This window comes from Daucus carota, chromosome 9, assembly GCF_001625215.2.
Source record: "Daucus carota subsp. sativus chromosome 9, DH1 v3.0, whole genome shotgun sequence".
Taxonomy (NCBI): domain Eukaryota; kingdom Viridiplantae; phylum Streptophyta; class Magnoliopsida; order Apiales; family Apiaceae; genus Daucus; species Daucus carota.
This window is the reverse complement of record NC_030389.2, coordinates 1593813-1719448: the sequence shown is the minus strand read 5'-3', so window position 1 is coordinate 1719448 and position 125636 is coordinate 1593813. Positions and strand designations below refer to the sequence as shown.

The following is a 125636-nucleotide window of genomic DNA, read 5'->3' as shown; positions in this document are numbered from 1 at the left end:
GAACGGTTTGACAAATATTAGAACCGCTTATGATCGGGTTTGAGAAGGGTAAAAAAAGCGCACCAAAATCTAGTTTTTGTTAGATGTAGCTTCGAAAAACCTAATTTATAATTAATGGTATCCAAGCACTTTTGATAATCTATAAGTTCAAAACAAAATTTTCACCTAAGTAGCTCTTTTTAAACCCAGTCAAACGGTCTCATAATTTTTTATCTTATTAATTATCGGAAATTAAACAAACGTCACCTAACTTTTCCGGAACAATTTTTAAAATTCTAGACACTAAAACGATAAGCAGGATAAAAAGGAGGAGTGTTTAACACTAAAAGCAGATTAGTGCATCATTAATTATATTCTTCATGTATGTCAATTGATTCCTTTCCTAGTACAAAGTAGAGAAAAGAATGAAGTGTTTTGAGATCAAAGTAATAACGACAAATTTGATTGCTTAAACTAAATTAAAATCGGAGACAAAATGATTAAGGGCTTCAAATATTCTCCTCATTCTGCCACTTTTTTGACTTTTTTCTCCACCTAAAAAAAGTATTAAAGAGAAATAACTTGGCATCCCATTGCTTCTTAAAGTGTACTGCTAAAGTATTGTTCACTATGATTCTTTTTCCAAGTGGAATAGACCATACAAATTACAAAGTGCTCAGCCTCGAATAACAGGTCATATTATCTTATTAATCGGAGATCGAGAATTCGAAATAAAAATATATGTATTTAATTTAATTATGAGAAAGGAAAAATATCTTTAAAATTATTAGTTTTCTATTTCTCATGTATTTTTATTTGGGAACTCGACCTTTTGATTCATAGAACGAGATTTAGTTACGAAATACGAGATAAATCGTCAAGAACTCGAATTGATAATCATCGAATTGAAGCTGTTGCCGCTTCAACTTTTTTAGAAAAAAGATCTGAAATATTATTAATTGAAAAAATGGTCTCAAATATTATTATCGAAAAAAATAGTTTGAAATATCACTTTGTAATGTAAAATGCTAAATCAGTAGTTTTCATCTTTTTATCACTTATTAACGTTAGACCGTATAGTATTTTGAAAATATGAATTCTATTCCAAGTAACGTTTTACTCTAAGACGTCAAATTGTATTATGTTTTGTAGTGATTTTTAAATCTAAAGGCAACACAATCTAACGTTTATTATAAAAAATTAAAATATTAAACTATCACACATTAATAAATAATATTTTAGATCATTTATCACGGCTCCGCTATTTTGAATTTTACTCGAAGATATTAAATATTCAGTTCATAAAAATTTACCTAGCCCATCATGTCCAAGTGAATACTAAATACTGTTACATTCACTCAAAAGAAGAAAGTGAGGAAAGTAAAATGTTCTTTACTCGTTTTAGTTACCGTTGTTTGTCTCTGACCATCTTTTGATTTTTAATCATGCAATGGAATTTGTTTTGTAACGCAATACAGAAGGTTCAGACATAAGCGGAATAACACGTATGCGTGAGTATTTAAATTTTCGGATTAATATGTATGCGTGAGTATTTAAATTTTCGGGAAAGAATTCCGACTTTGGTATTTACCACATGAGGTTGATTGTCGGTGGGTTGGAGAGGGTGAAATGTGATCTCACTTGACAAGTGGTTTATGTCTCTGAGGTTGAGGGGGGTCAGTACACCTACTAGTGTAATTGTAATCTTTCCCATTATACACATTCATACGCTACATTCACAGCTTTCTTTGTATTTATCTGTGTCTGTTCTGCCATAAATTGCTTCATTTAGCTCTTCATCTTCTTGGCTAGTGGCTACAATGGTGTCTAAGCTAGACATAGTTACCAACCCTTCTTCACTTCTCCACTAAGCTAGGTGATCATCTCTGTTTAGCCCCTTCAGACACAAAATAACTTGTACTTTTTATCTGTTCCAATATAAACTTCGGAGTGAGCGTGAATCGAACTCAGAATCTACTACGATAAGCCTTTATCACTAGGTTATCTCATCACGCTGATGACTTCACTTAATTTTTAGAAGTTGTTTACTTGTTGTCATGCATCATTTTACTTTAGTGTTTATGTAACATCCCACGCTGGTTAGATAAAGAGTATTTAGACCCTTTATTAACACAAGCAAATTATTAATGTATATTAATTTGTTAGTACTTTTGGGCCGACCTGTGGTGGATTGTTGAGTCTGGTATACATATAGTTGTGGACGCAATTTTATTCGTGTTCTAGCATTTTGTGTTTGTTGTTCCTTGATTGTGAGAGTCTGCAGATATGGCATTATGTTCTTGTGTATCTTTTATCTGTGAAATTGTGTGTGTGAATTTGGTCACTTCTGGTTGGGGAAAGCCTGATTAGGTGTTATTGTTATCGATTACGGAGATTGTGCATATCTGTAAATTTGGTGCAGACATTGTGTAAATTTCTTAGATTTTTTTTTGAATAATTGTTTGCTTGTCACTATTTAGCTGTGAAAGTGTTTTCTCTTTTGATATCCTGATATTATTAGTAGTTCATGCAGCCTAGTAACTTGTCCTTAAGTAAATAGTGTTAGAGTTCTTGATCCAAGATTGCGTATGCAGTTCTTGTTAACTTCCTTCAAGTTGGTTTCAATTTTTGTTTTGTAACATTTCTGTAACCTAACCTTACTCTTGAATATGTATGGATGGTTGTTATTCAGAAAGAAATTGAGGTGCACCTAGTTTTCGGACCAGATACTTGATAACATGGATCATAAGACATGGCTTTGGAGGAAAAAGCCTTCGGAGAAAACAATTCTTGCAACAGATAAAACCGACCAAAATGAAGAAGAGGTAACAGATTTTCTATTTTCTGTTACTAGTGAAAGAAAAGTATTATTAAAATTTCGACTGCTATTTATTTCTTCTTACATGACGATTATGTGCTCACTTTCTTCTCAGAAAGAAGTTCATCTGGAGAGTCTAGTGAAAAACCTAAACGAGACGTTAACATCTGTTCTTCGCGATTCTAACACCAAAGATGATTTGGTGGCAAAACATGAGAAGAGAGCTCAAGATGCTATTGCAGGTGATTATAGTTTTTTTTTTGTCTCGGTAAGTGATTAATCAACATATTTTATAGCAGTGTAATATATTAATTGAGCTTGTGCCTCTCGATGAGAATATTTAGGCCAGAAGAAGGCGGAGATGGAGGCAGTTTTTCTAAAGCAAGAACTTGATGAGGCTTTGTTGCAGAATGTATCAGCAAATGAAACGATCACTTATCTAACTTCTGCATTGAAGGAATCTATACAAAAAATTGCTTCTGCACGAGAGGATCATGAGAAAAGTTTGCATGATGCTGTTATGAGTACATCAAGAGAATTCGAGAAGGTACAAAAGAAATTAGAGGATAGGTTTACGGAAACAACTAAAAGATTAGAAAATCTGATGGTTGAGAATTCCCATTTAAGTGAAGCACTGTTGTTGAAAGAGAATATGATTCAATCTCTGAATAGACTCAAAGCTCAGACAGAGACAGAGTTCGAGACACTTATGGCTAGGCTAGATAAGATGGAAAAAGAAAATGGTTTCTTGAAGTATGAGTTTCGGATTCTTGAGAAGGAGCTTGAGATTCGAAATGAGGAGTTGGAATTCAATCGTCGGTCTGCTGATGCATCACATAAGCAACATTTGGAGAGCATGAAGAAGGTTTCAAAGTTGGAGGCAGAATGTCAGAGATTAAGAGTCTTGATGCGGAAAAGACTTCCAGGTCCAGCTGCTTTTGCAGAGATGAGGAATGAAGTAGAAATTCATGGAAGAAAACACACAGAGACTACGAGAAGAAATATGAATAATGCGACAGGATTAACTATTGAAAGATCTTCCGAGACTTATGGTAAAAATTCAAGCTTTCTAATAGGAAGGCTGTCCATAGTCGAGGAAGAAAACAAAATTCTGAAAGAACTTCTAATCAAGAAAGATGATGAAATCCATTCTTCAAGAACCTCATTTTCTCAAACAGCTTCCAAATTATCACATGTCGAGGCTCAGCTAAGAGATCTCTTAAAAGATCCAAAACATGTAAAGAAGTCCATGTACGGTCATTCATCCAATAGGTCTCTGTCATCTAGTTTTGATCTTGCATATGATGATGAACTAGTTCATTCTAGATCATTGGCTTTGATCTCACAGGAGGAAGCAAAAAGTACACCTGACTGCAAAATGACTGGAGTTTCAGACATGAGCCTTATGGATGATTTTGTTGAGATGGAGAAATTAGCAATTGTTGCAGTTCATTCCCCGTCAGGAAGTTCTCAAGTTTCTTCAGATGTGAGTAAAACCTTCTCTAATCGCTTGATGAGCGATTCAAGAGAACATGATTTAGAAATTAGTGGCAAGGAACTAGTTCCAGTAGAGCCTCTTGTTGAAATTAGTGATGCTTGTTGGCCTCAGGATGTGTTGAAGGTAATTTTGGATCAGAAGCGGATTTCAAATAAAAGCCTTGATGAACTTCTGGAGGAGATAAAAGTAGCTTTATCTAACAAGATACGTACGAGTTCCAAGGATTTTGATCAGGCTGCTCTACTTCCTGTTAGTGGTTACATCACTTGGAAAACTCCTACTAGTTCTCCACTGAAGGATTGTCTTAAAAAAATGTCCGATATAGGCATTTTAGTAGACGAACGTGAATCCTCAAGAAATGAACCAAAGATTGTAAAAGCCCAGGACGAGGACTTGGAGGCATTGCTGAAAGTGGCAAATGAGAAGAATGATAAACTGATGTTACAACTTGCAGAAACAGAAGAAAGAATCGGAAGCCTACAAACTGAGCTCGGGACACTAAAAGAATCAAAAAGTATTATTGCGGAGCAACTAGAACATCAGAAGTTGTTAAATGAGGATCTACATATGCAACTTACAGTTTCCAAACTAGAACTCGATAAACTTTATGAAAAGTTATCATATCTTGAAGTGGAACTCGAGGAAAGAAGTAGATGCTGTGAAGAATTCGAAGCAACTTGTCTGGAGCTTGGACTGCAACTAGAGAGGTACCATCTTTTCCTGTTAACTATAGAGTCCTTGTAATTTTTCATGAAGGAAAAGAAAGGATCTAAATTCAGAGCCCTTGATTTGCAGTGTTACGAACAAGGACCGTACAAAGAAAGACCTGGATCCAGATAAAAAGCTACTCCAAACTGTAAGTTCAATATCTACAAGAGGAGCATTGGTTTTTTCACTTATTTGTTGCGAAAATGTTATTATTTTACAACTGACCATTTCCAGGACTCCGAGATCAATGCTGCTTCTGCAAAATTAGCAGAGTGCCAAGAAACCATCTTTAACCTCGGAAAACAGTTAAAAGCACTGTCTTCTCGGAAGGAATCATCTGAATTTGAAAAGGTTGTCTCTACTCCAAACACCACCGAGTCCAAAAGTAAGCTAAACCAGCGTTCATCTCTGCGCGACATGCTAGATGAGCACAGTGGCGAGCCTACAACTCTCGAGTCTCCAAAAACAAAAGAGATCATAAGCACTTCAGAAAAAAAGATATCATCCACTATTCACTACAAGAATCAGGATGTTTTAATATCACCTAAAGTTCATTTCCTTGGCGGAAAGCATGAGGCCTTAACTCCGGTTAGGACTATGGCCATTATCCCGAGTAAAAAACAGGAAGGAAGTAGTTTGTTGAAGAAACTATTCCTTAGGAGGAAGAGGGGAACGAAGGTGAAGAGATCTCTGTCATTTCGCACATAGACCATATGCAGGTTGAAGTTTTCATTTTCGGAGTTTTGAAGATTGGCTAGTTAGAATTTGAGTTTATGCGGTTTGGTTTGTGGTATGTGATCTAAGACGTTATGTTTGTTAACTTAATTTCCTAAATGTTTTGCACTTTTGTGACCTTTTGCGCCTGTAGATATAGTTGACACTTGAATAATAACTTGGTTTTACTATAGTTTAGCAGTTTCAGATCTTCCATTGATCTCTGACGCACTCATTCAGTTGTTAGTTCTTGTCGCCGTTTTTCGCCAGGTATCTGAACCTTGCATAAGCAGTGTTTTAGAAATCGGTTAACTCGGCCGAGCACTCATCTCGTCCGATCCGAGTTCCGAGTACTCGCATCCAGAAACGATGTTGTAAGAAATCAGTCACTCCTTACATAAGTATGTCCATTCTCTGGCACTCCAAATCCGAAGCACCTAAAGTGGCACCGGGTCTGGTAGGGTGGTACGCATCCAAAGTTTACTCGGATAAGATTCTCCTTAGGTAAAAGAAAAAAGAAGCACATTCATGATGTCTCGGATTCAGGTCCTTACTCCACAATACTTAAAAAACACAGAAGCGCCAGAACATAGGATCCTATCATAATCTGACATGAGCAATTACAATAGGGTACCGGCTGCCACGGACATGTTAAATAACACACGATTTGTGGCCGTTGATGAATATCCAGCAGTTAGAATTATAACAAAATTTTGATATGTCCAGCGCTTGTGCTTAAAATGCGTTGGACGAGTCCCTGTCTAACTACTAGCGTTAAAACCACTTGACGTTTTTAAAAAAATGTTATAATCCTGACAGTTGGATATTCATCCAAACGGCCTCAAATCAATATGTTGTTATTTAACATGTCCCTGGCAGTCGGATCGATACCCATTACAATAATACATAGGATTCTGGGTACTGATATTACAAAGTGTACCTACTAATACACAGGAGCTTTTGAAAATACTCAAACTCCTGCTATAATATTGTGTCCTGAATACGACTTTTATCTTTCAAGTTATTATCACGATAAAAACACACAAATCTGCAAAAGCGGAAAAAACGCCCGCCTCATATCAACATTAAATTATGAATATATTCATCATCAATAATGCACATTGCAAATTCAACAAGAAAACACAGGAAGATACAACCAAAGCATCATAACTGCTCCATTACTTAAAACAAATGGTGAAACAATATTCCGAATTTCAGTTAGATGATTAGCTGATACGACGGCACAAGGTAACGCCATCACCAACAGGAAGCATACAGATCTCAATCCTGGGATCAGCAGCCAAAGCTTTGTTGAACTCAATCACAAAGTCTCTGTAGTACCTGACATACTTTCTCATCGGAGCATCAGCTGGCTCGGCCACAGAACCGTTCCACAGGGTGTTATCGTATCCGATTAATCCTCCGATTTTTACCAAATCAATTAATCTCTTGTGGTAGTTGATGTAGTTGTCCTTGTCAGCATCGACGAATACAAAATCCAATGCTCCATGACACTTAGCCTGCAATTTCATTGCACAAAAGTATATTAGTACATACATTAAACGTCATCGATATGAAATTTTCTAAATTTTTTTATAATTCGCTGTCACGTCATCATTCGGTAAATTATGAACAGAGTTGGTGAATGAAACTCACATCTTCAAGCATATGGTCCAGAACAGGCAAAGCAGGACCCTCTCTGAAGTCAATTTTGTGACCAACTCCAGCTTTTTCAATTATGGGTAATCCAATTTCATAGTTTTCCCTGTTGATGTCCAATGCTAAAATCTGCAAATATAATAAATTAGCACAAATGTCATAATCATGCTCTAAATAAATTAAAATTAACCAAGACGGGCTAACCAAGGCACTAACTCGACTGAATTAAAAAAATACTCCCTCTGTCTCATTCTATTCTCTACGTTTTTTCTCACTACTCGGCACACATATTAATGCTTCTATAAAATATAGTTTTATTTAAATTTTTATTCAGAAAAAGAAAATTTTAAAAATTAACTCTAGAACTATATTCTAGAATAGCATTAAAGTTCGACAGTATATAACTTGGGGTACGGAGGGAGTAATAGATTTCTTTTCGGAGGAAAAAATTAGTGACATATATCTAAGATTAATCACTGATGGAGCATAACTAAAATTAATAAACAAATACTTAAAAACTATTTACACACACCTTTCCATCATCTGGAAGAGCCAGAGCAGTGGCAAGGAGAGAATATCCAGTGTAAACTCCAATCTCCATGGTGTTCTTGGCATTGATGAGCTTCAAAAGCATGTTCAAGAACTGCCCTTCATCAGCTGATGTTGTCATCAGATTCCTGTAATTCAAGGTTCTGACAATTTAGTCTAGTCCGTAAAATCTGCGTACATTTTACCGTCTCAGACGTACCACGAATGTTTATGAAAATTTACAAAAACTAACCATGGATGCTTGGCAGTCACATCTCTAAGTTCTTTCATTGCCTCTGGCTCTCTCGGGTACACACTTGTTTCGAGTATATACTAAAAATCGAAAATAATAAATTTATTAGTTGATCGGTGTTACGAAATTTAGTTGTCACGAAATATTAGTATCACGACAAATAATTATCACGAAAAATCAGTGTTACAGAAATTCGGTGTTACGGAAAAATGTGTACCTGATAAAGAGCATCGCTTTGCAAAAGACTCTTGTGCCCAACTTCCGAATGTTTAGATTCACCGTTAGAAGCCATTTGAATTTTTGTTGAGATTTTAGCTTTGCTCTTGTTTGACTTGATTGTAGTTGAAGTTCCTGAAATGAAACGAAACAATGAAAGGGTATATAAAGGAAAGAAAAAGGGTTGGACCGGGGGGTTTTGTGGCAAGGTGGCTGGACCGGTTTCACCAACCCCGGACCGGGTTGGTAAGACAGAGATATAAGTGGTGGGTCCCACATTGGTTCGAACTTGATGAATGATGGGATAGGTGATGGACGGTGGAGATTGAGTCTTGGATGTGAAGAGTGTTGAATTGGTGCTTGGAATAATAGTTGGTGAAGTGGAGGGCTGAATTTGCTAATGTGAAATGGGGTTGGTATTTTAGTTGGTGACTTGGTGAAAAGCTCCTTTTACACGGATTACTGCGATTTTTGGATTAAATCTGGCTTATGGTGAGACGAGGACTATTAGATTACATGAGGGGTAATCGAAAATCGGAATTAATTATTTGATTTTTTGATTCGAAATTTATTAAACTATTTTTCTTAATAAATTAGAAACTGTAGTTAAAGTGAAGCAATCGATAAGATATCTCCAAAAGACTTATCTACAATCTGTGCAAAATTCAAACAGTGTTTGTGTGTGCAAAACGTAGGAGACAGAATTCAAACGAAGGATATATGTAAGAGAATCCGAGTCCAGTGCGCAACTGTCTTCTTAAAGCGTATTTCGCCCTCACCGTATGTGATGAACGATCGCCTCCCAGGATAAAACGGATTGCCGATGCGAGAAGCACCTTCGACGAACTAGAACAAGGGCTGAAAACTATCACCGACGCGGCTAGGGTTTTTGGACGTGAGAGGCTGTGTGTATTTCGTGAATGCAAACCCTAAACTATAATGAATATATATAGGCAATGCAAGACTTGTGCGCTACGCTTTGTAATTAATTAAAACGCGTTAATTAATTCACACGGTTATAAATTAAATCCGAAATCAAATCGAATTAATTTAAAACCAAACAATTAATCCGAAATCAAATCGGAATTAATTTCTGTCAATTTAATTGAGCCCAAGCCCAGTGGAAAATTAAATTCAGCAAAACTAGTCCGTAATTCTTCGGGCCCAAATTTGCTGCATTCGTGTCCGCAGGTCGCACACGCGGAAATCGCACACGCGGAAAAGCCCGAGGCTTGCGAAGCCACGAAATTTCCCTCGAAATCCCACAATTTGCACCCCCCTGCGCGCACGTAGGTGGTGGAGCATAACACACTAACACAAGTTAAACACTACAAGAGTGTTCTACTATATAAAGCCTTTAAAGGCTCTTTATTGAATCAATGTGGGAATCAAGTTTTCTCTCCAATTTTCCACTACCAAGGAAGCAACTTTGGATCATCATAACTCATCCATTCCTTAGTCGTTTTGAGTGAATAAACATGCATTTGAAAGCTCTCTCGGAGGAGAACATAATCCAAGCATAACCCGCCACGAGCACGTAGCCGAGCCTCACTCAAATTGGTGCTCAAAATGACAAATTTCCAACAATCCCCCACATGGGTGAGATTGATGATTTTCAGTAGCACACTCCAGACAGACAGACACGGGGTTTGACTTTTGGTGATAGTTTCTGCGATCAGATATAGCATACGATAGGTAGAGAATGCTCCTTGAACCTTCGCTCGAATAAGCACATCGACTTTACTGGTAGACAGTGGACGTGCTTGTCCTTGAACTGTTCGACCGTTTGTGTAAACGATGATATACTTATCACTATATCCTTTCTGACTTGTTCACTGGGCTTGGGCTCAATTAAATTGACAGAAATTAATTCCGATTTGATTTTGGATTAATTGCTTGGTTTAAATTAATTCCAATTTGATTTCGGATTTAATTTATAACCGTGTTAATTAATTAACGTGTTTTAATTAATTACAAAGCGTAGCGCACAAGCCTTGCATCGCCTATATATATTCATTATAGCTTAGGGTTTTAGACATACGAATACACACAGCCTCTCGCATCCAAAACCCTAGCATCGTCGGTGATAGTTCTCAGTCTTGTTCTTGTTCGTCGAAGGTGCTTACTGCATCGTTCAATCCGTTTTATCCTGGGAGGTGATCGTTCATCACACACGGTGAGGGCGAAATACGTTTTAAGGAGACAGTTACGCACTGGACTCGGATTTCCGTTCATATATCCTTCGTTCTGTTTTGTCGGATTTTTGAATAAATTAAAAAATTTGGAACATGGAAACATACGGTCGAAAATTGATACTCCCTTCGTCTCATATTACTTTTCTTATTTTCCTTTATTACGTTTGTCAAGGCACATTTTTAATTTTTAATAACTTCAATTTCGTATTAGTATCAAGTATAAAAGTTTTATTGTATTAAAGTACCCGTGAATACGAATCCAACAAGATCACTCACGACTATATTTAGTCTTATAAATTCGACGTAAATTAGTAATTTATCTTATGTTTATGAACAATCTTGACGTATCAAACGAGAGAAAAGTAAAAGGAAACGGAGGGAGCATTAGCTAGTGAGAATTAGTATGTTACTCCCTCTGTCCCTCTCATTTGTTTACATACGGGACTCGGCATGCATTCTAATGCTCCTATAAAACGTAATTTTATAAATTATTTTGAACGTTTTTTTCGTTTGAATAAAAGTTTGATGTTTATATTTTTATACAAAAAAAGAAATTTTTTAAAAATAAATAATACAACTATGTTTTATATGTGCCTTAAAATGCGTGTCGAGCAGTGTAAAAAATTGTAAGGAGATTAGAGGAACAGAGTACAGAGAGAGGACTAAAACATTAAAATATATATATTAATATTAAATATCTATAATAATGAATATTATTTATAAAACTAAGTTATCTTGGATTAGTGTTTCAACTAATCATCTAATTAAATTTCCAATCTTTCTGATTCAGTTATATTTTCACAAATAAATATTAAAGATGAGATAAAAATGTGCATGTCACATGCAGCATGCTGAGAATGCATGGGCATATACCAACTTGCTATTTTTCGCGTTTTGTAAACTGAACGTATAATTGACTCATACGTTAAATTTCAAACAGATAGCATCAGTTGTGTGTTGTGTCAATAAATCGAACCTATACACGCCTCGAACGTTAAATTTTAAAACAGATTGTATTATTTATATGAACTGATAAACCGTTCAAATATGGCATACGAAGGTCTTTTACAAAATTGGATGATTGATTTTAAATATATTAATATATTTATTATAGAAAAATAAGTGATAACTATAATATATAGTTTGAGGTAAGAAAAAGGTTATATATTAATTATTCAATAAGAATATTTAGCAAATCGATTAAAAAAACTCAAAAATCAATTTAATAAACAATAATAATTTTAAAATAAAACACAAATATAAGATTATATAATAGCAGGTATCTACAGTGCAAATACTAATGGCAATCTTCCACTATAAAGAAAGAAAATATAATTTAGGAATTATAACAAATATATAATAAAATGAAATTGTTTAATACGTAAAAGTGTTACAAGATTGAAAATTTGGGATCTTCAAATTTTGAGATCATGCGAGGGTTTTTGCTGTCCTCATTTAATATTAATAAAAGTATTATTTGTTTATTTTTCTATAATACTCCCTCCGTTTCAAATTAGATGTCCACTTTAAAAAAATCACACAGTTTAAGAAAAGTGAATGTTCACAAATCAATTGCATTAAATGATGAAAATATGTGGAATGAGGTTGATCTAGGAAATATAAATAAGGAGTATGTGGAGTAGAATTGACTTTGGAAATATGAATTTGTATTGAAAGTTGAAGTGGACAACTAATTTGAAACAAAATTTTTCTTTCAAAGTGGACATATAATTTGAAACAGAGGGAGTATTTAATTAGTTTTTCGTGATCTTTATACCTAACAAATATAAACAAATAATTGAACAGAGGATAGCATAAAGCATATTTTACCACTTTTGAACATGTGAGACGGTGGAGAAAGTTGGTGAGGCAGGGCAGTATAGTCATTACACATTTAGTCAAAGAAACACAATAATTAATTAATAATCACAATGTTACAACTAAACAACAATAAATGCAGGCACCACGAAAGTGGTGGCAGTGATAAACTCCCTCCGTGGTTCGGTCCCACCCAATAGTTTACCTGGATTTGGACACGGAAGTTAAAAAATATGTATAAAATAGTTGGTAAGAGGAATAAAAGTGGGTGAAGTGGTGAAACCCATTGATTTTTAATATAATAAAGTAAAATTAGTGTGAAAAGGGAGGAAAATGAGAAAAGGATGGGACTTATTAATTATTTTAGAAAAATTTTGTAATATAGGACGTCAAAAAAAAAATTTGTAAGGAATCCGGCGGAACGGAAGGAGTATTGGTCAGTGATTGTCAACTTTGTTCCACAAAAGCTGAGAAAAGAACCGTTGGAGTGATCAGCCTGTATATTTGGCAAATATTTAAAATGAGACTGCTTGTATGTAGACTAATTAGGATTTTGTTAATAAAAAAGCTGGCAAATGATTGTTTTTAAATTTTGTACGAATGGCGTCTTTTTGTAACTATCAATAGACCCGGCAAATTCTAACACGACACGAAAACGACACGAAAATTTAGTATTTGTGTTTACATTTTGAGTACACGACACGAAAAGATACACGACACGAAGTATACGACTAAGATGTCGTGTCGGTTTTGTATTTACCCTTCGGTACACGACACGAGGTACACGAAATAAATATAATTTAATAGTTAAATATTAATATTTAATTATAAATATGTATATTTATAATAAATATATGTATATTTTCTTTTAAAATAATACATAGTTTATAATATTGTAAGTGTAAATGATTTAAATATATATATTTCATACTATTTTGTAAATTTTTTGCCTAGAAATCCAATATTTACATTAATTTATATATTTATTTATATTTAAATTTAAATTCGATTATACACGAAACACGACACGATAACGACACAAAAACGGAGGTACACGACACGAAAATACACGAACGCTAAATGGGTCGGTTTTGTGTTGGGCTTTTGAGTACACGACACGAAATGGTACACGACACGAAAGTACACGATCTGCACGAATTGCCAGGTCTAACTATCAATAGTCGACATGAACAAATTTAGTTATAAATTATTCTCTCCCTGTCTCAAAAGGAATGATATATTTTTTTTGAAGGAACGAAGGAATGATTTTCATAGAGGGAACTCATTAACCATGAGTGAGACAGAGACACCCTTTTGATTTTCTATTTCCATCAAAACAGAGTTTTTGATTTAAGAGAATTCGACTCATACAAACATCTTACATTCATAACATGAGTTTTAGTTTGTCAGTGGCTGATTCTGCTGCACTAAACAACTGGGGTGGACTTTTTTTCTTTTTTTTTTTGAAAAACAGAAGGGAACCATTTCATTAATCTCAGAAACTCTTACAACAAAAGAGAGTCCCTACCAACAACCTACATGCATCATAGTTAGGCTGAGCCCTATTTAACGAGAGAGATTAGTACTTGACACAAGCAGACTCTGGCCCAAATATTCCTCTTTCACCTCTTTTCTGAACATGCCCTTCTTTGCCAATTCATCCGCTTGTTCATTTAATTCTCTAGGCCGTAATCGCCTTTGATCTTATGATAGAGCAATATTGGATATCCCAAATTCTGTTCAAATTATATTTTTATCATATTTGAGTTCAACTATTATTTATCCTGAAATTTTTTTATTTTTTATTTGACAAAAATGCACTTGCTCGTATCGAGAAAACGCCGCTACTCCGAGGAGTTTCTTTCATCCAAAAAGCTTATTATCTAACCGAAAGACATGAAAATGTCTCCGGAAGTTTAGACAATAACACTTAATGTCCGAAATAAAACGTCCCAAGCTCTAGATCCACTCTATTTCCTTCTCATCCCTGAAACAAAGAAACAAAATCTCACTATTAATAATTAAAGACATTAGTAATTAGTAATTAAATCTCACTATTAATAATTAAAGACATTAGTAATTAGTAATTATTAAAATCTCAGCATCAATGTAATTTTACAAGATATAAGGGAAGAAATAATACATATCAAAAGAAAATAGAAAGAAAAATAAAAGAAAAAAAGAAAAATCTAACCAAAGGGAGGACCTTTGGTTAGATACTTAAAGATACTTCACGGATATTTTCCTATATTTAACAATTATGATGTACTTTTCACTTGGCCAAGACTCAGTACTATTTAACAATGAATCATACAATTAAAGTTTGACAAATATGCCTCAGTATATTATCAAGCACTTAATCAAACTTAATTATACAGGTCCTGTGCGATTTTTCAAAAAGAAATGAGATATGTTGTCAGAAAGAAGTTGTATGGGTTCTGATTGATCACCATCTGGACCCATAGCAAGTTTTTTAGTTATAGATCAGACACCAACGGTGGATGAGAATGAGTGTAATAGGCTCATGGTGATCATTTATATAGTTTTCAGTTCCACAGCATGATCATGTTATTTAACACTATGCAGTCTTCACTGCAAGATTTAAGGGATTCAATTATAATTATCATAACTAATTCCTAATGGAATAAGTTAAACCTTATGATCTGGTATTATTGGATACTTCTATTATGCTACTATATATTAATACTATGCTATTAATGTGTTAAATATATAAACATTCTATTCAAATTGCCTACTATAAATCTGTCAAAAAAGTGCCTACTCTAATTAAGGATTTGACCAATCTCACCAATCCGTGGAATCCTCCAGGCTAAAAGGAATTAGTTTTTATGCTATTACTGTGTTAAATATATAAACAGTTTATTCAAATTGCCTACTATAAATCTGTCACAAAAATTGCCTGCTATAATTAAGGATTTGACCAATCTTGCCACTCCGTGGAATCCTCCAGCCTAAAAGGAATTAATTTATATATGAACAATCATGTTACTTATTATTGGGAATTATTCGCTGCAGAATTTAAGGGATTGAATTATGTCTATCATATCTAATTACTAACGGAGTAAGTTACCTTTTGGTTAGAGTATAATTAGCATCTTCTATTTGAAGATACCATAACTTTACCAAATAGTTACGCGGCACTATTAATGTGAGTGATTTATATATATTGTCTATTCAGAGTTTATACTATAATTTGGGATTTACCCCATCTTGAAAATCCGTAGAATCCTCTGGGCGTAAAATGGGAATTAATTTATATTCCTTCATGCTTTTATATTAAAATCGTGTTTGTGGTTTCCATAAATCCTCCAGTAGCAAGGGAGAAAAAAACACCCCAGATACATCACTTATTCCTAGCACTTCGGTAAAATATCAGTTAGGAATGAAATAATACGTGGAATTTCATTGCCTTAACCATTCGTTTACCTAATATTTCCATCACCCTTCTTTTTCTCAAACTGGTTACTTTAACATGTTTTATATGTCAGAGATCTCATCCATCATATATGATGATACATTGCCTCTTAAAGGCACAAATTTGCCATCCATCATGGCCCCCATGAGTCATATAACATCATGGCACATTTTCCTCTAAATAAATTAGTCTATACTTATTCTAAAGAATAAATATCATCTACATTAGAGGCATGTAAAAAGAGATCCTGACTATCTAACCTTGCTAGATAAACAGTAAAGATTAGAAAGCACTCTAACCGGGTAAACTAAATTGAAAGGAAATAGAATGAGTGGAATCTCAAAGAAAAGGTACTCTGGAAATTTATTACTATTAAAAGAGAACATCAGACATATCAATTCGCTTTCTCGTCAAAAAGAAGTGAAAGTGAATGATTGCAAATTTATTACTTTAATTTGATTGCATTTAATTTGCATGTAGGCCAAGTGGTCAGCTCAAGATGGAGTAGTTCATTGCTGACTTGACGTCCCATTTAATTCTATACGTTTCTTTTTAACTGCTTGACACACATTTCAATGCTCTTATAAAATATAGTTCCGTAACTTATTTTTGAGATTTTCTTTTTCTGTATAAAAATATAACATTCAAACTTTAATTCAAAAAAGAAAAAATTTAAAAATAGATTGCACAACTACACTTTGCAAGAGCATTAAAGTCCGTGTCGCGTCCCCGTCCCCCAATATATACTACTCAGGGGGACGGAGGGAGTATATCCTGGTAATAATCAATGATGCAACTATTTGAAAAAGTTATATAGGAGTATATAAAATATAAATTTACTCCACAAGCAAGTATTCAAAACCAGTGTTGTAAAAAGCGCATTAAGCGGCCGTCTAAGCGGGCGCTTAAGCGGAATCGGAGAGTAAAACGCTTCGATTTTACATTAAGCGGGAGATTAAGCGTTTTTTAACATTAAGCGGCCTGTTAAGCGGATTAAGCGGACATTAAGCGGATTAAGCGGTCAGAATGATTTTGACTTGCTAATTTTTTATATATAAATACAAATATTTTTTTATAAATATTATGAAAATTATAATAAAAAATTAAAAATATCTTTTTTATCAAAAACATTTTATGTTTAAATTCTTATTACTTAATTATTTTATAATTTTAATTATATATATAATATTATTATATATAAAATTTTAAATATATATTATTAATCCGCTTAATCACCCGCTTAAAATTCCGCTTAAGCGTCCGCTTATCCGCTTAAGCGCTACAAGGTCACCTCACCGCTTAGGACCGATTTGCGCTTTTTACAACACTGTTCAAAACACAAGCAACATACTTTTATTCTAGTAGAAATAGTTTTCCATTTTTGATGATATAAAAATTCAGTCAAAGAAAGATACTCTGGCAATTTCAGGTAACAGGTCGTGTTCGTGTCAGCAATCGGGTCGATTTCGGATCATTTCCGATCATTTTAGGTCTATTTCGGGTCAATCGGATGATTTTCGAGTAACTTTTGAGTTTTGTCTTAGTAAATCGGGTTGCGGGTTCGGATCGTGCCACCCCGTTGTACCACTAATGAACACTAAAGAAGGTAGGTACTGATATTAGATGGTTGGTGAAGGTCAACTTTGTTCAACAAAACTTAGAAAGAAACCTTTACATTGTATTCCATGCAGCATTTAATTGATAAAAGAAGAAAAAAGAGAATGAAATAATTTTTTACAGGATTTTAAGAATGAATGAAAATTTATTGAGCATACTCCTTCCCGTATCTTTGTCTTTGATAAGATTCGAACCTTCGTAAAGAGAGGCAGACGGATGCCAGTCTTATTTCATATGACTGCAAGAATTCTGGCAGATATCGGTGGTGTTTGGCAAACACTTAAAAGCCCGGCTTCCGGGCTTTTAAGTTATAAGCACTTATTCGTACTCTTTGTTTAAAAAGTCAAGAAGCACTTAAAAGAAGTTAAGAATACTAGCTTTTGTTTCATGACTTCTACTTCTTTCCCAAACACTTTAATCACTTATAAGTCTTAACTTGCTTCTGACTTCTACTTCACTTTTTTATTTTAAGCAAAAAGCACTTATTTTAAACTCACCCAAACGGCCCCATCAACCTGTTCCTTCTGAGTTCAAAAAACTTCACACTAAAACCAGGACTACTTGGGAGTATGACCATGCAATACAAAGCCTGATGTAAGCATCAAATACATCACAACTCTAAACAACTGATATTCAAATCACTAATCATACTCTATCCATGTACAAAAGAACTTATGCAATGACTTTAAGCATCTAGTGCTATTTCATCTCTCTGCATAAGTGACATCTGCTATGACTTTTTAAAAGTCAAAAGTCAATTTTGTTAATGAATTGTTAATAGCCCTAAGTAGTTATAAGGCTCCTTCTCCACTCCCTCCCTTGTAACAAAGGTCATGGATTCCAATCCTCATTCCACTTTCCTTGTATACTTAAAAATTGTCAAGCCTTGAAAATTACGATAGTAACCTGCCAATCTTAAACGCAAACCAGTTCGCTTGAACAAAAAGTACAGGAAAAATTTGGTTCTCAAGTTCTCATTTTATGAATAGTTATTTATTTGACGCAGACTCCGCCTGATAAATTGATAATATACTATTCAGAAACTGACAGTGCTATTAGAACATGGTTACACAAAGCTTGCTTCTACAATCAGATAAATATTTTGCATTTCAGACAGGAGAATACTGTAAGCTCTTATGTAGTACCTTACGTTAGAGTCATCGTGTGCAAACAAAACTTGTTTGTTTTAATGCTGAATATTTCAAAATCATGTCTGAATTTCAGTTACTGAATTCTCCAGAGAAACATCAATGACAAAGACACCATGATCGTAGCCTAAATGTTCTTACATGACTTGGTATACGAAGGTACTAAAGGTTAAGCCTTTCTGAAGCACAAACATACTTGTAATGCTTTGTCTATAGATTTAAAAACAAGGCAAAATCGATCTGAAACACTCATATTAAATCACTACCCAGTGAGGTGCTCTCGAAATTGAAGAAGAAGAGAATATGCCTCACAGATTTTTTACGAGGCTTATTTTTTGTTTTCATAAAGCCAGAATGCCCAAATTAATATTAATAAAGCCTATTCACTCTAAAGCTGTCCACATACACTCTCATCATAACAGATGTCATTCAAAGCCTGTGTAACAAAGTAGGCAACAAAATTTCTTAAAGGTCAGATTTTGCATAAATGCCCTTCCCTCCCATTAAAATCACCGGAACTCTGGAACAACAAGCTATTTGATAATTGTTCTCTATCAAATATCAGTCACTTCCTCATTAATTCACCCCCAAGACTTTTTTTTCATGTAAGCCAATAAATCGTGCTTTAACATTGCAATCGTTCTATTGCTACGTAATCCATCTCCAATTTGTTTTCCACAGTAAAGCAAGTAGATACTAGCATTATTATTCACATCGAGAATGAAGTTCCATCTATATATGACAAATAGGAATTTGACTTCTGATCAAAAGCAAACCATATCAACATTAGCAATAGCAGGCAAACAATCAATCATCAAAGAACATCTAAATTACTTTGCAAACCAACATTTAAAACTATCGGAATGACTTGTATATGTAAAAGCCTAAAAAGAAAAAATCTATATCAATGTGGAAATATGAGAAACTGTGTTGTAAAATAGAATCAAAACCTCAATTATTTGCCTCTCTCAAAAATGCTGACCAATTTTTTTCCCCTCAGCTAATATAAGCAATCTCTTAACTTGCTCATGTTCTACCGACCTTTAAGAACATAATGTATGATCTGATGTGACACGCTCCGACAATCTTGTAGCTAATGCACTTCTTATTTCAAATCCCTTGTTATCAATCACATTGCTCTCCAACATAACATCACTAGAGGGTTCAGCCCTCTGATCATGCACTGAATTATCAGTCAAATCATCGCACAAAGCTGAATTATCTTCCCTCATTAGCAAAACATTATGTAATATTGAACAAGCCCCAATATAAGCCACCACAGTCTTAATTTCCTCCTCGACTGGTCTAGACAAAACACCCCAGCTCCTTAAACTCGCAATGGTCTTAAGCGACGACACACGCATCAAGTCATAAGCTTTATTAAAACTCTCCTCACAGGAACCAGGCATTGGATCAATAAAGGGAACAACTAACCAAGAAAGCAAAGGATAACTACCATCCCCAACAAAATACTGAGGCACACTTACAGAGTTCACATCGATAGGCAATGCATTTAACAATTTCTTATCTTGAATATCTTTATATAAAGTTGATGACTTTAAAATCGGAAAGTTACCCTTTTGGCCATTCAAACCAGCAACAATGCTGAGAATTCTTGACGATGAATCGACAACAATTTGAGCAGCAATACCCTCATTTCTCAAGTTCTTGAACCTTGTTGTACTGAGGACCCCACAACAATTGGGGATTCCTGTCAAGGTTTCAAATGAGTTGGTTACTTCTTCGAGCTCGTTCGGGTTCGGAAACCCGACCCAGAACCTAAAATTAGTACACAACACTCGACACAACTGTTTCACACAAAATCTTGAAACGGCCTCCGAGACCCCAAACCGGGTCGAAATTTCCGGGTAATCGGATCCTGTAGACAACCTAAAAAGCCCAATACCGAGTCGTAACTCAGTAGACAAATCAATTGGCGAGTCAACCGGGTCACGACACTCAAGCAAAGGCTCGAGAAGCGTCGCCAGCCACTCAAAAGTCGAGGCCTTCATTTTAAACACCTGTTTAAACGAGTCAGGACTCCTCGGAATCGGCGACTCGGGCGAGTCGGCCGAGTCAACTCGGTCAACTCGATTGGTGGGTGGGGGCTCATCTTGAAGCTCTCGCGATTCTAGCAACTGGGCCCTCTTCCGTTTCCTCGAAAACACCGCCGTTGCGGCGGCGATGTCGCCGGACGATAGAAAATGGCTGAGAATCGGGTACAAATTACTGGGGATGGAATTAGGGTTTTGAAGGGGTAAAATGTGGAGTAAAATGAAGAGAATTTGGGGGATCAATGAGGAGAGAAGAGCTGCAAGAGGTTTAGAATCCATTTTTGTACAGATTTTTTGAGTCTCCTTGATATTGGGGAAGATGATGCTAGAGCGGAGGTTGAATATATGTGAAGACGATACATAAATCGACACCTGGCTTGTGTGTGTTTTCGGAAGTTTCTTTTTAGCACGTGATGGGAATAAATTTGTAAAAATTACTCCATAATTGTCAAAATTAGTAATATAATTTTTCGATTATTATGATTCATTTGATCATTTCACGTCAATTGTTTGTTTTTTTACATGTATTTTATGGTGATAGACTTATTTATTTGTATGTTTTTGAAGTTATGTCGATCATATATACAGATTAATTCATAATTCATAATGAGAATGTTTTTAATGATGAGTTTATCAATTAACACACACAAATTTGGATAGTTAAAATTACAGTCGAGGGGAACGTAATTTTCAGTGAAGACCGTTTTTTTTAGATCATGAAGGCTATTTATGTTCTATAAGTAAAAATATTGCATAAAAACATTGTAAAACTTATAATTTTGCAAATCATGTTATACAAATCATTATTTCATTTAAAATTTTGAATTCATATAAGTTTTACATGTATAACATTACAAAATGTTTTATTCTATGAAATATGTTTAGTTTGCAGAATATTTGTTCAACTTGTTAAACATACATCTATCTAATTATTAAACATATATGATCCTCAACAATTAAATGAATACATGATATTTGCAAAACATTCGTCATAAAATAATGTATTTTATAGTGATTTGATTGCAGAACATATGTGATCCCCGATGAAATAGTGGTCTCCATAAAACTTTCGTATATATACATGATTTTACCGAGAACACAAAAAATGGGAGATCAATACTGAGAACACAAATGAACGGTCCATATTCTTTTATCTAGATCGTAAAATCTGATATATACGGGCAGTTACACCACGTTCTGAGTAAATCATATTGAGATTATAGAATTCACTTGTAGAGTGCACATCAACCACATTCCTATTTCATCTTCATGTAATATATTACGGATGTATTATAATATCATTAAGTTACTCTTTGAATGATTATATTGTTGTTCCATGTATTATGTTACATTATTATTCTACTCAAATATAATTAATTTTTAAGGTATTAATATATTAGTAATAATCATGTAAAAGATAGTTGTTCATATGTAGAATTATAGTATAAAATTGATTGTTTATATGAAGAAAAATACTTTCGAATATCTTTGTGTGGTGTTACATTGAGGTAATAGATTCAAAAATTGATTATATATATGTATAAAAATTGAGTATAAGAATGTAATATTCAAATATAATATCATTGATGCATTGGAGAATTTTGTGTGATTTTGCATTGAGTAACAAGTATGGGAACTGGTAGTTTATATGTAGAACAATTAGGTATAAGAATATAACATTTGAATAATTTTGGATGGTACGTCAGTTACCACTGTTCTCATTTTCTCTTATAATTTGTTCTCCACTGAACATGACCCCACACACACACGCGCGCGCGCACACACACACAAACATATATAAGTGAAATATAAATCAAAATAATGAAGTGTGGTTCTTAAATAAGTGAGTCTCATGTATTTATAATATTGGATGTCATAAAATCAAGTGCAAATTTGTGATTTTGATCATTGCGAGATTGCTTATCATTTATTTGTTTTTACTCGAGAATGTAAGCAAATATAAATTTTTAGACAATTCTCGAGAGGGTTTTGTTGATGGATGAATTTGATAATCAACAAAGATGAGGTTTGTCGCTTGAGCAAAGATATATCCGGTGGCTGTTTGACGGGAAATCTGCCAAAGTATGGTGGTTGTGTGTTTATAGGTTGTAAAGATCAGAGAATGTAGATTACTTTCTTACTCTCAATTTTTTATCCCTTTAATTTGCATGAATATGTTGTATTTTTAGGAATAAGGCATACGTAGTTCTTGGAGGTCAAAAAACCTAAATTGAATAGAAGTAGGTTTCTTACAAATGACCCCATAACCAAGGCGGTGGCCCATGACTTTGACGAATCTTTTAGAATCTTCAACAGTCTTTTGTTAAGGCGGTTCTGATATATTCAGAGGGAGAGCCCATCCCATCCTAGCCCTCAAGGCCGGTACCTTGCTCCAAATCTAAATACGTCATAGATTCGACATTCTCTAAACATTGGATATAACATTAAGCGCTACTTTTTGTATCTTGGTAAAGACGCATGGCATAACCGTGGCCATCTCATAAGGTGTATAAACGAGTCCTTACCCCCCCTGAGGATAACCAAACCGAATGCAGGCAAGGTCTCCCTAAACTACATATGATCATCTCAATCTCCTAGTGGGCATCACCCACTAGAATGCAGTATCAAGATATTCGATTATTTTTCAAACTACCCTAGAGGGCTTTCAATAAGTATCGTGAATACCTCAAACCCCCAGACGAGTGTTATGGATCAAAAATCGAGGGGTGAGCTTCGTGCTTTTTGACTGATCTCGTGAGTCGGAACTCAAACGGGTCCTTACGAGATGCTTACGTATCTTCAGCTGGGTGAAGAATCAAGTCAAAAACGTAATTCTAGTTTGGAGGGGTAGATCCCTTAATATAGATGTCTCAGGGTTAGAGACTGATTAGAAGTAGGATCCCTGGTATTAGAGATCTAATAGAAGTAGGTGTTTGAGTTAGAGATTGGATATGACGGATCCTTGATCCATTTCAGACCCATATCAACGAGGAACACAACAAAATAAATGATTGAAGGTTATTGATCATGTTGGATGAGCTCCGGATGCCATAGTCTTCATATCCTTCGGAGGGGTAGGTCTTCAATATTATCCTCCAAATGGCTGAATCTTCAATTTTATACCCCGGAAGGGTCTTCATACTATCTCCAGGTGGGGTGAGTCTTCAACATTATTCCTTAGAGGGGTCTTCATGTTAATCATAAGCCTTCATGTATTTGCACTTGATCGGCTTCTCCATACTGAATTGCCCTAAACATCTCCAGCCAACACAACTTTTTATAAGACACGCCCATCAAAAGCATACTTGTGACAGGGCACGACTTCTTTATATAGGATATCATATCTCCCACTACCACCCCTAAGGCATGCTCATCCCCTATATCTTAGCTGCAACCTCACAAACTGAGGGCTCCTTCTTTTTCTTCCTGAAGGGTGCGCCTATATGATCACAACTACAAAGATGACCCTTTTGATTATGTAATGCTAGCCCACTCACACATGTATCCAGCCCAGTATGACTTGCTTAGATTTCGTAACATGTACTTCTCAAATTCTTTTCATATTGAAGATGTCAAGGGAACTTTTTTTTTTTTAACCAAATTTCATGCATTTTCACAAAAAAAAAAATACATTGGCATATTATTGCTACCTTTCCTCTCAAGGACGCATCCCCCCCAATGGGTACGCCTTGATGTCGCACTTCAACTTCAACTCCAACTCATTCAACTGGCATCTCTTCCAATACAATCATTTGAATATAATCAAATATTTTTAATTCAGAAACTTATTCAGAAATTTTAAAATAGTAAACCCGGTCATTATAATGAAATCACTACAAGTCGTTGATCTGGCGCACTTCCACGATTCTCTAATCACTTGAACGTATGTAACTAAATGACAGATGCACTTGATTCCTTTAAATGACCATTGGGTCCTCATCAAGGAAACCCTTAATGTTAACTTTACCTTTAAGCCATCTAAACTCAATTTTTGTTCTTTTAAGGATGCATCATAAAATTATGTTTTTGACAGAGGATACAAAAGAGACGAGTGGAAAGTCTCCAAGTCTCCAACCTCATCTCCAGGGTAAACTAACGGGGAGAGTATCGCTTGCTCACCAATCTTAACAAATTATTATTTGAATCACAAAAACCATAATAAATATCAAATGCGTACTTTTAAATACATGCCAAGAGAGTAAAATAATATAGATCGAGTTTTACGTTTTTTTTCCTTTGAATGTTAACACAATCAAGTGAAAATTGTGAAGTCTAGTATTTGATGTTAAGATATTAGATTTTAAGAAAGATATTTATTATTTATATTTAATTTTAATAAAGAAATTAATTATAAAATCAAAATGAATTATTTTGAGATCTTTTAAAAGTGAAATAATTAGTTACTAATTTTAAAATGAAATAATGTTAAAATTATTGAAATTAAAAAATTCAATAATTTTCTAGAAAAATTGTTATCGGGTTTAATCTATATCTCTCTTTCTTAAATCTCCTAAAATCATCTCTGCCCTTGAAATGACCGTTCCTATTATTTGACAGACTTCAATCACCTTTCACAGATGAAAAGTCCAAATCTTGTTTTCTTTTCATTACTCTTAGTTTTCCCTTGATTTCTTCCATAAGTTTACAATTTGTTTGGACTTTGTTTGGTCTCTCCGTGTGAGAGTTTCATTTTTGTTTAGGTTTTTTGTTGTTCACTATGTCCACTATCTGCGGGATTTTCATGTGTTGATTCAGTAAAAGGTTTTGTATAGTGATTTTTTTATGATTGATTGCTAAAAACAACAGCGAGAGTATTACATCATGTAGATATATCTTCAAAAAATAGCTTGATCTCTAACTAAAGAAAGAAGGATTAAACAACGATATAATTATGCCTTTGTTCAATTTTGATTATATTTATATATACCGTATGCCTTTTTGTTATTGAATTATTTTTTTCTTTTTCTTAAAAAGAGGTTTAATCTATATAATATTATAGTAACCTTTTGTGTACCTTATCTCACAAATCAAAATACATTACTTTTCTTATTTTGAGACCTAAAATATTGCTCTCATGTTATATTATGGGACCCTTTGGATAAACGTAAAAAAAAAAAAGAATACTTCTTACTTAAAGTAGAGAGATTGACCAGAAGTAAAAGGTAAATTAACAATTATAAGTGATTAAATTATTTTAGAAAAAAAAATTAAAAATCTTGAAATAGAAACTAGTATTTTCAGCTTCTTATAAATACTTCTAGTTTTTATACAAATGGGTCAAAAATATTAGAAGTCGGCTCCTTGATAAAAAAAAAAAAAAAAACCTTGTTGGCCAAACATGCACCATGTATATTGTAGAGTATAAGACTTTCGATTCCGATTCTCCCAAATTGGCCGAGGAAATGAACAGATGCAGAGAGGTAAGTAGAACCGTAGAAGTGAGCAAGCAGTAGATTGTGTGCCATTATAGAATATTAGAATTCATTCAATACATATTTACTGCCAAAAAAGTGATAATGAATTAATGATGATGTCCCAACTCTCCCAATCCGACGGCACACATTCAACTAATCTCCCCTTCAATTGCAACACAAGATTCTGTAGAAATCTTTCATCTAAATTCATTTTTGACCACAAGTCACTTCTAGTTCTACACACCTTTCATTTTGTCATCATTATAAATCATTAGCTTACCCTAACTCACCCTCCACATCTTAATCAATTTTTGTGATCGTGTATTACTATCTGTGCTTTCATTTCTTTACAATTATTATTTTGAGATGTCCTTCTCATTTTTTTACGATACTATCCTACTATCTCATATTTAACAATAAAAACTATTATTACATCTATTACTTTCCTCCACTATCTCAAATCTATTATTAAATATTGATAGGTCCCACAACTTTACCCACTTTTCATCTAACTTTACTCATTTTTTATATATTGTTTTGGTCTCTGTGTCCCCTCCAATGTAAAGAATTGAGGGACGGAGGGAATAACTATTAAGGATAACTCAAAAAAATGTAACTTCCATTTAAATTGTTTGAATGCCTTTCATGATTTTTTACCGGCTATGATAGATTTTACATTATTAAAATTTAAAAATCGAATATTGATTGTCTAGTATATGCATATACAACAATCATACCAATCAAAATGATCCAAATATATAAAATTTTGTATTTAGCATGTGCTCATGTGCACACACTAAACAAACCCTTCTATTTATTAACATATTAATATTCTAGTTTACTAAATTTTAAGTTTGAACTTCACTAATCGTATATTATTATATTTTAATATTTTATGACTAACTCATTTGTTAAATACTTTTTAAATTTATATTTTTATAGTAAAATTTTACTAAACTTGAAAATATATTAATGAAATCTTAAATTACTATCACCAGCGGTGAACGTATATTCACTCTCCGTTTTTAAATATAGGTGATTTGACTTTTTTACACTTTAAATTTTTTAACCTCATAAATAAAATTTTTGTTTTTATGATTTTCCTTCGTAAATTATAATATTAATAATTAATAATATGTTTTTATTCAGAATAAGAATAAAAATAATAATTTTAATTATGTAATTAGCCAGTTTAGCGGTACATATTAGGAAATCAAATAACTTATACTCCCTCCCTCCGTCCCTCCCATTTCTTATCGTTTGGGTTGGGCACGGAGGTTAAGAAATGTGTATAAAGTAGTGGAAAAGAGAAGAAAAAGTGGGTGAAGTGGTGGGACCTATTGATTTTTAATGCATAAAAAGAAGATAGTGGAGTAAAAGTAGTGTGAAAAGGAAAGAAAAGTGAAGAAGTGGTGGGACCCATTGACTATTTTGGGTAAGTTTTGAAATGTAAAGAATTGGATGGGACACCCCAAAAAGAAAAGTGTAAAGAAATGGAGGAGACGGAGGGAGTATTAAGAAGGAGTATGTCAACGTCATACACAGAGGATATTAAATGCCAATTCCGGTGTTACCCAATTCGGTACTTTCAGTTTTTTTTTAAAAGATCGGGTTCTATTTTTCTGACCCGTTCGTGTAAAAGTGAGAAGTAAATATATTTATCTCTGGTCTATATTTCCTCTATATAGAACTCTCTCTATCCATATATATGTGCATCTATCTGGCCTAAGAGAAGAAATTTGGGAGAGTAAAGTGTAAACGCTTATCATAACTCTTGGGTGTTGTGGGTGTCCCTTGTAATTGTGTGGTGTAATAATGAAGGTTGGCTTCGGCTTTAAATTGGTGTACATTCGTATTGTGGCATTGTGCACTTAGTGTTACAGAGAACTAACTGAGTTAGGCTGATTGCTATTAGTCTCAGGACGCAGTAAGAGCGCAAAGTGGACACAAACGAGCGTTGGGTTAAAGGGCAGGCCGCACAGGGGCGAAGTTTGAAATTGGAAAAATTACCCTTGAGAATGCAAATTTTATTTACGGACTTTTACCTCTTTTCTAAATAATATAATCACTTATAAATTTTAATTTAATTGTCATTTCATTTTTGATCCACTTTTTTATCTTAAACAAGAAACACTTTTTATAAATTTACCCAAACAACCCATATGTGTCGAGATTGATCAGCTTATTATATGTTCACCTTCAGTTCTATTTATTTTTAATTGTTACATAATTTTTTCTCTTTCATTAATGTCTTTAGCTAATAAAATATATAAAATATAATTTATTTTAAATCTACAAAATTTAATATAATTTCAATTTAATTTATTTGATATAATTGAATAGAATATGAAATTATGAATTCAAATTAAACATAATATAAATCCTTGTTTTCTCCTTTAAAAAATAATATAATATTGAAAGTTTTTCTTGAAATTCATAATAATTTTTGAATTAATATGATAATGAATAAGTTTTTGTTGAAATCCATAATAATTGATTACGAGTAAATAACATTATGATATTACAATTAAAAAAGAAGAAGACTATATTGGTGTTCATTTTCATAATTTATCAAAAAACATATTCACTTATATTTATAAAATCATTTTTAAAAGACAAATACAAAGAACCTCGGAATTACCTTCCTAGCAAACAACTTCTAACTCCCGCACAATCACATTATGCTTGAAAATTTATCTAAATTATTCGGAATTTCATGTTTATAAATGATCGACCGAAAAATTTGAATCCACATAAAATATGAATACGGATATGAGCATTTTATATACCATCCAGATTATATCTCATATTATTTTTAATAAAATGATCCAATCCAAATATTCGAATAGAATTCATGGTTCGTATTTAATTCAAACTCATATATATATGATATTTTCAAGCCATTATATATAAGTAAACAGTCATTATTTTATAAATTTTTAATACCTTATCTAAGTTTAATTTCTTTTTAAATCGTATTTATTCACTTCTATCAATTGTATATTAGTTATTATTGAATATATCATATATAAAAATTTCTAACTCATAATGATTATATTTTGATAACATTATAATTATGTAAATTAAATAATGCTATTTGAATAGTTTAAATAAAAACTTTCAATGTTATCTTATTCAATAAATTATCAATTACTAGTCAATTACTAGATTAAATAATAGAATATACAGCACACACTAATATACAATTTAGATCCGGATTTTAAATATTTATATCCGAACAAAATAAAATAAAACAATTCGATAAGTCGAATCGGCCTACTCAGATGCCATGTTTAACTATGGTATGGTCACCTGCTTAAAAAAATATATAATCACTAATCACACATTGCGTTTAATATATTAAATATGATAAATATTAAATATTATATAAGAAATGGGGATAGAATAAAAAAGATTAGTGCTTAATCTTCTTCTCACAGGTCCCCCTCCACTGCCCTCTTTTTTCTCTCTCTTCATCTTCACCAATTTTTCATCCATATTTTCTCTCAAAAATTTGCCCTTTTTTCTTCTTTTGTAACCGTATAAAAATACTCCAAGAAACTGCTCAGATTTTCAAGAAAGCCCTTTTTATTATTGACCCACAAAAGATCTGCAGATTTTTTGAGGTACTGTGTGTTTTTCAAGAATACCCATGTTTTAATTTGTTGATTAATTTGTTTTAAGTGGTGGTTATGCTTGTGTTCTTGGGATTTCTTGGTTTTATTGGTTAAAAGATTGGTTTTTTATTGGGTTTGCATGTTGATTTATCTTGAGTGTGAAATTGGGATCTGTGAATTTGAGAAGCTGGTGAAAATTGGTTTAAAGTTTGTGTTTTTGGGTATTTTTTAGTGTGATTATGGATGTTTATGATATGATTTTGTTATCTTGGTTTGTGTGTTTAGATATGTATGTTTGAATTGCAGTGTTGATGTTTAAAGATTCAATCTTTATGTGTTTGGTGCATATTCTGTAAGTCAAATGAGGGGCTTTGGTGATTGACATTTCATAAAGTTACAATCTTTTTGAGCTTTTGCTATTTCTTCTTCAATGTTTTTACAATTGTCTCTATTACTATTTAACTGAGTCTTAAATCAATTTGATTTTACTTTGTGTGATAAAATGCAGCTGATTTCTGAAGTTACATATCTGAGTAATACTTTGTTTTTTTTCGAATCCTATATATTGATGTGCTAAAACTTGTATGGTACTATTGTTATGGCTTCCTTCTGTTCTTAACATGTTACTGCTCACACTTTGTTTGTGACTCTATTCTTGTTTCGTTTATTGTTTCAGGGAGGTCAAAATATGCTGTATGCATATTCACTCCGGATGTATTGAAGGATTATAGTTGTTTGGAGTAAGCTGCTAACTTAAAGATTTATTCTTGATTTTGAATGAAGTACCTATCATTTGAGGTAAGGGTATACTATGTTTTTCTTGCTTTATTTCTGATTTTTGTGATTAGCTGAGTTTTCGTTTGTGAAACTTTGTTGATATAGTCCTAGAAAAAAACATATAAGATGTGACACAATGGTTGAAATGTTGTGAGAAGCAGTATCGTATTATTTGCCCCACATTAGTTGATGAACAAATAGGCTAAGAAGCTAGTAATTATCCTATTTCATTTCGTATTTTTTATTAGTGATAGTAAAATCTTTGATATCATAGACATAATAATATAATAATCATTATTATGTGAGGGTAAATCAGTATTGGACTTCTAGTCCACAATATTCTACTTTTAATTGTTGCAACTTATTGTGAATATTGCTCACTGAGTCATACAGCTGGCGAACAAGACTCTTTTACACCTTTATCCCCTTTTCATTTTAGAAGTTCAGTGTGTTGATTACACTTGATGATTCTTAATTATCTCAGGCAAATATGTAACTTAATATTTTCATTGTTTCTGTTTTGATTCCTTTTAGGCATACTAATTAAGTCCATAAGATGCAAAATGACTTGGTTTTAACATAAAATTTCTGTTAATCTGTTATTAATTAAATAAAAGTTTGTTGCATTACATTAGTTTTTTACTGGTACTATTAAACTACAGTAGTAATGTTTCTTTGCTATGATGTATCAGAGTCTATTATAAAGATTAATCAGGTAAGTAGGATTGTAATATAGTCCTATCAGTTTTGATACAGTTACCGAATTGGTCCTGATGCAAGGTCAAAGGAGAGCATTAAATTCCTTCACTGAGACGATGGATCTAAATCAGGATCTTTACAATGATACCAATATGGATCAATCAGCTGCTTGGAATAATGTTTCGAATTCAGCAGAGAGACGATTGCCACATAATGCTAGGAGTTTTAGTGGCTGGGACTTGGGTGAATCAAGCTCTAGTGCAAATCCGCGAGATCAGGTCTCTTGTGATGGTTTAAAAGTAGAACCCTGTTGGCCATCTTCACAAAATAGTTTTGCTTCAAGCGAGGCAAGATTAGAAGAACGTCGGTTTGAACCACCCAGTATCCTTCGACATGACAGAGTTAGCAATGGTCCTGCGGGGAACCAAATCACTTGGGAAAATTTGAATGTCCAGAGTTCTGATTCTAACCATTATCCTGCGACCATAAATTTGAATGATAGTTATCCCGAAAGCGATGATGAAGACGAGGAAGGTATATTTCCTAGCTTTTACAAGTCGGGCAGATTTGCCACTGAGCCTTACCCATCAGCAAGTATGTCTACTGGTAATGGCGGGACTTATGAAAATTCTCGATATAATAATGATGGATCGGGGTCTTCTATGGGAAATTGGGGTCCATCTTGCAAGCGCAAGGCTTTTGAAGGGGGTACTTCTACACAGCCTTATCCAGGTGGGAATACAAGCTTCTTTCCACAGCCTGAGAACATTGTTCCCCACAATAGTCCTGCCCGTCATATTGCTTCTAACAGCTTGGGTATATCCTCATCCTCAGCAAATTATCCAGGCGTTATTCGTTCGGAACAGCTGAATCCAAGGTTCAATGTTGGTATGAGAGGATTCGTATCTGATGTCTTTCCTCCTGTAAACGTTTCCAGTACTAGGGAAAGCTCCACAAGAAACACTGGAGCCAGAATAAATTTGGGACATCAGGAACCAGATTCATTTAGTTTTCCCCTAGCAGGGAACACCTTAAGGCAATCTAATGTTCGCTCTTTAAACCAATCTTCTAGACCTACATCACTTGGCGACTCATCAGAATTTGGAGCATCAGTGCAGTTACCAAGAGATTCAAGCAATCCTTCAAACCAGTCTCATGTGATGCAAGGTCCTGGTTCTTTTTCAACTAGAAATTTGCCTTCACTTTGGAATGATGCTCCTACATCAAGGACAGGCAGTTCAGCAAGTTCTTTTACTGTTCCTCGAGGAAGAGGTACCGGATTACATGAGGATATAGGCTATAGAAGCAACATAAGAAACAATGATGAGCACCCCATGTTTGCGCCAGCAACTCAGACACGAAATATGATTCAAGATCCAACTAGTTGGAGTTTAGCTACTGGGAGTTCAAGTAATCCAGGAGGTGTTGCGTCTAGTTCTCGAGCTGGACCTAGTTCGAGTTCACATCTTTTTCCTAATGGATGGCTACCCCATCACAATTTCTCAACACCAAATCAGTTCAGGATATCAGATTATGCTCCCTGGAGTCTCTTTCCATCTGGCGAGTCTGAATCTGCTATTCAGAGAGGACAGTTTTCGCCATTTGCCTCAAGGCAGCCTTCTTCTCCAGAAGAAACGGCAATATCATCTAGATCTAGAAGTCAGGGTCATAATCACCCATATGGTAGGTCTGCTTATATGATGGATGTACCAGGCGACGAGGCTAATGGTTGGCGATCTTTAGCTGCTGATATTGATGGAAGGCAGAGACTAGTATCTGAGGTTTGTATTCTAATATATATCTTCTTTAAGTCAATTAAGTATTTCCGAGTTTGAATTTAGTTATAAATGAAAAATATAGAAGAATCAGACATCCCCTCAACAATGACAACATTGCTTATGAATATTATATCTTAGTGTCAGCACATAATATTATACTGCACAAACATCCAGGAAATCTAGATATGGTACTTTCGATAACATGTTTAGCGACTGAAAAATTATGTATAATAAACATTAAACAGAGCTACTGCAGCATCTGACTCCAGTACTTTTATCTGATCCAGATATAAACCGACAGCCAACATTTCTCTACAGTTAAAAAATTTCATTCTTCTAAATATTTTGCACGAAGGAAGTTTAAGATAATACTTAATGATACAAGGCGCATAACTCTTTGTGCTTTTGATAAAATAGCTTCTATGCTATTAAACTGACTTGTGTATGTGCATTTGGTTGTTTGGATTTCTGTATGTGGGTCAGTGGGTGTGGTCAAGGGGAGGTTAACATGCTGTGCGCACATAACACGTGTAGGCATTAAAGAGATGCAATAAAATTCTTTGATATATGAATAATTGAAGGGGAATCAGAAGTGATGAAAAAAATCAAAGAATGTATTTGGGAGCAGTATTATAGGCTTTGGAATCCCATTAATTATCATAGCCTTTGCTTCAAGAAGGCAGGATAGAGATCAAAAGATTATATCACTAAACCAAGCTTTTTATCACCATCCATATTTTAATGCAATTAATTGGATTGCAAAGTTCTCTGAAGTTTTGAACCATCTTCCAGTGTATATCCACGTCCAGGATAATATTGTTGAAAGATCTCTATTGACATAGCAAAGATTAATTACTTATGCTATGAAGCTATTCAGGGATAAGCTCAACTATTTATATATGATACTTTTTAATATTGTTTAAACTAAAATTTGTTTATACTGTCAGACTGGGCATCCGTTATACAATAAGTTGAGCATTCTCTTGAACAATAAAGTAGTAATTAATGTGACAGGTATGATCTGTAATTTTTTTGAAAGATGCTAGGGAAACCTTTGTATTTTACATCTAGTCATTCACAAAATAACACTGGTTGGGTGGGACTTTAATCTGCTAAAAGCTGTATCTAGTAACCACTTCTGACTTGTCAAATGACAAATTATTGTTTAAGTTTTCTTTTGTTCAAATAATGAACCCCCATGTTTTGGGGTCTGCAGGTGTAAATGCATGGGAGAGTTTGTCATGATGTTAGATTGTTAGTGGATGTTTTTCTTTATAATCTCTCTTATGAAGTGCACTCTTATTTTTTCTTCGGTCAAATACACGATTCTTAATAGTTTTTGTATATTGGTAAACCTTTACCATGTGGAATAGTTTCCTTTGTGGATTCCTTTTTATGTTAGAATTACATTTAGTTTCTGACTTTTATCCGTTTTCTAAATAGCAGATTCGTCAAGTCCTGAATGTGATGCGGAGGGGTGAAAATATCCGTGCTGAGGTTTGTATTTGACTGTTGTAACAAATATATTCAGTTATCTGCTGTACTGTCTGAAATATGACAAAGTATCTCATTGGGACGACTGGTTTAGATTTTCTTATAACTATGATTTTAAAATTATAGTTGTAAGTTCTTGTCATATCCTAAGTTGTCTAAAAGGAAGAATTTGAATCAGATATGTGAGTAATCTGAACATCTGTGCTGACTGTCCCTATACGTCGAAGTATTATGTAGACAATTCTTTTTATTCTAATATGTTTAGAATAATGAATACTCTTGCAGTTATTTTGCCTTTAGTAGCTTTGGCACATACTAAATTAGTAGATTGTATTTTTTTTTTTTTTCTAATTATAAATTTTGAAAGTAGGCAGTCTATAAGGGCTTGCATGATCCAATAGTTATATGCAATGCAGATATTTTAGGAAATATCTTAAATACTGAAATCATTAGTTCGAGATATCATATAAATGCCTGATATCCAATTATGTGTAAACACATATTTACATATAACTCTCACAGTATAGAATGTATGAAGACAGCTCTCTCTCTCTGATGACAGTACCGGCTCCAGGGGGAGCTGGCCTAGGCTGGTGCCTAGGTCCTCATTATTTTAGGGGCCACAAATTTTATATGTAGTAATGTTTTAATATGAGTGTATTTAATTGTAATTAAAAATTAAAAATTGTAGTATGTCAATTATCAATAAACAAGTATTTTATTCTTAATAATAATCAATCAAGTATTACTTTTGGAACTCAGGTATCTATTCACCCAAATAGCTACTTGAAATATATAGAATATACTGACAATACCCGTTACTGTAGCTACCGTTGAGATATTTTTCTCCTTCGATCAACTATGTCACAAGAGAGGTTGAACGGTTTGGCTATGTTATCTATAGAGAAGAAAATGGTAGCTAAAACTTGATTACAAAATTTTGACTGAATTTTTTGTGCAGCAAAATACAAGAAGAATTATTTTGGGGGCCTCAATATTTTTTTTTGCCTGAGGCCTCCAGTATGCTGGAGCCGCCTCTGTTTGATGATGCTCGTATTCATTACATTCTTTTTCAAAATTAATTGACAATTACTCTTTATATCTTTTTTGGTGTGATAGGATATGATGATCTTTGATCCATTTATAAACGGGGTTGCAGAGTTGCATGACAGACACAGAGATATGAGGCTTGATGTTGATAACATGTCTTATGAGGTAATGTAGTGACGTATTATATTAGTCTTTTTGACCATTGTAATGTCAAAACAGCCTCCATAACAGCGATAATGTGTATCAGGAGTTGTTGGCACTGGAAGAACGAATCGGTGATGTGAATACGGGAGTGAGTGACGAAGTCATTTTGCAGTCTCTGAAAGAGCGAAAGTTTTCAGCATTCATGAGAGGACTTCCATCACTTGAGCCTTGCTGCATATGTCAGGTGAGCGTTATTTCTCGGACGTGGGTAAATTTTACATTTTTTGGAAATTGTTTTGACAAATATCATTTACAATAATAATAGTAATAGTCGCACATGCCTCACAAATATATTATTATAATAATAATAATAATAATAATTATTATTATTATATATGATATTTGGGTGGTGAGATTTCTCAGTGTTCGGGTCGGAAAAACTCAATATTTTGTTACGAATTGAGCTCCTGAATTTTCTGCAGGAAGAATATGTGGTAGGGGAGAGTATCGGGACATTGGATTGTGGGCACGACTTTCACTCTCACTGTATTAAGCAGTGGTTGCGACAAAAAAATACTTGCCCCATCTGTAAAATGACGGGTATAGGTTCATGAAAGGCCCTTCATATCCTCGGAGATGCTATTTTTTTCGGGGAAAAGGATCATTGCAGTTTGTTGCTTTGATTCATAACTTTTTACATACTATTGTAACTTAATTTCTCCTCCAAGAACACATTCTCCAGTACTCATGAACTACATCATTTGGCGAGGAATTGCAAGTTCTAAAGCATTTCATGAAACTTTAGATAATTGCAAAAGTTATATTTGATACTTCCTAGACTATAATTTGGTGGTATTCTTTGCATTATGAATCATGCATTTGTTTTGTTACCTGATTTACATTTCCCTTTGGTTAATTGAGTTGGACTTTACATGGCTAGAGGCTAGTGTATACTGCAGCTGGCATGTTTTTTTCATGTTTACATTAAACCCAAGAAATTACCATTTTTTCTTTTCTTTGCAATATCGTCTGTTATTAGATGGCCTTTAGTAACGCAGATATTGATTCTACGCATCAACTCGTATTTAAAAAATTGAAAATCCACAACAATATGCATTTTCTATGGGTCTAGGTCCTTCAACGTAACATACAGGTTCGTGGCCATTGGATATTTTATTCATCCAATGGTCACGATTATAACATACGTTTAACGTTTAAAAGGCGTTATACGAGGCTGTACAACGATTTTTAGCGTTGAACGGGGTTATTTAACCCTGTACACACGTACAACGATTTTCATATATTTAAAAATTTGTTATAATCTTGGCTGTTGGATATTCATCGAGGATCATACTTGGTAAGAGAATGTAGTGGTCAGTGGTCACAGAAAAAACAGTATTAGTATATCCTGAATTGTTGGTTTCCATGGTCCCTATATATTTTGGATTCGAAAAAAGAAGCAAGGAAATTCACGAAGCTTATTCTCTAGAGTCTAGACCTCAACTAAGTAAATCGAAACTGGACAAGTACATGTCCTGCAATTGCAGCAACCGTACTAACATGTTGCTGAGATGCACAACCCTGGAATTGGTGGTTCGGGTTCTGTATTCAGATCAGACACGCACAATTGTTTTAAAGCCTCATGACTTTAATAAGCCTACCTCGGCCAGACACTCTGCTAAGGTTTTAATCAATTGAGATATTCCAACAGCCATTTTCAAGTTCCAACAAAATCAATTAGGCACCAAGCCAGTTCCTCATGTGTCGGGCTCAGAAGAGAAGTCTCCATGGTCATCGCTGCATTACTCAAAGTCACAAAACGTGAATCAAGCTCAGCTGTTACAGCAATGGTGACAACTGCTAAATTTGCAACAGCAGCAGTGGTCCTATAGCAGGCATCATCTAGTATAGTCTCGCGGTTACCTCTCGTGAGTATGGTTTATGACATGAAACCCCCTGATAAATCAATAGTCTAGAAATCGACCATCAAATATTTATACTAATATAATATAACTATGTTATATTGTCCCTAAAAAAAAAAGATGATACAAGTGGCATAACCCATTTAGTAAAAAGACACTAAAATTCTTGTCAAATAGAAAACTATGCAGTATATTATAATGTAAACCCACAAAAAGGCTGGATTACATTGGTACACATTTGATCCACTAGTTATCAACGATATACCCGCAGCTCATATATGGATACAATCAACCAACAGGCTACGAAGCTATCCGATGCAAAATAAAAACAGAGCTTCTAGCCTTACCTATATGTTTCACCAGATTCCTTCCCCAACGTAAATGGAGTTCTACAACTAAACAAAAGCGCAAAGTTGGACAAGTATACCTCCAGCCGATAGAGTTCAAATGAAAAGCTTCAGACTGATTGGAACAGTCAAATCCTTTAGCTATTTAGTGCAACCAGAAATTTTTTCTTGCTTGCTGGTTCCTCATGCACCACCACTATATCACTCAGTTTGTCAAACAACTCCTCGAGTTCATTTACACCAAATCTTCGATAGTCGAGCGGTTTCTTGTACCTTTGCTTATATATTGCCTCAAAGCAACCAAGGAAAATCCGACAAGAGTAGCTCACTAGAATCTCTTGAAGCTCGTACTTGAGCTGCTCAAGGTTTTGATCAGCAATTCTACATTGATTTGTCATACCCAAACCAACCGTATCTTTGCCCCTCTGTTCATCATGTTCTTTGACTATCCTATCATCATCTGAGAACTCATCAGAAGATCCCATGCCAACAATAACATCATTGTTCTCTTCCCGAATCCCCTTCCCTTTTTTATCATTCGTTGCCACGTCTGACTGCATATCATTTGTTACAGCTCTTAAACCAAATTCACGCAGGCAAACCATTCTCTTCTGCCCTTTTCCTTCTACTGATATCTTGTCAGCCATCTTGCCAAAAAGATTTACAAGTTTCAATGACCCATATTCTGAAACATAAAGAGGTCTCCCAAACATTCTGTGGTACTCAGCAGGAACACGAGTAAGGGGCATATAGCCGCCAGACATTTCAAGCATCTTCACTAACTGACCCTTCAATCCAGTCAGATCTCCGGGCTGTACCCACATCAGATCATTATGCTCATTAGAAGCAACAGGTCCTGCTGAAACTTCATTCAGACCGGATGGAAGACTGTGTGATCTCGAAGTTGTAGAAAAATAAGGCCCCGATACTGCGGCCGAATTGTATTCGGATAAAGATTGTGCCATCACTGAGAAATCCCTCGAGTTATAATAGCTCTGTGAAATCCCTCTGTACACAATAGCTTCTTCCTCAGTTTGACAATCGGGGTTTTCATTGATCTGGTATCCCATTAGATACCCTGAAACATCTGTTGCACCTCCACGCAAAGGACCAAAAGTTTTAGGAGGAACAAAGCCTTCCCCACGAACCACACTTGGCCAGTCCCATACAAACCTACCTGCATTACTCAGTGCAGATGATACACCCACACCGGAAGGAATGACAAGAATCACAGTATATCCACGTTGGCCAAGAATGTGAAGTGCTGGAGCAAAGTCAACATCTCCTGATATGAGCATAATTGAAGATGGCGGGCGATTGTCTAGGGCAAACAGGAACATGTCAATTAAGATGGCCTTATCAGCAGCATCCTTTCTCCCATTAGGTACATCTACTAGTTTAACACCAGTCCGCTGGCAGCCCTCTCTTAATCGTCTAGGAAAAGCATTAAAATCCCCATATGCAGAAAATGTTGTAACAGCTCCCTTGATAATCGGATGGACACGCAATGCCATTCTGATGTTACCGGCAACATCTTCAGGGCGTACATCACTTGGAACAGGGCAGTTCTCAATGTCCCAAAGAATTGCAACTGGACCATCCAAAGAACTATGAAGTTGCGAAGGAGGTTGAGACGAGTTTGTGTTTACAACTGCTCTATTTGCATGTGTTGAAGCTTCTGAAGACAATACTAAAGCTGATGCATTTGAATTAGCCATAACTTTATCTCATCAAATCTCAAAAACCCTGGCAGAAAGTCAAAAGAAGAACTATGAAAAAACAATAAAGTTCCAAAAGTTGCAAGCTATGGCTTACGGCAGGCAAACCTGCAAGCATAATCTAGACAAACTTCAAAATGAAGCAGAACAAATGACACACATGATCCTATATATTCGAGCAGAACAAACAACACACATGATCCTCTATATTCGAGCAGAACAAACAACACACACATAAACCCATAAATCTGAGTAAAATCCTTCATCTGTTGGTTGGACACAATACTTCAAGATTGTACAGTGTACACATTTACTTTCATCACTATAAATTCCTAAGTAACTGTTTACCAAAATAAGTCCCATAGTAAAAACCTTTTTTCTTTTATACGATTAAGCTTTATACATAAAAAGGAAACGAAGTCCTTTTGGCGCCAAGACAGACTTAAAGGAGCAAGTTTCTGTAAGCGAAAGATAAAGCAATTCCGAATTTTAACACTTACCGAAGAATCAAACATCAAGTTACCATCAAATTAGATATACAAGTTTGTCTACTACAGGACACATAATATTTTCATTAACAAAAGTACTCATGAACACATATCTAAATTAGGACCCATTAATGCTACACCCCCGCATGCAACTGGAATAGTGGTTAACGAAAACTAAATACAGAATGAACATAAGAAAAAATGCACACATGAAAATCTTAAGAAAAATCCACACATTATATCCCATAAATTTCATTAAACTACAAAGTGGGCCCAACAACCGCATTCTCATGTATTTTTGACACAGATGTACTTGTGTAGTTCAAACCATGCCGTTATCTCAGAATATCAACGATGAACTTATTACTGTCAGGAAAGTGTTGCAGTATCCAATTGCATTGCCTCTATGCCAATCAATACGCATATGAAGGCAATGCAAGCTGAAACTGCATCACTGCCCAACATCGTTATCCAGTAATATATTCAGTTCACTAATGAGACAATAAGATACCAGCATGCTTGAAGTTGTGCAAGTACTTGCCAGCATCAAATTTGCCACGAATTCTGGCGAAATATGTATTGTTATATCCTAATGTGAAACAGTTAAGTTCTGGGCTCCCTTTACGGGGATATATGGAAGTCATGGGGCATCCACAAGAGATATAGCATGACTGCATAAGAAGTTGTGAATTCGACAGATATCTTATATATGATACTCAAACGATGATGTTGTCTTGTTGTATTTAAAACATGTGTTCAACATTTGTTCTCATTTAGTTAGAAAATTGTGCTTTATGTGGGTTTGTGATTCTGGGGAAGGGAATTTATGGCTTTTTTTTAATGTGGGTTGTATCAGATTCTCATTTGAATAATATAATTACAATCAATACGATCATTTTAAGGTGGTGTCGGATTAGATTCTCGTTTAAAAGTATGATTAGAATACTACATATCATCACTTAATACAATTTGCGTACAGAATGAGACTTCTAAGGGTTACAATGCACTACCTCAATCACAGAATAAAGATTCATTCCCAGAACATTAGACCCTTCACGAGAACTTAACTAAAACTTCATAATAATCATAACAAAAACTTACTTAAATAGGATAGAGCTTCGTATCAAATCTGGAAATCTGGATTGTTGAAAGCACACTCCTGCTTTGTAATGCCCTGGTAGGAAACAAAGGAAACAACAATTATCGATCAGCGATATTACAGACAATTAAAAAACTTCCAAAGGTTACAAAAATCATAGGGTACACACTAAAGTCATGCACATCTTCCTCACACCAAATCACAAAGCCACCGTAAAATCCCAAAATCAACGAAAAACAACAATGACCACCAAATATCAAACCGAAACGCACTTACCAAACACCTCCATATCACACCATCTACCTCTTAATCTCGAAACACAGACTACTAAACTCTAACTACAATCCCAACACACACAACTCCGCAATCAAAATCACAATCAAAATTAATCAAACAGCTATCAATTTCATCAATCAAACTCGATATCGAAATTCGAAACAATAACACAATCCTTTATCTCTACACTATCAAACAAATCACAGAGATTCAAACAACATATCTTTACACAGCTTAAGCTCTACAAGTACAGATTCAAATCTAATAACTATTACACACAATCAAAATTGAATAGAAATTAAAAGCAATAGAATTAAGCTGCGAGAAACCCTAGCTTATCAGTAACAAACAACAAATCACTAGCAAAAATCTGAAATTAGGTGTATAGATACATGAATATGAATATATATAGAGAGAGAGAACCTGAGATTTTGTGAGGAAATTTTATGAGAGAAAGAAAGAGGATAATGACTACTCTCCTGTTCTTGAAATTAATAGTCGGCGAATTGTAGGAAAACGAATTCAATTTATCGAATTTAATTTTGAGTAAAGTATATTATGAATACCACTTTTTTATCGGAGACCGTGGATCCATCAAAACACTATAAAATATATTATTTTGTGAATTATGTTCTACAAATATCATGTATTCATTAAAATTGTTGAAAATCATTTATGTTTAATAAGTAGATAATGTATGTTCTGCAAGTTGACAAAATGTCCTGCAAAGTAAACATATTTCGTTAAATAAGACATTTTGTAATGTTCAACATGCAAAACTTATATGATATTCAAGATTTTAAATGAAATAATGATTTTGTGCAACATGATTTGTAAAACTATATGTTTTGCAATGTTTTTGTGCAATATTTTATTTGCAGAACATAAGTGGTCTCCAATAAAAATGGTCTCCATAGAACTTAACTCTATTTTGGTATATGTTATAAGAAAATATTATTTTCAAAAAATTCAGCTATTTTTACACGGAGATAAACTATTTCAAGACGTGTGTGTTTAGTTATTAAAATAACTTTTTAAATCACGGTGGACAGTAAAAATTTATTTGTAGCTGGTGCGGCATATTTGTATATATTTTTGAGAAATTTACAAAATTATATATATATTTAATTTTTATTTATAATTTTACTATCTCCTGTTCACATTTTTAATTATATACTTTCGTTTTATTAATTTTACCATTGCTTTACTCTTTCACCTTTACTCTTTTCAAACATACCGTACTCCAACTCTGTTTTCATCTCTCGCACTTCTCTTCACTGAAGTTTTGCACGACACTCCATCTTGTGCAATTCACTCTGCTGAAATTTCATATTCAATGACCTCTTTTGACATGTTGCTCCATTCAATCGCGTTCTCTCTCTCGCTCACTTTTTTTTGTCTATATTTCTTTCCTGCTCTCTCTCTCCCCTCTCCCTCCCTCTCTCTCTCTCTCTCTCTCTCTCTCTCTCTCTCTCTCTCTCTCTCTCTCTCTCTCTCTCTCTCTCTCTTCTCTCTCTCTCTCTCTCTCTCTCTCTCTCTCTCTCTCTCTCTCTCTCTCTCTCTCTCTCTCTCTCTCTCTCTCTCTCTCTCTCTCTCTCTCTCTCTCTCTCTCTCTCTCTCTCTCTCTCTCTCTCTCTCTCTCTCTCTCTCTCTCTCTCTCTCTCTCTCTCTCTCTCTCTCTCCAACACACACAATATAGATTAGAGTATTGAAATGATTTTTTGTGATTATGAAATGATTTTGTGATTATTCAAGTAGTTGTTAATTTCTTTTATTTTGTGTTTAATTGGAATGTTGTTACGTCGTTGTTGGCAACCTCAGTTTATAGATTAACAATTAAGTTGTTGATATTATGTAATATTGTTTTATTAAAATTATGTAGGCTTGTTGATGAGTCGAGAATTCCATCCCATTTAATGAATTTCATCAGTTTCATACTACATAGTTGAGGCACCGCAGGGACAGGCATCAGTTTTAAACCTATTATGTTTGCTAGATTCTATGAATTGACTACGTGCATCGATGTTAATTATTGCACAGAATAAAAATCTCAGTTTATAAATTAGCAATTAAGCTGTTGATATTATGTAAGCTTGTTTATTGAGATTATGTAGGCTTGTTGATAAAACTTGAATTCTGCCTCATTTAGTGATCTTCGTCAGTTTTATTTTTGTGATTATGAAATGATTTTGTGATTATTCAAGTAGTTGTTAATTTCTTTTATTTTGTGTTTAATTGGAATGTTGTTACGTCGTTGTTGGCAACCTATTGTTTTATTAAAATTATGTAGGCTTGTTGATGAGTCGAGAATTCCATCCCATTTAATGAATTTCATCAGTTTCATACTACATAGTTGAGGCACCGCAGGGACAGGCATCAGTTTTAAACCTATTATGTTTGCTAGATTCTATGAATTGACTACGTGCATCGATGTTAATTATTGCACAGAATAAAAATCTCAGTTTATAAATTAGCAATTAAGCTGTTGATATTATGTAAGCTTGTTTATTGAGATTATGTAGGCTTGTTGATAAAACTTGAATTCTGCCTCATTTAGTGATCTTCGTCAGTTTTATACTACGTAGTTGAGGCCTCGCAGAAGGTAGACTTCATTTTATATGTAATATGTTTGCTAGATTTTATGAACTTACTACAAGAATCAAAATTGTTTAGTTGTTATATAAAAATATAATTGTTGCATATGTTTTATGCCAGTTCCAGACATGGTTCACACAAAGTTCTCGACATCCCCAAGTTCGAAATCCAAATCAGGTTCATCGCCAAAACAAAAGATGAATAAAAAATCCAAGACAACCTTAAAACTAAGAAGACTAGGCCAGTTATCCATAGTGATTCGATTTCCACTAATGAGGCATCCATGGGCTCAACATCCAATATAGCTACACCTTAAAAACAAAAGACAACTTAGAAATCTAAGGCTGTAGTAAAAAATAAAAGGTCCAAGTTAGCTGTTCATAATGATCTAATTCCTGTTAATGAGGTACTTACCTATTCTTATTTACTCATTTTTGTGTTACAGGCCCTACAGGGACACTCATAAAAACTATTAATTTCTATCATTTGCAACCTTTTCAATCATGGTTGAAACTATCATAGACATGCTTGCAAAGATTGCAAACATGACTGAATATTGTAATTAAATATTTGTAAAGGCTTACATATGGCTACTCAAATGTCATGTATTCTATTATAGGTGATGGGTTATATTATTCCAATTAAAAATCACAAGACGACCAAGTTCAGTGCAAACAATAAGTATGAACTTATTACGTCAATATGAGACACATTATCACCACACCAATTATGTCTTTTTGATTCCGATTACTTTGAAAATTTTACTCGGCTAACATCATTCAAGATATAATACCAATTCATCAACAAGAAAACTGAGAGACAGTGTACGAATCAAGTGATAAGTAAAAAAGACCAAGGAGTATTTACTAAAAATAAAATTTTTGTGTGGTTATATTTTAACAATATATCATATGTTCATGTCTTTTTTTAGTTTTACCGATAAATTAAACAATATAGCCATTCACCGCTCCTCTTGTTGGCGTTTTTTGCAATTTATCAAATAAACAAAAAAAAATTAATATAACATTTGTGAGATGTGTAATTTATAGCTGACATTTTAAACTATCAATATAACAATCAACAACTGTAGTTCAAAATCGTATATTTTTACCTCTGAAATACTGAATACGTATCTTTTTACTCTATCAAATGATTAAAAACGTGTTTTTTCCCGATTTAAGGGTAAAAAGATACATTTTCAGAGACAAAAAAGAACCGTTTTGAACCACGTGGATTGATGGGTATATTGGTGCAAAATTTAAGATATAAGAGGCATTAAGCCATATTCTATTTTATTTTTATAATTTTATTCGAAAAATACATAAATAGTTTATAAATTTTATTTTAACTTTAATATTTATAATAACTCTCTGTTACGGTTCTTCTCTTTTTTTTTTGGGAGTTAGGTTTGCCTGTAGTATCCATAACTTGAACGGTAAAAAATGAGATGTATTAGAATTGTTTTTGATTAATAATTTTTAATTTCTCGAATTTAATTAAGAAAATAACTGATAGCAAATGTAAATGAATAAAATAAAAATACTTTATTTTAAATTATGTCTTTTACAAGTATTAAAATATTATACACATGAAATATAAAAATAATATATGTGTATATATATATATATACATATATATAATAAATTGAATCGTATCCAAGAAATAAATAATATGAGACTGTAGGAGATAATTAGTTATAAGGAAAACAAAAAAAAAGATATAGTCATAAAAAACAAAAAAATAAATACTACACGAGCCAATTACGTGTCTAAGAAATCTTGAGCTAAGCATATTTAATTAGGAGATAATAGTTATAAACAAAATGAGGTGCTATTACATAGGAATAATTAATAATGTGTTAAGACATTTCTCACCTCTCAATTTCAATTTCGTCCAAAATCTTTAACTAGGTCATTGCAAACATATGTATATAAACCAAAGACAAACTACTAACAAACACAAGAATAAAAACCTAGCAAAAAACTCCATAAACATATATGCAAGTCATGATCCAAGACAAATAAGAGCAAAATCGGCGTGCAAGAAAAATGCTTAAAAGGAGAATAAGTTCAAAAATAAGAGAGAGAACGACAGGGAAAAGGAGTAGAAGCTTATCTGAAAAAATGAAAGAAGACGAAGGAGTATTTATTCAAGGAAAAATAAATTTATACGACTATATTTTACCCAACATATATGTTCGTATCTCTTTTTATGTTTTTATCGGTAAATAAAACAATCAAACCATTCATAGCCCCTCTTGTTGTCATTGTAATTTATCAAATAAGATAAAATAATATAAAATTTGTGAGATGTATAATTTATAATTTAATAAGTTTTCAAACCATCGATATACCCATCAACTCTGTACTTTCGAACCGTATATTTCTGCCTGAAGTATTTAAAACCTATTTTTTATTTTATCAGTCCATTTAGATTGTGTTTTTCCCCGGTCCAAAGAGAAAAAAAAAAAATGTTTTCAGTAAGTCAAAGACAAAAAGAACCCCTCCAACATTCACATTAAAAAAGTCTTCATATTCACCTAACTTAGCTGTGTATGTAGTTATAAGTGATGTACAACAATCAAGCAAATGACCTAATCAATCAAAGCCGCGAAAGGTTCATTAGGAATAATATAAATAAAAATTTGGATACATTAAATTAATACAAGTGTACTTTTTTTTTTTTTTTTACAATAATCGTACTTGCATTAAATTGAATCATATGAAAGTATATCCAATAAAAAGCTAGGAGCGACATTTTTCCACTCCTGCAGGCCTGACATAGAATAAGACACTCGAGTTAATACGTGAGCGATTTCATTCGCAGATCTATGCACAAATTGCACTAGCACATTTTCAAAGTGCTTAACTAAATCAACACATTACCTAACAATGTTTTCCACTCCTGCAGACCTGACATAGAATAAGACACTCGAGTTAATATGTGAGCGATTTTATTCGCAGATCTATGCACAAATTGCATTAGCACATTTTCAAAGTGCTTAATTAAATCAACACATTCCCTAACAATGATATAGAAATAAGAACAGCCTGCACTCCCAGAAACATTATCGCCAGACATAACCAGAAATATGGTACGGGGCTGGGTAAAGTTTTGCTGCTTATCATTGGCTCTTTAGTGCAACAGACAACAGAGTATTTTTTTACTCTTCACTCCATATGAAATAGCAAAACTATGGTATTGGTAGATTATTGAGACATTGTTAATTTCTGAAAACTTAAGAGAAGATGAGTAGCTAGACTTGTAGTTGCAGGATCCAGAAAGACTTGTAAAAACTATAAAGTGTGCTAATTTAATGAAGAGAAACACAACATCTTTCTTCGCTTCTTTTCTAATATCTTGAAAGCTTATATGGAAAATACGCCCTCTCCTTCCACCATGGTTTCACCTCATAAAGATAAACCGCATATTCTAGACCTTAACAAAGACGATGGTGATGAGTACAGTAAATTCATCAAAAGCATTATCGATGAATTTGAGTCACTAAAAGAAAGTGGGAAACTTTGTGGCACACAAAAATCTGGAACACTTCAAATATCAATTCCCAAATCGAAGATAGATGATAATGCTGAATGCAAAGATGATAAGGGGGGAGATAGATGACAATGCTGAATGCAAAGATGATAGGTAGATGACAAGGCGGAGATAGATGACAATGCTGAATGCAAAGATGATAAGGTGAAGATAGATGACAATGTTGAATACTGGATTATTCTACGTTGGGGTGCTATGATGCAGCTGTTGAGTATGTTAAGAAATTCCAAACTGCCCGTAAGTCATATACATCTTGGTTCAGGTCTTATTTTGTATCCTAATATTATCGGTTTAATTTGGAGTCTGCGTTTTTGTATTGCAGACAAGCCAAAAAAAGTTAAATTGGGTTCATCACATTATTCATTTGTTTAGCGCATTGGATTTGGAGTTTGAAAGGAAGAAGCAACAGGTACTGGTCACAGACCTGTACAAAGCATTGACAGATAGAATGGAAGTTTTAATAAATAGAGTGGAGAAAACAGAGTACGCTCTTCAAATACTAGAGAAACTGAAACTATAGACGGACGAAGATAAGAAAAAGGAAATGGAAGCAGATGCTTTTGACGAAGTGGAACGACTTGATCAGCAGTTGGAAAGAGCAAACCTGTTAAATTGGCTGGCCAAAAATAGGTATTTCTTGGAGGCGAGTGAACCTGTGGGTGACAAAGCGGCGAACAGTTTAAATAAATTTGGAGAGAGATTAGAAAAGCTGAATAAGATATCAGACAGTATTGCCATGAAAAACCTTATTAAAATGCTGAAAGTAAAACATAAGTTTTTTTCAGCCAAAGGCAGAACGGAACAGATGTGGAAACACAATAAAGGCAAGTTCACATATTTCATATAGATAGAGATGTTTTATATTTCATTTTGAAAGAACTAACTATTACTCCATTTACTCTACATGCTGAAAGCAATGCTTTCCATACGGTTGCATCATATTCGACATCCATCTCATTCGGTAACTTCTCAGCCTCAAGTATTTTCCCAGAACGCTCTGAAATATCAATCATACAAGCATAATGATCTGGACCTGGCTTAATATGTGCTGAAAATCATATCTACCACAAAGTTATCTGAACATATGTGCTTAATAGGGCTTCTTTTATTATTTTCAAATGCTGATTCCCTTTTCTGTATATGAGAAGCATCAAAATGCTAATTTTCATTTCCGATTGATAACTTCAGCATTGACTAACCTTAATACATATAGAAGAGATAGTCTTACTGTCTCAAACCTATTATCTATTAGCTCTTAACAAATTAATGGAACCCCTTACTTTGCTAATTAAAATAATTATTTGCTCAGCAAAACATATCAGTATAGCAGAAAACTTAAAAAAGTTTAAAGATGACAATGCATAACAATACACTATAAATTTCAGTACCTATTGCAAATACCAGTTGCGAAAAGAAAGAATGGATGGGTCCTGTTCTTCTTTGGATAATAGGTCTAGTACCATGGACGAGGTAGATGCATCTGCTGAGAATTTGTGAGCTCGCATACTTTTGATCAATACAACTGCTTCTTCATATCTTTTATTCAAAAGACTTCCACGGATGATGGTATTATAAGTCACACCATCAGGCAAACAAACACTCGTTTCCATTTTAGAAAGTAGTTCCTTTGCTTCCTCAAATAACCCTTCTTGACAAAGTCCTCTGATCATTATGTTGTGTGTTATGACATCGGGTTGCAAACCTCTCAAAGCAAGCTTATCAAAAATATTTCTGGCCTCATCAAGTTTTCTGTTCTTGCAGAGACCATCAATGAGGATATTATGTATTTTAATATCATAAACTATACCTGTACATTCCATCATTTGAAAGAAGGAAATTGCTTCATCCATGTATTGGTTCTTGCAAAGGCCATCCAACAAAATTCGACATGTTACTATATTTGGTTTGTTACCTTTTTCTAGCATTTCATGGAAAAGGTTTCGCACCTCACCATGTCTACCCATCTGAAACAGACCATGTATGATGGTGCTGTAGGTTTGAACATCGGGTTTTATAGCTTCAACATGCATTTGTCTAAGGAGATTGATGGCTTTGTCTAGTTCCTGCCTCTTACAATAGCCATTTATCAGAGTGGTATAGCTATAACAATCTGGCGCTATACCATTACTCCTTATGGTATTCAGCACCTCTAATGCCCTGTCAGTGTTGCCTCTTAAACAAAATCCATGCATAAGCGTACTGTAGGTGATTACATTAGGAGGCACACCTTTCTCGATCATAATTTCAATAACATCTTGAGCATCTTTTGTCCTCCCTTCTTTGCAGTATGCATCAACTAATATACTATAGGTGTGCGAATCAGGAGGGATCTTCTGAACACCCATCTCACTTAACAACCGCTCAATGTCCTCCCAGCGGCTGGAGCTGCAAAGACTTTGAAGTAATCTGTTATAGGTTAAAACATTAGGTGATATGCCTTTGTGGGTCATTTCAGACACAAGATCCAATGCATGATCGACTCGTCTCTCTTTGCACAAAGAATCAATAATCGGGGTAAAAGTTACAATATTGGGTCTGCAACCTATATCCTCCATCTCTCTTAACAACTTGAGAGCCGAGGAGGTGTTTGAAGTTTTGCAGAGACCATCAATGACTGTGTTATACATAACTACATTGGGCTGAATATCTTGTAATCCGATAAGCTTCTTAAACAAATTTTCAGCCTCCAAAGGCCTGCCTTGAGATAGAAGGCCCTTGATGAGAGTGTTGTATGTAACAACACTAGGGACATGACCACTCTTGATGATTCCAGCAAGCAATGAAAAGGCATAATCAAGCGTATTCAAGTGACAACAGGAATGAATAGTAGTATTAAAAGTAACAATATCAACAGGAATGCTTAAGACACACAATTCTCTAAACATGGAGACAGCTACAGAGTATTCTTTCATCCGAACAAGGGCAGTTAACAGTTGGTTAAATTGCAGAACAAGAGGCCCAGATTTCAGAAGGAGCATTTTATCGAACACTAGCAGCGCATCTTCTAGTTTATCGAAACCAACCTTAGATTTATGATAGAGTAATTGTTTTAGTCGAGTATGAGTGGTGGATGGAGAAGGAATAAAGGGGGGTTTGGGTTGTGAATTAGGGTTAGGCTTAGTAGAGAAAGGAAGAAAATGAGAATGAAAAAGAGAGGATAAAAGAGAACAAGGGCTTATAATTAGAGGGGTTAAGCTCAAACAAGTCATTGTGAGAACAGCTACTCTCTTGACAGCCATTGCTGAAACTTCTCTGAGCAATATTTTCTCGGGGCGTCCTAATTAAAAGATCAATTATGCAAGCAACTATCATAGATTTACCTAGACCATGCTAAGAGATCAATCAAGCAACTATCATAGAATTTCATAATAGTGCTGCTTCTTTTAAATCATGCCTAACGCACCAAACTATTATAGAGTTTCATGAAATCGCATCATCAGTCCCTCAATTCCTACACTTTTGATCTACTGAATCCCTGCATTTGGCATACATGTCAACTAAAAACTCGCAACAAACACATTTGTCCCAAAATCACCACGAACAACACAACCATGCACTTGTACCACGAACAAATAATGCTGCACGAACCATAAATATCATAGGAAATGTATACTAATTACATTCAACATCTTCGGCTTTAATAGCTCAAAAACACTCAATCATTCGAAACTCCTCACTATTTTGAGAGTAACCACTAATCATAGCAATCAAAGAAACATAATTCCGCCCATTCCTCCTCCAAAATCCTCCAGCACTTGGAGTGCATATCAACGAGCCCGTGTAAAATTTAGCAGCATACCCATAAACTTGTCCCCCCTTAAACACATATCCTGAGGACACTATGTTATGCAAAAATGACTGGCCTTGTATTTTTCGAATCCCATTTGCCAAAACCCTGAGATCAAAGAAGATCAAATATTCGCAAACCTGTACAAAAATTGACAGGTAGAATGGAACATTTAATAAATAGAGAGGAGAAAACAGACTATGTTCTTCAAATACTACTGGAAATGAAATTGAACCTGAAAATAGATATGCAAGCGAAAAACCGGAACGAATCCTTTTGACGAAGTGAAACTACTGGATCAGGAGTTGAAAATAGCTATGTTCTCAGCCAAGGACAGAATGGAACAAATGTGGAAAAACAGGAAAGGATATCCGAGAGATACTTATGTTGTGTTTGGTTGGGGTGAATGAAAATGGAGGGAATGAAATGAGATTTGAACTATAATTTAGTTGAATGTATAATAATTTCATTCCTTCTACCATTCCATTCTTATCACCCTTAACTAGAACTCAAAAACTTCATTTTGTGAAGGAATGCTCCATTCCTTATCATGCCTATTTTCTACCCAAATCCTATCATACAAAATTTGCACTCACTCATTTTTTTCAAAATTCTCCCTCCTACACTCTATTATTTTGTTTTATTTATACTCATTCCATTCCATTCTATTCATTCACCCCAACCAAACACAACCTTAATGCTTTACACATTTCATATAGATAGAAATGCTTTATATTTTATTTTGAAAGAACTAAATATTACTATAAAACCACACATGAGGTCATAATTTATTTTTACACAAATAATCTTTATAGTGACTTCTATCAATCGCTCATTACCTGGAGGCTGGAAAAAGGAGATCCGAGAGGGACTCGAAACCTTAGATTCCTTGGGTTACAAAATAGAAACGAAACAGGGAGAGAACATAGATATGATAAAAAGGAAGGAGGAAGAAAGAGAAGAGCTAAAAGGGGGAAATAAAACAGAAGAAGAGCTAAGAAAGGATCTCCCCAAAAAGATTGAGCTAATAAAATTACTTGAAAAAGGCAGTTACACTGAGTGCATCATACAGAAGCAGGCAATTATCTCACCGTGTCCTCATTTGATGAGGACGATGAATAAAGTTGGCCGTGATGATATGTGAAGCCGTGAGATTTCAACGTATTGCAGAGCATGTTGCAAGCAATTACCACACTGACTACTTCTTTGTCTGCAGAATGTATTACTTCTGTATATAATTGGAGTCCTAGATCCGACAGTCATCAAGGAAATGGATGCAGAAAAGACAATTAAAGAGTAACTGGAGCAACTACCAAATAGTAAGTTCTACCTCTGTATAATTGGATCCGCAATAAGGTGATACTCTTCAATGTGTTTATTTATTCGTTTCATCGTCCCTTGTTTTGCCGTGCTACTTGCTGTTTTTGCTGCAGGAGGAGTGAAAGTCCGCGTCAATCCAAAAAATATTCCTCTCTGCAGATCCTGGTCAGCTAGCGACTCTAAGGACTATGTGCCTGGAAAGCAAAGCTGGCATTTGGAAGAATTTAGTACTACAAAGTGTTTTGCATTTTATGTTGTTGCTGTTTCTGAAGACTGTGTGAATTGTGTATAGTTGTACTACTTGTCCTTGTCAGCAATTAAAAACTCCATTAAATTTGAAATATTTTCTTATATAAGTGAACTTGAAATGCTTTATATATGCTGATGTGTGCATGTTTTTTCTACTAAACTTTAATTTTTTATTCTAAAAAACGTGAAATATGCTTTTAAGTCTGTGATATTTCTTCAAGCAATAGCACATTCGCTATTAGCTGGGTAAATTAGTTCGGAATTGTGGTGCACAGATTATGAAATGATCTGTCAGTTCAGCGATTATGGCATTTAAATGTCAAGATATATCAGTCATTGCTTCAATACGGTAATAATATTGCACTGGAAATTGATAGGATGAGATAAACACTCCAAGAGCCGATATGTAAGAAATATTTACGGATCAAATGATTTGCTTTTGTCGCATATTACTATGGTATATGATGATAAGAACCAAAATGTAGTATAAGAAAACTGAATTTGCCTTCCATTCTGTTTACTTATCAATCGCATTTTCATTAATTTTGCACTACACACTATTTCTACTGGGCTATGTAATTGTCAAAAGAAAAAGTTTTGACATACCTTCAATGTAACTCAGTGCCATTGTACATTACGCTCCTGTTCAACTGTCATGGGAGGCATCCAGTGCCTTCAGATTTAACCTGAATACAAATTTAGCTGCAGGGGCCATAACAAAGCAGGAAGACTGTGATCTTACATCTTCACATTAAAGCGGGAAGGGTGCAAGCGGAGTTTGATTTTGCAATGTCTAAATCGTACACCAATGAGTTAAGAAATGGAGCCCTCCATTCTCTTGACCAAGATATAAATTGGAGAGGAAACGCATATAAGAACTTCATACTAGTAATCACCACAAAAACATTTTCGTTCATTGAAATGATGGGAACAGTCTGAGTCCCTTACATGATATGCCTCCAAAAAACATATTCTTAACTGATGGAACCCTTTACATTGCTAATTAGAATAATTCTTTGCTCAGTAAAACATATTACTACAGCAGAAAACTCGAGGAAGTTAAAAGATGACAATACATAACAATGAACCATAAACTTCAGTACCTATTGCAAAAACCATTTGCAGAAAGCAAGAACGGAGGGGTCTTGTTCTTCTTTAGATAATAGGTCTAGTACCATGGATGTGGTAGATGCATCTTCTGAGAATTTACGAGCTCGCATGTTCTCTGTCAGTACAACTGCTTCTCCATATCTTTTATTTAAAAGACTTCCACGGATGATCGTATTATAAATCACAGCATCAGGCAAACAAATGCCCGTTTCCATTTTAGAAAGTAATTCCTTTGCTTCCTCAAATAACCCTTCTTGACAAAATCCTCTGATCATTATGTTGTGTGTTATGACGTCAGGTTGCAAACCTCTCGAAGCAAGCTTATCAAAAGTATTTCTGGCCTCGTCAAGCTTTCCGTTCTTGTAGAGACCATCAATTAGGATATTATGTATTTGAATATCATGAACTATACCTTTACATTCCATCACTCGAAAGAAGGAAATTGCTTCATCCATGTATCGGTTCTTGCAAAGGCCATCCAACAAAATTCGACATGTTACGATATTTGGTTTAGTACCTTCTTTTAGCATTTCAAGGAAAAGGTTGTCCACCTCATTATGTCTGCCCATCTGAAAGAGACCATGTATGATGGTGCTGTAGGTTTGAACATCGGCTTTTATACCTTCAACACGCATTTGTCTGAGGAGACTGATGGCTTTGTCTAGTTCCTGCCTCTTACAATAGCCATTTATCAGAATGTTATAGCTATAATAGTTTGGCCATATCTCATTACTCCTCATGGTATTCAGCACCTCTAGTGCCCTGTCCATTTTGCCTGTTAAACAATAACCATCCATCAGTGCATTGTATGTGATTGAATCAGGAGGCACACCTTTCTGGATCATAATTTCAATCACATCTTCTGCATGTGTTGTCCTCCCTTCTTTGCAGTATGCATCAACTAATATATTATAGGTGTGCAAATCTGGATAGATCCTCCTAACACCCATCTCAGTTAACAAACGCTCAGTGTCCTCCCATCGGCCGGAGCTGCAAAGACCTTGAAGTAGCGTGCTATAGGTTATAACATCAGGTGATATGCCTTTGTCGGTCATTTCAGACACAAGAACCAATGCTTGATCGACTCGTCTCTCTTTGCACAAAGAATCAATAATTGAGGTATAAGTTACCGCATCGGGGTTACAACCTATCTCCTCCATCTTTCTTAACAACTTGAGAGCCATGGAGGTATTTGAAGTTTTGCAGAGACCATCAATGATGGTGTTATACGTAACTGCATCGGGCTGAATTTCTTGAAATCTGATAAGCTTGTTAAACAAATCCCCAGCCTCCAAAGGCCTGTCTTGAGATAGAAGGCCCTTGATGAGAGTGTTGTAGGTAAAGACATCGGGCACCCAACCACTCTTGATGATTCCAGCAAGCAACGGAAAGGCATAATCAAGTGTATTCAAGTGACAACAGGAATGAATGGCAGTATTAAAGGTAACAATGTCAACAGGAATGCTTAACACACGCATTTCTCTAAACATGGAGACAGCTACAGAGTATTCTTTCATTCGTACGAGGGCGGTTAAGAGTTGGTTGAAATCCACAACAGAAAGCCCAGATTTCAGACGGAGCATTTGATCGAACACAAGAAGAGCATCGTCGAGTTTATCAAAACCAACTTTAGATTTATGATAGAGTAATTGTTTAAGTTCGGGATGAGTGGTGGATGGAGAAGGAATAAAGGGGGGTTTGGGTTGTGAATTAGGGTTAGGTTTAGTAGAGAAAAGAAGAAAATGAGAATGAAAAAGAGAAGGGGTGCTTACAATTGAAGCCATCGACGTGAATGAAGTGAGAACATGAAAATGAGCACTGGCTAGTGTTTGACCTCCTCTCTTTAGCAACAACATCGTTCAAGCCTCTTTGAGCTGCGATTTGCAGAAATGGGATTTAAACTCTCTCTGTCAGTGTGAAATTGACTTAAACTCGGGAATGAGATAGACTCGAGGAATTGTTTTCATTTTTTGATACACATGTTAATCGGTATTGATCGGTGAGGGGAGAGTGCTTTTGAAAATTAGTGTGTTCCCGGAAAAAAAAGTGTTGGGTAATTATTTTTTATATTTGTTTATTTTGAGTTATAATATAAAAAAATAAAACTTTTGATAAGATTTGATAATGAAATTGTTAGCTTAAATTGACAGAAAGAAGAAGAAGATATACGGCTGAAACCAACTTCTTATTAACTGAGAACTCAAAGAGTACAAGTGCTGACCATTTAATAAGTAGAATAAAAATAACAAACTGTTATGCACTATCCTGTGCACTATCCTGAAAACAAGCAACTAAATCTGAAAAATAGAAGACTCTAAAACAACCACGACTAACAGCTAATTGACAATTCCTAAATATTAGAACTTATTTTGACTCAGTAAATAGATAAATAATATTAATCTAACATTCCCTCCCATAAACTGAACATCTCCAGAGTTCAGTTTAGACACCATTGTAGCCTTCCTTTAGCCTGAATTCTTCAATGCACAAACTCCTAGTAACTTCCGTAACTTCACAAAAGCAGCTGATTTGAGAGGCTTTGTCAATATATCAGCAACCTGATCTTCACTTCTACAGTAGTTCAAATTAATGACTTCATCGGTTGACAAATCACGTAAGAAGTGAAACCGTACATCTATGTGTTTGCATCTTCCATGGAATACAGGATTTTTGGACAACTTAATTGTGGAAGTATTGTCACAAAAAATTTGACAAGCATCCTGTTGCTTGCACTGGAGCTCCTCAAGAATGTTCCGCAACCACAAAGCCTGACAAGAACATACTGCTGCTGCAACAAACTCGGCTTCAGTAGTGGAAAGAGTAACTATTGGCTGTTTCTTTGAGCACCATGAAACTGCTGCAGAACCAAAAAGAAAGGCATAACCAGAAGTGCTCTTTCGATCATCCAAGTCTCCAGCATAATCACTGTCAGTGAAGCCAAACAATTCTGGCATTTCACCGCTATTATAGAACAATCCAAAACCACAAGTTCCCTTTAAGTAACGGAGAATTCTCTTTGCTGCTAAAAGATGAATCTCCTTTGGAGCTTCCATGTACCTGCTAATCATACTCACAGCTTGCATTATGTCGGGTCTGGTTGCTGTTAAATACATCAAGCTTCCGACAATTTGCTTGTAACGAGTACTATCAACTCCTCTCCCAGCAAATTCCTTAGTAAGCTTCACACCCTTTTCAGCCGGAGTGCTAACTAGATTGCAATCAAGCATACCAAATCTGCCTAATACTTCTTGTACATACTTCCTTTGACACAAAAAAATTCCACTATCCGATTGCACTGCTTCTATGCCAAGAAAATAATGCATCATTCCAAGATCAGACATATCAAACTCATGCATCATAGATTGTTTAAATCTTTCAAGCATGGCAGCATCATTTCCGGTATATATAAGATCATCAACATACAAGCACACAATAATCAACTTGCCATCATCTCCAATTTTTGCTCATATGGACACCTTTTGAATCCTTCTTTTAAAAAATAACTATTTATACGACTATACCAGGCTCTAGGAGCCTGCTTTAGTCCGTATAAAGCTTTCTTTAATTTATAGACTTTATGCTCATTACCAGAATTCACATAGCCAGGCGGTTGATCGACGAACACCTCTTCCTCCAAGTCTCCTTGTAAAAATGCCGACTTGACATCTAACTGAGATATTTGCCATGAGTTACAAGCTGCTAATGCCGTCACCAAACGAATCGTATCATGCCTTGCAACCGGTGCAAAGACTTCTAAATAATCGATGCCATGTTCCTGCTTGTATCCTTTCGCTACGAGACGCGCTTTATATTTATCCACTTCTCCTTTTTCATTGATTTTTGTTTTTGTAAACCCACTTTACGCCAATGCTCTTTTTTCCGGGTGGAAGATCAACTAACTCCCACGTATCATTTCTCTCGATTGCTGCTATTTCATCATCCATAGCACTCTTCCATTTCTCTTCTTTCACAGCCTCCTTGTAAGTTGTTGGATCACAGTCAGAAAATAAGGCAAATTGCACAAGGGGATCCTCTGGAATTTCATTATCTGGAACTTGATAATCTGACATCCATGCTGGCCTTCTTCTAGACAAGCAGAATCTTGCAGCTGCTCATGAGTTTCTGGACCTGTTCCCATGCTATCAAGAGTGCCAGAATCAACATTTGATTAGTTACCAGGTGCTGCAACATCAGGAATTTTCTGTTGTTGCATTTGCATATCAGCATCATATTCGACATCAAAATCTGCTGGAATCTGTTGAGAATCATCACCACTAGTGCTACTCCAAGACCAGAATTTTTTTTCATCGAACACTACATCTCGGCTCACCACTATCTTCTTGGTAATAGGATTATACAGCTTGTAAGCCTTTGTTGGCTCGCTAATACCAAGAAAAATGCATTTTTCTCCCTTTTTATCGAGTTTTTTTCTTCTTTGATCAGGAATATGGGCATATGCAATGCTCCCAAAAATTCTGAAATGATTTACATCAGGTTTTTCACCTTTCCAAGCTTCCTGCGGAGTCATATTTTTAACAGAAGAAGTAGGACTTCTATTTAAAACATGAATACTCCAATTTACTGCTTCTGGCCAAAAATTCTTTGGCACTCCGCTCATGGACAAAAGACTTCGAACCATATTAAGGATCGTCCGGTTTTTTCTTTCACTGACACCGTTTTGCTGAGGTGTATAGGCTGCTGTAAGCTGTTTTTTAATGCCATGATTTTCACAGAACTTCACAAAATCGTGCGAGGTATATTCTCCTCCACGATCCATGCGGAGTACTTGAATAGATTTGCCTGTTTCCTTTTCCACAAGTGCTTTGTAATTTTTGAATGCCAGAAATGCTTCATCCTTTGTTTGCAAAAAATCAACCCACACTTTCCGACTAAAATCATCAACAAAGGTTATAAAATACCTTTTCCCTCCATTAGACATATGATTCATAGGCCCACAAATATCGAAATGGATCAGTTCCAACACCTCCTTGGCTCTCACAGACTTTCCTTTAGGGAATGGATCCCTATGTTGTTTGCTAACAACACAATCTTCACAAACTTCAGATGGAGCACTTATTTGGGAAAGACCAAACACCATATTTTTTCGTGAAAGTGTTTGCAAACCAGCAAAATTTAAATGACCATATCGAAAATGCCACAACCATGATGCATCATTTAACATTGCTGAGAAACATGAATAATTGAGAGTGTGCAGATAAAGCGGAAACATTCTGTTGTGTGTCATTTTTACCTCAGCTATCAGCCCCAATTTCTTCTCTTTAATCGTACACACACCATTCTTAATACATATTTCATACCCCATATCTTGCAGTTGTCCAACACTAAGCAAGTTTGTTTTCAAATCAGGAACAAAAAGAACATCTGAAATAGTGTGACCTACATTTCCTTTGCCTTGAACAGTGACTTTCCCTTTTCCCATAACAGAAATGGTTGAATTATCCCCAAATTTCACATTATGATTAAAGGATTTGTCTAACTCAGAAAATGCACTCTCATTCCCACACATGTGATTGCTACAACCGGTATCTAAATACCACATGTTTAATTTCGTTTTCTCTGTCTCATGGCACACCATTAGTAAAGTCACCTCTTCAGATGTATCCTCAACTTTAACAAAATTACTTCTTTCAACATTCCGTTTATTCAGATTTGTATAACATTCAGACTTATAGTGACCAAACTTATGACAACGATGACATTCAATTGCAGACTTGTCTACTGACCTGGATTTGTTACCAAATGATTGATGTCCTCCTTTGCCAAATTTCCTCCCTTGGTGCTCCTGATTTGCACGACTTTTATAACCATTGCTGCCTCCTTTGTGATAGTTGTTGACTGGTTTAGAATGATTGCCGCTGGATACATGTAGAGCTTGCTCCTCCTCATCTTGCTTGATAAGCTTTCGCTCGTGAACTTTCAGAGAATTTTCAAGTTCCTCAATAGATAGATGGTCAATGTTTTTGGACTCTTCTATTGAGCAAACTATATAATTATACTTTGATGTTAAAGAGCGAAGAATCTTTTCCACCACGGTAACATCCTCCTTTTTGTCTCCATTAATTCGTAACTTGTTAACAATTGCCATTGTCCTTGAGAAAAAATCAGCAATAGACTCTCCTGGCTTCATTTTTAAACTATCAAACTCCTCACGGAGTGATTGCAGCAACACCCTTTTAGCTCTTTCATTCCCTTGGTATTTCTTTTTCATTGCATCCCATATATCTTTAGAGGTATCTTTGTAAAGAATAGTCTCTAAAGTGGACCTATCAATGGCTTGGAATAGATAATTCTTCGCTTTAAAATCCTTCAATGTTTGTGCCTCAATTTCAGGTTTCTGCGCGTCTGGTGTGTCTTTCGTAACCTCTTTAACACCATCCGTAACAATCTGCCAATACTCCTTGGACCTCAAGAAGTTCTCCATTAGCATACTCCAATGATCATAGTGACCATCAAAACGAGGGATTGAAGCTTGGACAAAGTTATTTTCAGATGTCATCACTATGCTGCAGCGTTTAGCTGATGACAAATAATTCTGAAACAAGGAAAAGTGTTTCGCTCTGATACCACTGTTAGCTTAAATTGACAGAAAGAAGAAGAAGATATACTGCTGAAACCAACTTCTTATTAACCGAGAACTCAAAGAGTACAAGTGCTGACCATTTAATAAATAGAATAAAAATAACAAACTGTTATGCACTATCATGTGCACTATCCTGAAAACAAGCAACTAAATCTGAAAAATAGAAGACTCTAAAACAATCACGACTAACAGCTACTTGACAATTCCTAAATATTAGAACTTATTTTGACTAAGTAAATAAATAAATAAAATTAATCTAACAGAAATTTGCAACAGTGGACCTGTTTTTTCTGAAAACAGCCTTTTAGATAAAAGCTGATGTTCGGAAATTTTACTTTTAGATTTATCAAACATTTTTTCAGCTATTTTTCAGCAAAAAATTGTAGTTGCTGTCTACAACAGCAACGTCAAATGGTATTTAAATTCGTTGAAATAATTTTTTGATGAATTATGTACACTCTAAAATAGGTAAGTTTATAAAATAAATTAAAATATATTATCGAATGATAGCCATATTTTTCATTATATTTCATTAAAATGGCCAAATTTTAATTTCAAAAATTAATGTTCAAATTTTACATTCGTCTTTTAAAAGAATAATCCATTTGTGAAGTCAGAGTTGGTCATTATTTTATAAAATGAATAAAATACAGTTATCATTTTAGAAAAAGTTTAACTAATATCATTATTTTAAATTAAATTTGGATATTAATTTGTAATTTTGAAAATCTGATCACATTTTTTTAAGTATAGTTAAAATACGACCACTACTATATAATTTACTTAATAAATAAACATATTCAAATATATATATTTATTTTTAAATTTTAATAATATTAAATTATATCATGTCGTATACACAAGTTATTTTTAATAATGGTTCAAGATTGTAATATTAAACATAAATTAGTTTGAATAATATATTAATATTATAGTAAATTTTATAATAATATGATTAGTAGATTAGCTCAGATATTGACTAAATGATGAACCAAAAAATTTAGATTCTTTTATTTTATAATGATGAAAGATCAATCATACAAGCATAATGATCTAAACCAGGGGCAATAATTAAAATATTATATTTTAAATCAAATCTAAAATTGAATTTATTTTAGTATTATTAAACCAAACCGTATATAATTACCAGAACAAAATCATCTAGCTCCCTTGTATCATTTCACATAAACTTTATTTTGTGTATACATCTATCTACATAATAATATAAAATTGTATATGCTGCATATAATGGCTTGCAATTTAGTATCATGATCAGTTCAGTATCATCATTACACTTCAGTATCGATGAGAAGCATCATCTTTGGTTTCAATCATTTTCGACCTTTAGTATCATCAAAAAGCATCATGTCATCCGTTCTTGTAATGAAAAACCCTACTTTTCATTGAGTTCATCAGCTCTTCTTCGGGCACTCTATGGTTCGTATATTGAAAAATAAATAGAAACTGGATACCGTCTCACCATGGTGAAGAATGCATTTATGATGTAACAAGTATTTAATCCAGATATGACGAGGAAGAGAAATGAGCTTGATCGTAAAAGTCAGAATATGTGCTGAAGATTATATATCTAGAACAAAGTTATTTGAACATGGGCTTCTTTTATTATTTTTAAATGCTTATTTCTTCCGTATATGAGACGCATCAAAATGCTACTTTTTCTGAATATGGTTCTTATTCATCGATGCTGTTGCAGGGGAACTAATTCTAAATGGCGCTGGCTTGAAATCGAAAAAATACTTGACTCCAGATTGCCAAACATTGTGTTTCAGATGAGCATGGAATCGGATTGATGGCAACAACCTGGTGAAAACCCCTTAAGTTGTTGCTCATACAGAATATGGGACCAAAAATTCAAGTTTGCTCTTGTTAATCTGGGGAGCCAATATCTGTCAGGATCCATCATCGCTATGCTGATGTAATCTCAATTGTCTGTAAAAATTAACCAGTACAGCGACGTTAAACCTGTGAAGTTTGATGACATTTTGAAGTTCGACGGTGAATTAGTTGGCACGTAAGAGATAATACTCGAAGAAACGAACGATAAAATTTGTGCAGAAGTCATTTGAAATGCTTATTACTCCATTCAAGGGGCCACTTGATGAGATCTGTGAGTACATAGAGTTAGGTCTATGACCTATATCTTTTAAAGACTTACTGGCAAAGGAGTAAAGACGATGAATTCATACTTTTCTGATCATTTTTCTGCATTTCTAATCAGCAGTCCTCTATCAAACAGGAAGCACAAATAAATGAGGGCCTAAGGGATGCACTTTAGTTATCCAGCACTTGATGTAGAGACCTTCAGATCTATTTGACTGATCTTCTCAAATCAAGAATGCCTCGAGCTGTCAGCGTGATCATTTTTCTGCACAATATCAAACAGGAAGCATAAACATATAAGGGACTATACATATTAGAAAGAAAATATTGCGCAACCATTAAAAATTTCACCTAACAAACCGAAACTTAATTTTCCACATTAAATTATTGAACCATAGAAATACAAGTTTATTCGAAAATTCAGCTATCTTTCCAAGCCGAATAGCCTAATATCACTGTTTTGTCTCTGCCAAAGCCACATGGATGAAACAAGGAGAACATGAGAAAAGCATAAACCAAAGAAACTATATTCTTGCGGACACTCTATAATACAAATCTCTGGAGAATAGACGCAGAATCTCGCTTCCTAGTGTTCTATAAAATATACACCACAATTTAGTTTTACGCATTTTTAGTAGCGAGCAGAATCAAAAGTATCACTATATAGAAATCCCAATAATAATGCATTATATACAACTAAAACCTGCCATATGATAGCTGTTCAATTAACCTTATTCCATTTCATAGTAGTTTACTGCTTTGACGCACGAAAATTTCAGCGACATGTCATAACTCATTAGCTGTAAGCTCCTTGTGATTCAGCAAGCAACATTCATACTTCATTTTCTGTTTCAACTTGTAATTTTGTGTAATCCCATAGACCACAAAAGTTGCGAAACAGTCATTTCATCAGTCACTCTAATAGTGCCGGAATATCCTTGAGAATTGAGATAGAATTATCTTTTCCCCAACTTCCCTTGCCAATAATAGCAAATTTAACTACAACCCACTAGCTAACTATGATGTGCCAATTCAAATTTAGAAAACTGCAGATAATGTTCCAACTCCAACCATGTTGACCTCTCAGGTAAATTTTTACAAATCTCTGTTTTGTTATCTATATTAGTGCATCTCCAGGAGCCAACTTAGCATAATGGAGTTAAATAGCAGGGTTAGGCTAGCAAGCGGAAGGGGGGAGACATAAAGGAATTGTAAGGAAAAAGTAGGGATTATCCATTCATTTAAGAGTTTTTGTTCTTATTTTAATTAGCGGAGCCTGACCCTCTCGAACGCTCAAATCTCTATATAAATTCTCTTTTGATCTCCAAATAAAATACACTTCGTTTAGCTTGTCGTTATTCTACGGAGGCTGAACCACTCCTCGATCGGAGGGCATTTTTATTTCAAGGTAGATCGGAACCATCAATGTTGGTCTGAGTTATATTTTCATTCCTGTTCAATAGTGCTTAATCCTCCTATTATCAGTGGTTTGTAGCAGTAATATTACTTGATTCAACCGTATCCATAGATAATACTACTTGGCATTGCTTTTACTTAGTCACAATCCTTTTAATAGTAGAAGAAATAGAAGTCAGAATGGTATAACAGATAATATCCGGAGAAAGAGATATGAGCTAGTTTGTGAAAGCCTGAATATGCGTGCTGAACGTTATATCAGGAATGAAGTTATCTGATTTATGCATTATAGAGATAGTACAGAGGCTTCTTTTATTGTTTTTAAATGCTGATTTCTTTTTCTGTATTATGGGAAGCGTCGAAATGCTAGCTTTCAATTCAGAATGACAACTTGTACATAGACTGTCCTTAATACATATAGAAGAGGTAGTATTACAGTCACTAATCCATTGTCTATTTCCTCTAAAATAACTGATGGTACCCCTTAAGTTGCCAACAATATAAATTTTTACTCAGCAAAACATATTACTATAGCAGATAACTTAAAGAAGTTAGGAGATGATAAAAAATAACAATGAACCGTAAATTTCAGTACCTGTTGCAAAAACCATATGCAGAAAGCAAGAACGGTGGGGTCCAGGTCTACTAACATGGATGTGGTAGATGCATCCGCTGAGAATTTGTGAGCTCGCATGTTCTCAATCAGTACAACTGCCTCTTCGTATCTTTTATCCGAAAGACTTCCACGGATGATCGTGTTGCAAGTCACATCATCAGGCAAACAACCGCTAGTTTCCATTTCAGAAAGTAATACCTTTGCTTCATCAAACAAGCCTTCTTGACAAAATCCTTGAATCATTGTAGTGTATGTCTCCACATTGGGTTGCAAACCACTCGAAGCAAGCTTATCAAAAATATTTCTGGCCTCATCAAGTTTTCTGTTCTTGCAAAGGCCATCAATGAGAATATTATGTATTTGAATATCATGAACTATACCTTTACATTCCATCATTTCAAAGAAGGAAATTGCTTCATCCATGTATTGGTTCTTGCAAAGGCCATCCAATAGAATTCGACATGTTACGATATTTGGTTTATTACCTGTTTTTAGCATTTCAGGGAAAAGGTTCCGCACCTCATTATGTCTACCCATCTGAAACAAACCATGTATGATGGTGGTGTACGTTTGAACATCAGGCTTTATACCTTCAACAGGCATTTGTCTGAGGAGATAAATGGCTTTGTCTACTTTCTGTGTCTTACAATAGCCATTTATCAAAATGTTATAGCTATAACAGTCTGGCCATATCTCATTACTCTTCATGGTATTCAGCACCTCTTGTGCCCTGTCCATTTTGCCTGTTAAACAATAACCATCCATCAGTGCATTGTATGTGATTACGTTAGGAGGCACACCTTTCTGGATCATAATTTCAATCACATCTTCTGCATCTGTTGTCCTCCCTTCTTTGCAGTATGCATCAACTAATATATTATAGGTGTGCAAGTTTGGAGAGATCTTCCTAACACCCATCTCAGTTAACAAACTCTCAGTGTCCTCCCATCGGCCGGAGCTGCAAAGACCTTGAAGTAGCGTGTTATAGGTTATAACATCAGGTGATATGCCTTTGGCGGTCATTTCAGACACAAGATCCAATGCATGATCGACTCGTCTCTCTTTGCACAAAGAATCAATAATTGAGTTAAAAGTTACCGCATCGGGGTTACAACCTATCTCCTCCATCTTTCTTAACAACTTGAGAGCCATGGAGGTATTTGAAGTTTTGCAGAGACCGTCAATGATGGTGTTATACGTAACTACACTGGGCTGAATTTCTTGAAATTTGATAAGCTTCTTAAACAAATCCCCAGCCTCCAAAGGCCTGTCTTGAGATAGAAGGCCCTTGATGAGAGTGGTGTAGGTAAATACATCAGGCACCCAACCACTCTTGATGATTCCAGCAAGCAATGAAAAGGCATAATTAAGCGTATTCAAGTGACAACAGGAATGGATGGCAGTATTAAAGGTAACAATATTAACAGGAATGCTTAAAACACGGAATTCTCTAAACATGGAGACGGCAACAGAGTACTCTTCCATTCGAACGAGGGCGGTTAACAGTTGTGTGAAATGCACAACAGAAAGCCCAGATTTCAGACGGAGCATTTTATCGAACACAAGAAGAGCATCGTCGAGTTTATCAAAACCAACCTTGGATTTCTGATAGAGTAGTAGTTTTAGTCGAGTATGAGTGGTGGATGGAGAAGGAATAAAGGGGGCTTTGGGTTGTGAATTAGGGTTAGGTTTAGTAGAGAAAGGAAGAAAATGAGAACGAAAAAGAGAGGATGAAAGAGAACAAGGGCTTCTTACACTGAGAGGCCTTAAGCTGAAACAAGTCATTGTGAGAAGAGCTCCTCTCTTGGCCGCCATTGCTGAAGCTTCTCTGAGCTGCAGTGTATTTTAAAAATCCGGATTTATTAAAAAATCTTGATTAATCCTTATAAAATATTTTAAAATATCCCATCAATTTACCGGTTACACTCAAATTTGATTCCCACTTTTTACGAGCATGACTTGAACACATATATGTACTAGGGGACTTTCATTGCTTTCATCTCATGTTCTGTTGTGCGAGTCCCTCTACATTTTTCGATAACATTAAATATAATTATGCATCAAGTCAACACAACGATAAATGTGGAATAAGTTCGTGAATGAAAGGAAATGATCTGTGCATACACTCTGATTGTCGCGTCTTTTTAGCTTAGGGTATAGGTAGAAACTTGATATTTAAAATACTGAATTAACCCTGTTAATTACAATTTAATCTCACCATGACAGACTGACAGTAGTACAGTTACTACATAAAATAGAGAAGTACGATATATCGGGTGTAGGATATTAAAGTACAATATTGAAAGTGTGGTAACAGATAAAGTCCACATACACAAAGTGCACTTTTCTCTATTAAAAAATATTTTTTATTTTCACGCCACAAGGAGAAACGTTGCACAAGTTATAAATAGCATATAATTCCACTAATCATAGCAATCAAAAAAACATAATTCCTCTTTCAAATTCTTCCTGCACTGAGTGCATATCAACTACTCCCATCACAACAAAATCATTCTTACCCAAAAAAATTTAGCAGCATATCACTAATATTTTCTTCAATAGACAACATACATATCACTAAATCTAATATAAACCGACTTATTTTGTACCTTTCAAATCTCATTTGCCAAAACAATTTAAAGGCCTTAAATTTATGGCCAGTTCCACAAAATCCCAAAAAAAAAAAAGTTCATGTCGACACAATTTTCTTTAATGTTTTATTAAAAAAGCTCATAATTTTAGTTAAATTTCCATGAATCAGTATATTATATTTTAAGAATGTAGTTTTTGACTCATGTCATAATATTATTAATCGGTCGTTTTTTCATAAAGAATTTAGATTTTGTTTAATGTTACAACTGAAAATTCTATTCTATGAAATAAATCATGCATTCACATGACTCAATATTTAAAATCTTACTTTTATAATTTAGTTATTAAATTCTAATTATGTAATATATTTCAAATTGAACTTACTATAATTTAATATTTTATTAAAACAAGTCTAAATAAAAAAAATATAAATTTTAATTTAGAATTCAATTCGAAATAATTTTCTCCTAGACAAATTAATTGCGAATCAACTCAAGTTTAGCTGCAGAAATATGCTAGATAAATCTCTTGAGCTTCCTTAGATCAAGTCCGATAGATTACCTATCTCATTACTTATTGATTTAGGTAATCTAATTTTAGTGTCAACTCCGATAGCAATTGCTATATTTGTTCTCTTAAAATTATTTTAATACAGTAATAGCTTTGAGAGAGAAGGGGAAAAGAAAAAAAAAAAGAGATGATTATTTTATTCTTAAATATTAAATAGATAATGGCTAGAGGTTACTTAGGTAATAGTTAAGAGATTTGAGATTGTACAAGTGATTTAAGTATCACTAAGATAGTGTTGGAGTCATGGAGTGCATATTTTTGAGATATTACTTAAAAACGAATTTAGGATCTCATTTAAATAACCTATTGAACTTGCACGTAACTTACATGATAAGTAAAAAGATTTGTGAAAAAACTTAAACTCCACTCGATTCGGTTATCCTTAATTTATACTCCCTCCGTCTCACCAGGAAGCTTACGTGCACTGTTTGCACGCATTTTGAGACTCTTATAAAGTATAGCTCTATAACGTATTTTTAATTATTTTTTTTTGGATAAAAGTTTAAACACCAAACTTTTTTTGAGAATTTTTTTTTAAAAATAAATATAATGTAAGTATACTTTATAAAGGTCTTAAAATGCGTGTCGAAAAGTAACGTAAAAAACCTGGCGGGAGGGAGGGAGTATATCCCAGATGCTCTACACATCATCCACAATCCACTTGTCATCACCTTCTTTTTCTCACATTTGGCTCCCATATGATATGAGCACCAACATTCAAATGGCTCGGAAGAACCAAAAGAAAGCACTCCTCATTGCTCCACGCACTCCCGAACTCTCCTCCTTTACTTCATCTCCACTAAAACACAACACACCAAACAAAATTTAATGAAAATTAAACAACCCCTCTTGAGAAAAACAATAAAGATTCAACCTTTAAACAATCAAAACAATAAAGATTCAACCTTTACACATATAAAAGAAGAAAGATTCAAACTTTATACATTTAACAATAAGCTCAACCAGAAAACACCCACAAAAAATAAGGAGAAAATGCTCAGATTTAATGCCTATATGTGTTCTTCTTGTTGTGATTGCAGAGATTATGTTTCTGGGTCGAGTCATCGTTGCTCACAAAAAAATCTTTGGTTAATTTATGGGCTAGCTCGTTTTATCAGTTTACTACATTGCCTTGGTCTTTAAAGAGCTAGGATATGGTATATCCTAGTTTTATCTGTTTAATTTGGAGTTTGTATTTTTGTATTGCAGATGAGCCAAGAAAAGTTAAATTGGGTTCATCATATTTCAAATTGTTTAGCCTATTTGATTCGGAGTTTGAAAGGAAGAAGCAACGGGCACTCGCCACAAACCTTTACAAAAAATTGACTGCAGGTAGAATGGAACAGTTGATAAATAGAGAGGAGAAAACAGGCTACGTCGTTCAAATACTACAGAAAATGAAAAAGCAGCTGGTAGAAGATATGAATTTGAAAAGAGCGGACCACTTGTTAGATTGGCTGGAAGAAAATAGGTATTCCTTGGAGGCGAGTGAACCTGCGGGTGCCAAAGCTAGGGGTGATGAAGGGGCAGAACGGTTTAAAAAAAATATTGGCGAGAGAGATTTGAAAAGCTGAATAAGATGTCAGACATGGATGCCATGAAAAAGCTTATAAAAATGCTGAAAGTAAAACATAAAGTTTTTCTCAACCAAGGGCAGAACGGAACAGATGCGGAAAAATGACAAAGGCAAGTTCACATATTTCATACAGATAGAATTCCTGCCATCAGGGGTGAGCAAAAAACCGAATTAAAACAGAAACCGAACCTAAAATCGGTAAAACCGATCAAAAATCGAACCGTATAAAAATATCCGAACTGAAACCGAAAATTTTAAATACGAACCGATTCTAATGGATACGGTTCCGGTTTTAAGTGAAAACCGAACCGCAAAAAACCGAACCGAACCGATTATTAAAATAATAATAAATAAGAAAATCTTAATCTTTAATTTAATAATATAAGATTCGTTACACAAGGACTAAAATTATTCTCGCGAAAATTTTAATCTTTAATTTAATCAAATTAGACCAAAAAATTTTGAGTAGAATTCGGATTAATCTAAGTTGATAATTAAAATAAGAAAATAATATATAATTATTAATTATTCACCTAAAATTGATAAACAGCTATTGTAATTAGTTAATAACTATTATTAAACTAATAATTAAAAATAAAAAGAAAACAAAATATAAAAACAAAAAACAAAAAATCAACAAGCCGCATATCAGTACGTGAAATCAAAAACAGAGTGCACACGAAATAAGAAAATAGTTGCTCGCCGTCGTCGCGCGCAAACCCCAACCAAAACTAAACAAACAAAAGCTAATCACCGGAATTTATGGAGGTCACCGGAATAACTTAAATCTCACTGGAAAATTAATTTTTACGGAAAATCTAGTCATTCCAAATATAACAAATAAAAACTCACTAAACTCTAAACCAAATTCAACAACAAATTCTACACTAAAAAATCCCTAAACTGTCCATTTTTGACCAAAACAAGACTCAAATCAAACCAACTAAACACCAAACTACACCGAATTTCAAATCTAGCTTAAACATAATATTAAACAAAATTATTAATAATATACTTCTAGCTAATATTCCCTCTACTGTCCCATTCATTTCTTAACATTTTTTTCCACTGTCTGACATGCACTTTAATGAACGTATAAAACATAGTTCTATAATTTTTTATTCAGAAAAAAAAATTTTAAGAAGAGTTATAGAACTATATTTTTTAAGCGCATCAAAGTGCGTGCCACGCCCACATCCCCCAATGTGCCACGCCCACATCTCCAAATGTTAAGAATTGAGAGGGACGACGGCAGACGGCAGTACCTGTTTAAATATAAAATTATTAACTAGCATAAAAGCCCGTGCAATGCACGGGCTTTCAATTTATTTCATCGTTATTTTATTTCAAAATTTTTATAATAATTATATATATATTTTAATCTGCTATGAAAGCGAGGCTAAAAGATAAAAAAAAAAAAAAATTACACTTTGGAGACGAAATTTTGAAGAGGCAAGTTTAGCTTCTGAGACTATCCTTTCTGTACATTGCAATAAAAGGCACCTAAAGCAAGAATATGTAACAGCAATGTTATTATTTAAACATGAAGTCCAACACCTACATCCAATTTATGGATATGAATAAAATCCAAAATCTCATCACGTCTTCCTTGACTATTAACAGCTCACTGATTTCAATTCTTCCAAACAAATGTATCATGTTTCTAGCTCATTGCGAACCCAAGTAGTTGGCAGACATGTCAAGTACAGAAATATATCCAACTCACTCTTTACCTGCTACCTTTCTAGAAAATCTGTGTTACGAATCAAGTCATCCTTCTCAGTCATCTACGTTTCTGCGAGAATAGTTGGATCAAATCCACCGCAAATCCTTCTTTCCTTTCTTATGCCAGAGTCATCATGATATGCACGAGGCTTGAATAAATCGTCCACATTTCCAAATAAATCATGAGCTTCCTGTAATGCAGATAAAGAGACTACTTGTGCCTGCCTAGGCTTTTTTCTTAGTTACACCCCTCCTGAATGATGGCTAATCGTGTAAGTAATAACTTACAAAAACATCTGCAAAGAGAAAGTTCCAATGAACTAAATGCTCACCTCATAGGAGCACCATGCTTGTCCAAATCTTCCTCAGCAATGAAATTACCCAAATCGTCCTCATCCCCAAGTTCATTGTCTTCTTCTAGTTGCTCCTCTCCTGCAATGTGTTCGAGTTCTGTTGCCACAACTTTTTAAACATATACATTACGAAAATGGTGAGTAACATACAATCAGCATTTTGAAATTGTGCTCACAAAGTTTTACCCTCGTCATCCCCAAATAAGCTGTGTTGGAACAAATCCCTCCCAGATCTATCGAACTCATTGCCACCAGAAAGTCCAGAATGATGATCCCTGTGAGCTTTTTAAAACGCTTGAACTTTTTACACTCTGCTAAATCAAAACATGAATTTCAAGGACTACAACTATGGGCACATGATTAGAATCACGAGAAAAACACCCATGTTATTGATTGCTTGAACCCACTTCTGGACGCCGGAGACCCGCGACATTATTATTCTCAAGCAGCTCATAGTCATCTTCATCAATAATGTAGTTCTAGGATTCCCTGCAATTTTTTGGAAACAGTGTTTAGCCAACAGAAATGCAATATTACTCCGGGGCTCAAAAAAAAATTCACTAACCTTTTATTCCGCCTCCTTTTCTTTTGCATTTCCTCATCACTGTCACCACCAACTCCTTGTTTTCATCATCCACTATAAAACCCTCATTCTCGTATTCATTCTGTCCTGTCCTTGATCAAGGTATGAATTCATCCAAATACGCCATAAGAAAATTTTAAAATTAGACTTGCCCAAGTGACGCTTTTTGAGTGCAAAACTGCAAGGAACATAACATATCAACACCCCAGAATACTTGCTCTCATGGACCTCTCTCTAGAAAAAATATTAAAGCCGAAACAAAAGACACGAAGTATATTCTGAACACTCAAGCAAGCAGTTAATCAACAATATTAATAAAACAGCTCCACGACTCCTAAAATCTTAATAACAAACAAGTAAGATGCAAACATGCAGTAACCATATAATAGAAAACATGCCTCTAAAAGAGGAAAATCTTAAAGTAACCTACCCCGTCCTAGCAGCTAGTTATTAATTAATACAGTGTCACAATATAAAGAAAAAAGAACTGTTTCTGAAAGTGACATGCAACATGAATCGCCAAAACATCTCATAAACCGCATGCAGGAGAAATGAAAAAACGTCATATAAACCTAACATCACCTCATACACAAAAAACAATCCAGATGCAAGAACACAACTATGGAAAAACACTAAATTAAAACCTACATTACAATCACCAAAATTTCACACAAACTAACAAAAACTCACACATAACTGGAAAAAACAAATGAAAACCTATAACGAATAAATTATAAATAAGCTTTTACCGTCTTCATCATCTTCTTCTTCTTTGTTATCATACACCTCCAATCCTCCATCTCATCTGTACACGCAAATGCACAAAAATAAAATCAGACAAAAAATAAACAGCACTTTAGGAACATATTACAGTGATAATTCACAATTAATTAATTACCTTCGTCATCTGAAAGCACGGCTGATTTTCCAGCATTACGAGACTTTACAATCAAATTAAACCCTAGAAATTAACTACTGAATTTTGACAAACCCTAGCTTATAAACCCCGTTCAATTTTCTCTCTAATTTCTCTCTCTAGTAACAAAAAAAATGCTCAACACAACATTTGAGTGAGTGATCCCTTGATACTCCTTTGTCTACCTTTTGATCCTGCTCCGTTTCAAGCTTTACTGTGCGATGAAAAACTAAAAAAGGCTCACAGATGAAACATTTATGAACTGATGGTATAACTATAATTTAATGTCTCACAAGGACTTACACGTAATTTTCCTATCAATTTCTTGATATATTTTGCCCTTGATTTTGTTTTAATATATATATATATATAAGTAGGTTTATCTCAATAATACCCAAACAATAACATAGCTTATATCAACTGAACAGCTTACCAAGGATCCACCATACAAGGAAGATGGGTATAGGTTGATTCTGAAGTAAGGGTATGACTGATGCATGGGTATTTATCAGTTCAAAGACACAATTGTCACCTACAGAAAATGAATTGTCTTGTGCAAATCTATCCCACACGGAGCTTAGCCTAAACAGGTTCCAATTCATATTGCAGTTAAGCGGCCTACTCTTTCCTGCAACTTTAAGAAGAACTTGGTCATTGTCCTTCTACTTTTTATAAGTCTCTTCAAACTTAACCTGCCAAAATAAGAGAAAATGACCAACCCTTTATGTATGAAAGCACTTAGGAGTTCAAAAACGCTGAAATAAGTTTACTATTTACTCCATTTTAATCTATTTGATTTTATGAAATCAAGGAGTCGAATACTATCAACATAAGGGATGCTGAACAGCTTTGTCCAAGACTTCCGCACCATATTTTTCCATCACCCAGAAATCAGAATGAGTACTTTAAATTTACATAAGAAAATGCTTTTGCAAAAAGTGCCCAACATCCACCTGCATACCCTTCTCCGTCTCTGGTTTTATGTACAGAGAAACGATAACCCTAGCTTTCTCGCTAGGTCTAAAAACCCAGTACATAGCTTCATCTGCTAACAGCCCCCTGTAATTCACATCCCATGGCGACAATGAGCCCGCCGCATAAGGAAAATCTCCCATCATTCTCCAACCATGGGTTTTTTGAGCTATAAATGGATATTTTATTTCCTACAGCAAGACCATGAAAGATAGAGATACTTAAAAATCACCATTCGACTTATCATAGCAAAACCCATATAAAAGAAATTTATATGACCCATCAGGCATCACATCCGGCAGTCTTCTTGATTTTTTAATAGATGCTTTCTGAGAACATGTACGGCTTTGGAACCTATTATACATGCATCATGCAACTAATATCTTTCTATTCTGTTTAGTGCTTTCAGAATTAAATTTATTTAATTGAAAATCCAACCATACAGATTCAATCATTACATATAAGTAGATATATAAATATTTTTTATACGATTTGATATTTAAATTAATCATTTTTGAAAAAAAACTTAATTCAATATATCATTAATATTATATATTATGGGTTAGTTATCATTATGAAATTGACACTCAAGAACTTACCTTTTGTTTTGTAGACAAGCTTCTGAATTTTCTGAATACAGCCATCACAAAGCAGAGGTACCTTTAGGACTGCTGTTACAGACTTACAGGAGGCTGCAAGAAAACATGCTATCATTTAAGCTTACATTTCACATAACTTGAACCAAAAATTACATATAGCAATACAGTAGTGCATATAAACACCTACATCTTTTGATTTCTTCTCGGCTTTGGCTGTCTTGTCGCCGGAATTTTTCCAGTCATTGCCATCACCATCGTTTTTGTTGGCCTTATGCTTTTTGGGAGAAATGATCTCGACTTTGTTTTTAGTTCTCTTCTCAATTAAGTCTCAGAATTTCGAGGGATCCCTGCTTGTGCTCACGGTTAGCTTGTTCATGTCCGTGTCGACTCGTTCCACCGGCTCAATACCTTCAATCACAATCACTTTATCGCTTCATTTTACATACGAACAAAAAAAAACAGAGTAGATGCTAATAAAACCAACTACAGAAACTGATAAATTTAACAATCAAAATTTTGTGCTTATATGAACTAATAGACTAAATATATGACAATATGATGAACAAATGCAAAATCTAGGTTAGCAATATGAGCAAACATGTTTTTGTAACTGATGAAGTTTTATTGTACAAACAGTTGATAAATCAAAAAAGAATTAAATGGTAGATGCTAAACAATCATTTTACAACACATATTCACAAAATCAGAATGAGAGGGGAGGGGGAGAGAGAAACCTTAAAGAGAGCGGACATGTTTGGCTTGTACTGTTAGAATTAGCAGGAGCAGAAGAACCTGTATCGCCCTAAATCTTTGACACAGCAGCAGCGGAAGAGTCATATTCTGGGCTGAGATTCAATTGGTTGTGACAAAATTGTAATTCTAAATAATTCAGGGATATGCTCGTCATTTCACAGGCATTTTCTTGGCATATTTTGCCCCTGGTCGGCTTATTATATATAGAAAGAAAGTAGATTTAACTCATATTTTACTGATATTGATGATATTATTTATCTTAAATATGATTGAACTCATTTAACAAAACATATAGTTTAAGTAATTGATATTTTTAAAAACTCTTTAACTGATAATGTCAATAATATCCCAATATATAATCTAAATATTTAAAAAATAATTCTATGCCTGTAAAACTTGCCACCATTACTCTGACCTTACTGATCATAAATTAAAAACTTTGTGGTTTAATTTGATATGAAAAATTTGCTATATTCCCAAGCATGCTTTCAATGCTTGGCTTATTGTCCAAGAACATCTGCACACCAAAGATAGGATGATTGCGTTTAATATGATTGTTAATCCCAGATATTAGCACTTATATTAGTATATAACCGCTCAATTTAGGTCACGTATTATCTTCTATAAAATGATCATACCCTAAAACTGGAATATGATTCATGATTCGTATTCATTTTGCAGAGACCATCTGAATTTCTTGAAATCTCATAAGCTACTTAAACAAAAACTCAGTCTCCAAAGGCATGAGATAGAAGGGCCTTCATGTGAGTGTTTTAGGTAACAACACTAGGGACAAGACCATTTAAGTGAGCAAAGGAATTGCTGACAGTATTAAAGGTAAATTTGTTAACTGGAATGCTTAAAACACACCCCAGCATATCCTGATATTCATCTAAAGTGACACGTAAAGTGAGACAATTTTCCGTTAAACGTACCATAACACCCCTGCATATTCATCCAAAATTTAGAATTAAGCCGTTTACCGGTCTTTTCCTGTTGACATTATGCCCTGACGTTGAATGTCCAGACCCGGACAGTACCTATTAAATATGAATGTATAGAATGAAAAACCGAGCAATATCACTAAATTGATTAAAAAATAAGAAGAATATGACAATTGTAGGTTATGCCGAACACTGCCATCAGAATTTTTTATGAACTAGAAACTTGTGATTACTACTTGTGCAAACACACTCTCACAAGTCATCTTCAGCATAGTGCATATTTACTAAACAACATTTTTGGCTCCCAGTTTCGTGATGTCTCAAAACTATAGTGGATGGATGTGGTTTGATGCTAATGACTAATGATATAAGATAAATAAATATGCTGCTGCTGACAATTGGCAGCATCTGAAGTCTAGTACTACACATGATTTATTTTTACTCCTGATTATATAGGCACAAAGTTGTAGATAAATATACTACTGAATGCCAGTTTACCTGCGTTTTCTGCATATCCTTGGAACTTTTGCGCAAAAATAAACCAGACGAAGAAAAGTTTAGCACAATTCGCTATGTACTATTTCGGACATTACAAGTTATTTGTATCGACTTTGACATCACAACTTCTGCTTCTATTTCTAAGAGTATAAGCCTGCAAAATATCCCAAAGTGTACATTTATCAGATATTAGTATTTCATCAAGCAATAGTACATTCGCTAGCTAGGTAAATTTGTTCGGAATTGTGGCGCACAGAGTATGCAATGATCTGTCAGTTTAGGGATCATAGCATTTAAATGTCACGATATATCAGTCATCGCCTCAATACAGTAATAATATTGCACCGGAAACTGATAGGATGAGATAAACACTCCAAGAGCCGATATTTGAGAAATATTTAAGGATCGAAGGATTTGATTTTGTCACATATTACTTTAGTATATGATAATAAGAACCAAAATTCAGTATAAGAAAACTGAATTTGCCTTCCATTCTGTTTACTTATCGATTGCATTTTCATTAATATTGCAGTATACACTATTTCTACTGGGCCATGTAATTGTCAAAGAAAAAAGTTTTGACATACCTTCAATGTATCTTAGTGCCATTGTGCATTGCGCTCCTGTTTAACTGTCATGGGAGGCAGGGGCCATAACAAAGCAGGAAGACTTCATACTAGTAATCACCACAAGAACGTTTTCGTTCATTGAAATGATGGGAACAGTGTGAGTCCCTTATATGATATGCCTGTCAAAAACTTTTGATAAAAAATTTCATAGCCGTATGACAATCCCCACACACCCTTAGATTCTTAGGTATCCGAATAGATGCCGACTTCAGCAACAATAGGAGGCCAACAGCAACTGCTGACTTTCCGCAGTGATAGGCAAGACCAGCATGAAGTAGAGCAAGAGAAGCAAAGTGCCACAATCATAGGAAATAACAGTCAATATTAATCAAACATGGTGATGAACTTAGAATAACTGGACCTACCCTGTCACCAATCTAGTGGTTACCTTGTTATTACTGTTAAATGGATACCCTCTAACCATGGTGAAGAATGCCAATATGTTGTAACTATTATTATATCCATATATGACGAGGAAGAAAAATGAGCTTGTTCGTGAAAGCCAAAATATGTGCTAAAGAGTATATCCAGAACAAAGTTATCTGAATATATGTATTATTGAGGTATCACATAGGCTTCTTTTATTATTATCAAATGCTGATTTCTTTTTCTGTATATAAGAGGCATCGAGATGCCAAGTTTCAATTCTGAATGACAACTTGAACATAGACCGTACTCAATACAAATAAAAGACATAGTCTTACCGTCTCAAATATATTGTCTATTAGCTCTTAACTGATGGAACCCCTTACATTGCTAATTAGAATAATTCTTTGCTCAGTAAAACATATTACTACAGCAGAAAACTCAAGGAAGTAAAAAGATGACAATACATAACAATGAACCATAAACTTCAGTACCTATTGCAAAAACCATTTGCAGAAAGCAAGAACGGAGGGGTCTTGTTCTTCTTTAGATAATAGGTCTAGTACCATGAATGCCCGTTTCCATTTTAGAAAGTAATTCCTTTGCTTCCTCAAATAACCCTTCTTGACAAAGTCCTCTGATCATTATGTTGTGTGTTATGACGTCAGGTTGCAAACCACTCGAAGCAAGCTTATCAAAAGTATTTCTGGCCTCGTCAAGTTTTCTGTTCTTGCAGAGACCATCAATGAGAATGTTATAGCTATAACAGTCTGGCCATATCTCATTACTCTTCATGGTATTCAGCACCTCTTGTGCCCTGTCCATTTTGCCTGTTAAACAATAACCATCCATCAGTGCATTGTATGTGATTACGTTAGGAGGCACACCTTTCTGGATCATAATTTTAATCACATCTTCTGCATGTGTTGTCCTCCCTTCTTTGCAGTATGCATCAACTAATATATTATAGGTGTGCAAGTTTGGAGAGACCTTCCTAACACCCATCTCAGTTAACAAACTCTCAGTGTCCTCCCATCGGCCCGAGCTGCAAAGACCTTGAAGTAGTGTGCTATAGGTTATAACATTAGGTGATATGCCTTTGTTGGTCATTTCAGACACAAGAACCAATGCTTGATCGACTTGTCTCTCTTTGCACAAAGAATCAATAATCGAGGTATAAGTTACAATATTGGGTCTGCAACCTATCTCCTCCATCTTTCTTAACAACTTGAGAGCCATGGAGGTATTTGAAGTTTTGCAGAGACCATCAATGATGGTGTTATAAGTTACCACATCGGGGTTACAACCTATCTCCTCCATCTTTCTTAACAACTTGAGAGCCATGGAGGTATTTGAAGTTTTGCAGAGACCATCAATGATGGTGTTATAAGTTACCACATCGGGGTTACAACCTATCTCCTCCATCTTTCTTAACAACTTGAGAGCCATGGAGGTATTTGAAGTTTTGCAGAGACCATCAATGATGGTGCTATACGTAACTAAATTGGGCTGAATTTCTTGAAATGTGATAAGCTTATTAAACAAATCCCCAGCCTCCAAAGGCCTGTCTTGAGATAGAAGGCCCTTGATGAGAGTGTTGTAGGTAAAGGCATCGGGCATCCAACCACTCTTGATGATTCCAGCAAGCAACGAAAAGGCATAATCAAGTGTATTCAAGTGACAACAGGAATGGATGGCAGTAGTAAAGGTAACAATGTCAACAGGAATGCTTAAAACACGGAATTCTCTAAACATAGAGACGGCAACAGAGTATTCTTTCATCCGAACGAGGGCGGCTAACAGTTGGTTGAATTGCAGAACAGAAAGCTTAGATTTCAGAAGGAGCATTTCATCGAACACAAGAAGAGCATTGTCGAGTTTGTCGAAACCAACTTCGGACTTATGATAGAGTAATTGTTTAAGTTCGGGATGAGTGGTGGATGGAGAAGGAATAAAGGGGGGTTTAACTTGTGAATTAGGGTTAGGTTTAGTAGAGAAAGGAAGAAAATGAGAATGAAAAAGAGACGATAAAAGAGGACAAGGTCTTACACTCAGAGGCCTTAAGCTGAAACAAGTCATTATGAGAAGAGCTCCTCTGTTGACAGCCATTGCTGAAGCTTCTCTGAGCTACACAATGTGCAGAAATGGGATGCTGAGAAATTGAGTAGGTTGTAAATGCAATTATTGAGCTACATTCTACAATGTGCAGTAACGGTCTCGGTCTAGCAGTCACTCAACTGGTCACGAACCGAGCCGAGACGAGTTGAGTTTTTGCCGCGTCGAGCCGAGCTTTAAATATTTTTTCTGTTGAGCCGAGCTTTGTTAACGAACAAAAATTGTGTTCAAGCTTGAGCTCGTTAACAAACGAGCCGAACACGTGCTTGTTCACGAACAAATACAAGTCGAGCCGAGTCGAACCGTGCCGAACCGAGCCAGAAAAAAAAAAGAAGGATAAACCGCGAGTTGACTCTTAAAATAGATAACCAAATAATACTCCCTCTGTCCCATTTAATTGTATACGTTTCTTTTAAACTGCTCGACACACATTTCAATGCTCTTATAAAATATAGTTACGTAACTTATTTTTTAGATTTTTTTTTCTGAATAAAAATATAACATCCAAACTTTAATTCAGAAAAAGAAAATTTTAAAAATAAATTACACAACTACACTTTACAGGAGCATTAAAGTCCGTGTCGCGTCCCCGTCCACCAATGTATACTATTCAGGGGGACGAAGGGAGTATTCTTTTTTGAAATTTTAGTTATTTCAATAAAATGTATATATGTTAACATCCATACAGTTGAATCGATAAAAAATATTTTTTAAAATATCAAAACACTAAATTAGGGTTAAACACTAGTTAGCGACACTAGTCAAACTTCTACTTGACTGTTAAAATAGCAAATCAAATAAAATTATTATTTCTCGAAACTTTGGTTACATCACTAAAATTTATAGATATATCATATGTTTCTATGAGTTCAATAACATATATATGTATTATAAAAAATTAGAAAAATTACAATTTTTCGAGTTTTAACGAGCCGAGCTCGAGCCGAACATACTAAAAGCTCGGCTCGAGCTCGTTTTCTTAACGAATACATTTTTGTGTTCGAGCTCGAGCTCGTTAACTTAACGAGCCGAACGAGCTCTTAACGAGCCGAGCTCGAGCTTGTTAGCGAACAGTTCGGTTCGTTAATAGCCGTAGACAAAAGCAAATCAAAAAAGTTCAGAAAAAGATATATGTGAATAATTTCAAATCTATATTTTAAAATAAATTATATTTTTTAACCAAAATATAATATAATATAATAATATACTTTATTTATATTTTTAAAATAAATTATAATTTTAACTATTTAAAATAATATGTAAATATATTCTATTTATATTTTTAGAATTAATATTTATAAAAATATGGGAACTACACAAACAGTCTTGTTCGTCCCGAAAATCATCCAACAAATAATGAAAATTTTAATAAGTCGACGTGAAGGAAAACATGTCAACATAATGTTCATCTATTTTAAAACAAACATATATGTTACTTGTCTATTCGTCTATTCGTCTTTTTCATAGTCGAACATATAAGGTCTCAATCTCAAATCTTTTGGCCTTTATGTTTGTTCATATATACATTAAAGATGTTTTTAAAAACAAAATTTTGGTTCAAGATCGATACCCATATTTATAATAATTTTGGTGAAAGTATCAAGAAATGTGAAGGAGCATGGAGAAATGAGCAGGAATGATATTTTAAGATATTGAGTAGGTTATGTACCTTTTCCAAATTATTTATATTCCTTTTTTTAAAACTAAAATTATTAATATTCTTGAAATATATTCAAATAAAATAGAAGCTTGTTTGACGGAGTTTAAAATTTTAATTTATGACTTAACGTGGTAAGTTTGAGAGTTTAAAATCCACTACAAGAAAAACCGGGTATTTTTCACCGATTATTTTTGACCGAACGCAGTCACATTTAAGGTCAAACTCGCATGTCATCAAGTCAAGGCTAAAATAGACGCCCGCAAGGGTTGGTTCAGTTGGTTAAAGAGGGGACTTGTATCCTCTTGATCACAGGTTCGACTCCCGAAGGGTGAAAATTATAAAATTGACTGGCTGTATTCGTTTATATTTATTTGACCATTTTCAGTGAGGTATATAATTTTGACCGGGACCGGTCATTCTTACCCTTCCCAGATTGCATACCTACTGCCCATTCATGCCGCTTTTCCTTTCTCATTTCTTTTCCTTTCTCTCTTCTATTCTCCCTTTTCCACCATTTTTCTTTTTTCATGCCATCATATATATTATATTCTTCTCATCAAATCTTTGAGATCATCAAGTAAATATCATATTCTAGTATGATACAATCTAAACTTTACTAGTTGTTTATACAATCTAAACTTTACTAGTTGTTTAGAAATCTAAATTAGTATAAATGTTTCACAAACATCATACATGAGTATATATTATATAGTGTATTGTTTAGAATGTTTGATTGTATAAATGTATACAATCTAAATTTTACTAGTTGTTTGTGAAATTTGTATAAATGTTTGATGTTACTCATGTATGATGAAATTAGTATAATTGTGCGTATTAGTATACATTTTAGGTATGAGTTAATTATAATTTTGTGATTTTATTTTATTTGCATTTATATTGAATTGTGTGTATATGTTGTAGATGACATGATCCGATCGTAGTTAGGTTGGTCATAGTCGATACAATATATAACGGGAGGATACAAGAATGGTGTGGATAGTTTTCTTAAATTTGTTTGTGATAATCTTAAAGATGAAGATGAAGGCCTTATGAGATGTCCATGTCAAAAGTGTAAAAATAGGTATTTCAAAGATTTTAGTGGTGTGAAAGTTGATTTGTATCTTCATGGGATTATGTAATGGTATACCAAATGAGATTTACATGGGGAAAAGGATATGCCTCGAGTTGAAGTTTAATTGTCTCAATTATGAGTTATCATAATTGTGTGAATATTTTGATCACCACATGTATATACACGTGATTTTATTAATAATTAATTATTGGATATATTTTTTATTTTTATAATATATATAATTTGTTATATATTGACTTATATTGTTCTTGTTTTCTTTGTTTTATTTTCAGAATTCTTGGAAGAAGACGGATTTTTCTTTTCGGACATTAAAGTTTTATTGTTTAAATTTCTCCGGTCATCTTGCATGTCTGACGGTTAGATAATAAGTTTTCTTGAATGAAAGAATTATCACAATTAATTGACGGTTCATATTTGTGAGATTTATTCTCATTTAAAAAAAAAAAAAAAAAAAAGGGAACAAGGACTTACAACTATATATACAACTATAGAGGCTTAATCTCAAACAAGTCTTGCGAGAACAACTCCACTCTTGACGAACATGGCAACTATTGCTCAAGGGTCTTTGAGCTACAACTTGGGTAAAATGAAAGTCTTCTCTGATCTCACTATTTGAGATGTAGAGAGATTTTTGTTATAATAGTATGTATATCTGAATTAAAATAGGTTTTAAATTGTTAATTATTTTTAAGAATATATCTAAATAAAATAAATTATAAAGATATGATTACTATATTAATATTTTTATTAGTGTATTGTTAAAAAACTAATTATAATGATTATAGTGTTGTTAGGTTGGGCTTAAAAGTCCAAAGGATGCAGAACATCAAAAATTCAAAATGCTAACTTATTTTAATGCTCTTATTTTTGTTTTAAAATTTTTATTTCACAAAAATATAAAAGACAATTTTAGAAGATAATTTCTAATGTTTTATTATTATATTTGAGAGTAATTTTTATGTGCAAACAAAAAAAATCGAAAAGATTATCTTTCACTTGTAAATAACTTCTCACTAATTAGCAATAAACACTTAAAGTTAAAGCAAACAGGCTAGGTTGATTTATATTTGTTTAAATAAGTTTTTTCTAATAAATTGATTAATTAATCAAACAAGTTAAATTAATGTATATTAATCAAAATCCATGTAATTGTTAATATTTTAGATCCTCTTTTGAAGAAATAAGGGTTAATAGGCAAAAATATTAATGAACTCATGACTAACTTGCAAAACAATATTTAACTTGCAGTCAACTCACTTAACTAATAAAAACTTGCATTTAGATCACTGCGCTGTTAAGTATCAGTTGATTTTAATGGAATTCTTGAAAAATGTAAAAAAAATAAAAAACATTGAAAAAAAATATAAAAATTCGTTTTTTATTCGATTTTGAAAATTTAAAACTTCAAAAAAATCTGGAAATTTGGAAAGGCAACTACTTATAATTTGTATTGGAATAAAAATGATACAGGATTCCTACAATTTTATACTAGTATTCTGCAGACTTGCAGGTGCAGGATCTAGATGGCTTGTAAAAACTATAAATTGTGTTAGTTTAACCAACAGAAACACACCATCCTTCCTCACTTCATTTGTGTTACTTATATGTTATATGTGTGTGGATTGTGCAGACCAGCCTTAGCCTCAGACCCTAAATTAAGACAACCCGACTATATTACAATTAACAGTCGAGAATAACCCGACTATATATACGTGTGTGTCTGAGTTAGCTTATTAGCACTTAGCAGTGAACCAAAACAACCTACCATTATCTTTATTCATTTGTTTATGTTTGTTGAAGCCTTGGTTTCCGCTGGCTCCGGTTTGTTTAATAAGCCAATTTCAATCATACGGTCGTGTCCTCGTTTATTAACCAAAAAGCCAAAACTTCACAATCACCTTTTGTATATTAAATATCAACTGGCATGCATTAATCTGTATATTAGTTTATGGGTTTGTCTAGTGTGTGCTCATGTGCACATGGTAAGCACCAAATTCTGCAATTTTGGTGGATTTTGATTGGTGTGGTTGGTGAATTCACAGGAGGGTCCACCGTTATAAAGAAGTATGAGCCAATCAAAAACCACCAAACTTATACTAGATAGAAAAACCGTCAGTTTATTAGTAGTTGCAGACTTGCAGGTGTTGAACAAACCGCAGCCCTGCGCGCCTCCAGAGCTCCGCCGAGCAGCCCTGCGCGGCGTCCAACTATTCAACTATTCAACATCCAATTTTTTTTAAAGTTCGATTTTCCTTTAATCGAACCGAATTCGGTTCGGTTTGAAAGACAAGTTCGGTACCGTTTGCTCAGCCCTGTTAGGTGGTAGGAGAAGAGAAAAGAAAAAGGAAAGCGTTTGGATTCGGTTCGGGTTTATAGAAGGTGCCGCGGTGCTAGGGTTAGAGTCTTCTTTTCCAACATTTTCAAAGCTTATATGGACAGAAATACCAATCCTGATGCTGCGGGTTCATCTGGTAAAGATGAGCTGCGGGTTCATCTAGATCTTAACAAACTCGAAGGTGATGCTTACGGTGAGTTCATCAAAGGCATTGTCAATATATATAATCCACAAGAAAAAAGACAGAGACTTTGTGACACCGTAGGCAAGCATGTGCCACGAGAAACTGAAATATTTAAAGAAATGAATGACCAAATCGGTTTATGTTTCGACGGATGGAATCTTCCAAAGCTCGATGACATGGACGACAACTGCGGTGAAGATCCTCGTGCACAAACCCCACTTGAAGCGGAAATCCCTGCTAGTGAAAAGTTTTTTCAAGTAAGGTTAACTTATGACCAACACATTTTGGACATTTTGATACAAAAAAGTAGTTTGTATTTAGTCGGGTACAAGTGGAAATATAAATTGAAGGAGGAAGAAGCTATGCTGAATCCAGATGACAAGGCGAAGATAGATGACAATGCTGATTACTGGATTATTCTAAGCGGGGGGTGTTGTAAGGCAGCTGTTCAGTTTGTTGAGGAATTTCTAACTCCCGGTAAGTAATATACGACATTCTTGGTCCAGGTCTGATTTTGCATCCTAATTTTATTTGTAGATTTTAATGGATTGTTTTTAGTCTATGTGAATTTTAATGGAATGTTTTTAGTCTATGAATTTAAATGGATTGATCTTAGTCTATGGATTTTAATAGATTGATGTATTCTATTTTGATTTTGTGCGGATTCTTGTTAAAATGTCGCAGAGTTGATATAGATTTTTTAGGATTTAAGCAAAGTGTTACAAAATCTCATGGATTTTGGTTAGATTTCAAAAACTTAAAATACACTGAACAATTCTACAAAAGCCACCATTTCATGAAGTCCAACAAAATCCATTAGTATTTGAATACCATTAGTATTTGAATACCATCAGATTTTAATGAGTTTTAAACAATCTCAAATGAATACCGTCAGATTTTAAAGTATAATTTAAAATCCCGATTGAATACCACCAGATTTTGTAGCATAATTTAAAATTCCAATTGAATACATCCCCTAATTTGGAGTTTGTTTTTTGTATTTGCAGATAAGTATAAAGAAGTTAAATTGGGTTCATCATATTTTTCATTGTTGAGCCCATTTGATTCGGAGTTAGAAACAAAGAAGCAAAAGGCACTGGCCAAAAACCTGTACAAGAGATTGACAGGTAGATTGAAAATGTTAAATGGAGATGAGAAAACAGACTACATTGTTGGAATACTACAAAAACTGAAAACGGATATGGCAAAAACGATAAAAGAAACTATGCTGGGAGAGGAACTTGAGTCAAATTGGGAATGGTTAATTCCAGATGAGGAACTAGTGGATCAGTACAAAAGAGCAGAGTACTTGTTAGAGTGGCTGAGAAAAAGAAATTATTCCTTGGAGACGAGTGAACCTGCGGGTGACAAAAAGGCCGAAGAGTTTAAGAAATTTTGGCGACAGAGATTTCAAAAGCTAAGAGGGATATCAGATAGGGATGCCATGGAAAAGCTTGTAAAAATGCTGGAAGTGAAACATAAGCTTTTTCTCAGCCAAAGGCAGAATGGAACAGATGAGGAAAAACAAGAAAGGCAAGTTTACATATTTATACAGATGCTTTATAGTTCATTTTAAAGAACTAATTACTACTACAGAATCACACATGAGGTGAGAATTATTTTTACTTTCTTTTATGCAAATATTCTTTTTAGTGACTTCAATCAATCGCTCATTCCATGGGAAACGGAGATCCGAGAGGCAGTCAAAATCTTAAGTTCCTTGGGTTATGAAATAATAATAGAAACGAAAACCGGAGAGACAAACAAAGATATGCTAAAAAGGAAGGAGAAAGAAAAGAAGAAGAGGAAAAGGGAAGGGAAAACAGAAGAAGAGCTAAAAAAAGATCTCCCTGAAAAGATTAGGCTGATAAAATTACTTGAAAAAGTAATTCCCCAGGAAGATGGTTCTACTGGAGAGATTAAAAAGATACTTACGGAAGAGTTGGAAGAGGAATGTGGTCAGCTGCTGGAAACGGATAAAGCCGCCAAATTAGATAGGGGCATCATAGATTCATATAGGGAAGTGATGATGGCTACAGATCTGTATGACTTCTATGAAAAGCTGGAAAAGATTAGACACGTCTTGGAAAATCAGATGAAGGCTCTTGGAATTGGTGCCAGCTGCAGGGTACAAAATGAAAAGATCAAAGAATTTGAATTGAACAGACATGCCTTAGTACGCGCATTTGAGCATCTCACTCAGTATCCATTTGATGAGGATGATCAAAAAGATTTCGCTAAACATATTACTCATTTAGTGGTGATGATATGTGAAGCTACGAGATTTGAACCAATTGCAGAGCACATTAAACGCAGTTACACACTTGAATTAGGCTCTAAATTGAGTGATAAAAATGTTGCTCTGATAAATATGTGGAGTGATATATCAGGCGTAATGGTACGTGGGTGGAGTTACAAGGGTGAAAGAGATTTCGGGTTGGAAGATTTAATGAAGGCGGTTACAGTTAGCAGAGCAAGAGAGTGGAAGGGATTAGGTAAAGAGTTATAATTAACAGCGTTAGCCTCAGACCCTAAAATTGAGACAACCCGACTCTATGGACTACTTGTCTGGAAAGCAAAGATGGCATGCAGAAGAATCTCATACTACTTTTGATTCAGTGTGGAATAAGATTGTCTTCTGAGTTGATTTGTCAGGTCTTTGTTTGGGATTGTGATTTGTGCATATCTTTGTTTGGGATTGGAATTGTCTTTTTGATTATATGTTCATGTGTTGTCTGTTTAGCTCATGCAGCAAACCATTGTTGTTTCCATTTTATGTTGTTGTTTCTCAAGACTATATATGTGTGGATTGTGCAAACCAGCGTTTGCCTCGAACCCTAAAATTAAGACAACCTGACTATATTATAATTAACAGTCGAGAATAACCCGACTATGTACGTGTGTGAACCAAAACAACTTACCATTATCTTTATTCATTTGTTTATTTTTGTTGAAGCCTTAGTTTCCCGGGCTCCGGTTTTTGTAATACGGTTTTTCTATGGTGTGCCCATGGGCACACAATCTCAATCATACTATATATTAAATACCAACTGGCATTCTATATATTTCCTCCGTCCCTCTCATTTCTTTATAGTTTTTTGCACTGCTTGACACGCATTTTAAGGTTCTTATATAACATAGTATTTAACTTATTTTTGAGATTTTCTCTTTGTGTTTAAAAATTCAAACATAAAATTTTTGTTCAAAAGAAAAAAGATTAAAAATAAGTTATGGAACTATGTTTTCTAGGAGTATTAGAATGTGTGTCAAACTCTCGTCCCCGAAGGTAAACTACCTAGGGGGACAGAGGGAGTATTAGTTTATTAGTAGTTGCAGACTTGCAGGTGTTGAATCCGGAAAGACCTGTAATGACAAACTGTGGGTGTTTGGCTAGCTGGCTTCTAGGCTTTTTCTATATAGAAGCAAGCTTCTGATTAAATGAGACTGTTTGGCACATTAATAGAAGCGCTTATACTGAGGCTAAAGAAGCCCAAAAAAAAAGAAAGGAAAGCTAGCTTTTTTTTTTTTTAGGTTGCAGCTTCTTCTAATAGAAATACTTGACTTATAAGTCACGGTACCCAAACACTTTTAATAACTTATAAATACAAATTAACTTTTCACTTATAATCCAATTCTTTAATACAAAACTGAGTACGAAGAGTTCATCGAAAGCTTAATTAAGAAATTTCCGGAATGTTCTGTAGCGAAATCTCTTCGAAGCCTTGATGAAGAGTTAAAACTAAAAATTGAAAAATGTTTCCTGGACATGTTTGATAAAACTGCTGCAAGCATGGAAGGTGAGGCCACTGACAAGAAAAGCGTTTCACGAACCTATAAACCAAAGGAGTTGCAGAAAAAAATTGGGTTTTCACTTTTCCAAGTAAGGTTAAAGCATGGGATCACGATTTGGACATTTTGATAAAGAAAAATAATCTCTACTTAGTCGGGCACAGGGTAAATATAAAGAAGACGAATAGACGATGGAACGGTGAGTGCTGAACTATGGATTGTTCTAAAAGGGAAAAATCATTGTTAAGTTGCTGAGTCTGTCAGGAAGTTCCTGCCATCGAGTAAGTCGTATCCAGTTTTGGTTTAGTTTTGATTTTCATCTCTTTAATTTTGGCCTTTTGTTTTTGTATTGCAGACTCGCTAAAGGCAGTTAAACTGAGTACATCATATAGTGCATTGTTTGGGAAATCTGATCCGTCATTTAACAATTATGCGCCAAAGTCAGACCTGTATTAAAAGATGAAAGACAAGTTGAAAAAGTTTAAAGCACGAGTAGAGTGAGAAGAAGAGAGAAACATAAAATACGCCAAATCAAAATTGGGGGATATAAAATTGAATATTGAAACACGAAAGGAAGAAAACAGTGAGCAGTGTGAAAGGAGAATAAAAATATATGGAAGCCTGAAGGTAATTGATGATTCCAAAAGAGTTAACAGCTTGTTAGATATGGTGCCAATAAATATTATCCGTGAGCGTGTAGAAGAACTTGAGGGTGATGACAACAAAGCAGCGCGAGATTTTTTGAATCATTTAAAAAAGCCGCGAGAGGATCATATCCGTGTGGGAAAGCTAATACAAGAGCTGCAGAAAAAAGATGATAAATATAATCAACAAGGGCAGGTGCCCAACGAAGCAGAGGCATGCGAAAACCAGAGGTACTCCTTTGAGTTTTGTTCTTAAACTGTGAATGTACTCTCTCGGTTTATTAATTAATTAAAATTTTGATTACTTTATTTTTCTGTAAACTAGTTTATATAAGAAACCCATTGTCCCAAGAATCGCTTATTTTGTGGGGAGAGGTGTGAAGAAGATAGTCTTCATCTTGGGTAGCTTGACTACTGGAAAAATGAATACAGCATATTGGGAAGAGAAAATGAGTAAAAAAAGTGTAGCAGACCTGAAAAAGGAACTTAATGTGTGATTAAGCTGATAAGAATGCTCAAAAAAAAAAAATGGGACTAGTAAAATACCAAAAACGAGGGCCACCACCCATGAGGAAATATTGGAAGATTTATTGTCAAAAAAAAAACACACTGAAAGATCTCTATATAAAGCGGTGAAGAAAGAGGATCAGGCTAAGTTCTACAAAGAGCTTAAAGAAATGTATGCAGTCTTGGAATTCATGATGCAGAGTGTTAAAGTAGATGCTGGAATCATAAGAGTGAAGGAACTTATGGCACATGTGAAGTTGAACAGACTAGTCTAATTCACAGAAGCAGTCGACTATCTCACCAAGTCCTCATGAATGATTTGGTGAGGACGAGGGACAAATCGCTAATCATATTATAAAGTTGGCTCTGATGATATGTGAAGTTGCGAGATCTCCAGATATCAAAAAGCATGTTGCAAACAATTACCACAAAACAACCCATGATGTCACTGCTTCTTTGTCTGAAGAATGTATTACTTCCGTGTATAATTGGAGTTATAGATCGGCCTTAATGCAACGTGGGGGGTGTATGCTGGTGAAATAATTTTGATTTGAGAAGATCCGGCAGTCAACCAGGAAACGAAAAAACAAAAATCAGATTTAGAGTAATTGGAGCAATTACCAAACAGTAAGTTGTAGTATTCTGCAGACTTGCAGGTATAGGATCTAGATGGCTTGTAAAAACTATAAATTATGTTAGTTAACCAAGAGAAACACATCATCTTTTTTTGTTTATGTTTGTTAAAGCCTTGGTTTCGCCGGCTCCGGTTTGTTTAATAATCCAATATCAATCATACACCAAAAAGCCAAAACTTCACAATCACCTTTAGTATATTAAATATCAACTGGCATTCTATAGTTTAGTTTATTAGTAGTTGCAGATTTGCTGGTGTTGAATCCCGAAAGACCTGTAATAACAAACTATCTTCCCTCACTTCGTTTCTAACATCTCTTCAAGCTTATATGACATCGACCTCTCAGCCCACTGCGGCTTCATTTGATGAACCGCTTACTCTAAACCTTGATAACATAGAAAAAGCTGAGTACGAAAAGTTCATCCAAAGCTTAATTGAGAAATTTCCAGAATGTTATATAAAAAAAGATCCTGAAAGAGTTGATGATGACAAGTGCTTTGATGAAGAGTTGGGACGGAAAATTAATAATTGTTTCAAGCCAACGTTTCGTCATTACACTGATGCAAGGGAATGTGGGGACAGCGCTCGACGAACATTTAAGGGAGAGGAATTGAAGAATGAGAATTGGCTTTTCCAGTTAAGGTTAAAGCATGGCGATCGTGATTTGGAGATTTTGATAAAGAAAAATAATCTCTACTTAGTCGGGTACAAGGGTAATTATAAACAAGAAAATGGAACAGTGAGTGCTGAAAACTGCTGGATTGTTCTAGATGGGAAAAACCATCTCCAAGTTGCTGAGTCTGTCAGCAACTTCCTGACACCGAGTAAGTCATACACAGTTTTGGCTCAGATTTGATTTTGCGTCGTGATTTTCATCTCTTTAATTTTGGACTTTTTGTTTTTGTATTGCAGACTCGCTAAAGAAGGTTAAACTGGGTACATCATACACTGCATTGTTTGGTAAATCTGTTCCGTCATTTTATGATTCTGTGCCAGAGTCAGAACTGTATGAAAATTTGATAAAGAAGTTGGGAGGCTTCAAAGGACTAGCAAAGCGAGAAGAACATAGAAAAATAAATTACGCCACCAAGAAATTGAAGAAAATAAAATCGAATATTGAAAGCCATTATAAAAAATATGAAAACCCGGAGGAGACTGAAGATTACAAAAGAGTTAACAGCTTGTTAAAAATGGTGACAGAAGATATTACTCGTGAGTGTTTAGAAGAAGAACTTGAGGGTGATGACAAGGCAGCGCGAGATTTTTTGAATCATGTAAAAAAGCCGCAAGAGGATCATATCCTTTTGGGAAAGCTAATAGAAAAGCTGAAGAAAGAATATGAAAATAATAATCAACAGGGGCAGGCGCCGAACGAAGCTGAGGCAAGTGAAAACCAGAGGTACTGCTTTTAGTTTTGTTCTTAAACTGTGATGGTACTCTCTCGGTTTTTTTTTTTTAATTAAAATTTTGATTACTTTATTTTTATGTAAACAATTTTTGTACTTTTTATAGGAATCAAAGATCAATAATTTTGTGGGGAAAGGTGTTCAACAAGATAGTCGTCATCTTGGGTAGCTTGACTGCTGAAAAAAAGGATACAATAGTTTGGGGAAAGAGAACGAAAGGATATACGGTAGAGGACTGGAGAGAGGAACATGAAGCCCTGATCAAGCTGAAAAGAATGCTAAAAAATAAATTTAATATAGATGATGGAACACAAGAAACGAACCCCACCGATGACGGAATACAGGAAGTTTTTCTTTCAGAAAAAGCTACACTGAAAGGCCGATATAAAGCGGTGAACACAGAGGATAAGGCTAAGGTGGTTAAGTTCCATAAAGAACTTAAAGAAATGTCTGATGTCTTTAAATTGATGATGAAGAGAGTTAGAGCAGATGCTGAAATCAAAGATGTGAAGGATCGTTTGGCAACAGTGAATTTGAACAGAGAAGCCTTCACAGAAGCAGTCGAGCATCTGACGACCGAGGACTCATTTGGTGAGAACGAGAGCGACACCGCTGAACATATTATAAAGTTGGCCATAATGATATGTGAAGCTGCGAGATTTCCAGATATCAAAAAGCATGTTGCAAAGAATTACCACGAAACAACCCATGAGGTCACTACTTTTTTATCTGAAGAATGTATTACTTCCATATATAGTTGGAGTCATAGATCGGCCTTAATGCAACGTGGGGGGGTGTACGCTCGTGAAACAATTCTTCTGGGAGATGATCCGGCAGTCATCAGGGATATGGATGAAAAAGAATATGAGTGCTAGGCATACAGAATTTGTACATAACTGGAACAACTATCAAACAGTAAGTTCTAGTTGTGCATAATTGGTTCCACAGTCTTTCTCACGGTGATACTCTTCATTTCTTGTGTTTATTTATTCGTTTCATCCTCCCTCGTGTTTACCCTGCTACTTGTTGTATTTGCTGCAGGTGGCAAGAAAATCTGCGTCAATCCAAAAATACTCCTCTCTGCATATCCGGGTCTATTAGCGACTATATATACTATGTGCCTCGAAAACAAAGCTACCATATATTTCGAAGAATACCTACTATTCATTTTAATTCAGTGTGGAATAAGATTGTGTTCTGAGTCGATTCATTGTTGGAGATTGTGATTTGTGCATGCGTCTTTTTAGGATTAGAACTGTTTATTTGAATTTTGTGTTGATGTTTTGTTTGTTCAGATCATGCAACAAATCATTGTTGTTTGATTGTGTCCATTTTATACTGCTGCTCTCTTTGACGTCTTAGTTTGTGTGGATTGTGTATTGTTCAATTACTTGTTCATGTCATCAAGTAAATCTTTGGTTGAAGACTTTGTGTGAATTGTGTACTGTTGTATTACTTGTCCATGCCAGCGATTCAATTTGAAATATTTGTGTTTATATATGATTGTGTTTGGAAAAATATATTTCTTTTTAAAATTTGGATTTCAATATATGATTTTTATGTGTCATTTCAAATTTTCAATTTTATACTAACACTACACCAATATTGGCCAATTACGACAGATTTTTTCCGCCTATTTCGTCGTAAATAGTACCATTTACGACGGAAAGTTTCCGTCGTTTTTGCTGGCGTCTGAAGTTAAAAAATTGGTCGGTAGTTTAAATTGTGTCACAAGTTATCACTTCCGTCGTAAGATCAGCCATGTGGACCCCACTGCTCAATTTTGTTAGACCATAATATATGACGGATAAATCCGTCGTATTTACATCGTGGGTCCTACATACTTACGACGGAAAAAGGTTCGCGATCATCCATTTGTTCATTTCTTGACGCACTAGCTTCCCCATGAAAGCACCATATAGTATAACTCTCAAGAAAACCGGTTGCAAATAAATGGAACTCGACATCGGGAATGAGTTGGTATAATGCATTCCGACATGTATTGCAAGGACAATTAATCAAAAGATTCGGATCATTCGGCTTACTAGAATTGCTTCGCGCAAATGCCAAAAAATATTTAACCCCCTCATTATATTCATCCGTAAAACCATATCCACCGGGTTTTATTCGCATAGTGATCCAACTACGATCCGGAGACATCTATAAATAATAAATAACAAAATTTCAATTATAAATATGCACACAAGCCCACATACAAATATTGAAAAATTATATTAATCAAAATAAAATATGGAAGATCAAAATTTCTACAATTTAAATGGAAAGATAGAAAATAAATACTTACAAGAATGATTGATGCAAGTGTTGAGTGTAATTTGTTATATCACATTTATTTGATCATGAGCATATTTTTTGGTTTTGGTTAGGAGCATATAGAAATGATGTTGGGGAGAAAGAGGCAGTAGCTTCTGAGGGATATATGGTAAGTTACGACGGAATTATCGTATCCGTCGTAAGTTCTGTTTAAAAAATGAATATCCTGCCGTTTGATTTCAATGTGGGAAGGTGGGAGTTAATGCGTTAGGTAAATTTACGACGGCGTAATTACGACGGAAAAAAATTCATTTTATTTTCATTTATTTTTTGTCTTTAATTAGGTAGATATGTTAACTTACGACAGAAACAAAAATCACTTTAATTTCATTTATTTTTTTCTTTAATTAGGTAGATATGTTAACTTACGACGGTTAAATTACGACGAAAAATTGAAATTTATAATTCTTATTTATTTTCCTTTTTTAAAACAGATATAATTATATAAATATATGAACTTACGACGGCTTATTTACGACGGAAAAGAAAATCACTTTATTTTAATTTATTTTGCTTCTTTAATCAGGTAGATATGTTAACTTACGACGGTTAATTTACGACGAAAAATTAAAATTTATAATTTCCATTTATTTTTCATTTTTAAAATAGATATAATTATATAATTATATGAACTTACGACGGCGTATTTACGACGGAAAAGAAAATACTTTATTTTCATTTATTTTTTGTCTTTATTTAGGTAGATATGTTAACTTACGACGGTTAAATTTCGACGGTTTTTTCGCGGGAAAAAATTTATTATTTTTTTATTAGGGCGCGGCTGAATTCTAGCAAAACATACGATGGAAGGTTGGTACGTCGTAAGTATTGACGAGAAAATACGACGAATGTTTGTGTTCCGTCGTAAGTTTTGCGCTCCGCTTATTCCGTCGTAAGATATCCGTCGTAAATGGCCAGAATTGGTGTAGTGTAACATTTAAAAGTCCTGAATTTGAAATGAAATTTAGATCCAACCTTTTTTTTTATATCTAAACATATTATTTAATCATATTTCAAAATCTCAAAACTAATCACAAATTTGAGATACTTCGTATATGCTGATACATATGCATGTCGGCTAGACTATGTGGGTGTTTGGCGAGCGTTTAAAAGCCCAATCTCTGGGTTTATAAGTTAGATTTGTACCATTTGTGTAATAAGTCAAGAAGCACTTATATGCTAGGAATGCTAACTTTTGTTTCAGGACTTCTACTTCTTTCCCAAACACTTTAATCACTTATAAGTCTTTACATGTTTCTAACTTCTACTTCACTTTTTTATTTTAAGCAAGTAGCACTTATTTTAAACTCACCCAAACGGCCCCTATACCAATGCAGCCTTACCAATTTAAATGAAGAGCTGACGGTAGACGAGTAAATGCTCGGTCATTGTTACTTGGATTAGCTTTACTCTTTAAATGGAAAGCTTTAAAATTCATGTTTTAAATTTTCATCTATTTGAGGTTCAGTAGTAAATATATAATACTTAATCCGTTTTATTCAATTGTATATGTTTGGAGACGGAGGACTCGATCACATTTTAATTTGGTGTGGAATAGGATTGTGTTAAGAGTTGATTTGTGCATGTCTTTGTTTGGGATTGTGAGTTGTGTGTGTCTTCGTTTGGGATTGGAATTGTCTATTTTGATTGTATTTGTTTGTTTAGCAGCAAATCATTGTTGTTTCCATTTTTATGTTGTTGCTGTTTCCCAAGACTCTGTGTGGATTGTGCAGATAAGCGTTAGCCTCAGACTCTAAAATTAAGACACCCCGACTATATTATAATTAAAGAATAACCCGACTATATGTGCCCGTTTGATTTAGCTTATAAGCAGTGAACCCTATTATAATTAACCATCTAGAATAACCCGACTACATGTGTGTGTTAGAGTTAGCTTATAAGTAGATCATAATTCAACGAGAATGCATGAAGCGGGTACTTGTATTTGTACATACATTTTCTTCAAAATATCGTTTAACTGTCTCATTGTGAGATCAGGCGATTGCAATTTACTGTTTGTTCGACTCGATCATTGGTGTAGATGCCGTATGACCTTTTATTATTAGATTAACACCTTTGTTTCAAAAAAAAAATCAAACAATGATTTATTGCATGATATGAACAAACAAAACATCTAACACGCAATTCAAACAAACGGTTCCAATCCCAAACAAACACACGCACACATCACGGTGATCAACATTGAATCAACTCAGAACACAATCTTATTCCACACTGAATTAAAACGAGTACGGTGATTCCACATTGAATTCCACAAAACGGTGATTTCCAAATATTAAGAAGCACGTTGCAAACAATTACCACATGGATGAAACCCATGATGAAACCCATGGCACTGCTATTCTGTGTGCAAATTGTATTACTTCCGTGTATAATTGGAGTAGTAGATCGGCCTTTAGACAACGTGGGTGGGTGTATGCTGGTGAAACACCTATGAAGGGAGAAGATCCGTCAGTTTTCAAAGACATGGATGACGAAGAAGCAATTAAATAGTAACTACTGGAGTACCTATCAAACAGTAAGTTCTAGTTGTGTATAATTTTGATAATCTTCATTCTTATCATCCTCCCTCGTAATTACCCTGCTATTTGCTGTATTTGCTGCAAGAGACGAGGAAATCTGACTAAAAAATATTCCTCTCTGCAGATCCTGGTCTGTTAGCGACTACATGGACTATGTGCCTCGAAAATAAAGCTAACATATATTTGGAAGAATCTCCTGCCACTCGTTTTAATTCACTGTGGAATAAGATTGTGTTCTGAGTTGATTCAATGTTGATCACCGTGATTTGTGCGTGTTTTTGTTTGAATTGCGTGTTAGATGTTCTGTTTGTTCATATCATGCAATAAATCATTGTTTGATTGTTTCCATTTCATGTTGATGCTTTTTTGAAGACTTTGGTGTGAAATATACTCTCTCTCTCTTTTATTATATGACGCTTGACTTTTTGCATACATTTTAATGTGCAAGAGTGGAACACTTACCATTGAGTTGTATACGTTGACTCGAAGGGCTTGATACGTATTCTAAGAATTTTTTATATTTTTATTAATCAATTTTAAATTTTTTTCTAATAAAAAATAATATTTATGTTTTAATTCATATATAAACAAAAAATATAGTAATAAATTATTGAACTATATTATATAAAATCCATAAAATACGCGACAAGTAATGAAAAAAGTTGTATAAGAATGAGCGACGGAGTAACATGTCATTGTGCGGTTGATATTAACAAGGTTGAACACATATGATAGTGTTGTGTTCCCCCTGTTAGGTTCGAACACTAACATTAACGGCCTCATCATTGGTAGGAGTTGCGTTATCTCAGTTATTATTTATAATTTTTATGACATTTTATCAGAAATTTGTAGAAATATAAAAGTAAGATATAATTTATTAAATTTATAAATTAATATAAATTTATTGAATAATTAAAATCATAAACAATCTTTTAAAATTTAAAAATTATTATTAATTCATTAAAATTCCAGTTAAATAAAGATGACTTGTAAGAACTATAAACTGATTTAGTTTAACCAAGAGAAACACATTAGAGGTAATTGATATCATATCCCATTATTTTTCGTTCAAAAACGATTTTTTTACAACAACTATGAATAATTCAAATCGCACCCCATTATATTAACCCGCGAAAATAGTGTGTACAACTTCCATTAAATATGCATAAATCTGTGCCGTTAACGTTTTTCCTCCAATACAATTAGTTATAATTGTTAGCTATATCTTAAAAGTAATATATTATTTTTATAATTATTGGAGGGAGATGAGTTGGTCATGCAATAAGTATAAACTAGTATAAAAGCCCGTGCAAGACCCAAGACGCTAATTCGAAACGTTGTATCATGAAATCGACGGATTGTTGTTTAACCTTTTTTTATATAAATAAAGTTATTCGGAAAAACCGAACGAGAATAGAAGGGGATATTGCAAGGACATATAACAGGGATATATGCAGCTCATCACTAATATGCTGCAATCCAACTGCTTTATTCTGAATGACTGTGCAAAAGTCGATATCTATGGCAAGACCTGCGAATTCAAATGCATTCAACATGAATATGCTCAATTTCATAATCATCTTGAGTCTGATTACTATGAAAACGGCCTCAGTTGTGCGTCTCTCAATTTCAAGCGTACAGGAATAGCTACCACATTTTTAAATTGTTGTCTTATTTGGCTGAATATTCCCACTAGCACATTGTTACGACTGAGCATGCTATCGAGAGTTGTAATAATCAGCCTATCAATCTCCCCCCTTTTCCCTCTCCCCCCTTTTCCCTGTAAAATTAATCCGATGCTCACAGTGGCGGATGCAGAGAGTAATGCATAAGGGGGGACAAACTTTTTTTTACCAACTTCTTAACATCAGGAGACGTAGTATATCTATAACAAAAGCTTCGCGACATAGAGTAATAAAAAAACATTTTTTCCTTGATCATAAACTTGCGCGGTTTATAAACCAAGAAATTCTAAACTTTTAAATTTTTACTTTGGTAAGCAATAAAATTAACTTGTATACATGCAGCAAATACGCTCATCGTTCTTCTTTCCATCAATTTATCCAATGTCAAGCGAAATGTGATTTCAAGAAACTACTTTCCGTTAATGCATCATGCTCATTTGCCTCACATAGTCACATCCATCATACATAATTGTGTAAATTTCGGGGTCCGTCCATCAGGTGGTATCAAAGATCCAATGTTATGATATACTTGTCCAGTTACCTGAAAAACATACTTGGAGCGGTTGTTCCTCCATCTGCTTGATTAATGGCAGGAACTTCTTTCAAGCTTGAACCTCCAGATGAGAAATCCCCTTGCGAAGTCCCCTCTGTCAAAAGTCACCGTTATGCAATACAGAATGCATTATATTAGGTAAATCCTTTGCTGGGAAGTTGCTCAACAACCTATATTTTATTTTCAATTGTACAACTGGTTTATTAAGAATACTGTGCATAGTTTAGCAAAAAAAAGAAAGAAAGAATACTGTGCATAATATAATACAAGACACGGCATGGCACATGCATCGCATAATATTAGCTAGAATTCCATTTTTTTCCCAAGATGCTAATTAAACACCCCTATTTTTCTATATTTTCGAATTGTGTTAAATGGATATTTTAATCTTTCAACCATCAATATTGTTTGAATTTTCTTAGAGACCCCAATGAGTGTCAGTTGGAGTGCCTTTAAAATTAAAATGCAATTTAGGCACAAGAGTCAAAGTTGCTGCACAACTTTTTTCGCCATTCCCCTTTTTCACTATGTATATATAATATCCCGGTGTCGCTATTATAATACATGATACTATTTCCATGTTGGGTGCCTCATGTATCAAATAAAACATAGAGTAATTGACACTTTACGCCCCATAAGTTTAAGCGTTTTTTCGATTTGGTCCCAAACAAAATTTCTTATCAATATGCATCATAATGTTTAAAAAGCGTTTCAATATACACCCTTTTAACTATTTCCGTCAAGTTGACTGTTAAGATTAACGGCTGCAAGGGTAAAATAATAATTTTGTATGGAAAAAATAGAAGAGGAAAGTCTACATAATTACTATTTTACCCCTGCAGCCGTTAATTGTAACAGTCAACTTGACGGAAAATAGTCAAAAGGGTGCATATTGAAGCGCTTTTTAAACATTATGGTGTATATTGACAAAAAAATTTATTTGAGACCAAATCAAAAACCGCTTAAACTTGTGGGTTGCAAAGTGTCAATTACTCTAAAACGTATAGTTGCAAAGTGTCAATTACTCTAAAACGTATAGTGTTCTACTGCCACAAACATTAATCTTGCCCATGTGAATTAACGCAAACACAATGGCCTGTTTTATAAATGCTAAAATATATCAAGGGCATTAGAAGTTACCTGCAGTGCTTGTCTCACCTATATATATCTGCCGCATTGAATTGACTGTTTTGAGTGTCCAGTAGGTAGTATCCCCGAAGAAGGCACATTGAAGACATTAGATTTGGTTGTACCTGAACTAATGTAAGGAAATAATCAAATATTCTCGACAAAGAATTTTAGGCATAAACACAATGGCCTCGGTTCTGTCAACAATAACGTAAGCAATAGCGTTATTATTATAATATTAACTTCTATTTATCATATTAGTTTTAATTTCGTAGGGGCTGCTGAATCTTACTGCAACTGGTTGATTTTTATGGTTGACACGCATATGGCCACTCTTATCACTCGATCTCAACTAAATAACATACCCACATATGATTTGAGGATTTAACAGGGATACTGGTTCTTTTGAACATAAACAACCATATATAGAAGATTACATTACACATTAAAATATTAATTCCATGGATAAGGAATCAATATGTTAATCTTTTCCCATGTCAAGCAACGGAAAAGACTGAGAGCACAAAGCAAAACTTGCACTTTCTCTTCAATTCTTCCCTTATAAAAAAGTTGCTTCGGCAAATACTAATTTAATAAAAATAAATATCCATTAAAAGTTTAGAATGTAAAATGTAATTTAGTGCAAGGAAAAGGTATTTTGGATTGATTAATTTTATTTTATTTTTGACTTATTCGTATACACGGGTAAGAATAATTCATAATGGAGACATGGGGCATTTAAATTATAATCGAGGAAGGTACGTTTCCCAAACTATATATTTTTTTGTTGTTGTCAAGGAAGTATTTTATAAAGGTCTAAATTGGCTTTTGCTTCCTAATCTATAAGCCTTCTAATCAGTTTTACCTTGTACCCTGACATAACTTGTTAAACTCAATCTAGGTAAATAAATTTTAAATTTGAACCTCATCCAGGATTTCCTCGATGAACTTGTATTCACTGATGAAACAGTTATTTATTGCCACATTATATACATGATAATATTAATATACATATAAACACATGCTATATATACTCCTTTTTGTGTATAAGTAACATGGAACACCGTACTGCATCCACTGGTTCTGCTATAACTAAGTAGTTATTAGCTGAAAACAAAGGGCAAAGATCTCATTTTGGGTAGTGCTTAGTCCATGGCAACTATGAGTCCAACTTGCTTGCATAGGTGTTCAGTTTATACTAATAATGCCTCCTCTAAATGCGTAATAAGTGAATACTTACACCTGGAGAACATGCAAGTTTAGCATACAAACCTTGCAGGCTAGTACGTCGAACATTTTGCCTAACTTGGATACCGAGTGTTCACAATGTTTTCCGCTGCAAAAAGAATGGTTTCAAAATTGCAATGAGCCAATGTCGATAGTATAACTTTAACTAATTAAAACATGACCGCATTTTGAAAATATATTTGGTATTTTGCGCGGCTTGTCAGCTTATAAGTTAGAAACGCTTTTTCGTACCGATTTTCGATTTAAGGACCATAATATGAGAAATCGGAAAATGTAATTTTTTTATTGACTATTTTTATTTTTGAAACTTATATATGAGATTTGGTTGAGAAAATATTATTTCACAATTTTTGTTATTATTTTCTAAATATTAACTATATAAGTCTCATTTGTATTATAATTGATAATAGTTGATTATAATAAAATCTCTGCTTTTATATTATATCCGCATACTCCATCAATATCTTCATTTCCATGACAGACTTCTGTGATTAACAAAATAATCAATGGCCATCATTTTATTACTTTTTTCCAATATTTTATATAATTTCTAACTAACCCAAATATAAATTACATGGGTGTGTGACAGTATGAACAGCCCGCGCACCCCAAAACAAAGGCAACTACTTATAATTTGTATTGAAATAAAAATGATACAGGATTCCTACAATTTTATACTAGTATTCATTTGTTCATGTTTGTTGAAGCCTTGGTTTCCCCGGCTCCGGTTTATTTAGTAACTAATAATAAGCCAATCTCGATCACACCATCTTTTCCTCGTTTATTAACAAAAAAGCCAAAACTTCAGAGTCACCTTTTGTATATGAAATATCAACTGGCATTCTATATATTAAGTTTATCAGTAGTTGAAGACTTGCAGTTGTTAAATCCGGAAAGACCTGTAATAACAAACTATCTCCCTTCACTTTATTGCTAACATCTTCAAGCTTATATGACATCTACCTCTCAGCCCACTGCGGTTTCATCTGATGAACCGCTTACTCTAAACCTTGATAAAAATGAAAAAGATGAGTACGAAAAGTTCATCAAAAGCTTAATTAAGGAATTTCCGCCATGTGATGTAGAGAAAGAACTTCGAAACTTTGATAAAGAGAGCGCTGATAAAGAGTTGAAATCCAAAATTGAAAAATGTTTTCCGGGAATTCCTGGAAATGCTGCAAGCACTCGCCAAAAGGAAAGCGTTCGACGAACCTGTAGTATAGAGGAGTTGAAGGATAAGAATTGGCTTCTCAAAGTAAGGTTAAAGCATGAATGTCGCAATTTGGACATTTTGATAAAGAAAAATAATCTCTACTTAGTCGGGTACAAGGGTAAATATAAAGAAAAAGAAGAAGACGGAGCGGTGAATGCTGAAACGGAGCAAGCTGATTACTGGATTGTTCTAACTGGGAAAAATCATCGCGAAGTTGTTAAGTCTTTCCAGAAGTTTCCGCCATCGAGTAAGTCATATCCAGTTTTCGTTCAGATTTAATTTTGCGTCGTGATTTTCATCTCTTTGATTTTGGACTTTGTGTTTTTGTGTAGCGGACCCGCTAAAGGAAGTTAAACTGAGTACATCATACAGTGCATTGTTTGGCATATCTGATCCATCTTTTAAGGGTTCTGAGCCAGAGGCAGACCGGAGTGCAGAGAAAGAAGAGAAGTCGAAAATGGTTCTAGCACGAAAAGGGAGAGACAAAGAAAGAAAAATAACTGACGCCGTAACAGAATTGAAGGCAATGAAAGAGCAAATTGAAAGGCTGAAGGGAAAAGATAATAAAGACTTGATCAAAAGAGTGGACACATTGTTAGCTATGGTGCCAAGAGATATTACCCTTGAGCGTGTAAAAGAACTTATAGGTGCTGATGACAAAGCAGCGCTAGATTTTTTGAATTATTTAAAAGAGCCGCGAGAGGATTATAACCCTGAGCGACAGCATCGTAAATTCATAGAGCAAAGTGTTAAAGTAGACAATGAAATCAGAAGAGTGAAGGATCGTTTGGCAAAGGTAAAGTTGAACAGACGAGCCTTCATAAAAGCAGTCAATTATCTCACCGCCTCCTCATTGGATCAGGAAGATAGAAAATTCGCTAAACATATTATAAAGTTGGCCCTGATGATATGTGAAGCTGTGAGATTTCAATCTATCGCAGAGCATGTTGCATGCAATTATTACCACAAGGAAACCCACACTGATTCTAATTTGCCTGAAAACTGTATTACTTCCATATATTATTGGGGTGATAGATCGGCCTTAATGCAACGTGGGGGGTGGTACGATGCTGAAAGACGTTTGTTGGGAGAAAATCCGACAGTCATAAGGCAAATGGATAAAGACAAGAGAGACAAAGAGTAACTGGAGCAACTACCAAATAGTAAGTTCTAGCTCTGTATAATATTTGGATCTGCAGTCTTTCTACAACGTGAAACTCTTCATTTATTGTGTTTATTTATTCGTTTCATCGTCCCTTGTTTTGCCATACTACTCGCTATATTTGCTGCAGGAGGCCAGAAAGTCCGCGTCAATCAAAAAAATTTCCTCTCTACAGATCCTGGTCTGCTAGCAACTCTATGGATTATGTGCTTGGAAAGCAAAGCTGGCATTTGGAAGAATTTAGTACTACTCATTTTAATTCAGTGTGAAATAATTAAGATTGTGTTCTGAGTTGATTCAATGTTGATTGTGATTTCTACATGCTTTTGTTTGGGATTGGAATTGTTCATTCTGTTTGTCTGTTCATGTTTTGTTTATTTTGATCATGCAACAAATCATTGTTGGTTCCATTTTATGTTTTTGCTGTTTCTCAGGACTCCGTGTGAATTGCACTACATTTTCGTAGTGATCATTCACCGGTGAAATTTTAAGCACATATCGGTTTTCACAAACATTATGTTCGGACCACGTACAAATTATTAATGTCAGGGCAATCGAAGTTAAATATGTACTGTCAACATTATGTTGGGACCACAAATCTCTAGTTCACGTGTTATTAGTTAATCATGTTTTATCAACACATTGTTCAACCTCAAGTGTAGGAGGGCACCATCTCACTTTGGATGTTTATAAGAAGTTGTGGATCTTTAAAGTAAATAATACTGGGATGAAGAGGAAAAATATAATTCATCGACTTTATTATTTTATAGAAGTATTGTCTTCGTTATAGTAATTTTATTGAAATCAGGAAAAAGTATTATTTTTACAATATTATTATTAATCAATTATTAATTAACAGAGATTTAATTGTTGATGGACTAGCACAAAGATCTATACAACCGAGAATATTTGTCTGAAGTGCGACTCTTCTACTAGCATAACCTTTTACTTCCCCGTGACAATTAATTCATCTTCTCCGGCACCCGTGGAGAAAAAGAAAATGAATGAAAATACTAATAAGCTGACATAATATTCTAACATCATCATCTGCTCTAGCTGCTGCATGTAATGGTGGGCAGGGAGAAGCTTTCTTTGGTACCATTGTGATGAATTGTATTCAGTTAGTTAAGCACGTAAATCAAGTGCTAGTTGTTTTTATTTATCGTTCTGCGAATACGGTAGCTCATAGGCTTGCCAAAGCTGCCTATTCTATGTCAGACGAAGGGGAGTGGTATGTCACTCCACCTTAGTTCCTTGATCTGAGTTTGGATATGATTTAATGAATGCAAGTGCTTTTACTAAAAAAATAAAAAAAATACTAGAACAAATGACGTCATAAATCATTAGTATCTCTTGTGAACATATATATATATATATATGATATATATACATGGTTATAAAAAGCAAGAATTAGACTTAATCGGTGACTACATGGGGATTAATAAGGATTAATCGAAGATGAATTGGATTGATCGAAGATTGATCTGATGATTAATTGAATAATTGGAGATTTAATGAGTTCGACGAAATATGAAACAAAGATTAATCGTAATTAATCACCGAGTTTCAGAATTAACAATGGGTATATAATAATTAAAAAGCAAAATAAAATTCTCAGCTACATCAAAAAAAAAAACTACGTTACTTTACTAATTGTGCTCCAATTGTCAGCTATTGCTAGTCTCGTGATCTCAGAATGTCACCCCAAGATGTTCTTATCAAGCTTGCAATAGTATCAACCCTGCTACTTGCTGTATTTGCTGCAGGAAGCGAGAAAGTCTGAGTCAATCCAAAAAATATTCCTCCCTGCAGATCCTGGTCTGTTAGCGACTATATGGACTATGTGCCTCGAAAACAAAGCTACCCTATATTCGGAAGGATCTCCTACTATTCGTTTTAATTCAGTATGGAATAAGATTGTGTTATGAGTGATTCAATGTTGATCACTGATTTGTGCATGCGTTTGTTTGGGATCTATCGGTACCGTTTGTTTGAATTGTCTGTTCATGTTTTGTTTGTTCAGATCATGCATTTTGTTTGAATTGTCAGTTCATGTTTTGTTTGTTCATACACTTTTAAATATTAACTATATCAGTCTAATTTGTATTATAAATTAATAATATATAGTTGATTATAATGAAATCTCTACTTTTATATTATATCGGCATATACTCCATCAATATCTTCATTTCCATGATAGACTACTGTGATTAACAAACTAATTAATCGCCATCATTTTATTACTTTTTCCCAATATTTTATATAATTTCTAACTAACCCGAATATAAATATATGGGTGTGTGACTGCACAAGCCAAAACAAAGGCAACTACTTATAATTTGTATTGAAATAAAAATGATACAGGATTCCTACAATTTTATACTAGTATTCTGCAGACTTGCAGGTGTAGGATGTAGATGGCTTGTAAAAACTACTATAAATTGTGTTAGTTAACCAAGAGAAACACATCATCTTTTTTTGTTTATGTTTGTTGAAGCCTTGGTTTTCGCCGGCTCCGGTTTGTTTAATAAGCCAATATCAATCATACACCAAAAAGCCAAAACTTCACAATCACCTTTTGTATATTAAATATCAACTGGCATTCTGTAGTTTAGTTTATTAGTAGTTGCAGACTTGCTGGTGTTGAATCCGGAAAGACCTGTAATAACAAACTATCTTCCTTCACTTCATTTCTAACATCTTCAAGCTTATATGACATCTACCTCTCAGCTCCTTGTGGCTTCAGCTTATAAATCCGGAAACACCTGTGCATGTTTGACTTAGTTTCATTTTTTCACTCATGAATTATAGTCCAATTTTACATATTAATATTTGTATTGCATTGAGATGTTTATATCATAAAATTTATTTTATTCTACAAATATTAATTTTGAATGATTAATATAATTTCAATAGATCGCCGCAACGCGCGGCTTCTCAACTAGTCAATCAATATAATTAGAAGCGAGGTGTTCATCAGGTAGCGCGTCTCAGATAGCTCCGTTATATTTTTCTAATTTTCTTGAATTTCTGAATTTTAAATATCAAAAATAAAAATTACTTTTTAGTTAGATATATTGCAAAAAAAATTCAAAATTACCTTCTTCTTTTTTCATTTCGAAATTATTGGAAGACATTCCAATTAGTTTCGAATAGATTGAAAGAACGTATAAACTAGTTTGTATTAAAATAAAAATGACACAGGCTTCATACAATTTAATACTAGTATTTTGCAGACTCTGGGTGTAGGATCTAGATGGCTTTGTAAAAACAATAAATTGTGTTGGTTTAATCAAGAGAAGAAACAGACCATCTTTCTTCACTTGTTCTCTAATATCTTTAACTCTTTAAGCTTATATGGCAAATACTACTAAGCACAATGAGTTTTCATCTGAACCGCTTACTCTATACCTTGATAACGAAGACGGAGATGAGTACGAAGAGTTCATCGGAAGCTTAATTAAGAAATTTCCGCTAAGTGATGTAAAGAGAGATTTTAAAAGCCTTGATGACGTGGGCTTTCATGAAGAGTTTCTTGATATAGACTTGAAACCGAAAATTGAAAAATGTTTCGAGTCACAGCTCCTTGGAGGTAAGGCCCCTGACACTGACATGAAGAGAGTTCGGCGAACATATAAGAAAGATGAGTTGACGGATAAGAATGGGAAAGCGGATTGGCTTTTCCAATTAAGGTTAAAGCATGACGATCGCGATTTGGACATTTTGATAAAGAAAAATAATCTCTACTTAGTCGGGTACAAGGGTAAATATAAGGAAAAAGATGGAAAGGTGAGTGCTGAAAACTGGATTGTTCTAGATGGGAAAAACCATAAGAAAGTTGCTGCGTCTGTCAGGCTCCTGACACCGGGTACAGTTTTCGTTCAGATTTGATTTTGTGTCGTCGTGATTTTCATCTCTTTAATCCCGGACTTTTTGTTTTTGTATTGCAGACTCGCTAAAGAAGGTTACACTGGGTACATCATACACTAACTTGTTTGGCAAATATGATCCGTCATTTCATGAATCTGCGCGAGAGTCAAACCTTTATGAGAATTTGATACAGAGATTGGATAACTTTCAAGGAATAGCAAAGCGAGAACAAGGGAGAAACATAAAATACGCCCAAGAAAAATTGACGGAATTAAAATTGAATATAGAAAGGTATCATTCAAACCCGGAGGAAAATGGAGATTTCAAAAGAGTTAGCACGTTGTTAAAAATGGTGCCAAACGAAATTACCCGTGAGCATGTAGAAACAGAACTTGAGGGTGATGACAACAAAGCAGCGCGAGATTTTTTGAATCATTTAAAAAAGCCGCAAGCGGATCATATCCTTGCTGAAAAGCTAATTAAAAAGCTGCAGAAAATACATGACAGCCCGAGGTACTACTTTGAGTTTTGTTCTTAAACTGTGATGGTACTCTCACGGTTTTTTTATTAACCAAAATTTTGATTACTTTATTTTTATGTAAACAATTTTTGTACTTTATATAGGAAACCCTTCTCCCAAGAATCGCTAATTTTGTGGGGAAAGGTGTTCAAGAAGAAAGTCGCCATCTTGCGTAGCTTGACTGCTGGAAAAATGGATACTGATGGGGTAAAGGAAACAGAAAACTGGAGAGAGGAACATGAAGCCCTGTTCAAGCTGAAGAAAATGCTAAAAAAAAATTTTGATATAGTTGATGGACCACCAGAAACGAACCCCACCAATGACGAAACACGGGAAGGTTTTTTTTCAAAAAAAACTAAACTGAAAGAACAATATCATAAAGCGGTGAACGAAGAGAAGCAGGCTAAGTTCTATAAAGAGCTTAAAGAAAAGTATAATGTCTTTAATTTCATGATGCAGAGTGTTAGAGCAGATGCTGAAATCAAAGCTGTGAAGGATCGTTTGGCAGAAGTGAAGTTGAACAGACTAGCCTTCACAGAAGCAGTCGAGTATCTCACCAAGTCCTCATTTGGTGAGAACGAGAGAGAAACCGCTAATCATATTATAAAGTTGGCCATAATGATATGTGAAGCTGCGAGATTTCCACATGTCAAAGAGCATGTTTCAAACAATTACCTCGAAACAACCCATAAGGTCACGTACTGCTTCTTTATCTGAAAAATGTATTACTTCCGTGTATAATTGGAGTCATAGATCAGCCTTAATGCAACGTGGGGGGTGGTACGCTGGTGAAACAAGTTTGCTGGGAGATGATCCGGAAGTCATCAAGGGCATGTATATTAGAGAAGTATCTATAGAATAATTGGAGCAACTATCAAACAGTAAGTTGTAGTTCTGTATAGTTGGTTCCGCAGTCTTTTTACACGGTGATACTCTTTCATCTCTTGTGTTTATTTATTCGTTTCATCCTCCCTCGTATTTACCCTCCTACTTGCTATATTTGCTGCAGGAGGGGAGAAAGACATCCAAAAATTATTCCTCTCGGTCCTAGTTTGTTAGCGAGGACTCACAAATTTCTTTCACCTACTACTCGTTATAATTTAGTACCGTATATTCGGAAGAATCACCTACTACTCGTTATAATTTAGTGTGGAATAAGATTTTGTTCTGAATTGATTATATGTTGGAGATTGTGATTGTGCATGCCTTTGTTCAGGCTTGGAAGTGTTCATTTTGATTGTCCATTCATGTTTTGTTTGTTAAGATCATGCAACAAATTATCGTTGTTTGTTTGTTTTCATTTTATGTTGCTGCTATTTCTCAAGTTTGTGTGAATTGTGAACTGTTATATTTATACACGGATTCTATTATCAAGAAGTGTATCCACGACTCCATGGCAATTAAATCTTTCATTGAGTTTGTAATATTTTTTACACTTCAATTTCATTTAAATTCTAGATTTCATCAAATGAAATGTTTAAATACACCTTGGATTTGTGTTTTTCCAACACATTAAATACTAGTAGAAAAATAGTAAATACTCAAAAATTATTCTCAAAATTTTCTAATAACATGACTTTTGTATGCACATAAACCATCCAATTAAAATATTTTATTTGCGTAATTTTGCGAGAAGATTTGGATACGTAGCATTAATCATACTAACATAAAGTTGAAAATTTAAAATGACAACTCGAATTATGTCATTTTAAATTGATCTAAATTTCGTGATTAGTCGATCTAATTGAGTATGAATTTTGCATACCTATAATAACAACATATTTTATTTGTAACTAATAAATTTTGAAACGAGTTTTGACTTGTTTAAATTTGATATATCCTTACATTTGACATTTAACTTGTAATCTAAATATTAAAATATAAATATATGTTAATATTTAACAATTATTTATTAAAAAATATTTGAAGAGTTTCAAACCAATAAGTAAAATAATATACATAGAATCAATTTACACTTTTATATGGAAATAATTAAAAGAGTTAAATGTAAAGTGTGTACTTGTAAATACACACTACACCATATTTCACCTGTTGCAACGGCTGAAAAATGTATCCATAAGGCCTAAAACTGTTACAGTAGATCCTTGCAACAATTATTTGGTTTCAGGAGGAGTGAAAGTCCGCGTCAATCCAAAAAATATTCCTCTCTGCAGATCCTGGTCAGCTAGCGACTCTAAGGTCTTGCTCCCGAGTTTTTTTTAGGAGGGAAAGCAAGTGAATGTAAGTGAAAGCAAGTTGCTTTCACTTTCATCCCACTTTTGGAGTGAAAATATGCTATATTTGCACTCACTTTCACTTGCTTTCGTCCCTTTAAAAAACTCGGGAGCACGAATAGGAGTGAAAGTTAGATAATTTTACTTCCTCTTCACTTGCTTTCCTCCCTACTTAAAACTCGGGAGCAGGGTGTAAGGACTATGTGCCTGGAAAGCAAAGCTGGCATTTGGAAGAATTTGGTACTACAAACTACAAAGTGTTGTTTGCATTTTATGTTGTTGCTGTTTCTGAAGACTGTGTGAATTGTGTATTGTTGTACTACTTGTCCTTGTCAGCAATTAAAAACTCCATTAAATTTGAAATATTTTCTTATATAAGTGAACTTGAAATGCTTTATATATGCTGATGTGTGCATGTTTTTTCTACTAAACTTTAATTTTTTATTCTAAAAAACATGAAATATGCTTTTAAGTCTGTGATATTTCTTCAAGCAATAGCACATTCGCTATTAGCTGGGTAAATTAATTCGGAATTGTGGTGCACAGATTATGAAATGATCTGTCAGTTCAGCGATTATGGCATTTAAATGTCAAGATATATCAGTCATTGCTTCAATACGGTAATAATATTGCACTGGAAATTGATAGGATGAGATAAACACTCCAAGAGCCGATATTTAAGAAATATTTACGGATCAAATGATTTGCTTTTGTCGCATATTACTCTGGTATATGATGATAAGAACCAAAATTCAGTACAAGAAAACTGAATTTGCCTTCCATTCTGTTTACTTATCAATCGCATTTTCATTAGTTTTGCACTACACACTATTTCTACTGGGCTATGTAATTGTCAAAAGAAAAAAGTTTTGACATACCTTCAATGTAACTCAGTGCCATTGTACATTACGCTCCTGTTCAACTGTCATGGGAGGCATCCAGTGCCTTCAGATTTAACCTGAATACACATTTAGCTGCAGGGGCCATAACAAAGCAGGAAGATTGTGATCTTACGTCTTCACGTTAAAGCGGGATGGGTGCAAGCAGAGTTTGATTTTGCAATGTCTATATCATACACCAATGAGTTAAGGAATGGATCCCTCCATTCTCTTGACCAAGATATAAATTGGAGAGGAAATACATTATAAGAACTTCGTACTAGTAATCACCACAAGAACATTTTTCTTCATTGAAATGCTGGGAACAGTTTTGAGTCCCTTAATATATTATGACTCTCAAAAACCTTTTTTTAAATATGTCATTGCAATATGACAATCCCCACACACCCTTAGGCTGTGTTCACTTGGATGGAATGGAATGAGGGGAGAATGGAATGAAAAATTATATAGAAATTTTGTAGAGAAAGAAGAAAGTATGAGCTAATAGTGACTAAATATGAATGAGTTCAATTTTTTTGTGATAAAGATTGTAAAGAAATATGATGTAGAGATGGAATGAGCATTCCTTCCAAAACATGTAGGATAGAATTTTAGTTAAAATAGTAGGGATGAAATGATTGAAGGAATGAAAATTGTATACATTTTCTTTGATCAACACCATTTTTGAGTACAAAATTCATTTCATTCTCCCCCCATTCCATTCACTCCAAGTGAACACAACCTTAGATTCTTAGATATCCGAATAGATGCCGACTTCAGCAACAATACGAGGCCAACAGCAACTGCTGACTTTCCGCAGTGATAGGCAAGACCAGCATGAAGTAGAGCAAGAGAAGCAAATTGCCACAATCATAGGAAATAACAGTAAATATCAATCAAATATGGTGATGAACTTACAATAACTGGACCTAACCTGTCACCAATCTAGTGGTTACCTTGTTATTACTGTTAAATGGATACCCTCTCACCATGGTGAAAAATGCCAATATGTTATCAAAAATGAGCTTGTTTGTGAAAGCCAAAATATGGGCTAGAGAGTATATCCAGAATAAAGTTATCTGAATACATAGGCTTCTTTTATTATTTTCAAATGCTGATTTCTTTTTCTGTATATGAGAGGCATCGAGATGCAAAGTTTCAATTCTGAATGACAACTTGAACATAGACCGTACTCAATACAAATAGAAGACATAGTCTTACCATCCCAAATATATTGTCTATTAGCTCTTAACAAACTGATGCAACCCCTTACATTGCTAATTAGAGTAATTCTTTGCTCAGTAAAACATATTACTACAGCAGAAAACTTAAGGAAGTTAAAAGATGACAATACAATACATAACAATGAACCATAAACTTCAGTACCTATTGCAAAAACCATTTGCAGAAAGCAAGAACGGAGGGGTCCTGTTCTTTAGATAATAGGTCTAGTACCATGGATGTGGTGGATGCATCTTCTGAGAATTTACGAGCCGCTGCTTCTTCATATCTTTTATTCAAAAGACTTCCACGGATGATCTTATTATAGGTCACATCATCAGGCAAACAAATGCTTGTTTCCATTTTAGAAAGTAATTCCTTTGCTTCCTCAAATAACCCTTCTTGACACAGTCCTCTGATCATTATATTGTGTGTCATGACATTGGGTTGCAGACCACTCGAAGCAAGCTTATCAAAAATATTTCTGGCCTCGTCAAGTTTTCTGTTCTTGCAGAGACCATCAATTAGGATATTATGTATTTGAATATCATGAACTATACCTTTACATTCATTCACTCGAAAGAAGGAAATTGCTTCATCCATGTATCGGTTCTTGCAAAGGCCATCCAACAAAATTCGACATGTCACAATATTTGGTTTATTACCTTCTTTTAGCATTTCATGGAAAAGGTTGTCCACCTCATTATGTCTGCCCATCTGAAAGAGACCATGCATCAGTGTATTGTAGGTTTCAACTACAGGTTTCAGACCTTCAGCAGACATTTGTCTGAGGAGACTGATGGCTTTGTCTAGTTCCTGCCTCTTACAATAGCCATTTATCAGAATGGTATAGCTATAACAGTCTGGCCATATCTCATTACTCCTCATGTAATTCAACACCTCTAGTGCCCTGTCCATTTTGCCTGTTAAACAATAACCATCCATCAGTGCATTGTATGTGATTGAATCAGGAGGCACACCTTTCTGGATCATAATTTCAATCACATCTTCTGCATATGTTGTCCTCCCTTCTTTGCAGTATGCATCGACTAATATATTATAGGTGTGCAAATCTGAAGAGATCTTCCTAACACCCATCTCAGTTAACAAACACTCAGTGTCCTCCCATCGGCCGGAGCTGCAAAGGCCTTGAAGTAGCGTGTTATATGTTATAACATTGGGTGGTATGCCTTTGCCGGTCATTTCAGACACAAGAACCAATGCTTGATCGACTCGTCTCTCTTTGCACAAAGAATCAATAATGGAGTTATAAGTTACCGCATCGGGGTTACAACCTATCTCCTCCATCTTTCTTAATAACTTGAGAGCCATGGAGGTATTTGAAGTTTTGCAGAGACCATCAATGATGGTGTTATACATAACTACATTGGGCTGAATTTCTTGAAATGTGATAAGCTTCTTAAACAAATCCCCAGCCTCCAAAGGCTTGTCTTGAGATAGAAGGCCCTTGATGAGAGTGTTGTAGGTAAAGACATCGGGTACCCAACCACTCTTGATGATTCCAGCAAGCAACGAAAAGGCATAATCAAGTGTATTCAAGTGACAACAGGAATGGATGACGGTATTAAAGGTAACAATATCAACAGGAATGCTTAAAACACGGAATTCTCTAAACATGGAGACGGCAACAGAGTACTTTTCCATTCGAACGAGGGCGGTTAACAGTTGTGTGAAATGCACAACAGAAAGCCTAGATTTCAGACGGAGCATTTTATCGAACAGAAGAAGAGCATCTTCGAGTTTATCAAAACCAACTTTAGATTTATGATAGAGTAATTGTTTAAGTTTGGGATGAGTGGTGGATGGAGAAGGAATAAAGGGGGCTTTAAATTGTGAATTAGGGTGAGGTTTAGTAGAGAAAAGAAGAAAATGAGAACGAAAAAGAGAGGATGAGAGAGAACAGGGGCTTACACTGAGAGGCCTTAAGCTGAAACAAGTCATTGTGAGAAGAGCTCCTCTCTTGGCCGCCATTGCTGAAGCTAATAAAAGAGAAAACTGAAAGCGGGAAAAGATAATAAAGAGCTTGATGTTGGTTACACATACAAATCACAATTAAGATAATAATTGTGAATTAGGGTTAGGTTTAGTGGAGAAAGGAAGAGCTTGATATGGAAAGCAGACAAATCAGATAACTGACTCTACCCACACTCCTACAAACCAGGTAACTACCTGAGACTTATTCAAACATACCAACGTTAACAAGTGCTGGCAGACTGTTTTTTTTTTTTCCTAAAAATTAAGCAGATTGTTAGCTAAATAAATAAATATGGAGCTTACTGCACTTTGCAACCCTCTACTTTGCTCGAAAAACACTTTGGTACATAGACTTTGAATCGTGTCAGTTTGCCTCATTAATTTTGAAACCGTTAGCAGTTTGCCCCTGACCGTTACATTGGCCAATTAACGTTAATTGTTCAAAAAGCTAACGGCTCTTTTTGGCAGCACTACTTCATATATATATGTGGGTGATGCAGCATTTGTATACTGCATATATCTTCTTCTTCTCTTAAATCTTTTTGTTATGGCTGAGCGATGCTTCTGTAATAAATGGGTGGTTGTTCGCACAGCTTGGACGGAAATAAACAGCGGAAAAAGATTTGCTGGATGTCCGGATCAGGTGTGTAATTACTTTCGTTGGGTCGATGGTCCGCTTTGTGAACGTGCTAGGATGATAATACCCGGCCTGATAAGAAGGATTAATGTCCTTGAAGGTGAAGTGAAGGCTTTGGAAGTGAAGAAGCAAAAGACGGACATGCCATGCAACAAAACTGCTTTACTATTGCTATTGACTTGGATTATAATTTGCGTGTATTTGTTCTCTAAAAAAAGTGAGGCAGAAATGTAGTATGGTAGCTTGTATGTTCTTAATTTCCTGTATTGTTCTCATCTTGAATATTGTACTGTAATGGTACAAGTTTAAGAAGCGAAATGGTTCAATATTCCAACAAAATATTCAATATTCCAACAAAATATCCAACATTCCAACAAAATATTCAATATTCCAACAAAAGTATGCTTCACAGGAGCAACTTGTTTAAGTCTGGATGCTAAAATTGATGATATCAGACATCAAATAACTGACAAAATGATATGGCACAATTTTTTGTTCCAAAAGAAGCCACATTTTAGCTACTGAACATGAACACAACTACTTCTCTGGCCTTTTAGCTTCGACCTCTTTCTTCTTCTTTTGCAATGCCTCTGTCAGCTTCCTCTGAGAGGTGTACATCTTCCCATCCTTTGTGTTGTAATTTTCAGGTTCAACACCTAACGGAGCCTTCCCTGGATATTGTCTAGGTGCTCGAAATTGGTTGACAATTCCGGCATGTGTGTGAGTAGCTGACATGGCTTCCTGAACAAGGTTCTCTCCATGATCCATCACCCCCTCCCCATCAAAAGCTTCATCATTTTTCTAGTCGAAAATGAAAGAAAATAAGAACAAATCTAGCAAAAGAAACACTATTTAAAAGATGTAGCAAAAGAATGAATACCTTTGCAGAACATGATCTTACAGTGTGTCCTGCAATCTTGCAATAGGAACAAGTCTTCTTCTTTCTTTCGACTGAGAATGCTGCATTATTTTCTGTAGCTTCATTACTTGCATTTTCCTGGACTGGGGCTGCAGCAGTAGTTTCAGTATTTTCACCTTCCTCCTGTGATTTTCTTGCCATTTCAAGTTTCTGCAACAAAAAAACAACAAACAATGCACACGATAAAGTGGTCACACGATAAATAGCAGGTGAAAGACATGAACATCCCTTCGTTTTACAACTCCTAACATTGTGGCCATACTCCTTACACCATGCACACGATAAAGTGGTCCCCTTCCGTTTGAGCATGGTAGGATCATTCTCCCTAGTTTCTACAACATCATTTTTCCTATCTCTCTTTTTTTTTGGCCTTCCGGGAGCTACTTTAATAACTGGTGGAAGGATACTTTGCTGATTTGTAGCTTCCCAGAATTCTTCACCATTGATTGGTTCTAGAAGATTGCTATACAAGCCTATGAATTTCTCCCTTTCATAGCAGGCATGTATATAGTCTTCTGGATTTTGTTTTTGGAAATAAATGCATGAAACAGCATGATGGCATGGAATGCCTGTTAATTGCCATCTTCTACAAGCACATGTCCTGTTATTCAAGTCAACAACTATCTCATGGCCCCCTACTGTCATGGTGACATGATATTTGTCACCACCATTCCAAACTGGCCTAGCTTTCGCGGCTAATTTGATTGAGCTTCAATATGTAAAATAGTCTAATTAATAAGCAATTATATGCATTTTATACAGTCTACAGATTTATAAGCAATTATATGCATTTTATACAGTGTAGAGATTATAGTGTGTACCTGTTGAGCATTTTAATTGCATTTGGACACCACTTGCCATTCCTCTTTTCCATCTTGGCTTTTCTTTTTTGTATCCTTTGCATGCAACTGAGGTGGATTCCTTTGAACATTGTAATGATGCCCATATCTCTATATTTGGATATGGCATTATTGAAGACCTCGCATATATTGTTTACAAACATATCAGATTTGCAATGTTCCCTGAAACCACTTCTGCTCCACTGACTTCTAGGTCTTGCACTCAACCATTCATAGGCCTTAGCATTGAGCTATCATAAATTGTTATGAAATTTGCAAAACAATTAGGAGATATAGTTATTGTTAGGAAATTTGCAAAGCTTGGAGATATAGATATATACCTTCTGCAAAGCTTCCATGTTTTTCTTGAAATAATACTCACTAGTTGCTCTTGCTGCATACCATAGAAACCTCCTTACTCCAGTGCCTTTGTGTTCTTTCTTCATATTTGCATATAAATGCATGCAACAGAACCTCATTTCTGCCTGTGGAACTAGAGCTTCCAGAGCATTCACAAGTCCCTGTTAAAACCAGATTATTAAGCATAGAAACCACACAAAGATATGTACATTAATTAGCAAAAAATACACATAAATAGAGTTTACCTTCTGCCTGTCAGATATGAAGGTATATGCCCCTGAATTTTCAATCCTTAAATCAGCTTTCAGCAAGGAAATAAACCACTCCCAAGAATCATTATTTTCAGCTTCTACCCAGGCCCAAGCTAATGGGAAAATACCATCATTTGGATCAGTGGCTACTGCGGTTAAAAGTATTCCCCCATATGGACCCTTCAAATGGCATCCATCTAAACCTATAAGGGGTCTACAATAGTGTATAAACCCCTCTTTCAGTGGCCCTAGACATACATACAGCCTCTTAAACCTTGTAGCATCTGCTTCATGTTCAGTCATAACTTTCACAGTGGAAGTTGGCATCTCCTTCAATAATTGATTGCCATAGTCATATACTTTCTTGAATTCTTCTTCATGCTTCCCTTTAATCACCTCTTTTGCTTTTCTCAAAGCTCTGTAGATCATTGAATCACTAATATTGCACTTTAAATCATTCACAACTTTGGATCTAAAAGAAGCTACTGGCCAATCAGGGTTCATCCTGATCTCATCTTCATATTCCCTAGCAATCCAGGTTGAATTTACTTGCTTCTGGTCCCAGGTAGGATTACATGTGTGCTGTTTATGGAGAGCCCTGATCTGGAAACTTGAAGATCTTTGTTGTTGTGTTGCATACACTTTCCACTTGCACCCTCCAGAACAAATCCACTTGATCCTTTTACCATGATTCTTCCTCAACCTAACTGGCCTTTGATTGACAATGGCATGCTTTCTTATAGCAGCCCTAAAAGCTGGTCCATTTATAAAAAGCATCCCTATTTTAAACTGAGGGTCATCCATATCAATTTCTTCATTAAATTCAGGGTATGTGGAATCATCTTCATCACGGGAACTCAATGCAATTCTTTCCTCACTACTGTCATATAAACTTTCTGAGCTCTCACTGCCACTTTCTTCTGCAATCTCATCATCCTCATCTTCAAATTTCTTCTCCTCATCCTCTTCTGTGTCAGAAGTTTTAAATCTGACTCTCTTGTTTTTTTTCTTTGCAGAATGCACCACACTCTTCCCTTTGCTTGGAGGTTGCTTCAAAGCACTAGGTCTAGGATTCACCACATTCTTCCCTTTGCTTGGAGGTCTGGACTTCTTAAGAGGGCTACTCTTCTTACCTCTGGGATTTTTAGCCAATTTCTTAGGCTCTCCTTTTACCTCAACAGACTTGTTCTTTCCTTTTAAATCAACACATCTGTTCTTACCCTTCTTATCATCTGGAACATGCTGATCATCTTCCTCATCCACAATAACAGGTGTATCTTCAGTGTTTTTAAACAAACCCTGCATCAAAAAAGACATAAAATATCACATAAATCCAATGAAAAGCACATAAATTTCACATAAATAGAATATAAATGCAATGAAACTTACTCTTAGCATAGAATATCTCCCTCTTTTTCTAGTCCTGTATGGAGGGTTGGGTGGAGGTATTCTTCTCCTCCTTTTAACTGCTGGCTCACTAGTAGTATGCTTTTCTTTCTCCTCTTTTTCAGTAACTTCATCAGTAATCTCATCACAAACATAATCAGAATCTTCAGAATCTTCATAATCATTCTCTATGTCACTGTTACTATTGAAATCACCATAGTCACACTCATTTTCTTCATCTCCAACATTTTCTTCTTCATCCTGACTATCACCATTCTCAGATTCACTGTCATTTTCCATAGGTTCTACTTCATCTCTCATCTTCTCTATTCTATCCACCCTCTCATCTTCATACATTTGAGTAAATGAAAAGTCCATAAGATCATGTGCAACATTAATTCTTCTCTTGGTGGCATATACAATTTGACAGTGAGTGTATTCCACTAGAGTTGTTAAATAGTCCACATCAGTATCACTTTCTAAAGGGTATAAACCATCTGGCAATATATTTTCTGGGATCAATGCATACAATTGAGTATCATCAGCAGAAAAACCTAATTCCCCAATCATTGCATTTATCTCAGACATTGTCATATCCAGTACACTACACATGTCAAAATAGTCAAGCTTGCCACCAACATATTCTGTAGAAGTCTCATTAAAATCTCCACTGTGATGCAGTGCAATTGTAAAGTACCGTGATTGCTCTACAGAACATAACAAATTCAGCCATGTTACTACATTAAATTGAGGCGATTTAAAGGGGGAAAATGCTATTTTAGGCAAAAAAATTCAATAGTATTCAAAGAAGGCAACAACCCACTGTCAACAACAAATATAAAAAAGCAAACATAAAGGGACCACAGTCCACTACAATAAACAATATATATCGGACATCAATAAACCCTAACCCTAACAAAAACAACCACATGCATGCAAAATAGTTCGCGCAATCAAAATACATATAAAATAGATGAACAAAGATGAAACTTGCCTCCATATTTAGGGATTTCGAAGCCCTTGTAAGAGGTCATATTGCTGGAGCCATTTAACGGATCATCAGCGAAACTGGTAACTCGTAGACGACCTCGCATTGTTTCCCTCTTCAAACTCCAAATCGATCTTCAAACTCCAAATCGATCTTCAAACTCGTACAGAATGGTGGGTGAAAGCAGGAAGGAGGGAAAGTGATATTTGGGGATGGAGGGAAGTGAAGCGAAGTGTCTATGAGCTCGAGAGTAATGCACGATTGTATTTTCTTTTTTCTTTTAATTTAAAATGTGAAATTACAGTTTTATCCTCCAATTTAACGTTGACAGTTTGACCACAGACGGAAAACGATTAACGGGTGCAAACTGCAGGATAATTATAAGTTAATGAGGCAAACTGACACGTTTCAAAGTCTATGTACCAAAGTGTTTTTCGAGCAAAGTAGAGGGTTGCAAAGTGCAGTAAGCTCATAAATATGTTTAGATTAATACGGCCCAACAATTGAAAGAGTGAACAGATTGTTAGCTATGGTTCCAAGAGATATTACTTATGGGTAACGACGACAAAGCATCGCTAGATTTTTTAAATTATTTAAAAGAGCTGCCAGAGGATCATCATAAGCCTGCGTAAGAGCAACGTAAATCCATGGAGAACAGTGTTAAAGGAGATGCTGAAATAATAAGAGTGAAGGAACATATGGCAGACGTGAATGAATAGTGTTTAAGCGAGAAATCACTTTTTTTAAAATTGTCCAAACGACCTCATTATCTGGCAGCAGCTTTTGCATCACTGCCAACGAAACAATAGGGTGCCTTAGAAAGTTCCAAAGCCTGACAACCAGAAAAATAACTCAACCATGGTACTAGGAAGCGATAGTGAGTGCGCAAATATAAAAGCCGGCGTGTTATATTTAAGGATACACACCGATTACTCATTTTCATACTTTTTCCTTTTGGCTGGGGCAAGGAGCACTCAAGTGTTCACCATGTTTTCTGCCATGAAAAGAATGGTATCAACTTTAACTAAAGCATGACTGCATTTTGAAAATTTGAAGATATTAGAGATGACATATTTAGCAAATAGGGAAAGTCATATTATAAAATATAAATAACGTAATTAAATATATTTTGACGATTTAACAAATAAGGAATACGAGTCATATTGTTTGCTATTTTAGAGCATCTCCAACGGCTTAGCTATATGATGTCCTAAACTATTATAATAAAGAATAGGACATAAAACACAACTCGAGTAGAGTCCTAGCAATTCCTTAAAAAGTTAGAATGTCCACTTCATTCCTCATTTTTAAGGACTGTGGAACCATTCTTCATACTATTTTGAATAATAAAATATTCACTTTTCTCCTTTTTCCCACTTTTTCTCTCATTTCTCTCTCCTACTTACAAGTTGAATATAATGTTACAATAATAATAATAGAGAATACAAACAGGGAATGTTGTTGGAGTTTCCATTGAATAAAATGTAGTAATAATCCCTTACAAAATACATATTTTATTATATATTTAGGGAACATGTTGGGACTGTGCTGGAGATGCTCTTGTATACTTGTCTTCTGACGAAAGAAAGAGAGAAGCTTGAGAATGAAGTCTCATGTCTATTATAATTATTTGCTTGTCTTTTGACGAAAGAAAGAGAGAAACTTGCTTGATAATAAAGCGTCATTTCTGTTATAATTGGTAACAACTGAAAAGTTAATTATATCATAATCTTTTCACCAATATCATCATTTCCATGACAGACTTGTGTGATGGATAAAATAATTGATTCCCAACATTTTTTTCCAGTAATTTATATAATTTCTAACTCACCAAATTCAAACAAATGAGCGCGACAGTATGAACAATCGGCGCAACTTAATTTGAATAATCCATGCTTCATATACTTGTTTTTCCTTTTTCCTGACAAGCAACTTACAGTACTAATGGGAATGATCATTCATGGCGTGTCTTTCGGCTTCAAAGGGCAAAAAGAAAAAAGCAGTGACAATTTGTGTTCAATAATAAGATTATTCGTACACTTTTACATACCTTAAACAGTTTGTTACTCCCTCCGTCCCAGCCAATTCTTTACGTTTGGTTTGGGCACGGAGGTTAAGAAATATGTATAAAGTAGTGGAAAAGAGAAAGAAAAGTGGGTGAAATGGCGGGACCCATCAATTTTTAATGTATAAAAGAGAGATAGTGGAGTAAAAGTAGTGTGAAAGGGGAGTAAAAGTAGTGTGAAAAGGAAGAAAAAGTTGGAAAGTGGTGGGACCCATTTACTATTTTTGGTAAGTTTTGAAATGTAAAGAATTGGATGAGACATCCCAAAAAGGAAACTGTAAAGAATCTGGTGGGACGGAGGGAGTATTATTTTGCAGACTTTCAGGTGTAGGATCCAGTAAGACTTGTAAAAACTATAAAGTGGGCTAATTTAATGAAGACGAACACTGCATCTTTCTTCACTTTCTAATATCTTGAAAGCTTATATGACAAAAACACACTCTCCTCCCACTGTGGTTTTATCTGATGAAGATAAACAGCATATTCTAGACCTTAGCAAAGACGACGGTGATGAATACGGTAAGTTCATCAAAAGCATTATCGATGAATTTAAGCCACTAAATCCAAATCGGAAACTTAGTGGCACTCGAGAATCTAAGACACTTGAAGACATCGAGGACAAAATCAAATCATGTCTTGGGGTAGAAAGCATTGTTACTGAAGTGATTGATGACAACCTTGGTAAAGTTTCTGTTGTAGAAACCTTAATTGAAGGTAACATCAGTTCAGCTGAAAAGTTTTTCCAAGTAAAGTTAACTTATGAGCAATACGATTTGCACATTTTGATACACAAAAGTAGTTTGTACTTGGTCGGATACAGAAGGGAATATAAACCGAAGAAGGAAGAAGCTACTGTGAATAAAGATGATAAGGGGAAGATAGATGACAATGCTGAATCCAATGATGATGAGACGGAGATAGATGACAATGCTGAATGCTGGATTATTCTAAGCGAGGAGAAAGATGTTAAGACGACTGCTGCAGCTGTTGAGTATCTTAAGCAATTCCAAACTTCCTGTAAGATATATATTTTTGGTTAAGGTCTTATGTTGTATCCTAATATTATCTGTTTGATTTGGAGTTGTGTTTTTGTATTGCAGACGAGCTAAAAAAAGTTAAATTGGGTCCATCATATCAGTCATTGATTAGCGCATTTGTTTCAGACTTTGAAACAAAGAAGCAAAAGGTGCTGGTCACAAACCTGTACAATAAATTAACAAATAGGATGAAAGTTTTAATAAACGGAGTGGAGAAAACAGAGTACGCTGTTCAAATACTAGAGACAGTGAAGCAGACGATGGAAACAGGTAGGGGAAAGGAAGAGACTTACGAACCCGAACTTGATGAGCAGTTGAAAAGAGCGGACCACTTGATATATTGGCTGGCCAAAAATAGGTATTCCTGGAAGGCGAGTGAGCCTGCGGATGCTGAAACCGACGAGTTTAAAAAATTTTGGGGAGAGAGATTAGGAAATCTGAGTAAGATATCAGACAGCATTGCCATGAAAAAGCTTATGATAATGCTGGAAGTAAAACATAAGGTTTTTTTGGGCCAAGGGCAGCACGGAACAGATGCGGAAACACAAGAAAGGTACATATTTTTAACTACTTGACACGCATTTTAAAGTGCATATAAAATATTGGTGCATAATTTTTTCCTAAAATTTTCATTTTCTACAGAAGAAAAAAGTTCAAAATAATTTATCAAACTATGATTTACAAAAGCATTAAAATGCATGCCACTCGTGAGGTCATAATTTTTTTTACTAATATATATCTTTTGTACAAATAATCTTCTTTAGTGAATTCCATCAATGGCTCAAAAATTGGAACAACGAGATCCGAAGAGCAGTCAAAATCTTTGATTCCATTGATTACAAAATAACAGTTACATTGAAAACGGGAGATAAACCCAAAGATATACCGGAAAGGAAGGCTGAACAAGAAAAAAAGCTGAAAGAGAAAGCAAACGCAAAAACAGAAGCACAGCTAAAAGATGAACTCCTCCAAAGGATTGAGCTGATTAAATTACTTGAAAAAGAAATTCCCGAGGAAGATGAATCTACCAGAGGGTTGAAAAAGGGACTTGCGGGAAACTTGAAAGAGAAATGTTGTCAGCTGCAGCAAATGAATGGGAAGATTGAAGAGCTGAAAATGGAAATTGAAAAATTAGATAAGGGCATTATAAGTTTATATAGTGCAGTGACGGTGGCTGAGGATCTGTATCAGTTCTGTGACGACCTGAACAAAATATCCACAACCTTGGGGGAGCTGCTTCAGCATTTTGGAACTGGTGCCACCTACAGTGTTGCCAACGAAGAGATTAAAAAAATTGATGTGAACAGACAAGCCTTAATCGACGCATTTGAGCATCTCACTCAGTACCCATTTGATGAGGATGATCATAAAGATTTGGCTAAACATATTACACATTTAGTGGTGATGATATGTGAAGCTACGAGATTTATACCAATTGCAGATCACATTAAGAAGTGCTACACAAGTACATCAAACACTAAATTGAGTGATGATGACGTTGCTCTGATAAATATGTGGAGTAATTTATCAGGCATCATCAAACGTGGGTGGACTTACAAGGGTGAAAGAGAATCGAGGTTGGCAAAACTTGTGAAATGTGTTGCAGTCATGAAAGCACATAATTCATTCGAAGAGTGAAAGGAGCAAATAACATACAGTAAGAAACAGTAAGCTGATTGGTGTATTTGCTGCAGGAGACGAGAAAGTCCGTGTCATTTCACAAAAATATTTCGTCCACAGACCATCTTCTCTTCTTCCTCTGTGTGTTGCCTTTTAATATTTTCTCTATGGACTACTTGTCTGGAAATTAAGTAAAGCTTGCATCCAGAAGAATCTCGTACAATTTTTAATTCGGTGTGGAATAGTAGAATTGTGTTCTGAGTTGATTTGTGCATGTCTTTGTTTGGGATTATGTTTTGTGCGTGTCTTCATTTGGGATTGGATTGGAATTGTCTATTTTTTCATTGTATGTTCGTATTTTGTTTGTTTAGCTCATGCAGCAAATCAATGTTGTTTCCATTTTATATTGTTGCAGTTTTTCAAGACTCTGTGTGGATTGTGCAAACTAGCGTTAGCCTCAGACTCTAAAATTAAGACATCCCGACTATATCATAATTAAAGAATAACACACAACTGTACGTGCGTGTTTGACTTAGCTTATAAGCAGTGAAACCCTATTATAATTAACAGTCTAGAATAACCCGACTACATGTGCGTGTTTGAGTTAGCTTATAAATAGAACATAAGTTGCAAAATGTACTACTTCACCTTAGAAACTACTTAAAAGTGGAAT

The 125636-nt window shown here is 34.6% G+C and overlaps 15 protein-coding genes and 1 long non-coding RNA gene across 42 annotated transcripts; 8 read left to right on the top strand and 8 right to left on the bottom strand.

Annotated features, from left to right (window-relative positions):
* The first annotated feature begins 1534 nt into the window (after nt 1-1534).
* LOC108203037 (filament-like plant protein 7) lies at nt 1535-5910 on the top strand. 3 transcript variants are annotated; one of them, XM_017371730.2, is made up of 6 exons: nt 1535-1655; nt 2672-2804; nt 2913-3039; nt 3142-5002; nt 5091-5151; nt 5238-5910. In XM_017371730.2, the coding sequence occupies exons 2-6, from the start codon at nt 2718-2720 to the stop codon at nt 5709-5711; spliced, it is 2610 nt and encodes an 869-aa protein (XP_017227219.1). In that variant the 5' UTR covers nt 1535-1655; nt 2672-2717; the 3' UTR covers nt 5712-5910. The 3 variants fall into 3 exon arrangements, with proteins under 3 accessions (XP_017227219.1, XP_017227218.1, XP_017227217.1); XM_017371729.2 differs by having other exon boundaries at nt 1601-1855; XM_017371728.2 differs by having other exon boundaries at nt 1649-1979.
* Nucleotides 5911-6796: 886 nt separating this feature from the next.
* LOC108200606 (caffeoyl-CoA O-methyltransferase) lies at nt 6797-8532 on the bottom strand. The gene is made up of 5 exons (XM_017368823.2): nt 8375-8532; nt 8158-8237; nt 7909-8053; nt 7374-7505; nt 6797-7237 (listed from the first exon to the last, which is right to left on the bottom strand). Exons 1-5 carry the CDS (start codon nt 8447-8449, stop codon nt 6944-6946), a joined length of 726 nt encoding a protein of 241 aa, XP_017224312.1. The 5' UTR covers nt 8450-8532; the 3' UTR covers nt 6797-6943.
* A 10819-nt stretch (nt 8533-19351) lies between these two features.
* Nucleotides 19352-21020, bottom strand: LOC108200857 (protein ALP1-like). The gene has a single exon (XM_017369120.2). The coding sequence runs from the start codon at nt 20918-20920 to the stop codon at nt 19631-19633; it is 1290 nt and encodes a 429-aa protein (XP_017224609.1). The 5' UTR covers nt 20921-21020; the 3' UTR covers nt 19352-19630.
* Nucleotides 21021-29440: 8420 nt separating this feature from the next.
* Nucleotides 29441-36444, top strand: LOC108202725 (E3 ubiquitin-protein ligase MBR2). 6 transcript variants are annotated; one of them, XM_017371249.2, is made up of 7 exons: nt 29441-29681; nt 30349-30470; nt 31195-32929; nt 34373-34423; nt 35540-35635; nt 35718-35858; nt 36097-36444. In XM_017371249.2, exons 3-7 carry the CDS (start codon nt 31223-31225, stop codon nt 36226-36228), a joined length of 2127 nt encoding a protein of 708 aa, XP_017226738.1. In that variant the 5' UTR covers nt 29441-29681; nt 30349-30470; nt 31195-31222; the 3' UTR covers nt 36229-36444. The 6 variants fall into 6 exon arrangements, with proteins under 6 accessions (XP_017226738.1, XP_063940380.1, XP_063940381.1 ...); XM_064084310.1 differs by having other exon boundaries at nt 29473-29681; nt 31230-32929; XM_064084311.1 differs by having other exon boundaries at nt 29492-29681; nt 31206-32929.
* Nucleotides 36445-37710: 1266 nt separating this feature from the next.
* On the bottom strand, nt 37711-42022 carry LOC108203120 (uncharacterized). Its single transcript, XM_017371869.2, has 3 exons — nt 41888-42022; nt 41191-41263; nt 37711-39629 (listed from the first exon to the last, which is right to left on the bottom strand). The coding sequence occupies exon 3, from the start codon at nt 39599-39601 to the stop codon at nt 38021-38023; it is 1581 nt and encodes a 526-aa protein (XP_017227358.1). The 5' UTR covers nt 39602-39629; nt 41191-41263; nt 41888-42022; the 3' UTR covers nt 37711-38020.
* A 5361-nt stretch (nt 42023-47383) lies between these two features.
* Nucleotides 47384-53723, bottom strand: LOC108200318 (pentatricopeptide repeat-containing protein At1g63330-like). Its single transcript, XM_064084076.1, has 3 exons — nt 53577-53723; nt 49003-52928; nt 47384-48611 (listed from the first exon to the last, which is right to left on the bottom strand). Exon 2 carries the CDS (start codon nt 50851-50853, stop codon nt 49003-49005), a length of 1851 nt encoding a protein of 616 aa, XP_063940146.1. The 5' UTR covers nt 50854-52928; nt 53577-53723; the 3' UTR covers nt 47384-48611.
* Nucleotides 53724-53867: 144 nt separating this feature from the next.
* On the bottom strand, nt 53868-56072 carry LOC135146717 (pentatricopeptide repeat-containing protein At1g63330-like). The gene has a single exon (XM_064084075.1). It carries the CDS (start codon nt 55934-55936, stop codon nt 54074-54076), a length of 1863 nt encoding a protein of 620 aa, XP_063940145.1. The 5' UTR covers nt 55937-56072; the 3' UTR covers nt 53868-54073.
* Nucleotides 56073-62760: 6688 nt separating this feature from the next.
* On the bottom strand, nt 62761-66769 carry LOC108202579 (pentatricopeptide repeat-containing protein At1g63330). Its single transcript, XM_064084074.1, has 2 exons — nt 64814-66769; nt 62761-63067 (listed from the first exon to the last, which is right to left on the bottom strand). The coding sequence occupies exons 1-2, from the start codon at nt 66647-66649 to the stop codon at nt 63032-63034; spliced, it is 1872 nt and encodes a 623-aa protein (XP_063940144.1). The 5' UTR covers nt 66650-66769; the 3' UTR covers nt 62761-63031.
* Nucleotides 66770-71087: 4318 nt separating this feature from the next.
* On the bottom strand, nt 71088-80170 carry LOC108202580 (putative pentatricopeptide repeat-containing protein At1g12700, mitochondrial). 17 transcript variants are annotated; one of them, XM_064084092.1, is made up of 13 exons: nt 77503-80170; nt 76916-77069; nt 75455-76513; nt 74908-75128; nt 74721-74813; nt 73583-74312; nt 73132-73363; nt 72983-73038; nt 72216-72411; nt 72058-72139; nt 71801-71961; nt 71630-71729; nt 71088-71550 (listed from the first exon to the last, which is right to left on the bottom strand). In XM_064084092.1, exon 1 carries the CDS (start codon nt 80017-80019, stop codon nt 78457-78459), a length of 1563 nt encoding a protein of 520 aa, XP_063940162.1. In that variant the 5' UTR covers nt 80020-80170; the 3' UTR covers nt 71088-71550; nt 71630-71729; nt 71801-71961; nt 72058-72139; nt 72216-72411; nt 72983-73038; nt 73132-73363; nt 73583-74312; nt 74721-74813; nt 74908-75128; nt 75455-76513; nt 76916-77069; nt 77503-78456. The 17 variants fall into 17 exon arrangements, with proteins under 17 accessions (XP_063940162.1, XP_063940160.1, XP_063940163.1 ...); XM_064084090.1 differs by having other exon boundaries at nt 71630-71747; nt 71827-71961; XM_064084093.1 differs by having other exon boundaries at nt 71827-71961.
* Nucleotides 80171-84918: 4748 nt separating this feature from the next.
* LOC108202106 (uncharacterized) lies at nt 84919-88108 on the top strand. Its single transcript, XM_017370485.2, has 3 exons — nt 84919-85774; nt 86305-86830; nt 86951-88108. Exons 1-3 carry the CDS (start codon nt 85210-85212, stop codon nt 87804-87806), a joined length of 1947 nt encoding a protein of 648 aa, XP_017225974.1. The 5' UTR covers nt 84919-85209; the 3' UTR covers nt 87807-88108.
* A 2994-nt stretch (nt 88109-91102) lies between these two features.
* Nucleotides 91103-93738, top strand: LOC108201017 (uncharacterized). The gene is made up of 4 exons (XM_017369304.2): nt 91103-91695; nt 91784-92270; nt 92384-93192; nt 93319-93738. The coding sequence occupies exons 1-3, from the start codon at nt 91200-91202 to the stop codon at nt 93150-93152; spliced, it is 1752 nt and encodes a 583-aa protein (XP_017224793.1). The 5' UTR covers nt 91103-91199; the 3' UTR covers nt 93153-93192; nt 93319-93738.
* A 3103-nt stretch (nt 93739-96841) lies between these two features.
* LOC135149331 (uncharacterized) lies at nt 96842-97505 on the top strand. The gene is made up of 2 exons (XR_010287737.1): nt 96842-97150; nt 97279-97505. It is a non-coding gene; the product is annotated as an uncharacterized LOC135149331 (long non-coding RNA).
* A 5071-nt stretch (nt 97506-102576) lies between these two features.
* On the top strand, nt 102577-104462 carry LOC108201016 (uncharacterized). Of its 2 annotated transcripts, XM_064084742.1 has the most exons (3): nt 102581-103228; nt 103314-104144; nt 104274-104462. In XM_064084742.1, exons 1-2 carry the CDS (start codon nt 102721-102723, stop codon nt 104123-104125), a joined length of 1320 nt encoding a protein of 439 aa, XP_063940812.1. In that variant the 5' UTR covers nt 102581-102720; the 3' UTR covers nt 104126-104144; nt 104274-104462. The 2 variants fall into 2 exon arrangements, with proteins under 2 accessions (XP_017224792.1, XP_063940812.1); XM_017369303.2 differs by having other exon boundaries at nt 102577-103228; nt 103314-104462.
* Nucleotides 104463-107382: 2920 nt separating this feature from the next.
* On the top strand, nt 107383-109833 carry LOC108201015 (uncharacterized). 2 transcript variants are annotated; one of them, XR_010287487.1, is made up of 4 exons: nt 107383-108011; nt 108094-108526; nt 108638-109414; nt 109543-109833. XR_010287487.1 is itself a non-coding variant. In XM_017369301.2 (3 exons), exons 1-3 carry the CDS (start codon nt 107501-107503, stop codon nt 109248-109250), a joined length of 1557 nt encoding a protein of 518 aa, XP_017224790.1. In that variant the 5' UTR covers nt 107383-107500; the 3' UTR covers nt 109251-109833. The 2 variants fall into 2 exon arrangements, 1 of the variants encoding a protein (XP_017224790.1); XM_017369301.2 differs by having other exon boundaries at nt 108638-109833.
* Nucleotides 109834-111441: 1608 nt separating this feature from the next.
* On the bottom strand, nt 111442-115093 carry LOC108200955 (putative pentatricopeptide repeat-containing protein At1g12700, mitochondrial). Of its 2 annotated transcripts, XM_017369233.2 has the most exons (3): nt 114515-115093; nt 112388-114409; nt 111442-112054 (listed from the first exon to the last, which is right to left on the bottom strand). In XM_017369233.2, exons 1-2 carry the CDS (start codon nt 114856-114858, stop codon nt 113032-113034), a joined length of 1722 nt encoding a protein of 573 aa, XP_017224722.1. In that variant the 5' UTR covers nt 114859-115093; the 3' UTR covers nt 111442-112054; nt 112388-113031. The 2 variants fall into 2 exon arrangements, with proteins under 2 accessions (XP_017224722.1, XP_017224720.1); XM_017369231.2 differs by having other exon boundaries at nt 111447-112054; nt 112388-115093.
* A 7638-nt stretch (nt 115094-122731) lies between these two features.
* On the top strand, nt 122732-125435 carry LOC135149269 (uncharacterized). Its single transcript, XM_064084480.1, has 3 exons — nt 122732-123323; nt 123407-123896; nt 124108-125435. The coding sequence occupies exons 1-3, from the start codon at nt 122732-122734 to the stop codon at nt 124979-124981; spliced, it is 1956 nt and encodes a 651-aa protein (XP_063940550.1). The 3' UTR covers nt 124982-125435.
* Nucleotides 125436-125636: the final 201 nt, after the last annotated feature.

Bases quoted from the DNA above. Each gene is read 5' to 3' on its own strand.
- LOC108203037 (XM_017371730.2), top strand. From the start codon at position 2,718: ATGGATCATAAGACATGGCTTTGGAGGAAAAAGCCTTCGGAGAAAACA. The intron at 2,805-2,912 runs GTAACAGATTTT...CTTTCTTCTCAG, and splicing joins CCGACCAAAATGAAGAAGAG to AAAGAAGTTCATCTGGAGAG. The intron at 5,003-5,090 runs GTACCATCTTTT...CTTGATTTGCAG, and splicing joins CTTGGACTGCAACTAGAGAG to TGTTACGAACAAGGACCGTA.
- LOC108200606 (XM_017368823.2), bottom strand. From the start codon at position 8,449: ATGGCTTCTAACGGTGAATCTAAACATTCGGAAGTTGGGCACAAGAGT. The intron at 8,054-8,157 runs GTTAGTTTTTGT...CTTGAATTACAG, and splicing joins GTGACTGCCAAGCATCCATG to GAATCTGATGACAACATCAG. The intron at 7,506-7,908 runs GTGTGTGTAAAT...TTATATTTGCAG, and splicing joins CTCTTCCAGATGATGGAAAG to ATTTTAGCATTGGACATCAA.
- LOC108200857 (XM_017369120.2), bottom strand. From the start codon at position 20,920: ATGGATTCTAAACCTCTTGCAGCTCTTCTCTCCTCATTGATCCCCCAA.
- LOC108202725 (XM_017371247.2), top strand. From the start codon at position 31,223: ATGCAAGGTCAAAGGAGAGCATTAAATTCCTTCACTGAGACGATGGAT. The intron at 32,930-34,369 runs GTTTGTATTCTA...TTTTCTAAATAG, and splicing joins GGCAGAGACTAGTATCTGAG to CAGATTCGTCAAGTCCTGAA. The intron at 34,424-35,539 runs GTTTGTATTTGA...TTGGTGTGATAG, and splicing joins GTGAAAATATCCGTGCTGAG to GATATGATGATCTTTGATCC.
- LOC108203120 (XM_017371869.2), bottom strand. From the start codon at position 39,601: ATGGCTAATTCAAATGCATCAGCTTTAGTATTGTCTTCAGAAGCTTCA.
- LOC108200318 (XM_064084076.1), bottom strand. From the start codon at position 50,853: ATGGCTGTCAAGAGAGTAGCTGTTCTCACAATGACTTGTTTGAGCTTA.
- LOC135146717 (XM_064084075.1), bottom strand. From the start codon at position 55,936: ATGTTGTTGCTAAAGAGAGGAGGTCAAACACTAGCCAGTGCTCATTTT.
- LOC108202579 (XM_064084074.1), bottom strand. From the start codon at position 66,649: ATGGCGGCCAAGAGAGGAGCTCTTCTCACAATGACTTGTTTCAGCTTA. The intron at 63,068-64,813 runs GTACTGAAATTT...GATATTGTGCAG, and splicing joins GCATATGGTTTTTGCAACAG to AAAAATGATCACGCTGACAG.
- LOC108202580 (XM_064084077.1), bottom strand. From the start codon at position 80,019: ATGGCTGTCAACAGAGGAGCTCTTCTCATAATGACTTGTTTCAGCTTA.
- LOC108202106 (XM_017370485.2), top strand. From the start codon at position 85,210: ATGGACAGAAATACCAATCCTGATGCTGCGGGTTCATCTGGTAAAGAT. The intron at 85,775-86,304 runs GTAAGTAATATA...TTGTATTTGCAG, and splicing joins TGAGGAATTTCTAACTCCCG to ATAAGTATAAAGAAGTTAAA. The intron at 86,831-86,950 runs GCAAGTTTACAT...TATTCTTTTTAG, and splicing joins GATGAGGAAAAACAAGAAAG to TGACTTCAATCAATCGCTCA.
- LOC108201017 (XM_017369304.2), top strand. From the start codon at position 91,200: ATGACATCGACCTCTCAGCCCACTGCGGCTTCATTTGATGAACCGCTT. The intron at 91,696-91,783 runs GTAAGTCATACA...TTTGTATTGCAG, and splicing joins CAGCAACTTCCTGACACCGA to ACTCGCTAAAGAAGGTTAAA. The intron at 92,271-92,383 runs GTACTGCTTTTA...TACTTTTTATAG, and splicing joins GAGGCAAGTGAAAACCAGAG to GAATCAAAGATCAATAATTT.
- LOC108201016 (XM_017369303.2), top strand. From the start codon at position 102,721: ATGACATCTACCTCTCAGCCCACTGCGGTTTCATCTGATGAACCGCTT. The intron at 103,229-103,313 runs GTAAGTCATATC...GTTTTTGTGTAG, and splicing joins CCAGAAGTTTCCGCCATCGA to CGGACCCGCTAAAGGAAGTT.
- LOC108201015 (XM_017369301.2), top strand. From the start codon at position 107,501: ATGGCAAATACTACTAAGCACAATGAGTTTTCATCTGAACCGCTTACT. The intron at 108,012-108,093 runs GTACAGTTTTCG...TTTGTATTGCAG, and splicing joins TGTCAGGCTCCTGACACCGG to ACTCGCTAAAGAAGGTTACA. The intron at 108,527-108,637 runs GTACTACTTTGA...TACTTTATATAG, and splicing joins AAAATACATGACAGCCCGAG to GAAACCCTTCTCCCAAGAAT.
- LOC108200955 (XM_017369231.2), bottom strand. From the start codon at position 114,858: ATGGCGGCCAAGAGAGGAGCTCTTCTCACAATGACTTGTTTCAGCTTA.
- LOC135149269 (XM_064084480.1), top strand. From the start codon at position 122,732: ATGACAAAAACACACTCTCCTCCCACTGTGGTTTTATCTGATGAAGAT. The intron at 123,324-123,406 runs GTAAGATATATA...TTTGTATTGCAG, and splicing joins TAAGCAATTCCAAACTTCCT to ACGAGCTAAAAAAAGTTAAA. The intron at 123,897-124,107 runs GTACATATTTTT...AATCTTCTTTAG, and splicing joins GATGCGGAAACACAAGAAAG to TGAATTCCATCAATGGCTCA.